This window comes from Myxocyprinus asiaticus, chromosome 13 (assembly GCF_019703515.2).
Source record: "Myxocyprinus asiaticus isolate MX2 ecotype Aquarium Trade chromosome 13, UBuf_Myxa_2, whole genome shotgun sequence".
Lineage (NCBI taxonomy): Eukaryota > Metazoa > Chordata > Actinopteri > Cypriniformes > Catostomidae > Myxocyprinus > Myxocyprinus asiaticus.
Window position 1 is genome coordinate 46,252,298 of NC_059356.1, and position 141,788 is coordinate 46,394,085.

Consider the following 141,788-nt stretch of genomic DNA (forward strand, 5'->3'; position numbering starts at 1 on the left):
AATTAGGAGAATTGGAAGGGAAAAGAGTCTGAGAATGTTTGATCTGCAGTAGCACTTCATGATGGCCATCTGGAAGAGCCGTTGAGCACAGACAAAGTGCTGCTGTTGTGTCAGGTGGAGACCTGAATCCTGCTAGTTAACAACCAGTTTGGATTAAAGACAGCAAATCACACTAAAACATCAACATCAGCTAATCAGTGTGAACAGCTGGCAACCACACATTGCACAAATAAACCATTGGGGAAAAGTCTCATTAATCCGATGACACAAGAATAGGAAGACCAAGCGGAACCTCCTTCTTGCACCCATCTGTGACCTCTTCTTCCCTTTTTCTGGAGTGACAGATACTGCTGTCAACAGCTTACCCACTTCTTCAATCTAATTTACCCAGGTACTGAGTCACAGAAGCCGGGCGTGTGCAGAGGGGCGAATGTGTCCAACCAAATGTGTCCAAATGATTCAGCTCCCAGTTTCTGTGCAGTATGGCACTCTGAAACTCTGGTCTACAAGGTAGGTGTGAAGTTGGAGAAGGAATCTTACACCAACTCTTCACTATCCAATGGGAAAGTTTTGGTTCCTCAAAGCTACACTGAAACCAAGCCTTGAGATTTGAAGTGTTTGGGAAACGGATTCTGTCACCAAAGCTTTAGTTCAATGTAACCACAAGTCTTGATGTTCTTGTACAGTTTCCTAGAGATTGAGGGCGTTTCTTCTTGCCCCAATGTATGATTGCCCTGAGGCAAAAGAAACATATTAAACCAGTCTAAAATAGTTGCTGGTCTTAGCTGGTTTAAGATGGTCTTAGTTGGTTTAAACTTATATGCCGGCCAAGCCAAGCTGGTGCTTAGCTGGTTTAGCTGGTCAGCCAGCTGTTCTCACAGCCTCACCAGCTAAAAAGTTACCAGAGTCCTAATAAAATCAGCCAAAAGACCAGCCTGACCAGGCTGAGAGACCTGCTAAGACCAGCAAACCAGCTTTGGGTGGTTTAACATTTTTTTTCTAGGTGAAAATTCTTGGGATGTGCTGATACCACAGATTCCAGGTCTCAACAGGGCCTTCAAGGTTCTTTCTCAGACATGTTTGGAGGGAGATCGCTGCACAGGCAGCCATCTTGGCTCTAAGTGTCAGACACATGTGCGCGTTTAGCTAATTAGCTAGAAAAAGAGCATCTCTGGGCAACGGCTTTGCTAATGAGGGATCGGAACCGAAAAACGCACATGTCCAGCGTTGCCAGCTGGCCGAAGACCTTGACTCCTAAATCCAAAACCACACACCTCATAGACTTCACAGATCCTTTGCATAAGCACAACCACAGCGAAACTCTCAAGATTCCTTCACCCCATTTTCTCAGTTAAGTTCACACAAAAATTACAATTCTGTCATCATTTACTTACTCACTCTCTCTCTCTCTCTCTCTCTCTCTCTCGTCATTCCATCATCTACCCATCTACCTACCCATTCGTCTGTCTGTCTGTCGATCTATCCATCTAACCATCCATGCATCCATCTACCTATCTACTCATCCTTTTACCATCTATCCATCCATCTATCATCTATGTATCCATCTACCTACCTATTCATCCATCTATCCATCCATCTACCCATCCATCTGTCATCTATGTATCCATCTACCTACCTATTCATCCATCTATCCATCCATCTATCATCTATGTATCCATCTACCTATCAACCCATCCATCTATCATCTATCCATCCATTTAACCATCAATCTATCAATCCATCTATCCATCCATCCATCCATCCATTAATTTATCATCTATGTATCCATCTACCTATCTACCCATCCATCTACCACTTATCTACACATTCATCTATCATCTATGTATACATCTACCTATCTACCCATCCATCTACCACCTATCTACACATTCATCTATCATCTATGTATCCATCTACCTATCTATCCATCCATCTACCACCTATCTACACATTCATCTATCATCTATGTATCCATCTACCTATCTACCCATCCATCTATCATCTATCCATCCATCCACCCATTAATCTATCACCTATGTATCCATCTACCTAACATCCATCTACCATCTATCCATCCATCTACCCATTAATCTATTATCTATGTATCTATCTACCTACCTATCTACCCATCCATCTACCCATCAACCCATTCTTCTACCCATCCATCTACCCATAAATCCATCTACCATCTCTCTATCCATCTACCTATCTACCATCAAACCACCCAACATTGGCATCTAAATACAATACAGTATCAGATATGCAGGACGAGAAGTGGTTCTCTGCTCCTCCGAAAAAGTAATTGCAGGAAATAATTGCATAAATGAGGAACATGTGGGTCATCTTGGCTGTCAGCCGTCAGCCTTTACCTGACCAATGCTAATACATGAAGCTATGTGTCCTGAGAGGGCCTGGGAACCATAGAGATACATTAAAACAAAACACACTAAAACATGCCAAAGCATGGACAGAGAAAACTGCAGCACATGTGCAGCGAGATGAGAATCAGGCCAGGCTGATAGTTCACGGTCAGCCATGAGGTAATGTAGATCAGCAGATGAGTGTGTTCACAGGAAGAACAGCAGGCAGGTAATGCTTAAATCCTTACAGGCAGTTGTATTGCTTAAATTACATTTTCCTCCTTTTCTGTCACACATTCCTTTATTACTCATCCACAAGATTGAGGGGAGCTATTTCAAAGACCAGATGAGAAACACACTGCATTGATCCAAAATCAATATTTACATTTCAGTGTTCGGATTCGCACTGAAACAGGGATGATTTCTTGATTTAAAATATTATATCAGACAAAGAATGCATTTTTGAAAAGTGCTAATAATATACACTGAAGCTAGAATCAATCTAAATTGTTAGCATGTTAGGACATTCTGAACTTGTGATGGGGTGGGACAAAATTCATGGACACAAATGAAAATTGTATACATTAGTTTTCATGAAAATTAATGTATAAATACATGTACGGTATATACTAGATGTATGTATTTTAAAAGTGCTGGTAAAGAGAGAATTTTTCTTGCTTATCACATATTTGCCTGGCAGTTGTGTACAAGGTGTTTTTGAAAAGTTGTCTGGGTTATCAACAAGAACAATGACAGACGTTGAAGTTCTAGCGAGGAGTTCTTCATCGCAAAGGAGACCACAGTATGTCTGTACTTTGAAATGTTTACAATGACAGGAAGCGATGGCTCTACGCTTTGCATACAACAATGAATTTAAAACAGACAAACATCCCGTTCTACATAAATCAACTTCAGATTTTGCGCAATTCAGCCAATGTCCTGGAGCAAAACAATAAACTTTATGAATGTTGTATATTATTTAAAAATTTTGACATTATAAAACATAATATTTGTATTACACGTTCCTTAACTGTAAACACTCCACCCCATATTGAAATTACACAACCAGGTTCAATTGAAATCTTGACGCAAGCTATGAATACTTAGCATTTATTTTCTTTTGAGAAAAAAACATCATGTTACAAAGCCATAAACACTGAAACTATTGCCTAAGTCTGTCTTTAGTTCCCAGCTGTTTAATTATACAGCTCTCAGTGAATATTTTGGTGACAATAGTAATGCAGAAACAATACATCTGTCGTCAATTATTGACTATAAGTCTACATCTGAACAGTACATTGGTTGTTTATGTCATATTTATGAGTAACTTTAGCCCATGGGACGAATGTATACCCAGTATACTCATTCAATGTGCTCTTTAGTATCTGCAAATGCACGTGTGCGTCTCTCTTAAAAAAACATAACAAGCAGATGCCTAGTGAATACTGCGTTCAAACCAGCATCTTTTCCCCCTCCTCTCAAACCCATTCCAAAGCTTCTCTAATTTCACTAAAAGTAGCAGAAGCTGAAGAAGAAATCGAGAAATCTGTCCCCCGTGTCCAGAAAATATTCCCTTTCCTGTCTCTGCTGGCTGCCAGGGACCGCATCGCTCCATCTCTGCAGCCAGTGCGGCACAAAACTATGATGAGTATTTTCAGCTCTGTAATTTAAAACACACACGCAGAGGTATAGAAAGGCGCGTACATCAAGAAAACAAACCTTTGTGACCCGAGTGCCCCACCTAGCCCTGACACCTACTACTAATCTATTAAACAAACAATTTCTGTTAAAAACAAGGTCGATTTTTACTAACTGGTTTAAACCACAATAGGCCCGCCACCGAGCGAGAATGTAATAGGTGACCACAACTTGTGAGAGCAAAGGATGCTGGGAAAGTAGCCTAAGTTACGCCCATCAAACCTGGTGACCCCTCAGATACCCATGAATTAAAGGAACACAAGTTAAGCTCTATCGACAATATTTGTGGCATAATGTTGGTTCCTACTGACAGTTATTTCAACTCTTCCCTTAGTTTGTTAAAACAAACAGGAAAATTGTGGTTACAGTAATGCACTTACAATGGAAGTGAATGAGGCCAGAGTTCCGGAGGGTTCAAAAAGCAGAAATGTTGTATTGTTGTTAAAGCGCCTGAATGAATTGTTCAGTTAAAATGTTTATTATTTGAGCCCAAATGTCCTTTTGAGGTGGGACAACTGAGAACTGACATTCTGAGGCGGATGAACCTTTGGTTGCGCATTATGGAATTCCTGAGTTAGGAATGAGTTAGCTCTAAGTAAACAGTCCCTCTCTGGTTCAATACCAGTTAAACTCAAATGACAGCATTTGTAGCATAATGTAGTATGACAAGGAGGTGGGCGTGGCCAGGCTGTGAGGGTGCATGGCTGGCACTGAATCAGCTAATCAGCGGGAGAGCAAGATAAAGGGGTTTCGGCACCACTGTAACTGTTAAAGGATGGGCAAGGAGGAGGCGGGAACTGTCTGAACAGTCAACATAAAGTTTAATGTAAAACTCAACATAAAACACACAAACAAACACACACACACATGCAGCGTGGCCACGTACGTCTCTCTTTCTCTCGAACTGGTATCTCTGGCTTCCCTTTATCTCGCACCCCCGCTGACCAGCGGACTCAGCGCTGGCCGTGTACACTCACAGGGTGCCATCCAGACTGGCCTATCCCCCTCCCCCCCACATCTCTGGAGGGGAGACGCTGCCCTTCCGACTGTTCTGCCAGCCGATGGTCCAACCCGCCTCCTGGGAACCAGGGGAGAGACGAGGGGAGGGAGAGGGGAGAGGGAAAGGGCGAGCAGGAGGCACACACACAGAGATAGAGAGAGAGAGGAGAGAGAAAAACTTGCTCGCTGGTCCCCGGACATGCCATCGCCTGGTCCTCAACCACTCCTCTGACCCCTGGCGAATGGAAAGGCTCCTCACTTTCTCGGCGGACGGCAGCTGTTCCTCCGACTCTTGGCGGCCTGCAGCGACCCCTCCGTTCCCAGGCAGACAGCCGCAGCTGCTCCTCTGGTGAACGGCGTGGACTCCACGACAGCGCATCCCTCCTCCTTCCCGGGTTTTGGCACCAATGTAACGGGTAAAGGATGGGCAAGGAGGAAGCGAGGAACCGGCAGAACAGTCAACGAAACTTTTAATGACAAAAATCAACTTAAATCAACTTAAACAGACACACACAGCGGCCGCGAGTGTCTCTCTCTCTCTCTCTTGAACTGGTGCCTCCGTCTCGTCTTTATCCCCCTCCCGGCTGATTAGAAAAATCCATGCCATCCTCCTCGTCACATGTTGATAACCACAAAAACGTATTTCGACTCGTTCCTTGTTAATTAAAACAAAGCAAAAATCATGGTTACAATAAGGCACTTACAATGGAAGTGAATCGGGCCAGTGCGTAAACATTAAAATACACACTGTTTCAAAAGTATTGCCACATGACGTAAACATTACATGTGTTAATATAATTTTATTGAGATAAAATGTTCTTGGACTGGCCCCATTCACTCCATTGTAAGTGCCTTATTGTAACCATGATTTTTGCTTTGTTTTAATTAACAAGAGACGAGTCGAAACGTTATGCCACAAATGCTGTCAACTGAGCTTAACTTGTATTGCACCAGGAAAGTCTAAAGGCTATCTTTTGGTAAGAGTGTGTGTTTTAATGTTTATTGCCTAGCCCTATGTACTTTCACTATAGCACATTCATATATTTACAGATTGTATCATGCACCAGACGTAAATCCTAAATCTGATTACTAATAAAAGTATCATCACACCTTTCCTCAACAACCCACTTGATTTGAGGTATTATTCATGTCTGAAGAACGAAGTGTTGAATGAGATATAAATAGAGGTTTAACACTTATGGTTAGGGGTCCAATCATATACTACAAACTGGCAATAGCAAACACCAGTCTAATCAAAGCTTTCAGCAATTTAGTGCAAGTTAGGCCCTTAAATGCACATTTAGCACATACAAATAGGACATTTCAAAGTGAGCGACTTTCCACGACTTTCTCCCAGCACACTCACACAGCTATGCCAGCTATCTAAATTCAGCCATACGTTTGAATATACGCACGCGCACACTGATTACAGATCATACTGGTGCCTTCTAACAGAAAATTACACAGTTTCACTTCTTCCCGTAAATACTGTGTACACCAGACTGTAATTAGCCTCTATTTTTAACCCACCTGTCTATATCTGACTATCTGTCAAAGAAAAGCGAGCATACTTTGCGGCCATTCCATAAATGGACAGTTTTCATCACCTGGTGCATGAAAATTGTTTTATGGGCGTGTGTGTGGTGGCACAGGCTCTGTGATGACAAACGGCTGCATTTCACATGAGGTCAAGACTATAAAAAAGGTCCTGGGTAGCTCAGCAAGTATTGACGCTGACTACCACCCCTGGAGTCGCGAGTTCGAATCCAGGGTGTGCTGAGTGACTCCAGTCAGGTCTCCTAAGCAACCAAATTGGCCCAGTAGCTAGGGAGGTTAGAGTCACATGGAGTAACCTCCTCATGGTCGCGATTAGTGGTTCTCGCTCTCAATGGGGTGCGTGGTAAGTTGCGTGTGGATCAGAGAGAGTAACATGAGCCTCCACATGCTGTGAGTCTCTGCGGTGTCATGCACAATGAGCCACATGATAAGATGCACGAATTGACGGTCTCAGAAGCGGAGGTAACAGAGACTTGTCCTCCGCCACCCGGATTGAGGCGAGTAACCACGCCACTACGAGGACCTAGTAAGTAGTGGGAATTGGGCCTTCCAAATTGGGGAGAAAAGGGGATTACATTTTCTTTTTAAAAACTATTCTAGGTTCCCCTTTATCTCGCTCTCCCACTGATCAGCTGATTCAGTGCCGGCCACGCACCATCCTCCTCGTCACAGTTAAATAGTAATTTAATGAGTAAGACGTACCTCCCTAACCTAAAACCTAAACCTAAACCTATCCAATAGTGTCCTAAAAGCAAATGAGAGTTAAATAAAACAGAAATCATTAACCTAAACCAACACCTAAACCTAACCAATAGCAAAATGAAAAGCACATTTTTTGAAGCAACCACGTCATTTCGTTTAGCTTCTATGACACTCTCGTTTTACGTGTCAGCTTGCATGTTTGGCTGGGCTCGAACTGCGGTCTGCAGAGTTCTGTCACTCTATCAGGTGAGCTACCGCGGGCGATAATCACATTGGAATAAGCATGTAAATGTAGGTGCAAAGTGTTAGAACGTATCATTTTTCAAATGATGCGTTATAGTAAACTACATATAGCAGTATATGTTGTAGTATAGTAAAACGCACAGAAACGTAGAATGCGTAAATCTCAGTTTGCAAAAATGTAGTTACATTAACTATAATTCTAGGTTGAAGACTAGGTTGAAACTAGAAAGCACTGAACAAGCTAAACCTAAAGTAAATCTAACAGTCATAGAATGAAAACTGAAAACGTTTTATGAAAACTAAAAAAAAAAAACTAAATGAAAACACTTGTTAACTGACATAAAATTAAAAACATACATAATAGTAATAGTATGACCATAAATATCGTTTTTGATACACAGTACACTATAAAAATGTAAACTTTTGCAATTCGCCTTCACAAATTTGAAAATGTCAGATACTAATCGCACTAGACGGCCCTAAGAAATTCAATGCTGTTAAAAAATTTTTTAATTATATTGATTAAAGAATTAACTTTGGCAACCCTTAAATGCTAAAACTAAAATAAAAACCTAACTAAATTAAAACTAAACTGAAACTAGAAAACACTGATATGCCGCGTTAATGTCATGTGTGGAATACTGTAATTATGAGTTGACAACTCACATTTTACTCTGAGCACGTCCTCAAACTCAGAACAAAGACGGACTATAATAAAAAAACACGGACTAAAATAAAATGGCATATCAAACAGAAATATATGTAAACTGCTTTCAACTGTTGAGTCTGCTGCCAGGTTGGCTGGAGCTTACAGCTTGTAACTACGAGTTCTGCGAAGACGTGAATGTGAAGTCAGAATAGACAAATGGGAATGTCTAGAAAAACTGAAAATAAAAAATAAATAAAAACGAAATAAAAAATTAGAAACCACTCTGACACTGTTTGGGATGGGCGAGAGCGTGTCCGTGCCCGGAGTGGACGGTTGCAGTCAGAAAGAGGGCGTGGTCATGACAAGAGTTCAAAAGAAAACAAAGCTTAACGCTGTCTGGCAAACAGCGATTATAAGACTCATCAAGTGGTGTTTTGTTGGGTTGGCGCGGGACGACCCGTTTGAATGTGACGCTAATGGCTGTGGCCACACGTCGCACAGCGCCAGCTGGATGCGGTCAGAAAACAAGCTGTCTCAGAAGAATCTGACTCGACAAGTAAGGCCAGAGTGAGAAAGAGAGAGAGAGAGAGATTGTCCTTAGAACTTCTGTGTCTAACCAGACTGTGATTCTGCACTTTCGCTTTCAGTGAGAACAAGGAACAAAATCCAATAACCTGACACTCCAAAAACACACAGTAACACAGATCACATAAGAGTGTGTGTTTGCGATCATGATGTTGTGTCAGATGTCAGGCCTAGCGCTCTTCTGTGACAATAATCTCTTCAGTAAAGCGTCAGAGCAGTGTGTGTTTATTCAGAAAGCATTCCTCTGAGCTTCTATTTACCTACAAAAGACACCACAAATACAAAGAGACTCACTCTTGGAGAAACCTTCAGTGAGGTCACACCTCACCTCTGACGAAGGCTGTGGGAATGTTTTGTCTGATCTGACCTGAACTTCCTCATTCCTGCTCAAATCAGTAAATTGATTTGCTCGCAAACAGGAGCTGCAGTGATTGTTGACCGTTTTCATCTGTCACATTGACTCATGCATTCATGGCCACACTGGTATGGCACTGAATTGCTTCCCAATGCTTAACTGGTTCCCATGGTTTCACCAGATCATGAGAAACAACAAAGTGAAGGAATCAATAAGCGAATGATAGAGCCATACTGGTCATGCTAGCATTCACTGCACTAGCTAGTTCATAACAGAAAGAGATTCATTTAAATTCATTGAACCTGTCTAATTCAGTTGGGTTTACTTAATTCAATATGGTTCCCTCTACTTAAAATATTTAAGTTGAAATTACATGGTAACTTTAAGTTCAGCCAAAGAGTTCAATTTAAAGAGTTAGCATACTCAACATTTCAAGTTAAGATCAATTAACATGCATGTGTAGTACAAAATCAAAATCTTAAAGTTCTACCAACTTAAACTTGAAGATTATTAACTAAAAAAAATGGATGTAACGAATTACCCCAAATACTTTGTGTTCTACTAATTTATAAGGGTTTACAGTGATCAGGTATCATGATCTAAAATTGAAAAAAAAAATATTCTTGGTTAATCTTCATTTATAAAAATATAATTGTTCATTGTTTGTTCATGTTATTTTATAATGCATTAACAAATGAAAACATTTACAACTTTTTATCAAATTAATATTTAAAATGCAATAGTATCTGTTGAAATGAACATAAATACATTAATTTCTTTTCATATATATATATATATATATATATATATATATATATATATATATATATATATATATATATATATATATATATATATATATATATGTAAATATATATTTGTATGGATCTATTATAAGTTATTTGACTATTATAAGTCATTAAATAAGTTCATTAAAATTCATAGTCCATAATTCATTAAAATTGCAATTCACACGACAATATCGAATACACCTCTTCTATGATGAACATGTTTTTAGTTCAAAGTCTTTTTTCTTTTCTTTTCTGGGGCTTAAAGTAAAAAATGTCACCCTTCGGAAAAGTGCAGAATAATGTTTTATTATTATTTCTTTAAAAAAACAAGCAGTGAAAAAACTTTGTTTGAAAATATTATTAAAATTGGAAACTCTTTTGTCTACCAAATCAAAGTCAGGTGGTGTATCCAACAAGCAGGTAGCCATTGTGTTATCATGCGGCAAAAAACAAACCAGAGAGGTCCCCCTTCACTCCCCTCTGTGTCTTAAGTTTATAAATAATTTCAGATATTTTGACATTTTTATGAAAATTCATATTTGGTTCAGGTCAAGTGGAGTAACCCTCAGAAAACTTCTTGATAGTCATATTAATAATAATTGTATTTACATAGCACCTTTTAGCGATTAAGCACAAAGTGCGTCACAAAACATAAAATCCAAAACACACACAGTAAAACCCAACATATTCACATAGTAATAAATAAGTCTATGCAAATGAGTTTTGAATGTTTAAAATGACTGAAAAAAATGATAATTTGAACAACTTTACAGCTCACATAACACATGAGTTTTAACAGAAGAATTAATGTAAGTGCTTTTATAAAATTATAATCTTCACTGCCTCCATTCACTTCCATTGTAAGTGCTTCACTTTAACCTCGATGTTTGCTTTTTAAAAGAAAAGTAGGAACGAGTGGTAATCAACATGAGGTCACAAATGCTCTATTGATTCCTTAATGAAACTACTAAAACCAAAACTGAAAACAGAGTAAGATCGCTAGAATATGAAAGGTGACAGCGGGTCAGAGGTTCATTGATATGAAGTTTGCTCTCTGAGCTCATGAGGAAATGATGCGGTTCAGGAAGTTGGATTAAGAGAAGTCATTTCACAGTACCTGAACAGCTGACGGCTGGGCCCGCGGGTCAAAGATCCGCAGCTTTTTGTCCTGCAGAGAAAAGAAAATGAACAATACTTTAATATATTGTTAAAATAAATAGCATGCAATCGAGACAACTTTCACTAAGAAAACAAAACAAATAAAGTTATATAAAGACAAATTATTAAACATACTGTAATGAATAAACCGATATTTGTTCTTTTTGAGATTATCGGCATTGGCTGACAACCTTATTGAGTAAAAAGAAGTGTTACATCAGTCAGATTAAAAACCTATCCACAGCTTTGTCCATAGATAATTTTTTGTCTTTGTCAATTAATTTTTTGTAGGTTTTTTTTTATTAATTTTTTTTTGTACTAATATTAAATTGTATTAAATCATTACTCATGGGTATCGGTTTTTGTAAAAAAAAAAAACTGCCCAAAATATTAATATGACCTCCTTAGAATTTTTGACACTTTCAGAATTCAAATGTACTATGATTTTCTAGGCATGCCTATGATTTTAAAATGGGCCTCAATCGCTAGAAGGTAAAAATGGCTTCATGTGGTATTTGTTACGAGTCAGTCAAAACAAATGGCAGTCTAAACCCTAAACTGCGAGTCTATCACTCAACGTCAAAACCACTTCAGTCAATCAGTGACCATCACACGACCCCATTACACAAAAATACAGCCAATCAGGAGAGAGACTGCCCTCGGTGAGGGGAAATGAAGCTAATCTGAACAGCCTGTGACTGGCACTGCCTCATTCACTCATCAGTCAACACAACAAACCCTTAATGAAGACCAGAGACCGACACATTCACTCATGAGTCTCACAAATCCACACACACACACACACAGAGTGTTATCTCTCATTATCAGGAAAGAGAGGTGGGCCCGCACATACACTGGCAACTAGAAACATGTCACACATGTCGGCTCTGTACCAAAACTAGTGAAGTTGCCTTGCTAAAGCCTACACACTGAATGCAGGTGCCTTCTAAGAGGCTGATCACACCAAAGACATTTCCGTGTCTGTCTGATTTGCAATTTTTTTTCTAAACATGCGCTAAAAGGACATCTTTGATGGTTCCACCACATCCCGCTGAATTTTTATCTCACGCCTCAGCGATGCGTTTTAAAGATGCCGTGTCGAGTAAAAAACAGTTTTTAAAAACGTGTCTAGAGACGCCTGCGCTCTGATCCATTCTTACCGCAGCGTCTAGCTTTTTTCAACACCAAGATCATTTGGTTGGAACAAAAACGCTTTTGTATTCATCTGCCCTGTTTTGTACTTGTCTTTCAAATGTTAGCATGCGCTAAATGGACGTCTTTGACCGTTCTCGCTGTTTTTCAGCGTCTCACGCCAAGAGCGCTGCATTTTTGAGATGACATGTCAAGTTAAAAGACTTTCAGACTTCTTGTTTGTTTATTTTAAAAACACGTCACGAGACACCTGAATTCTGTTCCATTCGATGAGCTGCTTACAACTTTATCTCAAAAGCACGATCATCTTAACAGCCTCTAAAGCCGCCTTTTCACTGCATCCAACGAACGACAGACGATAGACCGGAAGTCATTCATTTCCAATGAAGTCACACGGGGGATGCATGAGGTTCCGACTATCTCCGGATGCGACATTTTCGGATCCGATTTGAGCCTCGGCTGCGTTAAAATATTGCAACTCGTGCGGCTAGACCGTATTCGACCGCCTGACCGGAAGTGATGTATTCATGCAAAACTATCAATGCGAAGTGAGAAATATCAATAGATTTTGTCCTAAACTTTTTTCTAAATGCCTGCTACTTCTGTATTTTGGACAAATAATAATGTAGAAGTCATAAATGATTGTTTACGATGCAAATATCACAAAAAGCTTTTGGAACTACAGTAAACGTGTGATTAAATGTGTACATGTGTCATTTATTTCTGCACACGCAAAACCTACATATATAAAATCACATCTATGAATATCTGATTCATATTTGCTGAATTAGGGTTGTTGTTGCTGTTAATTATCATAATATTAACTATAAAAACAGTAATAACTGAGTGTTAATTCATGTTAGTTTATAATGCATCAACTAATGTTAACATACACAACTTCTGAATTAAAAAAATTGTATTAGTATATTTTGAAATGAAAATTAATCAAGAATAGCATGTTCATTGTTAGTTCATGTTAATTAATGTAGTTGACTAATGTTAACGAGTACAACCTTATTGTAAATTCTTACCAATTATTTGAAAAGCTTTTTTTAACCGAGCTTGCTGCAATGCATTCTGGGAGTGCATTATCTGTGAAGGGTACTTGTGATGCTGCCTAAAGGCCAAAGTATACTTCGGTTGTCCGCGTTGCTGATCGCTCCAGATTTTCACAACATGCAGACAGTCCTTGTAAGTGTGCATTGTTGGCGCATGCGCCTGCCGTTGACTGTACTAAAAGAGTATTGCACAGCAGTCGTAGCATGCATGCATCAAACGCCGTCAGAGGAGTAGCCTATACTTTGCAAGGCAACGCGGTCGACCGCGCACGATCCGATTCGGAGCACAGAAAAACAAAGTATCGGTCTTTTTCACAGTAGCTCCATCTTTTTTAGCACATTTAGCATGTTTTTTTGTCTACTGAAGTTTTTAGGAAAGACATTTTTTCAATATTTCGTTGGGAGAACGATCCAGAAACACTTTAAACAACAGTATAACCCAGGGATGGACTGAAACTAAAAAGTGGCTCTGGATTTTCTGGCCCAGAGTGGCCCACAACACACCACACCGGCTCATTTATTTCATTTTCCAGCTCAATTTCAAATTTTTGTGTTGAAAAAAAAAGATGAAATTTCTCTTGACTGCTAGTCATGACAACGGCCCCCACCAGAGCAAAAATGGTCATAACTTTAAAACATAAAACCACTGTAAATGTGATGAGTGGATTTTTTTAGAGAAAGCACTAAAATAAGCACTTTATAGCTCAGACAAATAACATGTCCAAAAACTTTTCTCCCAACATACAGATGTTAGGTTAAAATGTACATGAAAGTAAAAAGGAAAGTGTGTATTTTAGGTGCTATGACAAGTCAGCATCTTAATCACCTTTCAAATTTTTCTAGAAGAGCAAATAAACTATTGTCTTATTTAGTGGTGGACTAAAGCACTAAACTGGTAAGCAGAGGGTTGTTGGTTCAATCCCCACAGCCACCACCATTGTGTCCTTGAGCAAGGCACTTAACTCCAGGTTGCTCCAGGGGGATTGTCCCTTTAATAAAGGCACTGTAAGTCGCTTTGGATAAAAGCATCTGCCAAATGCATAAATGTAAATGTAATAATATATTATACTGTATATGTATATATAGCTACACAAGGGCATAAAATGTTGTTTAACACAGCAGGACACTGATGACAATGCTTAATTTTGTGTCAATTACTCACATAACTATGTGTAAATGTTTATTTTTTTTAAATCAATGAAAACAAAGTTGGCCAGAATATGTACTTATATAAATTTAAACACATATAAATATGTATAAAACAAAATAAACATATCTCTTAAAGTGTAGAACTTTGCAGATATTTTGCGGATAAATTGCTCTTATTTTCACACAATGTGAGTTTGTTGCATCTTTATATCTGCAATGTTTTAATTCCTTCACCAGATTATTCTTGAGAAAAAGTGAAAAGCCCAATGCTTTGACAAGCACTGTTTCTGCTATCCTTTAAACAATGTAAGCCTCAAAGACTCAAATAGTCACAAAGTAATATTTTTCTTGATTTATTTTCCGCATTTTTATCATTATTCAGCAAGCGGCACTTCAGCTCCCTGTGGTATTAATAAGTTATGCAAATGACTATGCACTGCTCATAGATTTACTGTCTGAAGTACAGTTTATATATATATATTCTGCTGTTATTGTATTTGTTGTAACTTGCAGTTATTTGTCATTTTGTGATTATTAAGAGCTCATCTTATACTTAATATGTTGTCTTTGGTTGTCACCATTATTGTGATTTGTATGTCAAATAATGAGGTCCACATGAGGTACGGAGTTAAATCATACACAACATTGTGCAACAATGTGTACGTTTTCAGTTTTTCAAAATAAAAGCCATTGTGTTGGCTTTATCTTACAGAGTTTTTTTGAATATTCACTCTAGACTGGGGTCAGCACGGGCATGTTGGAGCCCAGAGCAGTACTCTCAAAGGTACACCCACTGTACCTTCTCTACTCCTTAAGGTACTAATAAAGAAACTTTTAGGGACAGATAAGACACTTAGGGTACTAATATGTACACTTTTGGGATAGCTAGGGTACAAATACGTTCCAATTAACATTTAAAGGGTACAGTGGGTGTATCTTTGAGTGTTCTGCCCCAGTGACAAGCTGCTGTACCCCTACTGGTACAATTTTTGCAAATTATTTCTGACAGCATAGAATTTACCTATAGCAATGTATCTTAGAAGACAGAACAACTGCCTTAGTTTTGATGCCTTAAAATGCTTCCTATGTTGCCTTCTAAATTCAGATTATAATGTTATTCAACGTTTCTTCTTCTAAAACAGAAGTAATGTCAACTGCGATTTTAACTTTTTTAACTTTTTCGTTAAAGGAATGTCCTGGTTCAATACAAGTTAAGCTTAAACGACAGCATTTATGGCATAACGTTGATTACCATTAAAAAAAAAAATTAGACACGTCCCTTGTTTATTAAAAAATACAAAGCAAAAATTGCTTTTGTACAGTGAGGCACTTACAATGAAAGTGAATGGGGCCAATCCATAAACGTCCATAAATGCCCATAATAATCACTATTTTAAAAGTATAGCCACAATATGTGTGTTAATATGATATTAGGATGATAAAATTGCTTACTAATCTTATCTGTGAAAAGTTATATCTAATATTACAACTTAGTTGCCATGACAACATAACACCATCAAACCATGTAATCTAGTAAATTTCAGATTTTATCACACTAAAATCATATAAACACCCATAATTTTTTCGCTTTGTGGCTCTACTTCTGAAACGGTGTATATTTTAAGGTTTATGGACTGGCCCCAGTCACTTCCATTGTTAGTGCCTCATTGTAACTGCAAAGAAATGTATAACTGTTTTCTACATCTACCCTTGCATAACATATACCGTTTTACATATTATATATTAAAAAGTAGGCATTACTCAGTGTATACCTCGCAGAATGCTAGTAGCCTATTGCAAGCATAGCCGATCACTACATAGTGCATCAAAACCCTTTATTTCCAAAAAGATCAAGTAACACCATGTGATTTTATAATAAGTCCCCTTTAAAAGGATAGATCATGTAATTGAAACTATATTAATGTCATTACATTTCATGTCTCACACTGTGTAGTTATGGTAAAAGGTATTTTATTTGCTGTTTATAAGTTAATACTCTGTTAACTGTGCCTTTAAGCAGCTTGGAAAATTCCAGAAAATGACGTCAAGCCTTTAGCCAATTAGCTTCTGATGGAGGTGTACCTGTTGATGTATTTTAAGGCCTAACTTCTCAGTGCCTCTTTGCTTGACATCATGGGAAAAAAAAAAATTGTGGACCTCCACAAGTCTGGTAAATCCTTGGGAGCAATTTCAAAACACCTGAAGGTACCACGTTCATCTGTACAAACAATGTAATCAAGTATAAACACCATCGGACCACGCAGCCATCATACCGCTCAGGAAGGAGACGCATTCTGTCTCCTAGAGATGAACATAGTTTGGTGCAAAAAATGCAAATTAATGCCAGAACAACAGCAAAGGACCTTGTGAAAATGCTGGAGGACACAGGAAGACAAGTATCTATATGCAAAGTTAAATGAGTCCTATATCGACATAACATGAAAGGCTGCTCATGGGCAGCCCACACACAAGGCTGTGCAATCCCCAGACAGAGGGGGTTAGTTTTACCCCTGAGCATACAGACGGGACCTGACAGTCCATACGCATATGAAACTCAGTAAACTGAGTGCAAAAACACGATCCCAGATCAGAATCTATACTGCTTTAAATAAAGGCCTGCATTTCTACAGGGAAGGTTTTATTACAAGTCCACTTAAACAGAACAGATTACACACAGACTGACCTGTCTGACCCCCAACACCCATCAGAGAGAAAGAGAATAAAAATGCACAGTGTTGTAAATGAAAAGCATGCCACACACAAAAAAGCAGGACCTGATCAGTGTGTGTGCGCAGAAGCAACAGCTGTTTAATCAGTGTTTCTAGTTTGAGCTTGAATTGTGAGTTCACACTTTCAATTTAATGAGTTTCACTCTCCTGTGTATCTACACACACAAAACAAAACAAATACACATGTGCCAAAGTAAATATTCAGCAATTCTCACTGCTGCTATGGACAACAAACTGCGACTGGTTTTCCTGAACTTTAAAAAGACGAAAATTCGGATATCGAGAGCAAATTTGGAAGCAATTCCATACTGATTAATAAACAATCAATTTAATAAGGAATACAGGTAAGAACTTAGAAGATTCACAAAGCACAAAAAGGCAGCATAAAAGTGATTTATATATACCCAGTGGTTTAATCCATGTCTTCTGAAGAAATCCAATCGGTTTTGGGTGAGATTACATTTCCTAGTGCTTGACGCATGCACAGAGCACTAGATGCCGCTAAGAAGTGTTATCAAGCTTGCAATCATGATCATCAAGGAGACTGCTGATATCAAGGTTTTTAGTAAAAAAGGAGTTACATTTTGGTCTCTCACCCAAAACCGATTGGATCACTTTAGTAGACACTAATTAAACCACTGGGTTCATATAAAAAGCTTTTATGCTGCCTTGTTGTGCTTTGTGAATCTTCAAAGTTCTTCCTTACCAGCAACCCACTGGAGTCTTATGGATTAATTTTATAATGCCTTTATGTGCTTTTTTTGAGCTTCATAGTTTTGGTCACCATTCAATTGCATTGTATGGACCTACAGAGCTGAGATATTCTTCTACAAAATTTGTGTTCTGCAGAAAAAATGAAGCCATACACATTTGGGACGGCATGAGGGTGATTAAAGGATGAGAGAATTATTATTTTCAGGTGAACTATGTCTTTAATTCTAGCATTGAATCCGCTTTATAAATAATTTCCACTTTGTCGAACATAGCCGCCAAATTCATACAGCAGTGATTTGTGCACACACCTGCCGTTTCATAAAATATGCATGTCCAAACGAGGCCTGTCATGAATGCGCTCTCCATTTGCTGCTCTTCTTGTGTTCACCTAATGGGGAAAACGCACATGTTGGCAGTGCGTATTGGCTTTAATAAGGTGGATTTGTGGAGACTGAAAGGCCAATTCACTTAAATCACAGAGGGCAAAACCTGTGGAGCTCAATGTGTGATCTAGTGTCACATTTCTCCCTTTTGCCTGTTTTTCTTTTTCAGTCTCAACTGTTGATATGTAACAGTGGGTCATTTTTCTTAAAGGTATAGTTCACCTAAAAATTCAGGGACGCTTTGAGCTGTCAGTGTCTGTTTCAGTATCTATAAAACATTTTGTTAGTCAACATGAAATGCCATTTGCAACCGTTTTAACTTCCGATATCTGATGCATAAAAGGGTGTTCAACAGTGTACCGTATGTACATGCATCAGGAGATTAATGTCATTTTTGTTTTGTTGGTTTATTTTATTTTTTTGTCATTTCCAGCACATCTCAAATTCATCATTGTGCTTTACAGAATTTTGTGGTATAAATGACACCGATGGAAATTTAATTTTTAACATTTTTAAAAGAAAATGACTGACTCCTTTGTCTTGCTGAGGCTAATTTCATAACTAACAATTTATGTATCCTAAACACACACCTAAATACACACAATTATATAGTATTTTCACACTTTTCACATTCACACACAAATTACAGCTTTTCTTTGTTTTCTTCAAATATCACTTCGTCTCATATTTCATCTCAATGATGCTCTTCACTGACACTTTTGTCCTCTTGGTAAACAAGTACACTATCTTTTGAAAAAATACTTTATTGGGGCAAAATTTTTGGTCTGATGGAAATGACGCCACAACTGTGGAACAATTAATAAAATATAATTGTATTAATACATTTTCAAATGGTTTATTATTATTTCACTCTTTGTTTAGATAATATAAATATCAAGAGCAAATATCAAGGGGTGGGATACTGTATATTAGGCAGCAAGTGAACAGTCAGTTCTTGAATTTCATGCGTTGGAAGCAGGAATAATGGGCAAGCGTAAGGATCTGAGTGACTTTGACAAGGGCCAAACTGTGATGGCTACATGACTGGGTCAGAGCATCTCCAAAACAACAGGTCTTGTGGGGTGTTCCCGGTATACAGTAGTTAGTACCAACCAAAAGTGGTACAAGTAAGGACAACCGGTGAACCGGCGACAAGGTCATGGGCGACCAAGGCTCACTGATGCACGTGAGGAGCGAAGGCTAGCCTGTCTGCTCCGATCCCACAGAAGAGCTACTGTAGCACAAATTGATGAAAAACATAATGCTGGCCATGATAGAAAGGTGTGAGAACACACAGTGCATCACAGCTTGCTGCGTATGGGGCTGCGTAGCAGAGTGCCCATGCTGACCCCATCCACCTCCAAAAGCGCCTACAATGGGCACTTGAGCGTCAGATCTGGACCATGGAGCAATGGAAGAAGGTGGCCTGGTCTGATGATGGTCCTGGACCTGGGGAAGAGATGGCAGCAGGATGCACCATGGGAAGAAGGCAGGCCAGCGGAGGCAGTGTGATGCTCTGGGCAATGTTCTGCTGGGAAACCTTGGGTCCTGGCATTCATGTGGATGTTACTTTGACACGTATCACCTACCTAAAGATTGTTGCAGACCACGTACACCCCTTCATGGCAACGGTACTCCCTGAAGGCAGTGGTATTTTTCAGCAGGATAATGTGCCCTGCCACACTGCAAAAATTGTTCAGGAATGGTTTGAGGAACATGACAAAGCGATCAAGGTGTTGACTTGGCCTCCAAATTCCCAATAACTCAATACAATTGAGCATCTATGGGATGTGCTGGACCAACAAGTCTGATCCATGGAGGCCCCACCCCACAAATTACAGGACTTAAAGGATCTGCTGCTAAAGTCTTAGTGTCAGATACCACAGGACACCTTCAGAGGTCTTGTGGAGTCCATGTCTCGACAGGTCAGAGCTGTTTTGGCGGCACAAAGGGACCTACACGATATTAGGTAGGTGGTTTTTATGTTATGGCTGATCGGTGTATGATTCACATACAAATATACATATGCTGTACATATATATATATATATACACACACACACACACACACACACACACACACACACACACACATACATGTTGTATATAAATATACATATAAATATCCACAAATATACAATAGCATCAATACTCCTTACTTATTAATAGAGCTGAAAGCACTATAAGAGGAAAATAAAGCCATAATTGATCAAATTTAAATTTCAGAAACTAAACCTGAGCCCAATGACTCACACTCCACTTGATATAACAACACCATTTTCCATAAACTGAATGAAATGAAAACATTGCTCCTGCCAAACAGAAACCTTTTGTGTCCAGAAATAGAAACGCTTCTGAATTGAAGAAAACAGACTGTGGTTGAATGTTTCCAATGAACCACAAAAAAGAATCATACTGACACATCTGGCTATTTGAAGTGTAATCTTTGGGTGTTAATGTGATAATGTACAATTCAAGTAAAGAGATAGGTGCAGGAAAAAACAAACACTTTGGCGACATCTATTGGGGTGAGTGTGCAATTACACCACAAAGGCAATAGAGTATTGCCACTTTTGGGAGGTAGAAGAGGCCAGTAAATTTGCTCTTTTTACACAAACAAGCCCAGAATGAGTTGAAAAGCTAAAAAAGGGCTATAATAAGAGCTGGTGTTTTTCAGGGGTTTTTTCTTTCTCATGAAGATAACAGCTTAAAAAGAATATTCCAGGTTCAAAGCAAGTTAAGCTCAATCGACAGCATTTGTGGCATAATGGCATAAAGATGACCACAAAAATTCATTTCGACTCGTCTCTCCTTTTCTTTTAAGAAAGCAAAAATTTAGGTTCCAGTGAGACACTTACAATGCAAGTGAATGGTGGCCAGAAATTTGAAGCTCCAAAAAGCACATAAATACAGCATTAAAACAATCCATAATACTCCAGTGGTTTAATCCATGTCTTCAGAAGTGATATGATAGGTGTGGGTGAGAAACAGCTCAATATTTAAGTCCTTTTTTACAATAACTTTTCCTCCCTGCCAAGTAGGTGGCGATATGCACAAAGAATGCAAATCGCCAAATACAAAAGAAGAAGAATGTGGAAGTGAAAGTGGAGATTGAAAGTAAAAAGCACTTAAATATTGATCTGTTTCTCACCCACACGTACCATATCACTTCTGAAGACATGGATTAAAACACTGCAGATTTATGGATTACTTTTATGCTGCCTTTATGTGATTTTTGGAGCTTCAAAGTTCTGGTCACAATTCAGTTGCATTGTATGGACCTACAGAACTGAAATATTCTTCAAAAATCTTCAAGGCCATACACATCTGGGATAACATGAGGGAGAGTAAATGATGAGAGAATTTTCATTTTTTGGTGAACTATTCCTTTAATGCTTATAAAAAACGGTAATGAGAATTTGGCTGCTGAAGAGATCACTTACCTTGCAGGATGAAGCCAACAGAGAGCCATCTTCCTTCCAGGCCAAACCCTGTAGCTGATCGGCGTGCTGTTCCAGTACTGCACACACACACACACACACACACACACACACACACACGCATGCTCGCATCAGAACATAATAGTGTAACAATAAACATTCAAGGTAAGTTTTCAAACTACATTTAGGATTACAGTGTCAGATTCAATGGCAACATTCCCACACAATGTCAATGAGGAATCCAAGTGCAGCATGAATGAGCAGACATACAAGTGTTTGTTAGGGGAAGTGTGGTGACAAGGCGCTGAGGGAAAGCTTATGTGACCACAGCAGATCTCAAAGATCCAGTTGTGTGGCGTAGGATTGTGAACAGATCCCAAATTCACATGGCACAAATGCATGTTGTGCCTTGAGTGATTAAGCAAATTTTGGTATAAAACTGCCAAGAGACTGAGAATAACACACTTTCACTGACAAAAAGTGCAGTGAACACATGAAAACAGAATGAGGGCAGAGAGTGACGGTGTGATGCAGAAATGAGAGGTTGAGGGAGCACCAGCAGGAGGCACCAGAGAGCAGCAGCCAATCATTAGGCAAAACTCTGTGGTGCATCTGAGCTGAAACATTTACCTCTGCTGCTCCACTTTAGACCCCAGATGCAGCCCTGGAAACAACCAGAGGCTCGGCACATCAAACAAACCATTGCACACAAATAAATCCAACATAGACAAAACAAACAAAAAAAAGAAAGAGCCAAAAAAGACGCAGACAGTGTAACACTGACAAGCTTGAAGTGTAAACTACAATAATTCAAGACTAAATTTAGATGGTGGTTTTTAAGGGAGCATTAATGCAGAAGGTGATCTGGGAAGGTTTTACCTGTCAGGGCGGAGTCTCTCGTGGTGTCCCACACCTGAACCCCTCTTGAGGATGCCACAGCAATCAGACCGGAGGCCGCAGGGTGGAAGAGAACAATTTCCAGTCGGCCGTCTCCCGGACTCAGAGTCACCTCAGGACTGCTCGGCTGATTCTGATCCGGATCACACACACGCCACAGTTTCACCTGAGAGACGAAAAAAATATTTCGAACATATTACAATATTATCCCATAGGAATCTCACACCCCTAAATAATGTAAATCATGTACTGAGAGAATCATTTGCACACAGTCTTTCTAAAACTCTTTTAAAAATAATAATGAAAATTGACTATTTACTTTAATAATGAATGTTACTGGTCTTATTGTGCACAATTCATCTGTGCATTCTTAAGAAAATGAAATGTTTGTGTCACAAAGCGAGAGCGAGACAAAGAGACCCAAGAGCAGAGGAAAAGTTCAAAGGATTTATTAACAATAAATAGCTACAAATAGCTATGCTGGCGAAGAGTGGAGAACCCGGCACCGGCTGCAGTAGCAGGGGGAGAAGTTTGTGGATAGTGTGTTCATAGGTTAGTGTGTGCGTCGTGGTAGTCAGGAGCAGATTCCAGGAGCAGATCCCAGGAATCCTCCGTTGAAGTGTAGTGAAGTGCAGAGAAAAAGCACACAGCAGACTGGAAGGCAACCACTCTCCCGACACGCGGCAGAGACAAGGAATCCTACGTTGAAGATTTGTGAGGGCAGAGAACAAGCGTACAGCAAACTGGAAGGCAACCACACTCCCGATACGCAGGCAGAGATGGGCAACCAAACAGATACATGAGACAGGACCAACTAGGCAGAGAATGAGGTAAGTTACTTCACACCAAACAATAATCTAGCAAAGATACTGATAAAACGAAGGGATGCGGCGAGTTGGCTGTAATTCCGAATAAACCTCTGATAGAAATTAGCGAACCCCAGAAACCTCTGCAAAGCCTTGCGAGAATCTGGGGTTGGCCAATCGGAGACAGCTCTGACCTTGGCAGGGTCCATGCACACTCCCTCAGATGAAACGGTGAACTCCAGGAACGGAACCTACTGTGCATGAAAAGCGCACTTCTCCGCCTTGACGAACAGCCGATTCTCTAGCAGTCGCTGAAGCACCTGCCTGACATGCTGAACAAGGTCCTGGATATTCTGGGAGAAGATCAGAATATCGTCTAGATAAACAAACACAAAGCAATCAACCACATCTCTGAACGTGTCATTTATGAGCCCCTGGAAGACGGCGGGAGCTTGACCTATCCAAAAGGCATGACCAAATATTCAAAGTGCCCCCCATGGGTGTTAAAAGACATCTTCCTCTCATCCCCCTTCCTGATTCGAACAAGCTGATAAACATTGTGTAGGTCCAATTTCATAAAGACGGATGCTCCCTACAAGAGTTCGAAAGCTGAGGACAACAACAGCAAAAGATAACAATTCTTCACCGTGATGTCATTCAGCCCCTGATAATCTATACAGGGTCTAAGCGAGCCATCCTTCTTCTGCCCCTGCCGGCAATGAGGAAGGGCGGACGAGACCGGCTGCCAGAGGATCATTGATAACATAGCCTCCCTCTCGGGAGCCGAGAACGAATACAGCTGTCCTCGAGAAGGCGAAGTGCCAGGAAGCAATTCAATCGCACAGTCGTACGGGCGATAAGGAGGAAGGGATGTGGCGCGGGACCAGCTGAACACTGCATTCGTGTCATGGTATGTCAACGGCACTCTGGATAAATCTGCCAGTTCATCCTGCAATGAAACACAAGACTGGTCAGGGAGGACAGCAGAGATAAGACAGTAAGGACTCCAAGAACTGTGTTGGTTGACCAGTCTATGTGTGGGTTATGCGTTGCCAACCAAGGATGCCTCAACACTACCGGTGCCGATGGAGATTGGATCAGGTAACAGGACAACTGCTCCGTATGATTTCCAGAGACGAAGGTGACTGGCTTGGTGGACTGGGTGATGACGGACAGGGGCGTGCCATTGAAGGTGCGGGCGGTGATAGGTTCATCCAACTGGACCATAGGAACCCGCCATTCAGAAGCCAAGTCGATGTCCATAAAGTTCCCTTCGGTTCCGGAACCCACCAGGGCTAAGACCGTGTGACTGGTAGATCCATACTATTCTCCGCGGCGTCCACGCACAACTCACCACGCGCCCCACCGAGAGCGAGAACCACACATTACAGCGACCACGAGGAGGTTACCCCATGTGACTCTACCCTCCCTAGCAACCGGGCCAATTTGGTTGCTTAGGAGACCTGGCTGGAGTCACAAAGCACGCCCTGGATTTGAACTCGCGACTCCGGGGGTGGTAGTCACCAAGGGCTATAATGAACATGTTATTTTTTAATATAAGTAATCGACACAGAATTAACGTTTTAAATCGACAGCCCTAGAAAATGCTATGAGTTTTTTTTAAATGTATGAATCCAACATGGACACAAATGCTCAATGACCCATAGACCAATTACAGCCTTTTCGCAGCCTACTTTTCACCATCCAATCAAATCCTAATGAATAAAATGAATTTCCTGTTGAATAATCAGTTTTATACAGAAAAACGTCACATTTCAGGATTTAAATGTGTTGAAATGTTCAAATGTTGGATTACTACAAATTACTATGGTTACTGTTTCTATTGTAACATCCTACAAATTTATATGGGGACCCCAAAAAACAGTATAATAATCTTACATAATCATTGTCATGACATTTAATTTCTATTTTAAAGATGTTTTGATGTCTATAAATATGGTATTTAGGCAGAAACGATGATTACAATAGTACATTTTTGTAATGGAACTGCCTTATTACCCTAGACACACTCCGAGTCTTCAGTGTCACCTCTGTGAACTGACTACTAAACACCAAACCACCATACACTGACTCAGCGACTGCCAAAACACACACACACACACACACACACACACACTTTTAAACACACAGCTGTCAGATGGAGTCCAGCTGTGGAGAAATACAGCATCAGCAGCTTGAGGCCTACACAGTGAATTCATCAACAACTTTATTTGTCTGTTCTGCTGAGCTGTCAAATCAGTCTTTTATTTGAGGTAGAAAAACTCGACACCATCTTTGAACATCTCAACATCTGTGTGGCATGTTTTGGCTGCTAAAAAAAGTCATTTTTACATGTTGATATAACAATGGCTGCAGAAGACACCTTGTGTGCGCGTGTTTGTTTCATGTTGTTAAGGTGAACAGACAAAACAGCACAATAGTGCAGCAGATATCAAGAATTAACAGATGGCTGACTCTGCTCAAGGCTGTTTCCAGACGGTGCACATTCTTATGGGCTGAACTTCCTGTCTAAGGAAAGCCATTTAAGAGTTCCAATTCAAACTAAACCAATGCACCTGTAACTACACTTCACTGAGAATTTAGGGGGCAACCAAACACTCCCTCAGCCTCATTTGAGGTGTAGTGTCAAAACAAACCGACTCATAAGAGTCATTTGTTTAGGAATCAGACTACACTGGTCGCATTGTATGTTTCGCTCTGTGGATTCAAAAGAACTGGATCAAAAGAGTCATTCGTTCTAGAATCGGGCCACACTGGTCACACTGTATGTTTCGTGCTTTAGATTCAAAAGAACCAGCTCATAAGAGTCGTTTGTTCAGGAAAATGGTTACACTCGACGTGCCGTATGTTTTGCGCTGTAGGTTCAAAGAACCGGCTTATAAGAGTCATTCGTTCGGGAATCAGGCAGCACTGGACACACTGTATGTTTCGAGCTGTAGATTTGAAAGAACCAGCTCAAAAGTGTAATTCTTTCGGGAATCGGACTACACTTGTCGCGCTGCCTGTTTTATGCTGTAGATTCAAAAGAACCGACTCGACTTCAAGAATCAGGCGACACTGGTCAGGCTGTATGTTTAGCACTGTACTTTCAAAAGAACTGCCTCATAAGAGTCGTTTGTTCAGAAATCGAACTGCATTCGTCACGCTGTACTTTCAAAAGAACCAGCTCATAAGAGTCATTCCTTTGGGAATCTGGTTACAGTTGATGTGTAGTATGTTTTGCGCTGGACATTCAAAGGAACCAGCTTTTAAGAGTTATTCGTTTGGGATTTGGACTACACTGGTCGCGCTGTATATTTCATGCTGTAGATTCAAAAGAATGGACTCAAAAGAGAAGGGCCGCATTAACTCACAGGCCCCAGGGCCCGTGGCTGCAGGGGGGACCCGAACATCCAGAGGGCGCCCAGTCGCGGCATCTGCAACCATATGCACCCACCACAAACCCACCCCGTTGACATTCAAATGTAAACACGTTAAACGTTAGACGCTGTTATAAACAAGGAGACAGTGCGCAACAGCAAAACCCGTCAGTATAGCGCATTGTCACAGAGTAACAAGGTTCCGCCTCAACTCAAATCGTCTGACAACCTGCAGGGCCCAGTGAAACGGTAAGGCCCGGAGACCCGGATTATCTTAATGTGGCCCTGCATAAGAGTCTTTTGTACGGGAATCGGACAACACTGGTCGAGCTGTGTTTTGCAGTGTAGATTCAAAAGACCCAGCTCATAAGAGTCATTATTTCGGGATTCAGGCTACACTGGTCGTGCACTATGTTTCGCGCTGTAGATTAAAAAAACGGCTCATAAGAGTTATTTGTTCAGGAACCAGGATACACTTGTGGCACGCTATGTTTCGCAGTGTAGATTAAAAAGAGTCATTTGCTCGGGAATCAGAATACACTGGTCCCACTGAATGTTTCACACTACTGATTCAACAGAAGTGTTTCAATGGCGTTGAATGGAAACACAGGAAACGTTGTCAGAGTATTTTAGCTCGGTGTTGCATCTGCATCAGTGGAAGGATGTTAGTTCGTTACCAGAACCGAAAGTCATGAAAATAATTCGATTCCATTTTTTTTTTTAATGGAACTGTTTCTGAATAAGAACTGGTTCTCGGTTCCCAGCCCTATCCAGGAGTCGGGATGCAAAGGTTTATAGCACTCAGATTTCGGAAACAAAAGTTGTGTGTAAAAGGTACCAGGATGCTACAATGATCACTTCAGAGGAAGAACTTGCTGGAATTGCCAGCCGAGGAAAACTGACTAAAGTGGACCAGACTTTATGCCGACAGTCAAATACAGAACCGAAAACATCACGTCTTACCGTCTCATCTGATGAGCAGGTTGCCAGGAGGTAGTCATCAAATGGCGAGAAGTCCAGATCAGTCACCTGGTCTGGGACAGGGAGAAGGGGAAGAGAATTAGGACAAACTCATCTGGGTCGCATGTAAGCAGGTTTATTTTTAGTGAATGCTCACATCTGCCTGATGCATTCAGTGTGGCGGGAACCAGGGCACAGCATTCAGACAGTGTTTTTATTTATTGTTCATTATCAACAAAAAAAAAAAAACATCTGCTCAGGCTTTCTTTGCTCCGACCATAAACTAACAGTATCTACAACCACAAAGAGTCAAGCATGTTAGTTAAAGGAACACTTCAGCCAAAAAATTTTTGCTGATCCAAAACTGTATGATGTTATTTTCTAAGGAACACAAAAAGGACAATTTTTAAAGAATGTTTAAAATAATAGTACCCTCTGTCATAGCTCTAATTTGTGTGTTTCTTCATTTCCAACAAGGAAACTTTAGCCCTAAGAGACACACTGAAGCAGGTTTGCAACATTAAAGCAAATAAATAATACCCATTTGTTTTTAACCATGATAAAAATCACAAATCAAAAAAGAAAATGTAAAAAAAAAACTACACGTAACAGTAGTTAACACAATGAAATAGAGGTAGACTGATGTATCGGTTTTAAACCGTCCAAATCACTGAGATCAAATTTTTTCCCCATTCTGATGGTTGATGTGAACATTAACTGAAGCTCCTGATACATATCTGCATGATTTTATTCATTACACTGCTGCCACACGATTGGCTGATTAGATAATCGCATGAATAAGTAAATGTATGGGTGTACCTAATAAAGCGGCCGATGAGTATTCATAGAACCATCTGGTGGCATATATATATATTGGAATTTATTCAGATATTTGTCTGATTTTTTAAATAAGCAGATTTTTGGGAGTTATCAGTGTATTGGTGTGCATGTAAGAGGGCTCATTTTCACTATTAAGTGTCGTTGAATAAAAAATAGCAGTGAGAACATTCGTCACCTTTTGCGTTTACAGAAAAAGAAACGGCATTCGGGTTTGGAATGACATGAGGGGGAGCGCATAAAAAAAACAAATTTTCATTTTTGGGTGAACTATCACTTTAATAGCTGGCCCAATGAAATAGAAAATAACGTAACTGTGCACTCACTGAAAATACTTGATCTGTAATTGTGAGCGTGAAGGAGCTTCTTACCAGCGTGACATGGAATCTGGGTCACAATCCACTTCCCATCAGATTCAGGATTCACCGAAGACAGGCCGACCATTCCACCACCTAAAGAGAGAGAACAGAGAGCTTTTACTTTGGAAAACCAATGTTGCCTATCAATGCCAGAATGGTTTCTGGGATCAGTTATTGCACGTGTTTAGCGTTCATTCTCGTACGATCTGAACTGATGTGTTTAGATATTCAGTGGTGATAGTGAAGAACATTTTACACATTCACACAGAATATAAACACACCTGACCAGCATGAGTTGGCTTGCACAACAATAGAGAGGAACAACATAAAGACATCAGATTACTACATTTCCTGAGACTGTGTTCTCACCAGCTTGATCTGTGTTGAAGGCCACAAGAATGCAGCTGGATTTGATGTGGTTGCCCTGAGAAGAGAAGGAACCTCCTCGTACATTAGCAATCCAACCCTGGACAAAAACACAGGAGGGAAGACATACTGTTAATTAACGCTGGTCTCCACAACAGGAAGACAAATCTTTCATTTGGTTCTCTAGGAACAGTAGAAGATGATATGTAAAGGTGCACTCATTAACCTTTTTATTTGTGTTGACTTGGACTTATGCTGACACCTAGTGGCCTGGATGCAGCAGCATTCAAAATCAATATTTTTAGGTACTGATGTCATTGCAGAAATTCACTATGATTAATTCCACCATGATTAATTTAACCATGAGTGAAAGTGTCCAATAACAGGATGGTTACTGAGATTAAGCAAGTAGTATTTGGCTGGTCATGTGACCATAACATGGCCACCCCCGTGAGGAGACCCTTTTCATGTAGAATAAAATAACTTTTATAAGGATACTGATATGACTCAAGTCTCATCTTCCATCTCATTTGAGTAGTCACGATTTTACAGATGTTTTACAATTACAATACATTTCTTTAGGAGTAAAACGTTTTTTTACCGAGTGCAAAATGTATCTGAGGTCTAATATTATTCCAGGGTTCCCACTCTTTTTGACCAGTACATTTCCAGTCATTCATGATTACTGGAAAAGAATATTTTTACATAATTTTAAAGAGATTGTACAAACAGAGAAAATGAAATATTTTATTAAGCTTGAGTCTGTGGTAGTACTATGGCTCTGGTACAGGCTACTGTGCAACACCAAGTTAACATAGAAGCTTTCTATTCTTGTTTAAAATTTGTGCTTAATATTTTAGAATATGAACTGGCTAAATCTTTTGACATTATCATTTTACTCATATTTATTAACAGCCAGATACAGTATATTTCAGTGTGGTTTACTGGCTGTCTAACTGTGCATTGAAGATTAAAATATTGTGGTTGAGATGCGGTTGGTGGCAACGAAATTGAAAAGCCATATGTTTTTATTGACAGTGAAAATGAGATGGAGGAAGTTGGAGGAAGTGACTTTTTCTTGCATTTTTTGCATTAAAAAAAAGAAGAAGAGAATAACTAAAAGACAGCACTGGTTACAACTAAATCAGGAGACATCACATTAAACATACCGATGCCTCTAATCTGAAAGTCTCAAGTGAGAGTAAAGGTCACAAGTAAAAGTTTGACATGATCACAAACAGGAAAGAGGAAATGGATAGAAACGCAGCACTTTTGCCAGTGAACACACACACACACAGGCCCTTTCAGAAGCAGCACAAACTTGAGGAAGTGCAGCAGATCTCCTGTAAAGCTCAGACGAACACTTTCAAATCCTTTCAGAATGTCAACAAGAATCAACATGCAATGGGGGAATGTGTTCGAGCATCTGCAAGAAACCAGTGAGAAGATTTTCGTCTCACGTGTCAGCTTGCATGTTTGGCTGCACTCAAACCACGATCTTCCAAATCCAAAGTCCGACACTCTATCAGCTGAGCTACCGTGGAAGCTAGTCACGTTGGAGTAAGTGTGTAAATGTAGGTGGGTCTGTAATACAAGCGTTAAAACGAGTCGTTGGGGGCCTGGGTAGCTCAGTGAGTAAAGATGCTGACTACCAACCCTGGAGTCGTGAGTTCAAATGCAGGGCGTGCTGAGTGACTCCAGCCAGGTCTCCTAAGCAACCAAATTGGCCTGGTTGCTAGGGAGGGTAGAGTCACATGGGGTAACCTCCTCGTGGTCACTATAATGTGGTTCTCTATCAGTGGGGCAAGTGGTGAGTTGTGCGTGGATGCCACGGAGAATAGCGTGAAGCCTCTACACGCGCTATGTCTCCGCAGTAACGCGCTCAACAAGCCACGTGATAAGATGCGCGGATTGACGGTCTCAGATGCGGAGGAAACTGAGATTCGTCCTCCGACACCCGGATTGAGGCGAGTCACTACGCCACCATGAGTACTTAGAGTGCATTGGGAATTGGGCATTCCAAATTGGGGAGAAAAGGGGAGAAAAGTGTGCATTGCCAATGCATTATTAGACACTATACATACAGATCTAAAAAATATTGAATGCTGAAGTTTAATTTGCTGAAGTTTAAAATCTCAAAACTATTATCTTCTCTGGCTGCCGTTCAGTCTATACAAGTATACCTGACAGTAGCTTGCTGAACGTCCAGGTCTTTCTCAGTCTGTTTCGCACACAAGCTGGGTCTCCCTCAAGCGATTTCATTTTTGAAACTGGTTCGGATTAAAGTGAGCATTTTCGGGCGATGTAAAGAGATTTGGCTTGGGACACCTTTCTCCTATTGCGTGAAGTTTCAGGATGTAAAAAAATTAATCGCATTAAACTAAAAATATTAATCACAGAAATTAATGCGTAAAATATCCCAGCCCTACTAATCAGCTATTGTACTTTATTTGTGTGAAAGTGAATAAAGCGCACAGTTGTTGTAGCACCTATGGTGTTCATATTTACCAGAAAACAATGGCGAAACGTAGAACGCGCACATAAAAGACAGTTTGCTAAAATGTAACGTTCATTCTATTAGACTAGGTTGCTTGGTTCTTCTCCTGTTTGAAGAGCTGCATCTCCAGGGTCTGTCATTTTTTTAACCTGGGTCTGTCAATGACCCTGTTGGGTTGACAATTTCAAGTTGGAAAAGCCCTACTGAAATCCAAGCAACATAAGTTCTTATGGTCATAAATAGTTTTGTGTGCATGCAGGTATAAGAGCATTTCATCTGCAGAAAGCAGTTGCAGCAATAACAATGGTGCAAATTCAGTCATCAGTCATGAGTCACTCTCCTATGCTGGTGGGCGATTCTGCGTCTGACATATTGGACGCTCACATCCGTATCAGGAGATATCACCTTACCCTTACCACAGCATCAGTCAGCTCTTTATATCCTGACACCAGACAACAAACACTGACATCCCATCTGAAACTCACTGCAGACCAATTTGTTGTGCAGAAGCTGTAGATCTTTAACAGCGTGAACTCCTGTCATATGATCGAGAAAATGTTTTGCCTGTGTTTGGAATTAATTACTAGTATTCTGCAGACTATATATATGTACTGTGAACTGTCAGCTATTTTTAACAATGTGAAGCATATTCAATTTGTACAAATACCTTTTCAAAGCAGATGTATACAAAACCCTGTTATTTTGCATGTTTAATTCTGTGATTTGTTTCCAGTTATCGTCTCAAAAATAAATAGGCCTAGTTATTTTACATTTTGAATAAAAGTTTTAGCCAATACTGATTTATTTGTTTTTTTAAACTATACCAATATTTTGCCACTTATTCACTTTATTTTGTCATCAGATCACTGCTTTCTTAGGAATTTTGCTTTTAAAAAGGTACAACATTTTATTGTTCTTAGAATAAAATAATTTTCATTGAACGGATTGGATCTGTTGAACACATGACAGGCCAAAATTCTAATAGCCACTATGAAAGATAATTACAAGATTAATATATATATATATATATATATATATATATATATATATATATATATATATACACATTAGGGCTGCAACTAACAATTATTTTGATAATCGACTAATCTAACGATTATTAGAACGATTATTCAACTATTCGGGCGATTATTGCACCGATTAATCATTAGCTCTAAACCGACTATTCAGCTTGTGCCCCGACTTAAAAGGTTGTATTAAACGTGCTTACTAACAATAAAGAGGACAAAATCATCTTTTAAAAATACCTCTAAATGACATTCACTGAATTAAAGGGAAAAAATACTTTTAATTAAGTTTAATTCAGTAAAACACAGTTGAAGTCAGAAGTTTACATACACCTTAGCCGAATACATTTGAACTCAGTTTTTCACAGTTCCTGACATTTAATCATAGAAAACATTCCCAGTCTTATGTCAGTTAGGATAACTACTTTATTTTAAGAATGTGAAATGTTAGAATAACAGTAGAGAGAATGATTTATTTCAGCTTTTATTTCTTTCATCACATTCCCAGTGGGTCAGAAGTTTACATACACTTTGTTAGTATTTGGTAGCATTGCCTTTAAATTGTTTAACTTGGCTCAAATGTTTTGGGTAGCCTTCCACAAGCTTCTCACAATAAGTTGCTGGAATTTTGTCCCATTCCTCCAGACAGAACTGGTGTAACTGAGTCAGGTTTGTAGGCCTCCTTGCTCGCACACGCTTTTTCAGTTCTGCCCACAAATTTTCTATCAGATTGAGGTCAGGGCTTTGTGATGGCCACTCCAATACCTTGACTTTGTTGTCCTTAAGCCATTTTGCTACAACTTTGGAGGTATGCTTGGGGTCATTGTCCATTTGGAAGATCCATTTGTGACCGAGCTTTAACTTCCAGGTTGATGTCTTGAGATGTTGCTTCAATATAATTGTTTAACTTGAGATTATAACATCTATTATTGAGATGTTCCTTCCTCATGATGCCATCTATTTTGTGAAGTGCACCAGTCCCTCCTGCAGCAAAGCACCCCCACAACATGATGCTGCCACCCCCATGCTTCACGGCTGGGATGGTGTTCTTTGGCTTGCAAGCCTCACCCTTTATCCTTCAAACGTAACTATGGTCATTATGGCCAAACACTTCAATTTTTGTTTCATCAGACCAGAGGACATTTCTCCAAAAAGTAAGATCGTTGTTCCCATGTGCACTTGCAAACTGAAGTCTGGCTTTTTTATGGTGGTTTTGGAGCATTGGCTTCTTCCTTGCTGAGCAGACTTTCAGGTTATGTCGATATAGTACTCATTTACTGTGGATATAGATACTTGTCTGACTGTTTCCTCCAGCATCTTCACAAGGTCCTTTGCTGTTGTTCTGGCATTAATTTGCATTTTTTTGCACCAAACCTTGTACCTTCAGGTGTTTTGAAATTGCTCCCAAGGATGAACCAGACTTGTGGAGGTCCACAATTATTATTATTTTTTTTCTCCCATGATGTCAAGCAAAGAGGCACTGAGTTTGAAGTTAGGCCTTAAAATACATCCACAGGTACACCTCCTATCAGAAGCTAATTGGCAAATTGTCTAAAGGCAAATTTTCTGGAATTTTCCAAGCTGCTCAAAGGCACAGTTAACTTAGTGTATGTAAACTTCTGACCCACTGGAATTGTGATAATATAGTCAATTAAAAGTGAAACAATCTGTCTGTGAACAATTATTGGAAAAATGACTTGTGTCATGCACAAAGTAGATGTCCTAAACAAATTGCCAAAACTATAGTTTGCTAATATGAAATCTGTGGAGTGGTTAAAAAATGAAGTTTAATGACTTCAACCTAAGTGAATGTAAACTTCTGACTTCAACACATATATATATACACATATACAATATGCGTATATATATATATATATACACACACACACCGATCAACCACTACATTAAAACCACCTGCCTAATAGGGATGCAACTAACGATTATTTTAATAACTGATTAATCTAACGATTGTTCGACTCTTCGGGCGATTATTGCAACGATTAATCATTAACTCTTAACAGATTATTCAGCTTGTTCCCCGACTTAAAATGTTGTATTAAACGTGCTTACTAACATAGAGGACAAAATCATCTTTTAAAAATACTTCTAAGTGACATTCACTGAATTAAAGAAAAAATACTTTTTATTAAGTTTAATTCACTGTAAAGAAATTCCCTGCAAAAAATCCTATTGTTATCAAATGTTTTTGTCTTGTTTTCCACTTAAAAATATCTAAAAATCCTTAAAACCAGATTCATTTACTTGAGAAGCAGCATATAAGATATTCAGACTTGCTGTAAGAGAATGTCTCTTAAATATAAGTGTATTTTCTATATGTGTATTTTTTCACTTGGTTATACATCTGCGAGTGCAGTAAAGACAAAAATATACTTATATTGAAGATCTATTCTCTAAAAGCAAGTCTAAATATCTTATATGCTGCTTCTCAGGTGAATGCATCTTTTTTTTTTTTTTAAAGTATTTTAGATATTTTAAAATATTTGTATTTTTAATATTATACCAGCTTATACTGGTCATACTCAAACAGCCCATCTGGCACCAACAATCATGCCACGGTCCAAATCACTGAGATCACATTTTTTCCCCATTCTGATGGTTGAGGTGAACATTAACTGAAGCTGCTGACCCGTATCTGCATGATTTTATGCACTGCACTGCTGCTACACGATTGGCTGATTAGATAATCGCATGAATGATTGTTGGTGCCAGTTGGGCTGGTTTGAATATTTCTGTTACTGTTGATCTCCTGGGATTTTCACACACAACAGTCTCTAGAGTTTACTCAGAATGATGCCAAAAACAAAAAACATCATGTGAGCAGCAGTTCTGCTGATGTAAAGCCTTGTTGATGAGAGAGGTCAACGGAGAATGATCAGACTGGTTCAAATTGACAAAGTCTATGATAACTCAGATAACCACTCTGTACAATTGTGGTGAGAAGAATATCATCTCAGAATGCTATTCTGAGATGCGGGTTGGTGCTGTTTTGGTGTCAAGAAGAGGACCTACACAATATTAGGCAGGTGTTTTTAATGTTGTGGCTGATTGGTGTAGATATACAGTATATATAATATATATTATACACATACACACACACACACAAAAGCCATACACTATTTAGCCATATTAATCTGTATTAAAGCAATTATATTATAATTTTTTGTGGATTAATGGATGAATTCAGTGGACTAATGTCACTTATAAGTGTTACAACTGCCTACAAACACTGTTACAATTGTAACACTGAATACGTGTATTAAATATGATATTATGATCCTAGTCTTTCTAATTAAAAGTTGTTTAAAGGTACAATTTGTTTTGGCACATACTGTACACGTGTTTCTAATAGCAAAAGAGGGAAGGTAGATTTGTAGTAGTCTGTGAGTTATTAAGTAAAATGTATAAAATGTTACAGTTGTACCTGACATCAACAATATATACTGTATGTATGAAGTACAAAACTAATGTGTGTCTGCATAAAAAAAAAAAAAATTTTTAAATCTCGAGTTTGTGAAGCAAACTTTACACAGATAACACACAGGGCTGGGATTGACACCAAGAAACAAGATCTCTCTTATCTGTCCCTGTTAAGACACTGCTGAGATCAAACTCTCTAGATGAAATGAGTTCACTTCAAACTGTACACGTGCAACAATATCTCAATGCAACATCACATCTGCAACTGGAATCAATGCATACTGTATGTGCAATAAAATGACACTATAATCACTGTACATGTGCACCATGTCTATGTGCATATGATCTGTATATAAAGCTTCACAAACGTTCATTTCAGGATGGAGGAAGTTTAGACACCATCAGTGCATCTGCACCACTCCTTAAGATCGGACCAGCCCAAATCATAGACATAATGATACAACTCAATTTATCTGCAGGATCTGCTTTAAAGGAGCCTGTACTCACATCTTTCTTGGGGATTTTCGGAGTGGTATTCTTGAATTTGGACGTCTTGAAACGATTCATTCTGCACTGTTGGACGCGCGTTTCCACCTTCCGGGTGTCTGTTGTGTGTGTTATGAATCTGTGGCTTTGAATGAAGTTCGCTGAATAACTGATATACAAACAATGCACTCGGACTGTTGCGTCATACAACATGTTTTGTACATCGCGCAGTCTTGCGCAAGAGAAACGCAGTCAGTGCTCGTTCAAGTCAAAATTCTAGAACACTTTTTTCTTTCATAGTTTGGAATACATTTTCTGATAGGATTCTAACATAGCACATTTTTTAACAACAGCTTAAGACCTATTATTATGATCCAATAGAATAAAATGTCCCTGAAGAACTGAATAAAGATGTTACTGTATGATGAAGATTACACAATATCTGATTGCAAAAAAAAAAAAAAAGAAAGAAAACATCTATTGTTGTGATTGACTGCGAGTACAAATATTAAACATTTTCATATTTTGGGGGCCTGGGTAGCTCAGCGCGTATTGACGCTGACTACCACCCCTGGAATTGCGAGTTCGAATCCAGGGCGTGCTGAGTAACTCCAGCCACATCTCCTAAGCAACCAAATTGGCCCGGTTGCTAGAGTCACATGGGGTATCCTCCTCGTGGTCACGATTAATGGTTCTTGCTCTCAATGGGGTGCGTGGTAAGTTGTGAGTGGATCACGGAGAGTAGCATGAGCCTCCACATGCTGTGAGTCTCCGCGATGTCGTGCACAACGAGCCACGTGATAAGATGAGCGGATTGACGGTCTCAGAAGCGGAGGCAACTGAGACTTGTCCTCCGCCACCTGGATGAGGTGAGTAACCATGCCACCATGAGGACCTACTAAGTAGTGGGAATTGGGCATTCCAAATTGGGAAAAAAATTTAAAAAGTCATATTTTTTAAATTAATTCGTATAATTTCACATTGGAATGGAGCATAATTTATATATATATGAGACAACAGAAAGTCAAGCCACATTATAGGCCTACACATTATAATTCTCTTACCCTATTTGCATGTTGTGCATGTCTAACAATAGTGTGTGTATTGTGCTGTATTGTATTTTGCAACTTTTAACAAACTGTATGTGGTAACTATAGTTTCTGTCGAAATAAAATTTTTACTACAGTTGTGTTACTAAGATAAAACTGTTATCAAAGTAATTAAGAAAGATAGAAAGAAAACTACAAACTTCTTGCACTGTTTGTTTGAAGGAAACCCCATATTAATACAGGCATAACATTATTTCTCCTGTATTTTTTTTGTATTTGCACATTACATTAAAGGTGCACTCAGTAATTTTTTCCCCATTACAAAAGTTTTACTCCTAAAGAAATGAACTGTAATTTTGAAACATATGCATAAAATCATGAGCACTCACATGAGATGAGGAGTCTCGTCATATCAGTAACCTTATAAAAGCTGTTTTATTCTACATGGGGCTGGGGCACCCTCATGGGGACTGCCATTTTAAAATCACATGACCAGCCGAAAACTACTCGCTTAATCTCAGTAACCGTCATGTTATTGGACACTTTCACTCTTGGATTAAATTAATCATGGCTGATTGTGAATAGTGAATTTCTATTATGGCATCTGTAACTTAAAACTATTGATTTTGAATTATGCTGCATCCACACCACTAGGTGTCACTGTAAGTTTAACGCAAAACGTTACCGAGTGCACCTTTAACACAGAACAGTAAGCACTGCAATAAATAAAAAAAGGGAAAAGGGAGGGAAAAGGCCACAATATCAAAAAAATAATAGATGTGATTTTTAAAAATATTTTAAAATATATAAATACAATTATTTTAAATACAATTAGATAAAATAAAAATAAATAACAGAAATGGCCAATTAGAAAGAAAAAAATTAGTTTAAAAGTAACAATAATTGTAATTTTGGCAGAACTTTGGTTGCAGTGGAACATTTTTGCAGGAGATAATGTTTTATACTGCATTGTAGAGCATACTGTGCATACTGTATTGTATGATGCACTCAGTAATTTTTTTCCCCATCCCAAAAGTTTTACACCTAAAGGAATTAATTGTAATTTTGAAACATATGTATAAAATCATGACCACTCAGATGAGACTCTAATCATATCAGTAACCTTATAAAAGCTGTTTTATTCTACATGGGGCAGGGGCGCCCTCATGGGGGCTGCCATTTTTTGTTGCACTCATATTATATCCCACTGTCTATTGCATTACGTTTAATGCTGGGAGTAATTCACTGATGTCAATCTTACCTTCAATTTCACTAGCCCCTCCACTCTACTTTCATCGGAGAATGGCCAGGCTGTGCAAGAACGTTCTTAACCCCAGTGCCCATGCGCGTCTCTCGCACATGCGCAGTCGTGTTCGTGTCTGCCGCTGTGGCTGTGGTAAAGATGGCGTGTTCCGCGGCTCGCAGCTCCGCACGCTGGATCACAGTGGCCGCGTCCTCCTGCCACACACGAGCCTGTCCAGCCCTCATCTCCTGCCCGAATGGAGCCTACAGGAGCTTCTCAAAGCTGTCAGGCCGGCCGATGTGGACGTCAGGCGGCATGATTGGAGGGAGAGACGGGACTGCGGTGACATTGAGAGGCATGACAGGTGCGTTGTACACTGAACCAGGCCTGAAGAGCATTACACTGCATACAAACTACAAACTCTGTCCTTCAAACACCATGTGCATGAATCTGGTCTGAGTTAATCCGTATAGATCTCTCTTACTCTTTTGGCTAGAGATGATTTAAGAATGTGCATTTGTTTGCAAAATGGTTAGAAAGAAAGCAGTCAGTGCATGCCAGTGGTACATCAGTGCATGCCAATGGTACATCAATGCATGTGATCAAGAACTAGCTAATCAATACTGAATGATAAGCAGTGATGTCATCTAATGGGAAATTGCCAGAAACTTCTTTGACCTTGTTGTAGCTCAGCTGAGAGTGTCAACAGTGTATATGAGCCTATTAAGTTAAGTTATACTTTAGTTTGTAAGTGTTTTTCTGAACAAAAAGTCTGCAGCTGCTTTCAGTGTGTCCCAGTGTTCATTGGACAGTGGTTCATTCTTTTGGGGTATTTTATTTTAGCATTATAAAGTTCTCTTTGCATCTAAATTGGCAATTTGACATGTCTGAAAATGTTTATACTTGACCTCAAATTTACCATAGTATAGTTTAGTGGATTTGTTGTAAGACCATAGTAACTACTACAGGTGAAACCGTGTATGACGGCTCCTTACCATGGTAAGATGCAACAATGGTTTCACTAATCATTAAATATGCCATGGTGCTACCATTGTTTTTGGACATGTATGATGGTAATACCATGATATACTTGGACATACCTTGGCGTACCATGTAAATAAAATGGCACATTAATATTGTAATCTTTCAGTACCATTGTTTACATCAAAGTACCATGGCATTGCCGTTTAAAACCGTCAATGTACCATGGTACCGCCACAGCACATTTTTGTCAGGGTCTTTTAAACAAACTATGGTATTTATTATGAAAAGTTGTAGTGTAAACGGCAAACGCATTTAGAAACGTATGTACTTTAAAAGCATCTTTCATTTAAAAAAAATGTATGACGTTGTTACGTTTATTATCTTTTTTTTTTCTGCTGAGCAGTACAGCGATTAAACTGAGGAAGAAAATGCATGAGATGAAAAAATGCATAAATGAATATCAAAAGTCAGCAATTAAATTAACCTAAAATACAAACACAAATAAAACAGACATTTTAATTATCAAAATAACGTTACATATCAAAAAGTATCAGTAAAAAGTTAAATATTAATAATTATTAAATATCAATAATTAGCATGGGGCCTCGGTAGCTCAGCGAGTACTGACTCTGACTATCACCCCTGGAGTCGCGAGTTTGAATCCAGGGTGTGCTGAGTGATTCAGCACACCCTGGAGAGACTGGTGAGACTTGTCCTCCGCCACCCGATTGAGGTGAGTAACTACGAGGACCTACTAAGTAGTGGGAATTGGGCATTCCAAATTGGGAAGAAAAGGAGATAAAATAAAAATCAATAATTATCAAATAATCAATTTTATATCCATTGCAATGGTAGTTCCAAAAAAAATTCTTTATTGTACCTTACATTTTTTTATTATGTTGGCTTGATGAAGCCATCATACTGTTATTCTATGAACTTGGATTAGGGTTTTTTCAAAATCTCTAAAATGAGACCAAAATTTCCAACACTAACACCCTGTCTACAACGGGTGCATCCGTGGACATGACGCAACGACTTGAGGCTGTCTACACTGGACGCGCCGACATGAACATTCTAAACCGTTAATTCGTATTGTTGGCAGCAGTAGCGCCAGCACATGTAGCGCAAAATAGAATGGGACATCCGTTTACTGTCGGCGTGACACGCTGCAGCGGACACTTCTAGTGTAGACACCATCATTGATTATAATGGGTTCTATTGCTTTTGGCACGATGCGACGCGCGCGCTTGTCCGGTATAGACAGTGTGTAACTCCTCCTAGAGCTTTCAAGCTAAATCCACGAAATTCAGCACAGACCTTATGACTGTTACACAGTATTCAAACCAGACACGATGCCGCGACACGCGATATAAGGTATCTTTTCCATGTTAATCAGAGTTTTTGTCCTAACCAGCCGCGACACATGACGAGCGACAGGGCTTTCTATTTTTGGAATGGATTCTGTTTCTGTGACGTCGTACCAGGCAGCGTAGTCAACAAATGGGTCTTGAATTATTCTTATTGCAGCGGACACGACTCAGCGACTTGAGGCTGTCTACACTGGATGCACCGACATGAACGATCTAAACCGTTTATTTGTGTTGTTGGCAGCAGTAGCACCAGCGCCTGCAATGCAAAATAGAATGGGACATCCATTTACTGTCGGTGTGTCGTGTCCATGGATGCATCTGGTGTAGACAGGGTGTTAGTGTTAGAAATTTTGGTCTTGTTTTAGAGATTTTTAAAGCCGGCATCTCATAAGCAGGCTCAGAACAACTTAATTTTTGGCCGAGGGTGTCACACACCTACTGAATGTTGTGCTTGAGGTCTCGTTCTCTTTAGCCGGAGCTTTGTCACACACAAACACACACACACCGGTTCAGAATGGTAGTGGGGTGACATCCCGGCTCAACTTTCTCTCCGCTTCCCTGTTATTGGAGATCGGCAAAATAACAACAGGTGTACTGCGTGAACATAAACAATTGGAACATACTGAAGAAGGATCCAATTCATAAAGTAACTTTTCCCTTGTGTATGTGTGTGATTGTGTCTTTATCCCCTCGGGGCATGCCGTTGAAAGCGTTATGGTGCTTTGGTGAGAAAATGAGTTGCGCTCAATAAACACACTGTACAATGTCGGTGATTGCTCTGATTTCTAAATTTTTTTGTCAATAATCCTCATTTTAGTGTATGAATATCGCGGTGTCGCGTTGTGTCTGATGTGGACAGGCAGATGGCTTGTCGCTGAAATCTTATCGCATCGCATTTAGTTGGGACGAGGCGTTATAGTGTTCTTTGTCTTTTCTAACTTATTTGACTTGCGGTGTTCGCACAGTGGACGATGAAAAATCCCATAGGCTTACATTGATGGAATGTTCAAATGGGCCAACAGAATGCTCATTAATTCAAACTCCAATTGTCAAAAAATTCAAATGTAAACAAACCTACACAAGCCTTTGATCTGCTTTAAGTTGCTCTCTCTCTCTCTCTCTCTCTCTCTAGCTAGCTGTAATGTTTGTATAACCATCGAACTTAAAACTTTTAAAATTAGTTTAATCTTTTAAACTTTCAGGCAAGGTTTTGTCAAACCAACATCAAAGTTTGTCTTGACAAACTTTACCTATCTTTAAAAATTGTACCTGAAGTTATTAATAATTTTGAAATGCCATAGTTACTACAGTCAGTGTTACTATAGTAAAACCATGGTATATTTCAAAAAGGGGAAAATAGTTTGTAATGATTGTGATTAAAAGAAATTGAATAACTATATGTGGACAGGTATGGGCCCATCTCACATCATCTGTAAGCTGTCGTTCCACACCAGTACTCCTGTTAATAAACAAGACTTCTACCAGATTCTGGGAGTTCCTCGCACAGCCACACAGAAGGAAATTAAGAAAGCTTATTACCAGGCAAGACACCATACAGTAGACTATCTGATACTGTAACACTTTACATTAGATTCTTTGGATATCTGTGTGACCTTTAACTTCTTACATTTTATTTTGTCTTCCCATTCAGATGGCAAAGAAATATCATCCAGACACTAACAAAGAGGACCCACAAGCCAAGGAGAAGTTTGCACAGCTAGCAGAGGCCTACGAGGTTTAAAAATGTTCTCTATGAAAGCATATCGGTGTGGACAGTAGGGCTGCAACTAACGATTATTTTGATAATCGACTAATCTAACGATTATTACAACGATTATTCGACTATTCGGGCGATTATTCCAACGATTAATCATTAGCTCTTAAATGATTATACAGCTTGTGCCCCGACTTAAAAGGATATATTAAATGTGCTTATTAACAATGAGGACAAAATCATGTTTTTAAATATCTCTAAATGACATTCACTGAATTAAAGGAAAAAATACGTTTTATCAAGTTTAATCCTGTAAAACTTAACTGCAAAAAATCCTATTGTTATCAAATGTTTTTGTCTTGTTTTCCATTTAAAATTGTCTAAAAATCCTTAAAACAAGATACATTTACTTGAGAAGCAACATATAAGATATTTAGACTTGCTTTAAGAGAATGTATCTTAAATATAAGTGTATTTTGTATTTAAGTGTATTCTTTCACTTGGTTATACTTCTGCACTTCTGTTCTATTCATGATCTGTTCTCTAAAAGCAAGTTTAAATATCTTATATGCTGCTTCTCAGGTGAATGCATCTTTTTGTAAATTTAAGGACTTTTAAAGACACTCAACATGCGAGTTTTGCTTAAGCGAAAGGGCAGCTCCGTCTCCGCTTTATTTCACGAGAGAGCTTCTGTATTTACTTATTTTGTATTTTTATATAATTTCCTCATACTTTGCGATCTACATCACCTGAAGCTGTTTGGAAAGTTTGGAGTGCGTCTGGACAGTGAGCTGGACAGTTCTTTCTCTCCTCAATCAGGTGCAAGCTGCGGTGCTCCCCTTGCGTACCATCATTAGTTTAATATAATCGCGTTACTTTAAATGACATCAAAAGACTAATCGACAACTAAAATTGTTGTCGACGTTGTCGATAACACCAACTAATCATTTCAGCCATAGTGGACAGCCATATTGAGTTTCCACTGAAAGTACCCAATCACAATATCATTCGTTGTCTTAAGGTGCTCAGCGATGAGGTGAAGAGGAAGCAGTACGACACGTACGGTTCTGCCGGGTTTGACGCGGGTCAGGCTGGGGCCGGTCATCAGCACTACTGGAGCGGAGGAGCGAGCATTGACCCAGAGGAGCTTTTCCGCAAGATCTTTGGAGAGTTTTCTGGAGCGCAAGGCTTCGGGGATTTTAACGCCATCTTCGATCAACCGCAAGAGGTCAGATATATATAAAATAAAGTGCTCTCTTCTTTAAATCTCCTTCGAGTGAACGGAAACATTTATAATCCAATATTACCCTGATGACAATGCAATATAATATATAATAAAATAGTATAAAGATGTTTGCAAGGACATATTGTTTACGTACTACTAGCACAAATGTCACGAAGCCTGTCAAGAATACATTTTTGTTACTGTAATGTGTCTGATGTTTTACTTTGGAAATATCTTGTAATTCAGATTTCAGTTGTAATTCTCATGACGGTTAACAGTATTTTTTTCCAGTAATACTGAAATAATATTTTGAATATACTATATATAATATCATGTACTAAAATAATCTTAAAATCTACATAAAGGCAGTATAACAAATAATACATAGATGTATACTGTATTTACTAATTTTTTTATAAATATTATTTCTCTTATGTAATATAAGCTATAACAGTTATTTTTTCAGTAGTATAATATGTCTTAAAATTAAATAAATTTATTTTTCTCAAATTATCATATTTACATATATATATATATATACACACACACACACACACACACACACAGTTGAAGTCAGAAGTTTACATACACCAGCCAAATACATTTAAACGCTATATGTGTGTATGTATATATGAGTGTGTTTATATATAATATATGTGTGTGTGTGTGTGTATGTATGTATGTATGTATGTATGTGTGTGTATATATATATATATATATATATATATATATATATATATATATATACATATATATATATATATATATACATACATACACACACACACATATACACACACATACATATAGTCCTGGAAAAAATTGAGACCACTGTAAAATGATCAATTTCTCTGTATTTACTATTTATAGGTATGTGTTTGAGTAAAAACATTTTTTTGTTTTATTCTATAAACTTCTGACAACATTTCTCCCAAATTCCAAATAAAAATATTGTCATTTAGAGCATTTATTTGCAGAAAATGACAACTGGTCAAAATAACAAAAAAGATGCAGTGTTTTCATACCTCGAATAATGCAAAGAAAACAAGTTCATATTCATTTTTAAACAACACAATACTAATGTTTTAACTCTAGGAAGAGTTCAGAAATCAATATTTGGTAGAATAACCCTGATTTTCAACCACAGCTTTCATGTGTCTTTGCATGCTCCCTAATAGTCTTTCACATTGATGTTGGGTGACTTTATGCCACTCCTAGCACAAAAATTCAAGCAGCTCGGCTTTGTTTGATGGCTTGTGGCCATCCATCTTCCTCTTGATCACATTCCAGAGGTTTTCAGTGGGGTTCAGGTCTGGAGATTGGGCTGGCCATGACAGGGTCTTGATCTGGTGCTCCTCCATCCACACATTGATTGGCTGTGTGGCATGGAGCATTATCCTGCTGGAAAAAACAATCCTCAGAGTTGGGAACATTGTCGCAGGATAACCTTGTACGTGGTTTGATTAATGCATCCTTCACAAAGACAAATCTGCCCGATTCCAGCTTTGCTGAAGCACCCCTAGGTCATCACCAATCCTCCACCAAATTTCACAGTGGATGCAAGAACCTTTGACTTGTAAGCCTCTCCAGGTCTTCATCTAACCATTAGATGACCAGGTGTTGGGGTACTAATCTCAGTACCTCATTAAGTAGAATGAGGTGTGCTTGTGTTTGAATTCAACAGACATTGGAATGGCATGGCTGCCATACATGATGAGATGCTGATTTAAGAAAAATTTGGAGTGGTCTCTTAAATTTTTCCAGAGCTGTATATACACTCGCCGGCCACTTTAATATGTGCAACTGTACATCTACTTATTCATGCAAATATCTAATCAGCCAATCCTGTGGCAGCAGTGTAATGTATCATGCAGATATGGGTCAGGAGCTTCAGTTAATGTTCGCATCAACCGGGGCCTGGGTTGCTCAGCGAGTATTGATGCTGACTACCACTCCTGGAGTCGCGAGTTCGAATCCAGGGTGTGCTGAGTGACTCCAGCCAGGTCTGCTAAGCAACCGAAATTGGCCCAGTTGCTAGGGAGGGTAGAGTCACACGGGGTAATCTCCTTGTGGTTGCGATTAGTGGTTCTTGCTCTCAATGGGGCGCGTGGTAAGTTGTGCGTGGATCGCTGAGAGTAGCATGAGTCTCCACATGATGCGAGTCTCCGCGGTGTCATGCACAATGAGACACTTGATAAGATGTGCGGATTGACTGTCTCAGAAGCGGAGGCAACTGTGACTTGTCCTCCGCCACCTGGATTGTGGTGAGTAACCACGCCACCACGAGGACCTACTAAGTAGTGGGAATTGGACATTCCAAATTTGGAGAAAAGGGGATAAAAAAAATAAAAAAATAAATACAAATGTTCACATCAACCATCAGAATGGGGGGAAAAAATGTGATCTTAGTGATTTGGACCGTGGCATGATTGTTGGTGCCAGACGGGCTGGTTTGAGTATTTCTGTAACTGCTGATGTCCTGGGATTTTCACACACAACCATCATTCATTGTGCATTCAGAGACTATACATTTACTTACTCTGCTGTCAAGCTTTTACATCTACTTTTATAAATTGTGCTTTTAACAGTATGTTATGGAGTTGACGTTCGCTCAGGCTGCCAAAGGTGTGAATAAGGAAATTATGGTGAACATCGAGGGCACCTGCCAGCGCTGTGACGGCAGAGGACACGAGCCGGGATCTAAAGTCCAGCATTGCGGCAACTGCAACGGGACGGGCATGGTGAGCAACGATCTTCGAAACACATTGACAACATATGGACAATATATATGTGTCCATTTAAAGCTCAAAATGAGTGCAATATCTGTCCCTGTAGGAGACCATGAACACGGGGCCGTTTGTGATGCGCTCTCCTTGTCGGCGCTGTGGTGGTCGGGGTTCGGTCATTACCTCGCCCTGTACAGTGTGTCGAGGGACAGGTCAGACCAAACAAAGGAGGACCGTCACAGTGCCGGTACCTGCGGGTGAGTTATCGGGGTTAAATTAGTAAAATTTCACACATTTTGAATCATGAATGGATTGAGTGTTGAAGATCTACTGTTGCCAGACTGTGGGGTGTTTTTGCAGGTATTGAGGACGGACAGACGGTCAGAATGCCGGTGGGGAAGAAAGAGATCTTCATTACATTCAGAGTGAGTATATCACATCGGGTTTGAGGAATTCAGTAGTATATATATTCATATTCTATTCCTCGCTGTACTTTGTGTTAATCATCTGTGTTTGTCTCTCAGGTCCAGAAGAGTCCGATCTTCAGAAGAGACGGTGCTGATATCCATTCTGACGTCATGATTTCTGTAGCTCAGGCCATACTGGGCGGCACGGTCCGAGCGCAAGGATTATACGAGACTGTCAACCTTTCTGTGAGACATTTAAATATTATCATGCAGTTATGCCAGTTCACCAATTTCATTTCATCTGACCCCAGTTGAAATCTCCCGTAGATCCCAGCTGGAATCCAGTCCGACCAGAGGATCCGGTTGTCCGGGAAAGGAATCCCGCGGGTCAGCGGCTACGGTTACGGCGACCACTACGTCCACGTCAAGATCAAAATTCCCAAGTAATGCACTTTAATTTTAAGCAGGCCCAGACTAAATTTCAGAATCTGAATTTAGGGGGAAATCTGTGAACCAGATTCTAATGTAGTTCTTGACTATTTTTGCATCAAGGCCCAGATTTTACTTTGGAAATCAAGTGTAATGGTGCAGATTGCGTTGCAGTAACCAAACCTAACATGAGCTTTCACTGCTGTCCAGGATGTTGACAGACAGACAGCGAGCGCTCTTGATGAGCTATGCAGAGGACGAAACAGACGTGGAGGGAACCGTCAGTGGGGTGACCAGCACCACTGCAGGTAATGACATCACTGTCACTGTATCTACTGTAGCAAACCGTTTGTGTTCCAAACAATCACTTTGATGTATTGGGTTGTACATATCACTTATCTTTTTCATTTTCATAAAATTATATAGCAATTAGGGTTGCTCTGATACCAAAATTTCTGGTACCTCGGTATCGATACTAAATCAGTACTTCGGCAACAAATAAATAGCCTCAGATTACTGATGAAGTCACACTTAATTATGAGAACAGCGTAATGTCTTTCAGTTGCAAATACTGCATTTTCCATTTTTAATTTTTCTGGATTCCATATTTTATGTTTTTAATTAAATGTTATCATCAAACAAAGTGTCTAAACAAATGAATACGTAAAGCTTTAATCAAATAAAAATATAATAATTTTCACACAAAGAAAATACAGTAGCAATTGTTTTTTGGTCAAATAAAATGCTGCACAACAGAGCTTCACAGTTTAAATGAAAACATACATGAACAATTTTTTGCAGCATTTTGCTGAAACAAAAGCATTTGATTTGAAAGGTTTATGGCCACATCCACACTAATACATTTTCATTTGAAATTGCATTCATTTCGATACGTTTACGCCTCTCGTCCACACTGGAATGACGTTTTTCTCCACTGAAAACAAAGACTTTCGAAAGTTAGGAAACTGGAAATGGAGGTTTCAAACTTAAACAGATTAGTGTGTCCTAAATCATTGCATCTATAACAAACTTCAACGTACGACGTTATTGTTCTGTAACATTGTAACGTTTGATATTTGAATGTGATTTTGACATCACAAGTAGAGGTAGACTGATATCGGTTTTACCGAACAATCGGTGCCGATAGTTGTTTTTTGGAACTATTACTTATTAGGGATGCACCGATCCGATTACTGGATCGGTACCGGCTCCGATACTGACGTTTTTACAGTCAGTCTCCAAAAGTGACATAAGAACCATAAAAGCACAATTTAAATAGTCCATATGACTCGTGTATTTTATTCAAAGCCACTTGAAGGCATGCAAAAGCTTTGCGTATCGCAAAAGGCTGTGTTTAATAAGTAAATACACAGTATAGTATGCATGCGCAGCGCGTTAGTGAATGGTGCAGCTCTGTTGACATGCATACATAGCACGCTCATGCTGGTGATGCACTTGTGGCTATTTTTGCTCTCAGAGCGATGCACAGTATGTGACCGCTACACACGTACAACATCTCAGATGTAGATGCTCAATAGTTCGGTTTGCTGATAATATGCATTTAGAACGGCACCGGAGGAGCATTTCACATGAGTAAACGCAAATAACCTATCGGTTATCTGCAAAAATCTATGCCAATTGTTGCAGATAGTTTATTATTATTATTATTAATTTGAGGCATATTATTAATGGATTATTATTATTAATAATTTGGGGCATATTATTAATGGGGGGGCATCTAAATCTTTTATCATTGACAATATTCATCCAACTTTATGCAGTATCTTGTGAATAATAATAAACCTCATTCCTCATTGAACCTCATCTGGTGAAACATATGTATACAAAGCGTTTATTTTAATTTGGGGGGGGGGGGATATATAAAAAGCATAACTTGGTAAATACTTGAATGTATGGAGCATTGTAACTGAGCTAAGTCTCCGTTGTTTCAAAATAAAAGTCCCTTTTATGTTTTGGGCTTGTTTTTAGTTAAAAGACCCATTTTAGGCACCAAATCTTAATTTTTCATGGTTATTATTGGGATTTTGGATGAACAATAAACTACATCTGGGACTTTATTAACTCTTGTAACACCTGTGTCTGTGCCCGTCATTGTAAGGAAAATATACAAAAAAAATTTAACATTCTGCAAATGTATTAATCGGTTATCGCATTTTCCACTACCTTATGTATCGATTAGGGATGCAAATTAAGAAATGTTAGTAATCGACAATCGTTAACGTTAATGAATGAAAATCGATTAATCATTAAAAATTACAATAATAAACTGAAAGTGGTGAACAGCTTGAAACAAAAATAAGACATATATTTTTCTTCAAATAAAGCTGATTTATACAAAGTTTGATTTTTGACTGACCAACCGTTCTAATGCAACATTGAAAACATCAACATTGCATCGGAGAAAAATTTCCATACTGTAGAAGCAAATGTGAAAACATGAAACGGAGTTAGTATGTGTATGTAGCCTACTGTTTGAAAATCATTTAAATAAGTACACTTAAGAAATGTGAGTATTCATATTTTAATCTTTATATAGTTTGTTCAGTGTATTTTTAATACATTTAAGTTGTGTTTAGTATGTATTTGTGAATTGTTAAATTACTGTTAATGTAAAATTGTTAATAATAACTTGTATAGAAGATACTGATTCGAGTTGATTAAAAATTTCACATTGTAGATCAAGGAATATTTCAGACCTCACATTTTTATTTAAAATGAAGTCAAATAGCACACTTTGATACTCGACACAATAATCGATCATCGATTATTCATTAACATCCCTAGTATTGGTATCGTCAAAATCCACTATCGATCGACCTGTGCTTTATTAGTCTTACCAAATGCTGTGTTGTGCTTTTTCTTTTAATTCTGGTCTTGAAATGTGAAAAGGCCAACAGACACTGCAGTCTTGATATCTGGTGACCCAATGTAATGAAAAATATCCTGTGACTTGTTCTACTGGACTACATCTGGAATCTCTGTCTTTTTTTTTTATGCTATTGCTTTACATTTTTTCTCCCCTTCACTTAGTTATTTTATATCTGTCAAAAAGACAATAAGCATTTGAAATTGAGTAAAATATTCGGTTAATGCAACTTCTAGTAGCAATCCTTTGTCCTAGTGGGGCTGACACACTCAATACATGTCCCTGTCCAGGAGAGGGTAATAAACAGACTGAGACAGGGCAGAACAGGGAGACGGGGGCTTTTTCTCGACTATCCTGATTCAAACGAGCCCAAACACAACATAAGTAGATCTTGAAATATTCATCAGAGAGTGTACATGGAAAGACAATGCACAAAAGGGTGCTCAACACACGTGTGTGTAAACACACATCTGCATATGTGCTCATCTAAGGGCTGAGATGCTCCTGAACACTTAATATTTCTGTATTTTGTAGTCTAATCCATTAATTTCCAATGGCCGGTCATTTTTGACCGGGAACACAACAAGTGTTACAAAGTGAAATAAAACCAAAAATCATGACCACATTCAGTTGATGGTACTTTGAAGATCATTGATTCATTTTTGTGTTTGTTTTTCTTTACAGGTAAAAGATCCACTGGAAATTGAAAGACTTAGCCTTGCTAGTGTAGATTCCGGTTAACTGCCTGAAGACTAAGTGAACATACAGACAGGACAACAAGAGAAGGAACAGAGACTTCTGCTGTGGATGAGTGATGTGTCGAGCTCACCCCCTCAGAAACTAAATGTGGATGTGAACTAAACTATGAGGAGATCTTATTATTGACTTGATTCCAGAGGAATACGAACCATATGAACTACAATATATCTTTGGTCCATTTGTAACGTTAAAAGTTATTACTAGTTATAATTTTTTTGTTATGATTTAGAAATACAGATTCTGATTCTTGAACAGAAGATTCCCAGATCGTACACGTACATCTCCGAGATGTCTGTATTAGATCTTTTCATCTGGAAAGCATCACAATCTAATCAACATCTGCTAAACATCTTAAAAAGATCAGATTTACAAACATTCTAAATCATAAACATCTCTAAGACATCTGCTGAATGTCTTATTGACATTGTTTATGATTAAGAAAGTGTCTAAATCTGATCTTTTTAAAACGTTTAGCAGATGTAATTGGATTGTGATGCTTTCCAGATGAAAAGATCTAAAACAGACATCTCGGAGATGTACGTGTGCTATCAGGGATCCCTTTGAATTCTTTATGGCCATTTCAGTAGGTGCTAACATGTATGAGCAGAAAGTGTCTCTGTTGTCATGAGTGCCTATAGATTACTGCTAATAATGCAGATATCTAGGGCCAGCTAATACTTGCTTCTTTTTATGTTAGTTCTTGATCTACCGTCAGCCCGTACCACTTCTTTTCCAAACCTGTGATCATGCTACATGCATTCAATGCAAAACAGCACTCTTACCATTACATTAAATCAGTCTGCCTCATTAGCACTGTACATAGACAGCCGTTGATATTAAAACTCTTTTAATATGTTATTGTAGAAAGTACATATTCAATAATGAATAAAATGATTTGTGTGACCATTGTAAATGACTGTGATTTTTGGCAGAGGTGTATAGTAATGAAGTACAAATCCTGATAGCACAAGTACATCACCCAGACATCTATTTGATGTGTGTTTACATCTGGAAGAGGTATTTTTAAGGTTGTTTGCTCATCTGCAATATGTCTATAAGACATTCAGCAGACGTCTGTGGAGTTTTTGTAAATCTGATCTTTTTAAGATGTTTAGCAGATGTTAATTACCCAGGTAGCACATGTACATCTCCGAGATGTCTGTTTTAGATATTTTCATCAGGAAAGCATCATAATCTAATTAACATCTGCTAAACATCTTAAAAAGATCAGATTTACAAACATTCTAAATCATAAACATCTCAAAGACATCTGCTGAATGATTTATTGATTTCCAAGAGGGAACGTCTTATTGATGAATTGCAGCCCTGATAGCAAACGTACATCACCCACAGTGTGTGTGTTTATATATGGATGACTTATTTTTTAGGATGTTTGCTCCTCTGCAATATGTCTACAAGACATTCAGTAGATGTCTTTTGAGACGTTTATGATTTAGAATGTTTGTAAATCTTATCTTTTTAAGATGTTTAGCAGATGTTGATTAGATTTTGATGCTTTCCAGATGAAAAGATCTAAAACAGACATCTCAAAGATGTACATGTGCTATCTGGATGGTGAGCAAATAACATAAAAACATGTCTTCTAGATGTAAACGAGAGATGTGTGTGTGTGCTCTCTGGATCGTGACTGTACTTGATGTATATTTCTATTTATGTTGAAGTCATTAAAACCCATTTAACCACTCCACAGATATAATATTAGCAAACTATAGTTCATCTGTACAAACAATAGTACGAAGTATAGACACCTTGGGACCATGCAGCCATCATACCGCTCAGGAAGGAGACGCATTCTGTCTCCTAGAGATGAATGTAGTTTGGTGCAAAAAGTGCAAATCAATCCCAGAACAACAGCAAAGGACCTTGTGAAGATGCTGGAGGAAACAGGTAGACAAGTATCTATATCCACAGTAAAACGAGTCCTATATCGATATAACCTGAAAGGCTGCTCAGCAAGGAAGAAGCCACTGCTCCAAAACCACCATAAAAAAGCCAGACTACAGTTTGCAAGTGCACATGGGGACAAAGATCTTACTTTTTGGAGAAATGTCCTCTGGTCTATTGAAACAAAAATTGAAGTGTTTGGCCATAATGACCATAGTTATGTTTGGAGGAAAAAGGGTGAGGCTTATAAGCCGAAGAACACCATCCCAACCGTGAAGCATGGGGGTGGCAGCATCATGTTGTGGGGGTGCTTTGCAGCTGGAGGGACTGGTGCACTTCACAAAAAAGATGGCATCATGAGGAAGGAAAATTATGTGGATAAATTAAAGCAACATCTCAAGACATCAGCCAGGAAGTTAAAGCTCGGTCACAAATGGGTCTTCCAAATGGACAATGACCCCAAGCATACCTCCGAAGTTGTGGCAAAATGGTTTAAGGACAACAAAGTCAAGTTATTGGAGTGGCGATCACAAAGCCCTGACCTCAATCCGATAGAAAATTTGTGGGCAGAACTGAAAAAGCGTGTGCGAGCAAGGAGGCCTACAAACCTGACTCAGATACACCAGTTCTGTCTGGAGGAATGGGCCAAAATTCCAGCAACTTACTGTTAGAAGCTTGTGGAAGGCTTCCCAAAACATTTGACCCAAGTACAAACAATTTAAAGGCAATGCTACTAAATACTAACAAAGTGTATTTAAACTTCTGACCCACTGGGAATGTGATGAAAGAAATAAAAGCTGAAATAAATAATTCTCTCTACTATTATTCTGACATTTCACATTCTTAAAATAAAGTAGCGATCCTAAATTACCTAAGACAGGGAATGTTTTCTATGATTAAATGTCAGGAATTGTGAAAAACTGAGTTTAAATGTATTTGGCTAAGGTGTATGTAAACTTCTGACTTCAACTGCATAAATATTTCTGTTGACTTTTACTTCACAACATTTTGAATAGAAAATAATTTTATTTGATACATTTCTCTAGAGGCTTTAGTTACTTTAGCAACTGAACACTGCAAAAAAAAAAAATAGCACATCTGCAAATGTCAACTGCATGCGGATCGGTGATAGTGATGACTGATGCTAATTAATCGTGTAATTTTTTGATCAGTTTGATTCCTTTGAATATGTCAATTCGGTTCAGAGAATCGTGAATCGACTCGCCAATCTGAATCAGTCATGAGAAGAACCCCGGACAAGGCATGCTGTATTATTGGCTAGAAATTAATTGATGCATTTTTGTCTTAGAAACATTATGAATGTGTTAAATACTGATAAATTTATATTTGATAAGATTTGCTTAAGAATCCCAACTTTCCTTGAGAACTGTTCATGTGTGTAGTATTTAACCGTTCAAAAGTCATTAAAATCTGTTTACCATTTAGGCTACATTTAACCGTGATATTTTGTGTATGAATAAATAATGACCAGATGCACTCATGATATTGTCTAACAATACATTTTCAAAATCCATTTAACCTGAAATGATTAATTTAACAACTTAAAGCCATTTACTTGTACTTTTGATACTAAAGTACATTTAATATCAGTTACTGTAATGAGTATTTTTCTCATAAACCACTCTAATCTTTACATTTACTTTAGTATGACCATTTTTATACAACACTTACTGGATTTTGAATTAATTGAGTGTGATGAAAATAATGCATTTCAGCAGAAGAAAAAATTACACACACTGAATGTAGCCAGTTATAAATTTATTACTCCTAATTAAAGTGACAGCGGTTTTAAATGAACCTGAACTGAAAATGGACCTAGTGAGGTGAACAGACATAGGCTGTCTGGAATGAAATTCTAGCATACTGCTTATTGCATACTAGATTTTAAAAAGAGCATGATATGATAAACATTTCAAAGAGCAAAAAACAAAAAAACAAACTATCAAATCAGCAAATATCAGGATGTTCTGCCACTGGGACTAAGTTTTAAAATGACTTTAATACCATGGAGAATGTTTCAAAATTAACTAAAGGAAAAACACCTTACATCAAAATCACTCAATTTCTCTTTAAGTTTAGAAAACTTTTAAGTTTTCAGTAACTTCAAAACAAGCTCCCACATGAATATGACCTGCATAACACTCTAACAAATCCAGTTGCAAAACACTTTAAATATATTGCCATCTGTTAAATGTGACCTGTTTTAATACAGTAATCAGTCATGTCGGATTCTACATCGCAAGTAACATTTCCTTTGGTTCAAAATTTCAAGGCATGAACGTACAGTACAAATTCCAGATCTGGTTCTACATGGGACATTTTTAAGGAACATTGTTCATCACTATAATGAAGTGATTGTTTTAGTTCTTATATAAAACTATATTGAAATCATAGATCGATTTCTGAAACACTCCACATACACTGAAATCAGTGCACCCTTTCCGGCCATCTAAGAAAAATACTTTTAGTTAAAAGAAGTGTACTAAAATACACAAGCCTCAGTAAATAAGGCCAGACACACAAGGTCCTAATGCATCATCTCACAGTGCTTTGGAGAACATTGCGCATGCTGTGGTGTTAGGCGTTACACTTGGTTGACTATCCTAAATTCTAGCTATAGTATCTAGTAAATATACACAGCCCAAAAAAAAAACGAGACAAACATACTAATTAAATATATAAAATATACATACTTTGTATGTGTGTGATATATATACATATAATATATATATATATATATATACACACACACACATATATACATACATATAATATATATATATATATATATATAATGTGTATATGTATATATATATTTATTACACAAACACACACACATATATATATATATATATATATATATATATATATATATATATATATATATATATATATATATATATACACACATACATACATATATACATATACATACATATATACACATATACATATATACATATACATACATATATAAAATCACTATGTTTGTCTTGTTTTCCAACAAAAAACAAAACAAGATACGGACATTTAATTAAAAAGCAAAATTATGTAAGATACTAAAACTTGTTTTCAGAGAATATATTTTGAATACATTTTACTACACCTAAACCTAAAAACCTCACTATTTTTTTTATTTGTGCTTAGAATAAAAATTTTTTTTTTAAAAATGCTTAAAAACAGACAAACTATATATCCGGTATCGGCATCAGTTAAAGCCAATATCGGTCAATCAACAAGTTACCGTTAACGTCTGCTCTTGCATTACCATGGCGATTATAAACCTCAGTACCCAAGGGGTAGATAAGAGTTTCCTTTAAATATCTGTGCTATTAAACGGATGTTATTTTTAGGGAGTATTGGAGTACATGTAACGGTATTACATATTTAAAATACAAAATACTAGTAACTGTATTCCATTACAGTTACAATTTAAATGGTTGGTAATTAGAATACAGTTACATTCAAAAAGTATTTGGATTACTAAAGAGATTACTTTGCATTTTATTGTAATTTGTTAAAAAAAAATTTCACCCAATTTGGAATGCCCAATTCCCAATGCGCTTTTAAGTCCTCGTGGTTCTGTAGTGATTCGCCTCAATTCGGGTGGCGGAGGACGAATCCCAGCTGCCTCCGTGTCTGAGACAGTCAACCCACGCAGTCTTATCACTACGTGATAAGTAGCTTGTTGAGCGTGTTGCCACGGAGACATAGCGCGTGTGGAGGCTTCACACCATCCACCGCGGCATTGACACTCAACTCACCACGTGCCAAACCGAGAACGAACCACATTATAGTGGCCACGAGGAGGATACCCCATGTGACTCTACCCTCCCTAGCAACCGGGCCAATTTGGTTGCCTAGGAGACCTGGCTGGAGACACTCAGCACGCCCTGGGATTCGAACTAGCGAACTCCAGGAGTGGTAGCCAGTGCCCTTTACCACTGAGTATATATTTAATATATTTATGTAACTTTAACTTTCTCAGCAAAATTCTCTTTAAATTGTTGCTCCGTCATGACAGCAGTTAACCTGAAAAAAATAATAATAATAATAATAATAATAATTAACCGTATAAATTAAGCACTAAATGTAGCGCTAAATTTATTAATAAAACAACTTTATGCACTAATTCCCATTATAGCAACATTGTGGCAACACTGATGATTGTGTCGCATTCGAGCAGCGTTCTGACACATTTCAAACCGAAATGACATGTGAAATCGAGCTTGGTTAGCTAGAAGCATTTGCGTTTACGTACTTGCGTAGAGTATGCTTCAGGCCTAAGATTTCTTGCATCAAATGATAATTCTATGATACATTTCTTCCCACATCCTGCCCTTTTCTGCAGCTCTCAACCATTAACTCCATATTTCATAAACACTGACAGGTTAAAAAGTAATGACTGTCACAATAACACGCTAAACAATGCTATCCTGCTTTTAAAGAGTGCATTTTCATAAGTTAGGATAAATCACATTTACCCGAGAACAAAAGGGCAAATGGTTCAAACCAAGTGGAAGATGTTTCAAGGGTTCAAGGTGTGGAATGCCTCACAATTTTAAAGCGCGAATGATTTAATATCTGAACCTTTCCTCCTCTCATTGGGTCATATGAGGTCACATGAGGTACCAAGCAGCCAATCCAGCTAAGGCAGCAATCCAGGCAGCCAATAGGACTTGAGCGGAGGGATTTTTAAGCACGATCATGGCCATCTGGCAAATATACGTAGATCCTCCGCTGGCAGCTGAAACAAAGAGAGAACAAAATAAATATATTACTGCGACACTATCCTTAGAACATGTTATATGTGTGGATCATTAATGTTTTTCACACATTTTACACATAAAATCTGGGTTAACAACTTTGTATATGGCGTGAATTAAGTTCAACCAATCATAAACTAAAAAAATGTTTACCCCATTAAATATTCATGTGTCATATGCTGAACTCAGCCTGATCTCATGAACATTACGTGATTGTGGCAGCATTTTTGCAAAACGAAACTATGTGCCTTATTACACGTTTGGCTGCAGTTTCCCAGTAAAATGTCCAGCAGGGGGCGCAAAAGCGAATGAAATGGTGTCGTAATCAGACGCGGTTTTTAATGCGAAGGTTTTAATTAGTAAAACGTACCTCCCTAACATAAAACTAACCTAAACCTAACCAATACTGTTCTTAAAATCAAATAATAGGTAGACACAAAAAATACATCCTTACACTTAACCAACACCTAAACCTAACCGATAGTGTCCAAAAACTAAATGAGAAATGAAAAGCACATTTTCTGAAGCACACTGTCTGCTTAAAGGCTTGACTGGTTTCAAATCACATATTTCAGACTCCACTCAAACTGGAGTAAGTGTATAAATGTAGGCGAGTCTGTAATACAAGCGTTAAAATGTATGTTTACAGTCTGGCCCCGTTCACTTCCATTGTAAGTGCCTAATTGTAACCCATATTTTTGCTTCTTTTTTAATTTTTTTTTATAAATGAGGGATTTCTCATTTTTGTCAATCAATCAATATTAAGTTGCAAATGCTGTCAACTGGGCTGAACTTGTATTGAACCTGGAACACTACTTTTAGCTTTGAGGTGTAAATGGGATATGGCTCAATCGTCTGGTCATATATTACCCTTTTTGGCAGCGGGGTAAGGGCACTGGCTGTTATGTCCCTGCATGTCACCATGAACAGGAGCTGGATCTAAAACATCATCCTGAAGCGTCTTTCCTACTTCCTCCAGTTCTCCAAAAACCTACACAAAATTAATCAAGACAAGTGGACATTAACAGTTACATTGACCTGTATTGTACAAAGACTGAATGTTGAGGAAATTTGTGAGTTGATGTCACAGGCAATATTGTATGATCACATTAAACGAGAGAGAGACTCAGACCTTGTTGCGAACAATCAATCGTCCTTTGTTAAAGGATGTTAGAGATGTAAGATAAATGAATTGTTTTGGCCTAATTTTGTCCATTTAATTTGAAAGCTGCTCTCTAATCTGATGTGAGGACAAAGACTTCGTCTGCTGACGAATGAAACTCAAGCAAAGCTGAGCTCAAAAGACTCTTATCTGTAATTAATTACATCATCATTCATCACTCAACTCATATGAACAGAGTCATGTCAAGTTCAGACAAATGTATCAGTCTAATAGAGGAGATAAAAGAGAAAAAGCTCTCCAGACAATAAGATAGATTTGTGTTTGCTTTTAAAACCCGTTTAATAAATGTGTGTGATCACGTATTGCTATTTGTTTATTCACATTTCACGTTCACATGTACCTGTTCTTGCACAAAAAACAGCTAAACGCAGTGCATACAACAGAACGCAGTTGGCGAGACGCTTTATTTAAAATTTGGTGTGAAATCAGTAAAAAACAGCGAGACGCAGCGCAATTAGAAATTGACCGATATTTTTAACCGATATTAAAAATTTTCCACTTAATCGGTTATCGGTTCTTTAATATCGGGCGCTCCTGTGCGAGACATTTAAAAAACAGTGAGACGCGGCGCAATTAGACAGACCAATAATTGGTTTGACCAATATTTTTAACCGATATTTAAATTTTTCCACTTAACCGGTTATTGGTTCTTTAATATCGGATGCTCCTGTGCGAGACATTTATAAAACAGCGAGACACAGGACTGTGCAAGATCCAGTGCAATTAGAGATTGACCGATAACTGGTTTGACCAATATTTTTAACCAATATTTAAATTTTTCTACTTAACCGGTTATCGGTTCTTTAATATAGGATGCTCCTGTGCGAGACATTTATAAAACAGCGAGACACAGGACTGTGCAAGATCCAGTGCAATTTGAGACTGACCGATAATCGGTTTGACCAATATTTTTAACCGATATTTAAATTTTTCCACTTAACCGGTTATCAGTTCTTTAATATCGGATGCTCCTGTACGAGACATTTATAAAACAGCGAGACACAGGACTGTGCAAGACGTAGTGCAATTAGAGACTGACCGATAATTGGTTTGACCAATATTTTTAACTGATATTTAAATTTTTCCACTTAACCGGTTATCGGTTCTTTAATATCGGATGCTCCTGTACGAGACATTTATAAAACAGCGAGACACAGGACTGTGCAAGACGTAGTGCAATTAGAGATTGACCGATAACTGGTTTGACCAATATTTTTAACCGATGTTTACATTTTTCCACTTAATCGGTTATCGGTTCTTTAATATCGGATGCTCCTGTGCGACACATTTATAAAACAGCGAGACACAGGACTGTGCAAGATGCAGTGCAATTAGAGACTTACCGATAATTGGTTTGACCAATATTTTTAACCGATTTTTACATTTTTCCACTTAATCGGTTATCGGTTCTTTAATATCGGATGCTTCTGTGCGAGACATTTATAAAACAGCGAGACACAGGACTGTGCAAGATCCAGTGCAATTTGAGACTGACCGATAATTGGTTTGACCAATATTTTTAACCGATATTTACATTTTTCCACTTAACCGGTTATCGGTTCTTTAATATAGGATGCTCCTGTGCGACACATTTATAAAACAGCGAGACACAGGACTGTGCAAGATGCAGTGCAATTAGAGACTTACCGATAATTGGTTTGACCAATATTTTTAACCGATATTTACATTTTTCCACTTAATCGGTTATCGGTTCTTTAATATCGGATGCTCCTGTGCAAGACATTTATAAAACAGCGAGACACAGGACTGTGCAAGACGCAGTGCAATTAGAGCCTGATAATCGGTTTGACCGATATTTTTAACTGATATTTTCACTTATCAGGTTTACCGATAAAGATGGACACAAAAGACTTTACATTTTAAAGGTTAATTAAGTGAGGGGCTTTAAAACAAATGTATACTGCAACTAAAACTAGTCAAATAATTATTTGTAGACTGTGTGCAATATTAGTTTTGTAAAGCAGTTCACCAGAGGTTAGGGTTAAATGATTAAGTCATTAATGTGTCTAATAACAAAAATAAAACAAGAATTAAAAATCAGTTGTGCATATCCGTTATTGTTATATTTATAAAAATATAGTTAAATGTAAAACTAATTTATTTTAAACTAAATAATGTACATTTTAAATGTGTATTTGTTTGTCAATATGACATGGGATTTATTTTTATACATTTTTTATTTTTTAATTAATAAATTGTTAACTAATTCCTTAATTTTTTTTAAAGAGAAACTCCTATTCCTCCATGACAAAATGTTCATGAGAAATTAAATTCTGGTGTTTTCAGAGCAAATAATTAAACAAATAAATAAGATGAAATATTCCATATCATGTCATTTATTAATGTGAATGAAATACATTGATTGAATTATAATATGTTTATGTAGGTTCTTTGTTACATGTATGGTTCATTTGTGTTAGTATGGGTTATCTGTATTTAATTTCCATATTGAGATGTTGTGCAAAATGGGTACACAATCTTATCCCAGTAAAACCAGAAAAAAAAAGTCTTAATACAAGATGATATAAAATGATATGAATCCCTTTAAATCACAAAAAGCCAGTGCACAGATTTTCATTGCTTCTCACCTCCATATTGAAGTAAAAGGCTCGTTTAGCTTCTTCCACGATCTTCTCTTTGGTGTCCATGTCGAGCTCCAGCTCATTCATTCGGCTGCGGTACAGCTGTTTAAAGGCCTTGGTGCTGTGAATACCATCAAACTCATAGAAGTTCAGCCCTTCTCCAGTTGTTGGCAGCTTCATAGCACGCTGGGCCACCTTCCTCAGCACCTGACCACCCGACAGGTCGCCCATGTAGCGGGTGTAAGCGTGAGCCACTAAAAGCACAGGGTCTTCCTGGCCGATCTGGTGTATACGGTCCACGTAGCATTGAGTGGCCGGAGAGCAGCTGATCTGGTTTTGCCAGTCTTCACCGTAGAAATACTCCAGATCCCGAGCCAGAGCATCATGCCGGTGGAGTTCAATAGGGAAGTAGAGTGGAGCGAACTGAGGGTGATCTTTATTTCTTTCGATTTCTTCTTCCATGGTGGAATATGTGAAGTATAAAGCCACATGGCCAAGCTGACAGGACAAATGCAGATCAACAATCATTTTAGTCAAACTTTGCAAAAAAAAAATCCTTCTAACATCCTTAAAGCAAGATTTCTTTTATTTTAACATATCAGACTTGACCGTGAGTTATTCCTTTACCTTAAAAAGCTCCTTGCGGATTCGTCCCCTCAAAAAATCTTTGACAAACTGTGTGTTTTCCGCCTTTTCGTGAACTTCTTTAGTTCCTGCTGCCAACATCTCTGACAGGTCTGTAGACCTGTAGGGTTCAGATTAAGTTAAGACTTCAGTAATCCAGTTCACATACAACAATGAACTCATTTCAAGAGTTCAGGCATTAATTCTCACTTAAGCAAGTTTCTTATTGGAACAAGCCACAAAAGAAATCACAGGAAATGGATAGAAAAACAAAGGGTTAAAAAGCAGAGATGAAATAGTGTCACATATACCTGAGGACCGTAACTCCGCCCTCTTCATACACGACTCCTCCTCCATTAGCAACACTCTTGCCATTGGCTGCATCTTCTGTCTTTATTGCTGACATTCCACAGACTTCTGTTCAATATCTCCTGACTGCTCAAACAAAACATCACCAAGCCAGAGGGGTTTCAGTGTATATTACATTACATATAGCTTATAATAACTCACTTTAAAGTAATTTGGACACCTCAATCTGCTGATGTTTATATAACACACTCCTGCGCTCTAAAGTATCACTTTTTTACCCAGACATGTAAATATGCACAATAACAATTCTGTCTGATTGCAAACATATCACCGTAATATCCTGATATGTGGCGCTCTGTGTACTGTAGTGTTGACTGTCTGAAATTGAAATACATAAAGAATCTATCTATCTATCTATCCATCCGTCATTATCCTTCCGTCTGTCTGTCTATCTGTCTCTATCGTCTGTCTGTTTATCCATCTATTTAACTATCTATCCATCGTCCATCTGTCTGTTTACCTGTATGTCTGTCTGTCAATCTATATACTGTCCATCTGTCTGTCTATTCATCTGTCTGTCTAACTATCTATCCATCGTCCATCTGTCTGTCTGTTTACCTGTCTGTCTGTCTGTCTATCTACTGTCTATCTATCTTCTGTCTGTTTATCCATCTGTCTGTCTGTCTGTCTATCTATCTATCATCTGCTTGTCTGTCTGTCTTTTTGTCTATCTATTGTCTGTCTGTTTATCCGTCAGACTGTCCGCCCACATGCCCGCCTTGTCTATATGTCTTTCTGTCTGTCTATCTATCATGTCTGTTTATCAGTCAGTTTATCTGTCTGACTGTCTATCGTCTGTCTGTTTGTTTATTCGTCTGTCTGTCTATCTGTCTATCTATCTATCTACTGTCTGTCTGTTTATCCATCTGCCTATCTATCTATTGTTTGTCTTTTTATCTGTCTGTCCGTCGGTCCACCTGCCCGCCTTGTCTGTCTGTCTGTTTATCAGTTTGTCTATCATCTGTCTGTCTATCGTCTTATTATTTAACTATCTATCTATCGTCCATCTGTCTGTCTGTCTTCCTGTCTGTCTATCTATCGTCCATCTGTCTGTCTGTCTGTCTGTCTGTCTATCGGTCTGTCTGTCTGTCTATCGTCTGCCTGCCTGTCTGTCTGTCTATCGTCTGCCTGCCTGTCTGTCTGTCTATCGTCTGCATGCCTGTCTGTCTGTCTATCGCCTGCCTGCCTGTCTGTCTGTCTATCGCCTGCCTGCCTGTCTGTCTGTCTATCGCCTGCCTGCCTGTCTGTCTGTCTATCGTCTGTCTGTCTATCGTCTGCCTGCCTGCCTGTCTGTCTATCGTCTGCCTGTCTATCGTCTGCCTGTCTATCTATCTACCTATCGGTCTTTTTGTCTATCTGTCTATCTATCTATTGTCTGTTTATCTGTCTGCCTATCTATCTATTGTTTGTCTGTTTATCCGCCCGCCTTGTCTATCTGTCTGTCTATCTATCATCTGTCTGTTTATCAGTCTGTCTACTGTCTGTCTATCTATCTATCATCTGTCCGCCTGCCATGTCTATCTGTCTGTCTGTCTGTCGGAGCAAATTTCAATTCCACACAAGCAAATATCAGCAAAAATCAGGAAAATCTCTAATCCTTTCCATTAATTTGAATGTGACCTTTCACTTAGATTAAATATTAAGTATAATCTTATTAAAGATGTTATGGCTTTGGTTTCAGTTCACTGTAACCTGCACTGATTAAAAGCTTTAATAGTTTATCGAGAAGATGTAATTCACACAATGATGGAAAAACACACAACTCTTACCTCTAACTCACAATCCTGATTGTTGACTGATATTAATAACAATGGTCAGTCATCCAGTGAAGTCTTTGTTTCTGAAACATAACCAGAGAGAGCCTCTATTCTTCAGCACAGCCTGTTGTGTTTTAACAGCATTTGTTTAGAGTTTACAGGGTAATGAAAACACAAGTGCCTGCAGTTTGAACAAAAGGCCAGTCATTGGCATGTCTACAGATGCTCTAGTGTTTTCCAGTGACAAAAAGATCACAAACAAGAAACGGAAAATACAGTTTCATGTGTTAAACCAGCTACAGTCACATTCACCTAAAAAGATAGCAGGTCAAACTGAATTAACACGATATGACACCAGTGCTTTCGCTAAATTAATGTAACAAATCATTATGACATTGTATCTCTGTTTGTCTACGTCATAAAGTAAAAGTACGCGCCTCCATACTTCAGTTGTTGGTTTGAGATGTCACTACTTACAAATCAGCTCGCCATCAAATCCCGTTTTAAATCAGAAAAAAAAATATACTATTAATTGATCCGATAATTCTCCGGGAATTGTAATATATTTGTAATAGACTGTTTACAGAAATAATCAATAGTCGGATGCTCGTGCGCTTTTGTCTTCGGCGCTCGAGGTCTCCGTTACGAACTCAAAACAGGAAACTGCAGGATGAAACCACGTGTGTGTCAGAGTTGTCTCTTAAAGGGACAGTTCACCCCACAAAATGAATCTTAGCTCAGTAGGTCCTTAAAATGCAAGTGAATGGCGATTTCTCTTTTGAAGCTCCAAAAATCACAGACAGTCAGCATAAACGTCATCCTTACGACTCCAGCTGTTAAATGAATATCTTCTAAAGCGATACGATCACTTTTGGTGTGAAAAAGAGAAATATTTAAGTACATTTTAAGTATAATCCCACACTTCAGGAGAGGGTGGAGTCCAAGTGGTCTCTCGTGGGATGTTTTCGTGTTGCCATGAAACAGATTTCACATTCTCCACTCGGTTGAGACATCCAGGATGAGCATACAAATGCAACATTGTGAGTAAAGAAACAGATCAATACACATATAATCCAAAGCTTCTGTACAGTATTCCTCCTTCTCACTTGTAAACAGCGCTGCTCTTCTGGCTGTGACGCAGGTGTGTCAGTTCTCCCGTGTTTCAAATGCCAATGCGATTACGTCACACATGTGTACTGCTGCTGACTGGAAGAATGATTTAGAGTTTTAAAAAGTACTTAAATATTTATCTTTTTCTCACCAAAAGCGATCGTATGGCTTTAGAAGACATTAATTTAACAGCTGGAGTCGTCTATGGATGACATTTATGCTGACTGTCTGTGATTTTAGGAGCTTCAAAAGAGAAATCTCCATTCACTTGCATTTTAAGAACCTACTCAGCTAAGCTATATATATTCTGTTTCTCTTGAAATGTGTTCTGGTGAAGAAAGAAAGTATACACTCCTGGGATATCATGAGGGTGAGAAAATAATGAGAGAATTTTCATTTTTGGGTGAACTATCCCTTTAAAGGTACAGCTACCATAAAATTCAAACTGAGAATGGGATATTTGCGTACTGCTTACTGTGCTGTATACAGTCAGTATATACTGCTTACTTTAAAAAGTATGTGAAACAGCACACATCATGCAAGGAAAAAATTTCAAATAGTAGTCTGCTACCTTGTTGTCACACAACCTCACTAAAATTCAGCTAGTGACATCCAGTTATCCTCATAATAAATAAATGAAAGGTTATTTCACATTAATCAATTTTTTTGTTGTAATGTCTTAACTTTCTGCATTCTGATCAAAAAATGCCAAAAAGGAGATTCAGGAGATGAGGTCATGTGACAAAAACAGCATACTACAGTTTGAAACATTAATAGTTGCATATTGCATTGTTTCTCACAGTAGAGCTGTGTCACAAATGACGCACTATAAACTATGCATTCAGCCATGTAGTGTATGAAGTTTCAATTTTAATGTTTTTTTTACTACATGGAATCATTCGCCATGTAACAGCTGACGGAAGTGACGTTTCGAACGCATGCGATGTGTTGCCGTTAGCTTTAGTTTTAGCTAGCATGTTAGCTAAACTCTTCAACACTTCTATACTCATAGTACACTTCTTTTTGTTGCATTTTCAGTGTATACTACTTACACTTCAAAATGGCGTAGAACAGTGCAGAAGCGTGTGGTTTGGGACACATCTACTGCCACTTTGCACTGTACTGCACACTGAAGAAAGTAGTATGAGTAGTATGATAGTGTGCTATTCTGACATAGTTGTTAATGTACATTCTTCAATCCTCTTTGTCATCCTGATTTGCAAGTTGTTGAATTTTTACAACCTAGTGCAATGCATAAATGTACAGCCATCAGCAACAGGGTCAATCAATAAACAGAGAGAGATCATGGACTCGTTATGGTTGGAAATAAATTGTATTTTTATTTTATTAGGAACATAACAATTAAACTCTTTACTGTTGAAAATTACTCAAACAGTTATCTGAATGAAATTAAAATAATATAATTAAAAGCAAGGGTTTCCAAATCCAACACGTGTCTGCAGCTCTCGGATCTCCTGTAGAAGAGATTCTTTCTGTAAATCCATCTGTGAAAACAAACATAAAAAGGGCGAATGATGACATATAATTGGATACCACAGACTTATATGGGTATTTGTGTAATTATTAACAAACACATTAAACCTTATTCATAAAACATGAGCAAAAGAAATGTCTGTAAATCTTTCAAAAAGCCATTTTTATGTACTGTAAATTGTCCCATTGAATTGAATGAGTCAATTTGCTTTAACATAGGCTACAATTTACAGAGAAGTCCATTCTGCTCTCTTTCATGAATAAAGCCCATTACCGTTAAAGAGTACAAACCTTTATAGCATATTTATATGACTGCTCTGCCTCGAGTTTTCGGCCAGTCTGAAAAGACAAAGACATGTTGTGTTATTTATAGTGAATAAAAGGAATATTCCGGGTTCAATACAAGTTGAGCTCAGTCGAAGGCATTTGTGGCAAAATGTTGATTACTACAAACAAATTAATTTTGACTTCTTTAAAAAAAAGCAAAAATCTGGGTTACAGTGAGGCACTTACAATGGAAGTGAATGGGGCCAATTTTTTGAGGGTTTAATGGCAGAATTCTTCTGTCAAAACTTTTGTATTATTTGAGCTGTAAAGTTTTTTGAATTGCTGTTTCTACATTCGTTTTAGGGTTTATGGCATCGTCATGGCAATGAAGTTGTAAAATTGGCTATAACTTTACACAGAAGAGGTTAGTACTGTACGTGATTTTATCGCACTAAAATCATGTTAACATGCATATTGGTTACGTCTTGAGGCTATTCTTTTGAAGCAGTGAGTATTTTAACATTTACAAATTGGCCCCCATTCATTTCCATTATAAGTGCCTCACTGTAACCCAGATTTTTTTTTTTTTTTTTTTAAGAAACTGATTTTTGTGGTAGTCAACATTATGCCACAAATGCTGTCGTTTGTGCTTCAACCTGGAATATTCCTTTAAATATTACAAAACAAAAAATAAGTTCTGTATTTATAGTTAAATATTGACTGTAACTATTTGCATCATAAGATGTGGAAAAACGAAAGAAATGAAATATGAGGGAATTAATAATTAAAAATACATTCCTTAACAATGCAAGAATGCAAATTACGGACCTGTAAACACACTAGAGACAGGTAACCCCACACCTCTGGATTCCTGTTATTGAGTGTGTTGGCTTCAGTCAATGCCTCCTCAGCCTCTGTTAGTTCCTCTAGCTAACATCACAACAAAATCAAATATGAGCATTGAACCAGGACAATTAGACAAGAAATCTTTTTAAATCAATTGTATGGGTGTACTACTACTTTAAATAATAAAACTGATCTCAGTGACACAATCTGTGATTGGACAATGTCGATAATCCTCAACCAATCACAAGCTCTCCTTCAAATTGTGGATCCAGCTGTACTCACTCTATAGCAGGCGATTCCCAGCCCGAGCCAAGTGAGACATGATGGAGAGCTTTTGCAGGCACGCAGGAATACTCTTTTGGCTTTTTCATACTGTAGATGGATTAAAGCACACACATTTAAAAAGTCAAATTATTCTTAAATATAAATAAAAACAAAAAGTTCCTTGATTCAAATGCCATCTCACTTCTCCATCCTGTATGTAGATGAAGCCCAGACGCAGGCATATGGAGTGTGTGTCTGATGCATCCAGCACAGATTCCAGCGTCCGTTCATAGCAGCTCTGAGCCTGAATATAATCACCCCTCACATAGTGTAGGTGACCCCACAGCGCCCATATATCTGGATTCTGCAAAGATCAAATAAAAAAATTAATAATCAGAACTGAGCGACATTTAGAGAAGACGAACATCTAAATGTATTTTAGTCATGACAACTGTCGGAAAGATTTAGCTGTATTGATATGATATTGGTCTTGGCGGACTAGATTTGCTACGCTGCTGCTTCTGCACAGCAAGTATGGAGACTTTCTACTGCTAGAACAATCACAGACATGCTGAGTAAAGCATGTAGGACATGCTCCTGCACAATTAGAAGTAAATGTAATCCCCATGTAGCAGATCTAGACATGTGGTGCTGGGGAGGTGGAGGGTTTCAGAGAAAACTCTCGCAGTATGCAGCAGTTAAACTGGCTTACTTGCAAACTGAGCAAATTTAAATGTTAAGCAAAGAGAGAGTATGCAAGTTGATTGACTACCTGAATACATGTCAAAGGGCCTATCATCTTACACCCTTTGAGCCGATTGGCTTAACGTGTAGCATGTTAGCGAGCTGACTGGCTAACAGATAACGAGTTCAAAGAACCTATCAGCTTGAAACATTCAGAGTTTCATGCTTGAACTTTGTCATTAAAACTGCATAAATGGGTTGTTGACATCAAATACTATTGGAAAGTTGACACATCCTGCAGCGTGACATGTAAAACCAGGGGCTCATCCCCCCTGACAAAATGTACAAAATGGTGCATCATATTTTGGTAAAATAAAAAAAGCAAAATTCTTTTCATATTTTACATTTTTCATTATTATTAATATATATATTTTTTCATTTTCTCTTTCCAATACATTTTAATTGCATTAATTTATTTTTAGTTTTCACTTGATGAATTATGAATCATTCACCACACCCACTCTGACATGCTCTGGCACCCCCCGGTTTGAGAACCGCTGTGCTAAATTATCGTAAACAGCAACAGGCTCAGTGGTTAGCACTGTTGCCTCACAGCAAGAAGGTATGGGGTTCGAGTCCCGGCTCAACTGGGCCTTTCTGTGTGGAGTTTGCATGTTCTCCCCGTGTTCACGTGGGTCCCCTCTGGGTGCTCCGGTTTCCCCCACAAGTCCAAAAACATGCAGGTTAAGTGAATCGGAGACTATAAAATTGCCCCGTAGGTGTGAGTGAGAGTCCCCCAGCCATTGGGGGTTGCGTCAGGAAGGGCACCCGGCGTAAAACCTGTGCCAAGTCAAATATGCGGATCACAGATGGTCCACTGTGGCGACCCCTAATGGGAGAAGCCGAAAGAAGAAGAATGCATGCAGTTATGATGTCACATTAAAGGAATATTCTGGATTCAACACAAGTTAATCTCAATCAACAGCATTTGTGACATAATGCTGATTACCACAACATTTTTTTCGACTTATCCCTCTGGGTTCCAGTGAGGCACTTACAATGGAAGTGAATGGGGGCCAATTTTTGAATGTTAAAATACTCACTGTTTCAAAAGTATAGAAACAAGACATAAACAATGTGCATGTTTATATGATTTAATGTGATAAAATCACTTACTAACCTTATCTGTGTAAAGTTATAACCAATTTTACAACTTCTTTGTCATGATGACTGTGAAATCGATGATTTAAACAACATTACAGCTCCATAATCCATGAGATTTATCAGAAGAATTAATGTAAGTGCTTTTATAAAACTATAAGCTTCACATTTCTGCCTTTAAAACCTTCATTGTAACTGCCTCACTGTAACCTCGATTTTTGCTTTTTTTTTAAAGAAAAGGAGGGACAAGTTGAAATCAGTTTTTGAGGTAATCAACATTATGCCACAAATGCTGTCGTTGAGCTTAACTTGTATTGAGCACGGAATATTCCTTTGATTAAGAGACTTCTTGAAACGTTTATACTTTTAAAAATTCATTTTTAAAATGAGCTTGTGAAAGCAAAAATGCTGCAAAACTTAATTTTGAAATAATCATTTTAAACCGGTTAATACAAAAATATTCACTTTTACTTATGCATTTGTATTGTTACCTAAACCCTTATGCTGAATTAAAGACAAAAGCTGAAGGACATGTTATGCACCAAATACCCAAATATAATGCACAGGAAGTGGAATTGTTTAGACCTGGATGTCGTCACTCAATGCCTCTCTCAAGCTGTCTTCAGCGCTGTCGTGTTCTCCTCTCAGCAGCTGGAGTTGAGCGAGTGCGAGATGAAACAAGCTGTTGGTTCCTCTGTCTGGAGACAGCAGCTCTAGAGCCAATGCCCGCTGTGCCATCTGAATAACACAATCTAACATTAAAATGGTCATATCATACATTTTTTAAAACATGAAGGAAAATGTAAATATCAGTGCTTATTCACCCACAGGGTCTAGTGATATTTTGTGTAAATCGCTGACCTGTAAGGCGTAACTCTGCAGAAGAAACTGCACTGTCTCCATGAAGATAGTGGTTTTGAGACTGGAGGAGGAAGTTTTGTGTTGTGCTCTCTCTTTACTCTCCCAGCTGATCTGTGGCCTGTGATCTTCAATGTCTGCATCTGTATCAGCACCTTCAAAGCACATGATCCCAGTCAGATCAGTTATGAGAGCGTGATAAAAAGCCATTTGCCTCTGAGCACATGGAAATGAGGTGGTCACCTGTCTTTTCTGTTTTGCTAGCTGCAGTCTCACTGGTTTCATCTCCCTGGTCTTTCATCTCACCAGACTGAGATTGAGTTTGATTATCAGTGGTTTTCTCTGGTCTACTCACTGTGCCACTCCGCAGGACTGAACTAAGCTGCTTATTGGCCTCCAGAAACGCCATCTCGGCCTGAATGGACTTCTCCTGAGACTGGCAGAACACACCTGAGACCATATTCAAAAATATCTTCAGGATTATTGAGTTAACAGACTTTTTATCTCATACTTGACTTTTTATCTCATAATTTTGATTTTTAATCTCATAATTTTGAATTTTTATCTCATAATTTTGAATTTATATCTCATAATAATGAATGTTTATCTCAATTTTGACTATCTCAGAATTCTGACTTTTTTTAATAATAATTAGGTCTCAAAATGTTGACTTTTAAATCTCTTATTATGACTTAGCATCTCATAATTATGACTTTTTAATCTCAATTTTTGATTTAGCATCTCAAAAACTTGACTGTTTATCTCATAATTACGACCTCTTATCTCATAATTTACTTTTTATCTCACTCATCATAATTATGACTCCATATTTTGACTTTTGACTTTGTCAAAATTTTGACTTAAATCTCTTAACTATGACTTAGCATCTCATAATTATGACTTTTTATCTCATAATTGACTTTTATCTCGAAAGTTTGACTTTTGTGTCATACTTTTGACTTATTCTTTTTTTTATCTCATAATTATGAGATCATTTTAATTTACCAAAGCACAATTTTTTATGTGTCTGAAATGGGCTTCCATGGCAGAAGTCATCATTCTATTTCAAAAATGTAAAATATAGGATTTGAGATGTGCTGGAAATGACATTTTGATGGGAATTTTCATGACTTTCAGAGAAAAAAAAAAGACATAAATCTCCTGTGATGCGTGTACATACACTGTTGGACATTGTTAATAGAGAAATTAAATAAAAACTTGTGAGAGTGTAAAACGTGTTTACTTCATAGATGTTAACAGTGCTAAAAGTGCCCAAAGTTGAAGAAACACCCATTTAAAGTCATCATGAAGCATTCACAACCTATTTTTACTTTAAAGTAAAACAGGATATTCAACAAGAAAAAATGTGATTCTATCCATCCAGTTGACAAACAGGTCTTTCACTGGCTGTTTATTCTTGTTCTCACCAAATAAAGTCCAGGCGACCACATTACTCGGTTCAACACAAGTCGCTCTTTCAAAGAAGGTTTCGGCATCGCCATAGTGTCCACTCATTTCTGATAGTACACCACACATGAGCAAACTGCACAAAACACAACACGACAAAACGAGTTAAACGATTCATTGAGGTGACTGCACCGAGCCTGAATCATTTCTGTCCACTAACCTCGGTGTGTGTGTTTGATCAACAGATAAGGCCTGTTGAAAACACTCCTCGGCTTTCAGGTGTTCAGCAGTCAGCATGTGAAACACTCCGTAATCAAACCAGTGAGATGGATCGCTGCGGTCTCGAACCAGACGCTACAAAGAGATACAGAGAATTCAGAAAGGCATGAATTACATCCCATGATGAAACTCTACCATATCACATGTTAGCAAAAAATAATTGCTGCCTTTCAACCCAGAGTTATATTATTATAAAACCAATAAAATCCTAATATAAGCAACTATTATATTGCTCAGAGTTTGCTCTTTCATAGCTCAGAAGACTTACTGTAATTCTTACTGTAATGGGTGTTTCATTAACTACGGGGACTTTTAGCACTGAGGATTTCAAGAAAATAAAGTCTCATTATAACATTTTTAAAAATTAAATCTGACCCTAACCCTAAGAAAGAAATAAATTATTACATTTGTTATAATAAAAATCAATCCTTGGGACAGGAAAGTGCCTGAAGTCGAAGAAACACCCATCTACTACAGAATACAACATTGTTATGCACTTTATACTGTATCACAGAGTACTGTAAAAGAGTATATAGTATACACTTATGGGTATAACCAGAATGCAGTTTGATAGTATGTAGTTTTGGAGCAGCAAATGTGCCATAACAAGGTAAAATGTCAAATGGGGTTGTGAATTCGTCAGTTTACCTCCTGATAATACTGTGCAGCCAGCTGGTAGTCAGTGTTGAGTTCGGCCTCTTTGGCGAAGTGTTTGAGTTGAGAACAATTCAGCAAAGCTTCATGATGTGTGTCTTGAGAGTCCACTGACAGAGTCTGATTCACAGGAACATGTGGAGAACACACAATGAACAGTCATTAGACAGATAAAACAAAGTATATCACTTAAAATCTGACTGCTGTGCATGCATATGTGACATCACATTTGGGATGCCGTCAAATCTGAAGAAAGAAAGTCATACGGGTTTGGAATAAAAACATTTTTTTTATTATTATTATTTTTATTTTATTTTTATTTTTGGGTGAACTGTCCCTTTAAGTGGCATCACCTTATTGAGGGCAGCATGCATCTCATCCACCAGGAACACGTAGAGTTGACTCAAGAACGCCTGCAACTGCTCGGGATCTGAGAAGGCTTCTGTCCTCAACATCTTCTCTCTTACGATCCGCACCACAGAGTACTGCCACACACAACAGTCATGACAACAGCCTTTTGGATTCAGCATAAAAAATAAAATGTTATGTAAGCAATATTATACAAAGGGTTCACCTTCATCTGTTCCTTAAAGGCAAAGTATTTTCCGGAGCAGTTGAGTTCAGCGATCAGCTGAGTTTTGCGCTGTTGTTGCTGGGCGGGATCCAAAGGTTTCCCATCAGGCACAAATGCTGCCCCGAACATCTGCTGGTACTGATCCAACACCTGAGTGGCCACACTCGCTATCTGAGATTGATATTCATGCACCGCCTGAAAATATTAAAGACAATTTGAGAGGTAATGTTTCTCAAGACAAACTTTTATCTTGGCTTGACAAAGCCTAGTCTTAAAGTTTAAACTAGTTTTGAAAGTTTGATGGTTATATAGACATAACAGTAAGACAAACCATCAGCTAACTAGCTAGCTAGTCATACAGACTGTCACTTAAATAGTCAGATAAACTAGATAGAGAGAGAGAGATTTCAAAATAAATAAAAGGCCTTTTGTGGGTTTGTTTACATTTGAATTTTTGACAGTTGGAGTTTGAATTAACGAGCATTCCGTTGGCCTCTTTGAACATTCCGTCAATAAAAAAGTATTTGAAATAGATCAAAGGCCTTTTGTGGGTTTGTTTACATTTGAATATTTGACAGTTGGAGTTTGAATTAACGAGCATTCTATTGGCCTGTTTCAACATTACGTCAATAAAAAGTCTATGTGAATTTTTACATTTTTGACCGTTTGTTGTGCGGAAACCGTAAGTTTTATCAGTTAGAAAAGACATAGCACACTGTTCCGGAAAATTCTGAAGATCTGTGGCAAGTTTAGTGAATGTAATTTGAAAGAAATTTTGGTCTCGGTTTAGGAATTTTGAAAAAATTAAGTTTGTAGAATAACACAATATATTGGCTTTGTCAAGCCAAAATAATACTTATCATTTATTAAAAGAATAGTTCATGCAAAAATGTAAACTCTGTCATTAACTGACCCTCATAAATTTGGTCTGTTCCCCACACAAGTCAACTTGACTATTTTATGGTACTTTAATGGTGCTTTTTTTGTCCTTTTTGGAGCTTGACGCATCAGTACCCAATCACTTTCATTGTATGGAAAAAAGCAGTGTGAACATTCTTCAAAGCATCTAGTTTTTCTTTCATTCCATGGAAAAAAGAAAATAATACTAATCACCCAAAAATGAACATTTTCCATCATTTTCTAGACTGGAATTTTACACCTACTTTTATTATACTTCTATGATTCTTTGTATGGTCATTTTTAGAGCTCAACAGCATCTGTTTATATATATATATATATATATATATATATATATATATATATATATAGAAAAACATTTTTTACATCTCCTTTTCTGTTCTACAGAATATAGAAAGTCATATGAGTTTGGAACAACATGAGGGTGATTAATTTTCCATTTTGGGTGAACTATTCCTTTAAGTGTTATTTCGTTTTTATTACAGTGTAAACTGTTGAAATGTCTGTACACATGTCTAGTTTCTGGCCACATGAGGGCATTACAGATAAAGAATTGACTATGAGGGTAAGAAGAAGACATTGTGTGATCAAGATGGAAAGAAAATAAGACAAAATATTGTGTCTTACTCTCTCTGCTCCTGCAGGGCGTCGAGGTAGAGCAGGTCTGGGAGGAACCAACTCCATCACACTGGACAGAATGAATTCAGATCAAGCACACTATATACAGTCAGCTTTTGAAACTAGATTCAAAATATAATTTATTCCAATCTGACTTTACAAAGTACAGTGTCTATGGTGGTTAAAATCTATCTAGTCACAGTCTCATAAAAGGCATTCAATGGTGTCCAAAAGTGAGTCCACATTGAAAATCTGGGAATCAAAATAAAATGTATTCAAAATCTGAATTTACAAAGTATAATGTCACTGGTGGTTAAACGTAAAACCCATTTGAGGACACAACAATGCTCATGAAATCTCCATTTACCGTTTGGCCAGCTCCTCCGGTGGTCTTTTTGGAACCAGCGGTTTTTCCAAAGAGATTTCAACAACAAAGTATGATTTTGAATCCACGTACATCTGAGATAATAACACAAGTTCTTCATTAACTTGGGAGTGATAGTGAAGAATCACACCTTATCAAGTGTAATTCCATATTTTATTTCATTTATTGATAGATGAACTGACCTCTCCCTCTGTGTTCACCTGTACCTCCAGATCAGCCTGACTGTCGGTCTGAGCAGGTTTACCCTGAGAACCCGGCTATAGAAAAAGAGCGACAGTGAGTCAAACAAACACAGCAATGTCATGCAGCACATTGGTTTTATAGCTTATATACAGTATTTGTATCCTTTTTCTGTGTTTAATAAAAAATGGCCTCATTTGTGTCAACTTTATTTCTCCCAAGGAATTTTAAGAGAAACATAAGAGACAAAGTTGATGATACTTAACGGAGTAGTAAACAGTAGTAGTAGTAACAGTATTAAAGGGATAATTCACCCTAAAATGAAAATTCTCTCATCATTTACTCACCCTCATGCCATTCCAGATGTGTATGACTTTCTTTCTTCAGCAGAATACAAATGAAGATTTTTAGAAGAATATTTCAGCTCTGTAGGTGGTTAAATCCATGTCTTCAGAAGTGATATGATAGGTGTGGGTGAGAAAAAGATCAATATTTAAGTCCTTTTTTACTACAAATTCTTCTCCCTGCCCAGTAGGTGGCGATATGCACAAAGAATGCGAATCACTGAAAACACAAGAAGCTATTGCTTTTGAAAACATGGACTTAACCACTGGAGTCATATAGATTACTTTTATGCTGCCTTTATGTGCTTTTGGAGCTTCATAATTTTGGTACCCATAAATTTTATGGACCTACAGAGCTGAAATATTCTTTTAAAAATATCTGTGTTCAGCAGAAGAAAGAAAGCCATACACATCTGTGATGGCATGAGGGTGAGTAAATGATGAGATAATTTTTATTTTTGGATGAACTATCCCTTTAAGTATCCTGTAGAGCTACCCATCCAAGGCTTTCCGGAATTGTCCCGGTTTTTGTCCGTCTGTCCTGAAAAAAATTAAACCTCATTCCTCGATGCAAAACGTCCCAGGATTTGAAAAATGTCCTAATGCGTTCACCAATGTGAGCACTTTTAAAGAAGAAAAAACTGAACAAACATGCTCTCCTAAACCACTCTCTCATATGAATCATTTGAAAGTCCGATTCATTTTAGTGAATCAGTTTGTTTGGACAATTTATACATGTGAAGCTCTTCTAAACTGTCCAACTCATCTGAAGCATCGGGAGGCCTGATTCATTTTACTGAATAGGTTTGTTTTGATGATTTATGTAGATGAACCGCATTAAGGGACATTTCATTTGAGTTTCACGCTGAAGACCTTCTGCATTTTCACGTCTTCTTATGTTGCTAAATATTTGGTTAAATGTTGCTGTGCACCACTATGTTTTCAATTCCTTTATTCACATAATGGTGTACTGTATCTGTTCAAATGCTTTTTAATGCTGATAGTTATCTATTTAAAAAAGATAATGCTTCAATGTATTTAGGGCCTATAAGTGAAAACTTGTAGTGAACTCAAAATTGGTCAGGTACTGAATAGGCAAATATGTTAAACTTATGCACAATAAAATTATCGATGCTGTTGTTTGATTGAATTATATGCTGTTTTGCAGTAATTTCCATATCAGATAAGGAATAAACTGTCAAAAAAAAATGTATTGCTTGAGTGATGGCCAGCATTAGATTACTTTTTTTTTTAGGGTGTCCAGGAATTCTACAGGGCCAAGGTGACTTCTGAGAGACACACAGTAAGAATATAAAGCAACAAAATGAATGTGGATAGTTTGGGATCATTTGGTCTTGTTATAATTTGAGCACAGTTTGAGACACTGAGATTTCTGAAACTCTTAAGGAGACACAATTGCGGGGGGCTGGATAGCTCAGCGAGTAAACGCTGAGCTACCACACCTGGAGTCATGAGTTTGAATCCAGGGCGTGCTGAGTGACTCCAGCCAGGTCTCCTAAGCAAACAAATTGGCCCGGTTGCTAGGGTGGGTAGAGTCACATTGGGTTAACCTCCTCATGGTGACTAAAATGTGGTTCTCGCTCTTGGTGGTGCGCGTGGTGAGTTGTGCATGGATGCCGTGGAGAATAGCGTGAAGCCTCCACACGCACTATGTCTCCGCCGTAATGCGCTCAACAAGCAACGTGATAAGATGCGCGGATTGACGGTCTCAGACGCGGAGGCAACTGAGATTCGTCCTCTACCACCCAGATTGAGGCAAGTCACTACACCACCACGAGGACTTAGAGCGCATTGGGAATTGGGCATGCCAAATTGGGGAGAAAAGGGGGATAAAAAGGAAACACAGTTGCTGCGGTATTTGTCTAGCGGGCAGCTGTAGAGCCAGATGGTCAGTTGGTGGAGTGCTTGTGTGTTCCTAGCCTTTCTCCGTCTGCTGCTGAGCCACAGGGCGCACGAGAGGAGCAGATGAGCAAAGGAGATGATTCACCCCGCTGCGCCGAGGTGCCAATCTGCTGCTATTACAGCTAATTGCTTTGGGAAGCGTGTCTCAACCACAGATTCGGATTTAATTAGTGGGGGAATATCAAACACGAAACCCCAATGGTGCATCTGCTCCAAATGATCTTATCCAATAAACTCTATCGTCTCTCAGTTGGATAGAAACAAAGAATTGGTCTGTATGACATTCTAAGGCAGCTATCTCTGCTGAAAAGACCACCATATGTTGTGTTTTGGATGCTGGTCACCGACATGAGATGCTGGTGTGAGATGATTCTTTTACAATTCGTTATGAGAAATGCTAAAAGTTCAGGCATGAAACTCTGATAGATTTTTTTGAACTTGTTATTTGTTAGCCAATCAGCTCGCATGGTGTAACCTGATAGGTCCTTTGATGTGTAAATGAGTAACCAACCAACTATTGTACTCTCTCTTTGCCTAACATTTAATATTGCTCAGTTTGCAAGTAAGCCAGTTTAACTGCCACGTACTGTGAGTTTTCTCTGAAACCCTCCACCTCCCCAGCACCACCTATCTAGATCTGCTACATGGGGATTGTATTTACTTCTAATTGTGCATGCAGCATGTCCTACATGCTTTATTCACAGCGTAGCAGATCTTGCCTACCAAAACTGATATCCTATCAATATGTCATACATCAATATGTATGTACTTTTTGCTTTTTTTAATACATGAAGGACGAATCGAAATTATTTTTATAGTAATCAGCATTGTGCCACAAATGCTGTCGATTGAGCTTGTACTGAACCCGGAATATTCCTTTAAGGCTATCTCATTTGTGATTTTTCTTTTCTTCAGGTTTGGAGAGAGATAACAGCAGTCAGTCAGTACCATTCTAGAAGCGTCTTTGTTTCCTTTTTGGGTCTCAGATATTATATTCTGAAGCACCTTTATGGAGCTGACAGAGGACGTGGCTTGAGTTCGACCCAGAGCTGCTGGTGCTCGGCTGTACTCTTTCAGAATACTGTGTGTCCTTTGAGTCTGGAAAGCACAAGCACACTCTCAAATATTTTCAGATAAGTAACTTTTTGCTTAGTTCCACTGACTGATACAATAGTGGTTATGGATTTATACTGACACATCACCATACAAGCACCATGAAAGTAGTCCATTCGACTACGCTATATTGCAAGTCATCCAGTAGGTGACTCTACATCATCATTTCTGCAATCTGATCTAGATCTGATGTATCACTCATTCCATGCACAAGTGAAAAACTCTCTCTCTATATACTCACTTTAGTCAGTAGATCAGACTCATAAAACGGGTAGATTCTGTACACCCCGTGTATACGTTGTACTCCAGGGTACAACAACGGCACCAGATCCACATATACCACTCCATGGAAAGAAATCTGGATCTCATCCTCCCCCTGCAGCACACACAATTGCCCACAATAACAAGACTGCTTCATGTTTTCATCAATTTAAGCACAACAATGAAAATACGGATTTAGTGCCATTAATTACCGTCCTCTCATGGTTTACAGCAGAACACAGTGGCAAAGGTTTTCACAGGGTATGGCCATTAACAATAGAGTACAATAACATATTCTCATAGCTCTTTTAGGGACCCTGTAAATTGATGTAATTTACTCAGCTAATCATGCTGATGTGAAAATAAAATGTCTGTTCAATGCATATACTATTTTCCATTAAAAGATCAGAAGCTGTGTGTTGCCTTACATAATCATTTCTGACTCTTAGCTGAGTGAATCTCACAAAACATGTCAAGAGGTCGTACTTCATCACAAATCAAAACAAAGAGATAAGAGAAAAAGTACTGTGGTCTTCTAGAAAGTAAAGTCTCGTAAAAACATGTTTCACACTCTCACTGATTTTTTTTTAAATGACTACTAACAATGTCCAACAGTGTATATGTATGTTGTACATGCATCACAGGAGGTTTATGTCATTTTTTGTCATTTAAGTCAAGAAAATTCCCACCACAGTGTTATTTCCAGCACATCTCAAATTCTGTTTTGTGTTTAATTTGATTCTGTGCTAGAAATGACACTGATGAAAATAAACCTTTTAAAAAAATGTTTTAATAAAAACGTTTATCATTTTAATAAAATGGCCGACTCCTTTGTCTTAGGCTAATTTCATAGCTAACATGTATCCTAAATAAAATCAATTAAATACTATTTTCACACTTTTTGCATAATTTAACTAAATTATAGCTCTATTGGAAATGACACCCAATGAAAACATTAAGTGATATTTACCTTGATTTTTCTTTGCTTTGTTCAAACATCACTTGTCTCTCACTGAAAACCCTAATAAGTTGACTTTACTCAATTTATTGAGTAAACTCGTACCCCAATTGAACTGAGTAATGGCGTCTCCAAAACTTGTGCAATTAAGTTCACATTACTTGGTGTTTATTCAGAATTAACTGAACTATTTAAGTTAAGGTAACTAGATGAAATTAGACTTAACTCAGATTTGCTATTTAAATATTGTTGTTTCTACTTAATAATTTTAGTTGAATTGTTTTTTTTATTTTTTTTATTTTTTTAATCCCCTTTTCTCCCAATTTGGAATGCCCAATTCCCACTACTTAGTAGGTCCTCGTGTTGGTGTGGTAAATCACCTCAATTCGTGTGGCGGAGGACAAGTCTCAGTTGCCTCCACTTCTGAGACCGTCAATCCGCGCATCTTATCACATGGCTTGTTGTGCATGACACCGCGGAGACTCACAGCATGTGGAGGCTCATGCTACTCTCCACGATCCACGCACAACTTACCACACGCCCCATTGAGAGCAAGAACCATTAATCGTGACCACAAGGAGGTTACCTCATGTGATTCTACCCTCCTTAGCAACCGGGCCAATTTGGTTGCTTCGGAGACCTGGCTGGAGTCACTCAGCACACCCTGGATTCGAACTCGCGACTCCAGGTGTGGTAGTCAGTGTCAATACTCGCTGAGCTACCCAGACCCCCACTTTAGTTGAATTGTTAGAAGTTAAGCTCAATCAACAGCATTTGTGGCATAATATCGATTACCACAAAAATGAATTTCGAATTTCCCTCCTTTTCTTAAAAACAAAAAAGCAAAAATCGTGGTTACAGTGAGGCACTTACAATTGAAGTAAATGTGGCCAATTTTTGGAGGGTTTAACGGCAGAAATGTGAAGCTTATAATTTTATAAAAGCACTTACATTCATTCTTCTGTTAATACGCGTGTATTAATTGAGCTGTAAAGTTGTTTAAATTGTCATTTTTACAGTCATTTTAGGGTGTAAATTGGCTATAACTTTACACAGAAAAGGTTAAGCGATTTTTCTCACACTAAAATCATGTTTACGTGCATATGTTTTGTCTTGTGGCTATACTTTAAAAAAAGAGTATATGAGTATGTGAAAATAAGTATTTTAACGTTCAGAAATTGGCCCCATTCACTTCCATTGTAAGTGCCTCACTGTAACCCAGATTTTTGCTTTTTTTAAAGAAAAGGAGGGGCAAGTAAAAATGAATTTTTGTGGTAATCAACATTATGCCACAAATGCTGACGATTGAGCTGAAATTGCATTGAATATTCCTTTTTATTCTCCACTGAAATGCATATACACCAAAGGGGACACAGATCTGCATAATGGTGCAATACCATGAAACAACTTTTTGCAACAAAAAAACATAAATAATCCTACAAAAATTCTAAAACCTTGATGAATTCTTTATAACAACTATTTAAATGTCCCCATAAATTCAAAGGATTATACGGGTATTCCCCATAGCCTCCATTTTGTACTCAATTGTTTTAGTTATTAACACTTAAAATCTTAAGTCTATAGATTTTGTAAGATAAATAAGTTACAGCAACTTTGAGTCATAATTTCAAGTAATGTTTAATTAAGACAGCTTGATTTTTCCAGTAATGACAACATTTGGATTTACAGTTCATCGCAAGCATGCCATTCACGGACACTTTTGTCCACTTGGTTAACAAGTACAATTATTTTTTAAAAACATTTATTTGGGGCAAAATTGTTTGGTAGTGTGGTAGAAATGATGCTAGACAAAAAAAAAAGTCGTAATTTCTTTTTAAACTGATAGAAATAATTTTCACACAATAGATAGATCTCGAAATGGTTTATGTTTATTTCACACTTTGTTTAGATTTTCATAGTTTTAAACATGTAACAATTAGCATTTACTAAATATAATGGATTTTATAAGTTTAATAAATCTGTTTGTTAAAATAAAAATTAACCCCTGGGACATGAAATTGCCCGAAGTTGAAGAAACACATTTAATAATATGACATGCATTCTTAAGATTCACCCAGCAGAAATCAATGGCTTTGAGTGCTATTTTAATACGGCATAGTATGTGATAAAGTTTAAGATCGATTCTCACCAGCTTGTCTTTGCTTGTCTTCCCAGCTTTGGTTGGTACTATTTGAGGAGCTCTCATGATCTCGATGGGCCACAGTCTGCATTCTGCAATTCTCCGGGACAGACTGAGAGATAGAGAAAACCATTATTTCAGCACAGGAATGTAATGAGTGAAATAATAACAGCACAAATAAGGTAAAGTGCAGCAAAGGAAGAGTTTGCTCACCATGCCACACCCCCTGCATCAATGAAGCAACGACGTGCTGTATCCCAGCTCACCCTTTTCCTGTAACACTCTGCATCTATTCTGAAATCTGTGTCCTACAACACACACACACACACACACACACACACAAACACAAGATCAAATGTTCACTGTGTTTTTCAGGGCAATCCTTTGAAGTCAATCACTACAATGGCCATTAATGACCCAGATCACCTCAATGGCGGTAAGATCTCCATGCTCCAGGTCATCGGGTTCTTCGTCGATGGAGTAACCCTGCATGACCTCGGCCCTTGTGGCAATAAGGGGCCCCAAAGGCCATTTGATAGGTCTTGGCACTGGCTCCCTCTCGCCACCCATTTTTAAGGTGCCATTAGAGAACAACAACACTTCCTCTTTCTGTCAAAAAAGTTAAATAAAATACATAATAATTTATTTTTTTTATTATTATTTTAAACATAAGATTTCATTAGATTTTTCCTTGTTATATGCATTGATGTCTAGAGCACAACAGTGCCCACCCACTTTTTCAGTGTATTTTTTCCATAAATTTTTTTCCATGTGGATTTCATAAAATCCTTTCTAAGCCATGAACTAAACCAACCAATGTAAATCACAACATTACAAACTTTGATTTGAACCCACAAAAAAAAAAAGTATTTGAAAATTGGATAAAAAGACAAAGATACAAGACTGTGTGCTTAAAGTCTTTCATGAGGAGTAGAACTACAATCCCATTGTCACATCATGCCAGTTCACATGATCCTCATCCCCTGAATACTAATCCCTCACTGGACTACAACCCCCATCATGCATTGCCTCCTGCCATTATCTCTCACATCTGTTAATTATTGCTCATTATCTGTGTATTTAAGCCCTGGGGTTCTACCATTCTGTGTTAAGTCTTGCCAGTTCTTTCTTAGTCTGCAATTCTGAGCGGTTATTCCTGTTTGCCTGTTTTGGCTTTTGACCTGTGGCTGTTTATTGTGGATTTTTCCTTTGTGTTCCCCATTTTGGATTTGTCTGCTTCGCTGGACTGTTTCCTGGTTTTGACCTTTTTGCCTGCTTGATCACTCTAAACCTGCATATGGTTCCTACATCTGCCTCTCAGTCTGGTTCGTTACACTCATGAAGCATAGCGAATGTTTTAATTTAATCGTATTAAAAACTATGGAAAAATATAATCAACAACTTTAAAATCAATAGTTTTATAAGTATAGAAACAATACATTTTTAGTTTATTGCAAAATAGTAAGATATACATAATTACTGCATCATTCACAGTGCATTATGGGAGTGTGCAATCACTGTAGATGGTGCTTTTTTTTGTTTTTTTTGCCTCGATCCTCTGATTGGTGGATCTCTGTTCAGCATTATGGGTAGTGTAGTTCTTCACTAGGAATTCTGCAATTAAACACCACAGAAGATGGAAAAGCACGGACTGATGGCTTCAACCGAAGCATATTTCATCAATTAACAACCTCTGAGCTCACAGTAGCTCTGTCTTTAATGTTTTAGAAGTTATCGTTAAAAATCAACGCCCTTAAGGAAAAAGCGAATGGGATTTTTACTTCCGGAGCCAGACTTTTGTGCTCTATTTACAGCTCTCTGGAATACTTGATTGTGATTGGTCAATGGCAGCATTCTGTGGTAAAATATTTTTATATAATGACCACTAAAATGTATAATTGACTGTATAATAAAATAATCAGTGTTTATTTTGCACTAATAACCATCTGACTGTACATTATCCCTTACTTATTTTGTGATTAGATGAATCAGATACTGCCGAATCACTTGAAATGCCACATGAACACTAATGATGACATCACAGTTTTCTTACATCAGCAATAAGGGGCATCTGCAGGGCAGCCACATAGCTGCATGGAGGAGCGGATACAGGATTCCAGACCTCAGGGACGGAATATGCTGTTTCCACGGTGACCATCAGTACGTTAGAGTCAGAGAGCTGGGCATCAGAGAGCAAAGGCTCCGGAATATTGACTGAGACATCCAGTGTGGACTGTAAACAGGAATTTAACAGAATTAGGATAACAGATTTTCCAAAAATGCTAATTCTGTCATCCACTCAGCAACAACCAAGAAACCCTTGCAACCACCTAGCAGCACGCTAAAAAGCAACTAAGAACACCTTGGCAACTGCAAAACGCCCTGGCAACCACCCACAACACCCTAGCACTGCGATGGCAAGTTTTGCACGAGCAAGCACCACTTACATATTCTTAAGGAAATGTAAAAATGTAGTTATGAACATTACTGCTAAAAGTGAGCCATCCTCTTGTAGGGCGATATCAGATGGTGACCCGGGCACCACATGAAGCTGCACACTGGACAAAAAGCCGATCTGACCTAGAAATAAACACATCACTGTCTCAAATCTCCAAGATATGTCACCAGTCCATGAACAGTCACATAAAATGTCTAAAGTACTTTTTGAATTGAATTGAAAGTAAATGGTTTTACCTTGCAGTAGAGGCAGTAGATCCAGAGTAGCTTGTCCTACAACAGCAGTTTTCTCCTCTTTTTGTTTTTTCTCTTTTGGCAAGATCTCGAGCACTGTTACTATAGGTATACACACACAAACATATTTACTGTACCTTTAAAAATAACCAATTTAGCTCAGAAATTACAAATAAATTAATGCTTAGCTATAGATTGCATTATACAAGTATGAAGTAATTGAACACGCACAAATAAATGTCATTACATTTGATTACAAAATATTGAAAGCATGTGGCATGTACTGTGCAAACAAATTATGCTAGAAGTTTCCTCAGGACTAACTTCCTTCTTATTGACAACCAGAAAGTGTCCAAATACTTTCTCTTATTTTTATTTATTTTGAACAGTATATCTATTGTTCCATACGACACAGTTAGCCAAAAATCATCCTCCACAGTCAATAAACCAACCTAGTCTCATAGAATGAACGTTACCAAAACTAATTAGTTTCATAGGCATAAAACGGTCTATTATAAAACACCTCAGAACATAAACACACTGTGGACGTGGTTTGATTCGTTATTTAGAATGATGCACGTGTTTCCGTGTTTACTGTTCGCCATACTTGTCCAGTCGTTGTTTTGTCCAGTCTTTTTTTACTTCACTTGAGTGTACTCATGCCTAAAAATGACTAGAAGTGTTTCATTTGTGAACAAATCTGTGTTTCTGAATGAATCTTTTAACGAACTGAATGAATCTTCCATTGTTTTGGTCTCGTGAACGACTGTGTTTGTAACGAGTCAACTGAATCAACAACTCACTCATGACACGTAAAAGACTCGATTGTTGTAAAGGCCACTCACACCGAACATGTTTTGTGTCCAACTGCACTTTTTCAGTTGCTTTTCTACGTAACTATGTGAAAGACGCTCTAAAGGGCTGTTCACCCCAAAAATAATTTGCATCTGTAACGGGAGCTAGCTGGTACGTGATAGCTGTATGTATAAACCTCACTCCCCTGGCCTCAAGAGGCGCACTAGTGACTGACGCTAGAGGCTGTAGCCTTTAGCCTCCTCGTTAGCGTGCACGCCTCCCATGCCAGCTGATGCCGGTTCAAATCCCGCTTGGAACAGGTCAAGCAGGACCAGTTACACGTCTACCTGTGCTTTTTCAGTTGCTTTTCTACATTAGATGGACTTATTTAACTGTTGTGCCACATATGAGTGTGGAGTCTGACATTTATGGTAGTCAATAGGTTATTTCTTCATCTGAAGAGTCAGAGGGCAGGGGCTTGGTGGGTGTGTTGTTACAAGGAAAATCTAGGGGCAATGGCCCCCCTAGCCCTTCCCCCCTTAGACCGGGGCCATGTTTAGATGCCATGTCAAATTGAACTTCTACTTTTAAAAATGCGTTTTTTTTTTTGTTTTGTTTTTTTTTATTCTGCAGAAATTGTGACTGAATGAATCTCTTTAGTGAACAAATTGACAAGACTCGAGACACTGGGATGATTAAAAATCCTGACCAAAACACTGTAAAAATACTCTATACTCCAAATTGAGGGGGGGGGGGTGCACTGCATATGGATGGATGGATCCAATTTGTAATTTTTTTTTTTTATCCTGGAGAGCTTTAGTTAACAAGTTCTACACGAAATACACCAATGAAAACAACAAACAAAATTGGGTAAAAAAACAACAACAATTGTGTGAATGTTCAATACTTACATATGACTGGTTTATGTGCCAGGTCATCCAGTGTATGGGCTGCCTCTGAGCATTCAAAACTACAGGTGAAGTTGTAAACTACTTCTTTGTCCACAGAAACATCCAATTTTGGTGAGTCTCCGAGTACACATCCGTTAAACTCAATCCGAATAAAACTGAGACAGGATTCAGCTCTACTGCCTCTCTGAAATAATCATAAAATTGTAAATACTTGTACACTTGACAGATTTGTTAATGTTAACTACAGATTATTATTATTATTGGACATTGTGTTAAAGCCAAAGCCTATTTAGCCCAAGATGGACCACTGGTATTAAAATGAATGGAACAAACTGAAATAGCCAATATGGCGGATGTATTTCAATTAGTTTATTTTTTTAACCAACATCAGTCCTGATCATAACTACCAAATATTCATTCATTTTCAGGATTTTAACCCTTAAATGCCAGTTTGTTTATATAATGCCACTGTTTTTTTTACACACACACACACACATTTCTCAGTACACACATACAAAACATGCTCTGACATCCATACCAACACACCCACACAATTTTAGCTGCATCATTTATTCAGTTGTCCTGCAGTGCTCTATAATACAGCAAACAGAAAATAGGGAAAAAGCATGTATTTGCTCCATAGGCTAAACATGAGAAAAATGGCGCCACCTGGTGGAAAATATTAAAAAGGTAAATTTTGAAGCCAGGGCTCCGGAATGAAAGCATAATATCACAGAATTCATGATTTTATGCTTTAATGGCACTGGGTTCGAATATTGCAGTTTCAATGGGTTTCAATGGGGACATTTTCACTGAAGGTCCTGAGTGTAACTATTGTGTGTACACAGTGTGTTATAGATGTATTATAGGAACTGAGGTGGAAATATCAAAATTCACCCCAAAATACAAACCTTTGACAAAATTTATGACGTTGGTATTAACGCCAACCCCAAAATGATCGAAAAAACAAAAATGTCCCGAAGGTCGCACAAGGGTTAACCATAGTTTCCACCATAATACCACAATTAGTAATCAGTTTTAACTTTTTAATTACTGTAAAATCGTAATGAACAGATTTGTCACCTCCATCAAACATGTAAGAAGCTTCCAGAACGTGAGTAAATGTCTCGCTTGAATAATTTTTGTGACTAGTTTACCTTACCAAATTATTTCCTCTCAGCACAGTGATCTGCACTGGCACAGCTCTATCCGACTCTTTATGTGGCTCCATGTGGAAGAATTAAACGAGTTTCTGCTCAACACTGAACATCAACACATGGGTTTAGCGTACTCGTTTCCATAGCAACGCCGTGACAGTTCATTCTCACGATACTTGATCTCGCGTACTCGTTTCCGTAGCAACGCCGTGACAGCTCATTCTCGCGATACCTGATCTCGCGTACTCGTTTCCATAGCAACGCCGTGACAGTTCATTCTCGCGATAATTTATCTCGCGTTACTTGAAGGAATTCTCGCGATAACAGAGGAGTTGCACACTGTGGATTGCGCTGGAGTTTGAAGCTAATATTTTTCTCAGTGTTCATGTTTTTATTTGGTCTTGTTTGAATAATGCGAGCCAAACGCGACTCATTTAAATCCCACAAACAGCTGAAGGGATAGTCGACGTATACTGGAAGAGAAAGCTCTATTCTTACATGCAAACGTGTGTTTCCGGGTGTGTTTCGAGTCACTTCATGTGCATTTTTATGAATAATGTATAATATTAGATAATAATGTCGCATGTATGACAGTACAAGGCAATATTCTAAATGTGTTATTTAACGTTTTCCTTTATAATTAATAGTGAAATATGCAGTGCATGTGTGATTGTTATCATAGGATGTGTTGTTCTTGCTCATTTTCACATTTGTTTAAACTTTTTAGTCCATGTTTGCATGCATGCATAGTCATTGGTGACATCACTTATAATAAAGGCATGCATATGGGTAGTTGACATGACGGTTTACATGCTATAATACATCAAAAACTACGTTAAAGAAAAAAAATGTTCTCATTATTGTATAATTTAATTAATTGTTAAAATAAATAATAATTAGAATGCTTGCAGTTTTTATGACATTGCAATTAAGAGTCTACATAGATTTTTTTTTAAATTATTTAAAAATAAATAATAAATAATAATTAAGAGATGAAAATTGGTGGGAAATAGTCACGATTTAAACCTAAAATCTTGATGTTTCAAATTAAAAATGTCATGCCCATGTTATTTGTCACATATATGATTATTTTTGAATGACTGTTGTTGTGTATCTGTCCTGTCTCTATATATCAGATATTGAGCATGTCTTTGCTTCATGCTGTTGATGATGCTGTCAAGATGTGCAAAGTGGAAGAATCAAGGCTTACAGACACCATCAGACAGTGCAAGGAGATTTTACACTCGATGTAAGACAATCCAAATGTTATTTGTGTGTTTGTGTGATTACAGTGTACTTTACCAGAAGTAGTGGCTTAAAAATGTTCAAGATTATTAAAAAAATGGATTAATCCTTTATTTGTGCAGGAGAACACGAAAGACAGACAACAGTGAGTTGGAGACTGTAGCAGACAGAAGTGAGAAAGATGGTAAGAGGAAAATCTTACATAATTTAGTATAATTTCTGTTGTGGCTTTGGATAGAAGCTTCTGCTATATGATTAAACGTATACGTAAAAAACAATAGTGTTGTACAGACACATAAACTGTGCCTAATTATGAATTTCTATTCAAAACTAGCATTTTAACTAACTTATTTACTTTTATTTAGTTAAATGGATAAGTAGGAGCATATTATTATATAAAAAAAAGTATAAATGATATATTAAATTTTCTATTTGCTATTTCATTTTGATGGCTTTGCTATTATTCCATAATGTGGAAGTTAGTATTAATAAAGAAGGAATAGGTGTGTCAAAATATTTTACTAGGGTTGCACCGATATGAAAATTTTTGTAGGTTATTTTGTACTTCTAAAACATTTTTATCTACTGTATATGATAAAACTTTTTTCAGTTCATACTATGCTTAAGTTGGGCAATTCCACAGAAATGTCAACCACATAATGGAAAAATAAAAAGATTTAACCAAATAAACAAAACCTCCTTTTACATTCTATTTTGTATTGGTATAATGGAAAAAAAAAAGTCCAGACCGCTAGAGGGCGCCGCTTGCTCACACAGCACTGACTGAATTGCTGAACGCAAACTAGATCTTAAATTTAAATATAGCCTTTTAAGGTTTAGTAATCGTGCAAGGCAATATTGTGATTTCAATCTTAATTCAATCAATTATGCAGCATGAATGGATATTATACAGATGTCTCAGAAGTCAAAGTCTGCTGGTTTCAAAGCGTTTTGGATGGTTTCCCTCATCATGCAGCCTGTAAGTGCCGCTTTCACAGCTGTGATGTCCGTTTATGGTGGTTTTTCCACATTAACTTGAGAACGAGAAAGAAAAATGAATAAATTACATGTTCTTAGGAGTTCCAACCCTTCAACATATTGTGGCTATTATTATTTCTGGATTGTGCATTTGAATTCACAGAGTTTTTACAAAGTGTTTTACCAATTAATTATGAATAAACCATTTATTTTTTATATCTGTGTTTTCATGCTCATAACCGATATGCCGATGGTTTTAATTTGGTCAATTATTGGCCGATAAATATCGGTAGCCGATACATTGGTGCACCCCTACCTTTTACCGGTAGTGTATATGTCATGTATATAATGCATATATGGGTGTTTTTTCAACTTTGGCAACTTCATGTCCCAGTGATTGATTATTTTTATTAAAACTAACATATTTAAACTTTTAACCAGGCCATGATAATTGTGCAATTTTCATGAATTTTGAAAATCCATTATAAAAATATGAATTATGAGATATTTAAAACTATGACAATCTAAGCAAAGAGTGAAGTAAACACAAACTTTTTCAATATTTATTGTGTGAAAATGATTTCTATCAGTTTCTCCAAAATTACAACTGTCCCGTAGGTGTGGAGTCATTTCCACCACACCAAAGAAATTTGCCCATAATTAAGTTGTTTCGAAAGTTAGTGTACTTGTTAACCAGGCCTACAAAAGTGTCGGTGAAGAGCATGCTTGAGATGAAATATGAGACTAGTGAAGTTTGATGACATCACTTGTGAGCAGAGTATTTTTATTGGCTGTCATTTCCAATCAAGCTGTAATTTTGTCAAATTATACAAAAAGTGTGAAAATATTATTTAATTGCTGAAAGTGCCCTGAAGCTGAAGAAACATGCATAGCCTATATACTGTATATACATATACTCTCTCTTTTTGTTTCTTCTTTTTTTCCAAATCAGATATTCTACCTGAAGAAAAACAAGAAATTGAGCTACTGGAGCAGGTTCTAAAGAAAGCACTGAGAATCCGCAGCACATCTGAAGCTCACAAAGAAATGTCCTCTGACAGTAACTTAAAAACTCTTCCTAATAAGAGCATAAATAAAGCACTCATTAATGATGTTAAACATGAGGATAAAAGAAAACCGGTGAAAACTGTCTCGTCCTCTGAGATGTGCAGGAATCCCAATCAACAGAGACGAGCAGACGGACGCGACGTGACCCGTGGGGCATTGTGGACGCGGCCTGTTTTGGTCCGGAAAGGTCCGTCTGCTCATCCGGTTGTTAAAGGCAAGTCGGTACCAAAGAGCGCTCCGGTGAAGATATCTTCCACAGGATCCCAGCAGAAGATCAGTGTCAAAGCCACAAATGCAAAAGAGTTATCCGAAGATTATTCCACATCGATCTCCTACCAACAACCCTGTAAAGAAATGTGCGCACTTGGTAAAGACATTAAATCCACAACAGAAACTCTGGCGTTTAATGAACAATGGTATGTATGTGATGAAATGTTTGTCATACATATATATAAAATATTAATATTCAAATTTTCAATTAATTTTTGTTGCCGTAGGATACTGTCTCCTTTGTTACCAGTTTGGCGAGCACAGAGGGCAAAACAGAACAGGTCAGTCTAATATTGTTGTCTGCTTTAAATAAAATGAGAATATACAAATAAATATAATAAAGAAATATTCCAGGTTCAATACAGGTTAAGCTCAATTGGCAGCATTTGTGGCATAATATTGATTACTACAAAAAATTATTTCGACTTGTCTTTAAAAAAAGCAAAAATCAAGGTTACAGTGAGGCACTTTTAATGGAAGTGAATGGGGGCCAATTTTAAGAGGGGTTAAAGGTAGAAATGTGAAGCTTATAATTTTATAAAAGCACTAACATTAATTCTTCTGTTTAAACTTGTGTATTATTAGAGCTGTAAAGTTGTTCAAATAGTCATCTTTTATGGTTTATGGCATCGTCATGGCAACAAAGTTGTAAAATTGGATATAAATTTACACAGAAAAGGTTAGTAAGTCATTTTAACACACGAAAACCATGTTAACACGCATATTGTTAACATCTTTTGGCTATACTTTTGAAACAGTGTGTATTTTAATGTTTACTGATTGGCCCCCATTCACTTCCATTGTGAGTGACTCACTGTAACCCAGATTTTTTTTAAAGAAAAGGAAGGACGAATCGAAGTATTTATAATTATTATGCCACAAATGCTGTCGATTGAGCTTAACTTGTATTGAACACGGAATATTCCTTTAAATCACAACTATTATTTTGACTTATTACACGGCTCTCTGGATTACTCGATTTTGAATGTTCAATGGCGCCATCTAGTGGTCTCATATTGTTCAGTAACAACCGCACATCCATGTATCAGACCACTCATCCTGGTTTTGCGAGCCATCGTTCCTGCTTCTCAGATCACTGTGTGATCCCTACAAGTAAGCAAAAAAATTATTTTAACTCAAATCAGTGTTGGATGTCCATTTATTTATTTATTTATTTATTTATTTGGCAAGTAGTCTTCTATTAAGATGGATAATGAGCAGTCAGACCATCATTAATTACAAAATAAACACCAACAGATCTCTGAGGCAAACCAGAGGTGGAGTTCAGCTGTTCAGCGATTTATTTCTTCTCACATAATTACATAATTTCAACACCAATCAATATTTTATGTTCATGTATTTCTTTATTTCCTTGTAACCGTTTAATAAGCAGTGTAATAAGCTTACATAAAAGTGGGTTTTGGTGTGTAAAATGGATGTGTGCTTTCACCACCAGATTGTGGAGCAAAGTGATAACCCAACAGTCCAAACCAGTGCCAGAGAGAACTCGCTTTACTGAAAGACTGCACACAACTGTATCCTTCATTAAAGGAATAGTTCACCTAAAAATTCTGCCATTATTTGCCGAATGACAATAATAGTGACTCGTCCCTCAGTTTGTAAAAATACATTGAAAGCACATTTACAGCAAATGCATAACAGGGTTTATAGCAGAAATGTGAAGCATAAATTTTTTTGTAAACACACTTGCATGAAATCTTAAGAAATGAAAGCTTTAAAGTTGCCTAAATGAAACATTTAGCTGTGGGGCGACTACTATTTCTAGTGGAATGAACTTTTGGTTATGTGCTACTGCATGTTTGAGAGCTATGCTTCCATTGTAAGTCCATTACAGTAAATAAATACATTTTTGTATTGCTGCAAATACTGTCTATTTTTTTTGGGGGGGGGGGATTTTTCCCCCTTTTTCTCCCAATTTGGAATGCCCAATTCCCAATGCGCTCTAAGTCCTCGTGGTTGCATAGTGATTCGCCTCAGTCCGGGTGGCGGAGGACGAATCCCAGTTGCCTCTGCGTCTGAGACAGTCAACCCGCGCATCTTATCATTTGGCTTGTTGAGCCCGTTGCCACGGAGACATAGCGCGTGTGGAGGCTTCACGCCACCCACTGCGGCATCCGCGCTCAATTCACCATGCGCCCCACTGAGAACAAACCACATTATAGCGACCACGAGGAGGTTACCCCATGTGACTCTACCCTCCCTAGCAACCGGGCCAATTTGGTTGCTTAGGAGACCTGGCTGGAGTCACTCAGCATGCCCTGGGATTCGAACTAGCGAACCCCAGGGGTGGTAGCCAGCATATTTTACCACTGAGCTACCCAGACCCCCGCAAATACTGTCTATTGATGTCATGAATAACCAGGAATATTCCTTTAATGTCCTGTTTTATATTAAGCAATATCACCCAGACATGTCCTCCAGAGAGAGCGTGTTTCTCCTTGACCTGCTGCTGTATTAGTTCCCCTCAGAATGGCCTTCTGGATTTCAAGCAGATATCACAACAGACCTGGACGCGCTCACACAGCGTTGTCTGGACCTGATACACTGCTTACACACAGAGCTACAGACCCAGGAGACTAACCAGAGCTGCCTAGCGGACTCAGAGCCAGGTAGAGTATGTGCGGCTGTGGTACAGAGATGAGGGCTGCAGGAACACAGAAGTGTGTGGGAGGAAGAGAGGGGCTGCGAAATGAGCAACAGGACAATAAGGAGCTGAAAACACTGTCATCTAGCATTTATTAATCTGAGTCACAGGCCATTATTACAGATGGACAGCTCATTTGGAGCATATGGAGATTGAGGGTGCTTTCACACTTTGTTCGATTGCTTGGACTGAACCGAGTTTATTTCCTACCCCCTCCCCTTGCCCCCGCTGGTCTCTGTTCACATCATATTTTTTGGGTCCAAACCACGGTCTGATTACGTCATCAGCATGAGGACAAGCAGCAGCTGTTTTCCACTGTAACTAGGCAACAACTCAAGAAGACATCAGCTTCACTGTGTTATTAAAGTATTCATCTCTTTGGATGTACCACCAAAAACTTTACAATTATGTTTGTCTGCCACGGATGCATTTATTGTGCAATGAGGTGAAGAATATTAGCGTTTGTCTGCCGCGAGCCTGCAGATATGTTGCATGAGATGTGAAGAATGTGAGCTGCTCTATGAAAGCGTCACTAGTGTGTCCTTGGTGGTTGCCAGTGTGTCACTATGTGGTTGCTTGGGTTTTCTTGGTGAGAGTAAGAATGTTGCTATACGGTTGCTAAGCATCACTAGGGTGTTCTTGGTGGTTGCCAGAGCATTGCTAGGCAGTCACTAGGGTGTTTTGGTGGATGTAACTTGTAAAAGCATTGCTATGCTGTCGCTAAGGTGTTCTTGTCAGTTGCTATGGTGTTCTTGGTGATTGCAAGAACGTTGCGATACACTCACTTCTAGGGTGTTCTTGGTGGTTGTCAGAGCATTGCTATGTGGTTGCCAGGGTGTTCTTGGGAGTTGCAAGAGCGTCATTATGTTTTTACTAAAGTATTCTTGTTGGTTGCTAGGTTGTTCTTGGGAGTTGCAAAAGTGTCATTATGTGTTTACTAGAGTATTCTTGTTGGTTGCGAGAGTGTTGCTATGCGGTCGCTAGGGTGTTTTGGTGGATGTAACTTGTAAAAGCATTGCTATGCTGTCGCTAAGGTGTTCTTGGCAGTTGCTAGGGTGTTCTTGGTGGTTGTCAGAGCATTGCTAGGCGGTCGCTAGGGTGTTTTGGTGGATGTAACTTGTAAAAGCATTGCTATGCTGTCGCTAAGGTGTTCTTGGCAGTTGCTAGGGTGTTCTTGGTGGTTGTCAGAGCATTGCTATGCAATTGCTAGGGTGTTCTTGGTGGTTGCCAGAGCGTTGCTAGGCAATCACTAGGGTGTTCTTGGCAGTTGCTGAGGTGTTCTTTGTGGTTGCAAGAACGTTGCTATACGGTCACTTCTAGGGTGTTCTTGGTGGTTGCCAGAGTGTTGCTATGCAGTTGCTGTGGAGTTGTTGGTTGTTTGTTTGAGCATTGCTATGCTGTTGCTATAGAGATATTGGTGATTGGTATTGTGTTGCTATGTGGTTGCAATGGTGTTCTTGGCAGAGCATTGCTATGTTGTTGCCTTGGTGTTCTTGGAGTTTGCCAGTGCATTGCTATGTGGTTGCTAAGGTTTTCTTGGTAGTTGCAAGAGCTTTGCTATGCAGTCATTAGGAATGGGTCAGGATATTTAACTAGTCATCCAACAACAGACCAAAGCCACAATGCAACAGAGCTATTCAGCCATGACACCAATTCACTATGGGTTTCGTCAGGAAACTCTAAAAGGAATTGTGTGACTGTGTGTCTCACAGGGACGTTGGGAAAGAGACAGTATGAGTCTTCACTGATGCTGGAAGGTCTGGAGAGGATGACAACAGAACTTCTCACGTGTGCTGGACATCACAAGAAAGGTGCTTCACAACGTCTCTCTAGTTTGGCAAACAACTTTCATTATGTATGACTGCTTACACTTTTTGTGTGTCTGCTAGAATTAAAAGTTAAATGTGGTATTTCTGCAGAGTACAAAGTTAAAATTCCCATCCTTCTCCCATTGTTGTTAAGGGTTCATAAGTGTAAGTAACTTGAATTGGTCCCTTTGGATTTACCAGAAGCATCTCAAACTATCTTACACACAGTTGTCATTTCGAGACTGTACATCCACTATCCTACAGAAACAACTGATCCCAAAGGGATTCATGTACAGGAGTTCCCATGTTTATGCTTCTTGGGAAAGTGACAGATGTATTCCAATGAAATCTAGAAGTGAGTTATTAAATTTTTAGCCTTGTTTTTATCACGTAGACATGGTATTCAATGTTAATATATAGCTAAGAATTCCAGTGAAACCAAATTATGACAAATTTATGGAGTTTCAGTGAAAACAATTCACTTTACTGTTTATACAGCTTGATCTGGATTATATGATTCGATAAACTGGATGCACTTAGGAAATTTGAGTAATGATAATGACTCTAACTCCCTTGTATTCCTCAGAATGGGAGAAGTGGAATAAGTGTCGCCCTGGAGCTCTGTGTCCCATCCGGAGGAGAGGGGAATGGGGTAATTCCTGTCTGCCGCCCATCCTGTGTTACACCACTGAGACTGAACTCAGAGAGCTGGAGAGCCGAAGACTCAGAGTGGAGCAATTACAGCAGGCCATTCACCTTCAACAGGTATCTTTGAAATTGGTTTGGTTTGTTTGTTTGTTTGGTGTGAAATCTTTTTTTTTTTTTTTTTTTTTTTTTTTTAAACCAATGAATTTGTAGGCGTTCCCGGAAGGCTAAGATGCCTTGAGTTTCATCAGGAATTTCCAATGGGTTTTTAGAATAGACCATTTAAAGAATGTAAACAAAAACAAATGAATTAGAAACGTATTTCCGGATCCTTTCAACAAAGGCGGACATTTTTGGAATGCTCTTGGGCAGTTTGGGAAGCTATTTTTCAGTGTAAACAAGCATCATGACAGTGCAGCTCCTATCTACTTGAATGGGGAAAGACCAAACTCTCCAAAACAGTTGGTCAAGATTATGATAAAAGAACATATTTCAAACAAGCAGTAAAATTTTATTGGTCCGAGGCACGTGTGGTGCCGGCTTCACTCGAGCAGCCCAGCCGCGATGTGTGCTCCAATCCCCAGCAACGCATCTAACATCGGACCCTCACCGCTCTGTTCCTGGACACGTGAAGACACCAGCAGGTAGAGACCATTCTCCCGAGGAGAGGCGCGTTCTGTGTTAAGGCTGTATTTTTTCTGTTGACCGTTGACTGCTGTTGAGCGTTCCAATTTCTTCCATTAATTTTAATAGAAGTGGTCCGTCTCTGCTAAATGGTCTCTGGTTTGACAAGCAGGAAATGTTCATGGAACAGTGACATCACTTGACATCACCAACGAACAGTCCTTAAAATGGTCTATAGGGATTTTCCAATTATGAGTAAAGGTATACCTCGGCAGTCCACATTGCCGATCACTCCGCGCACAGTATGCGTGATGCAAATTTCATCATCTGCACGGCCTGACCATGTGTGGCCCAGATTTTCTCGATAGGCGGACGCGGTCCTCTTCTGTGCACATCGTCTGCGCATGTGCCTGCCATTGACTGTACTAAAAGAGTATCACAAAGCAGCTGTAGTGGCCATGCGTCAAACGCTTTCGTATTCGCTCTCGGTAAGAAGAGTATACTTTGAAACAGCAACACCGTCGAATGGGCGCAATTGTGGATTTTGAAGCCATTGTGTCTTTTAAAATTGCATGTTGCTAACCCATCGCTAAATAAGGACTGCAACAGTCATCCATTTCCAAAACCACAGAATTCTAATTGTCTTGGATTTTTTGACAACAACCTGAACAACTCTATAACTATGAAAAATGGCTTCAAAGTTATTTGATTGTCCATCCAAATCTGTTTTCTCTGAATCGGAGCATATTTAAGCCAAACCCATCTGTCATAGGACAGATCACAGTCTAAGAGACAAAAATGTGAATTTATTGCTTTCTGCAAGGCATTATTAATAACTTTTTGCCATGTTTTTTTGTTTTTCAGGCGATGTCCGATTATCATGCATCTTACTGGACCTCACCTGATTCCGGTACGGAGCGGCCCAGTGCTGTGGCTCTTCGTAGCCTGTACTCACTGTTAGCTGAAGGAGGGGTTCAGTTCCCATCACTGGTTTTGGACTCTGAGTAAAAACATGTTGGTTAATTCAATGGAGTACAACAGGGAAAATGATTCAGATGAACTGATGGAAGGCAGAATCTCTGGAACTCGCATTCTGAGAACGGCTGTATTCTGGAATTTTTTTTGCTTGGATGTTTAACGAAGCACTTCTTATGAGTCATGTGACCGATCAGTAGACCTGAGAGAGTGCAGCTGTGTTAAAGTAACATAAATAAAGCTTCCAGCTTCCAGTCAGGATTTAATTTCAGTTTAAACAAATGTGTTCATCCTGCATATAAAATCGTTTATCTCTGAGCTGCAGAAGTTTGTTCAGCTCCCTGCTGAGTTCCTGACTGAATTCAACTCACTTGAGCTTTAACTTACCAAATAACAGCCATCAGCCATGTGTTTTTGCCAACAGAGAGCGATGTATTCTATACTCTGTTCTTAATGAATTCCATCAGGAATTGAAGTTGCACTGCATTCCGCTGTATTTTCTGTTTGTCTTCAGGATTCATGTCAAAACGTGTCTTAAGACACCTGTGTTCTATCTTGGTTTTTCAGTGCATTTGAACGGCCCCTTACTATACAATTAAATGTGCTGTAAGTGACTCTAACTTTCAACCAATTGGCCAGTTCAAACTGATTGGCTTGTTTTCTGATTGGCTAAAACAGTGCAGGCCACTCCCTTGGCTCTTTTTAATTGTTTGCAGTCAAATTCTGTCAAAGAAAGAGGTGTGATTTCTTACAGCACATTTATAAAACTTTTAGGTTGTAAAGTAAATGACAAATAGAAAAGGTAAGTCCAAAAGGTCCATTAAAACTAGTAGTTACTTGTTTTCTGAAACAATATTAATGCGTTTAAAATTGTGCCAAAATAGATGTGTTAGTCACAGTGACTATACATTTTTCCACTTGGTAAGCTGATTGTCTGTAAATTGCTAATGTTAGTGTGGTCGTTCATTCAAGTCTGACCGTTCAAACCTCTGAGTCACCAGACGAGCATAACAAAGGAGCTATTTCTCATTGATTTCATCTCGACGAGTCCCACACGGCTTTTCTCACATCCTGAGGAGTGCAAAGCTGTCATGAGCAGCACCGCCAATCAATAGATCATTAGAATGATAAATCGAACAGGGGCGCAACGTATCTTAAATTCACACGTTCCACTTCAGTTGCCTGCAATGAGGCATGTATGCTTGGGAATCAACGTTGAGGAAGTTATTTAAAGCGGTTGCATCTCAAGCTACTTATAATTTAAAGTAGTTCAACTACAGTCAAGCTACCTTTTCGAGAAAGTTGTTAGCTACACTACAATTTACTAACAAAAAGTAGCTAATTACATTAAAGCCATTTAAGGGGACAAAACCTTATAACTGTCAGATATTATGTACAGTATGTATTTATATGACGCAACAACAATAATGATCTCAGTTAGGGTGACAGCATTACACACAGAACACATTACACAAAATGCAACTAATTAAACTGGAAACATTTTAATTTCAAATAACAAAGTTGAAAACAACGAACAGGGACATTTGACTTAATATTTAGCTACAGAAAAGACAATGTGAAATGATGCACAGGGACTTTAAGTTATTTAATAAACCATTTCACAAAAATGAATCCGAGTTTAGGTTTACGATCTTACACCGATTGTACTTAATAAGCCAACAACATGTAACATCATGTAAACACCCTGAACGGTTGTCCTTTAATGGGGTATGGTCATTAATGGTTTCAGCATAAACCAATTGGCAAACATAGTTTTTCCACCCATTACCGCAATTTTGCGTTGCATGTAAACACCTTTGCTGCTGTTCTTACGTGTTTAAAAAATGTGCGCAAGTGTTGTGCGCATTCCTGTTTATGTCAAAAGCACAAAATATCTCAATGATTTCAAGTCTCATGTAAATGCGGTTGTCTTGCATTGTCTGATTTTTGAATAAGCAAATTTAAGGTAGCTATCTTCGTATTGATGTGACGGGTCTCCACCTTTGACCTGCCCCAACCAGTAGGTGGCTGAATGTGAAAGTGTAGATTTACAGTAAAAAATGACTTGAATATTTATCTGTTTCTCACCCACACCTATCATATCACTTCTGAAGAAATGGATTTAACCACTGAAGTCATATGGATTACTTTTATGCCTCCTTTATGTAATTTTTGGACCTTCTGATTTCTGGTCACCATCCACTTGTATTGTAAGGACCAACAGAACTGAAATATTCTTTAAATATTTTCATTTTTGTTCTGTAGAAGAAAGAAAGTCATACACATCTGGGATGGCATGAGGGTGAGTAAATGATAAGAGAAGTTCATCTAAAAATGAAAATATCCCTTCAACATCTGCCCACACCTTCTTTACAGAATTTCGTAGTTAAATGTGACCGAGCCTTTAGCGTCACCAAACAGAATTGAAAAATAAAGACTGCTGACAGTCCCAAACCTTATCCAACCCTTCTTGCGCAGCAACATTTTAGAGTGCTGAAATTGTTTATTTAAGTCGGTTTCACGCTGAGTGTGTGAAAATGATAGATTGAGAGTGTGCGGTGTAGTCTTTGGTGCTGGAAAACTCTGTGGGGCCCATTAGGGGCCGGGAGCCCACAGACAGGAGGCACAAGCTGTTCCAGACTGGGAGACAGGTGGCACTGGGTTCACAGCGGGCCGTGGGTGGGCACCCTCCTCCAGCCCCCGCCCACTCCAATGATGTCACCGACTCTCCCGGGAACACGTTCAAGGGACTGCTACTCCCATCACAGGAGAAAGAAAATAAAGTAGAAAAACAACAGTTGAGAACTCAAAGGAGGGCCAATTCTGTTCTAAAACCTAGTGAGCTGCCTACCTAGACAACATATTTCAGATTTAATACAAGTTAAGCTCAATCAACAGCATTTGTAGCATAACGTTGATTACCACAGATATTATTTTCGACTTACAGTTATGCACTTACAATGGAAGTGAACGGGGCCAGTTCTTAAACATTAAAATACATACCGTTTCAAAAGTATAGCCACAATATGTTAATATTATACGAGTTAGCTTGACTATAATGTGATACAAACTCTATTCTGCATGACATCTGAAAAAATATATTCAATACATTTTATACAGTGAACGTATAGAGTTTGCCGGCGTTGCGTCATCATGGCAATGAAGTTGTATTGGGTCACTGATTCTTGAGATAAGGGACAAAACATGACTTGCATACAAAAGTCATCTTTATTTAAAAAATCAAGAAATTCATAACAATACAAATACTGGAAAAGTTAATTCTAAAGGAAATGTGTATACTCAGGGCATTTTTTACTTCTATTTTAAAATAATTTCATTAGAATTTTTTTAATGCATGCTCAATACTTGGAAGCACATGTAATTTAACCTGTCCTCAGCAAGAGGTCACAATGTTAAACTGCTAAACAAAGTGTTTAAAAATGCAACAAATTCATAAATATAAATATCAAATGAAAGGTAGAGTTCTGTAAGATATCAAACAATGCATTAAGAAAACTTTAATTTATATTTCCCATAAAAAACTGCATATCAAAGTCTTGTCCTCACTTTGCAACAACTTCATCAGATTTTTTTTTAATCCTGAATAAATCAGAAAATGTCCTGGTCAGCTTTAACTCCAAGTACCCATTTCCCACTTCCTGCTCATGGTGGATGCAACAGTAGGACACGTGGTCTGGTACGTTTGATATTTTTCATATTTTAAACAAACAATGTATAAGTCTCTGCGGTCACAGCTTCAACTTGTCAACTCCGTCATTCTCATTATTATAATTTCTGTTAATATTGTGGGATCATTTTTGTCATTTTAGTTTAGTTTATAGAGGGAGGGGAGAGGGGGAATGGCTCCAGTGTACAACACATGGTTAAGATGGAAAAATATGAAATTTTGTCAACAGAATTTTCAGAATAGTATGAAAACAGAAAATAAAAAATATATTGAATGTATTTTATCACTTCTTTACTGAACAATCTTATTAGATAATTGAAGATTTTACACTTGTTGGGTGAATCAAATTAAAATAGCACGCTTTTTGGTGTGTCTGACGGAGTTGACACAAATGACAGTAAGATGCAAGTTATGAAGTGAATAAATGTCAATTTTCAGAAGAAAAAAAGCGTTTTTATAAAAACCTGTTCCCTTACATCATTCGTTAGCTGAGACCTTTGTCTACAAATATATCCATTTCAAATTAATTTAGTATTAAAAAACATGTTTTGTCCCTGATCTCAAGAATCAGTGGGGTATAACTTTACACTGACAAGGTTAGAAAGCAATTTAATCACACTAAATCTATGTTAAAGGGATAACATAACAACGTGTAGGCGAGGGCATGGTCGAGCATTTGTCTGGAAAGAGAGTAAGCTGAAAGGGTTCTCACCTTAAATTACTTGCTGGTAATTGCTTGTTTCTGTGTTCACAGTGAGAGATGGGGGAAATAAAAGGCCAGTCCTCAGAGTGTGTGAAAGAGAGAGCCTAGCTGACAAGCTGTTTGTGTGTGTGGGCCGATGTCATTGTGATAATGTACGTTTATGAAGCTATATCGTTACGCATTGAAGCAAACGCATTATTTTGTCAATAAAAGTGACATTCCTGAGTTGGAATCGCCGTTTCCCGATTTTTCATTCCTTTGAACTTGTTACAGGATAATTCACCCAAAATGAAAATGATCTCATTTACTCACCCTCATGCCATCCCAGATGTGTATGACTTTCTTTCTTCAGCAGAACACAAATGAAGATTTCTAGAAGAATATTTCAGCTCTGTAGATCCATTCAATGCAAGTGAATGGTGACCAGAACTCTGAAGGGCCAAAAAATGACAAAGGCAGCACAGAAGTAATCCATATGACTCTAGTGTTTAAATCCATATCCTCTGAAGTGATATGATAGGTGTGGGTGAGAAACAGAACAATATTTACATTTTTTTTTTTTTTTTTAATATGCTATAAATCTCTACCTTTGACCAGCCCCAAACAGTAGGTGGTTGAATATGAAAGTGAAAGTGTAGATTTACAGTCTTCACTTATTTTAAGACTTAAATATTGTTCTGTTTCTCACCCACACCTCTCATATTGCTTCAGAAGACATGGATTAAACCACTGGATTTACTTTTATGATGCCTTTGTCATTTGGCCCTTCTGAGTTTTGGTCACCATTCATTTTTATTGTATCGACCTACAGAGCTGAGATATTCTTCTAAAAATATTTGTTTGTGTTCAGCAGAAGAAAGTCATACACATCTGAGATGGCATGAGGGTGAGTAAATGATGAGAGAATTTTCATTTCTATCCCTTTAGCATGATGTTAACATCTTGTAGCTATACTATTGAAACGACTGTCCCTATTCACTTCCATTGTAAGTGTCTTGCTGTAACCGCAATTTTTCCAATCCCAAGCCAGACCACACTAAGCAGAGCTCAGTGAAAAAAAAATAAATCCAAGATGGCTAACTGAAACATTTTCTTCAGGAAATGTAAAAACAACAAGGTTTTTTACATTATATCCAGATCATTATATCGGCTTGACAAAGAAACATACTATTAAGGAATGCTGATAATAAGTATACTTGAAACGATTTCAAGACTGAAAAGTATTGATTAAAAAAAAAGAGATCAATCTTTGTTCAATGTTGTTCACTTAGCAACATGTTAACTTCAAACTCAAAATGTCAAACTGTCAACTGTAGGGTTGCCAGCTGTCCCACATAAGCCGGGATTTCCCATATTCTGGCTGAAATTAAGTCATCCAGAACTGGACACATTGATGAACTCAATGCAAAGCATCAATGATATGAGAATAAAACAAATAATGTATTGAATTCTTAAGCCACTTTTTGTATTGTCTAATCAATGCTTCATTCATCTGCCACAATGCAATTTATTTCAAACTGAATTTCAATCTGTACTATACATTTATTAAAGGTCCTACATGGTATATTTATAAATATTTCAATTATTATGCATTTTTTATTTGAATTCTTTATTGGGGGGCCTTTCTCAGCAAATAATGACGTACGTGATTAATTGCGATTAATTTGATTAATGAACAGGCATGTACTGTAATTAATTCAGTTAAACAATTTTAATTTTAGAAGTAACATGCCCAACACTGTTTAAAAGGCAATTCACTATTCTGGAAGTTTGTCTTTTAATTAATTTATTAATGAATAGATGTGTTTTTATCTTTTAATTGGATATTGAGAAATTATTTGGGCTTTCATTCCCCATTCATTTTCCTTTAGCTTTATTGAAACAGTTTATCCTTTTGTGTTCCGTGCAAGAAAGAAAATCAGCTGAAACTACATGAGGTTGAGTGAATGGTGACAGAAATTTCATTTTTGTTTGAACTGTTGCTTTAAAAGCATCTCTCCTCATCCCATAATTATTTGCAGCATATTGGCCTTTAAGTATAAAAAATGCATCACTGCCAGCTCTCGAACCCGAATTGCATAATGTAGAGCGAAGGGCTTATCTGCACTTGACTTTAAAGCATTCAGCAGGCCTCACATTTGGGTGTTATCTGCCTTTCCAACAGCTTTAAAGGGATATTCTGGTATTTTTGCATAAAACATGTAAATAAAATCTCTGTTTTTCTCTCCCACAAGGTCCTTCCTCATTATACAATGTTTGAAAAAAAGTATAATGTTGATACAAAGAAAAGGTACCTAGTAATGTTGTGCATGAGCTATTTTGGTTTACTGAAATATATTAACAGCAAGAATTCCCTTGGTTACAGAATCTCTTCCCTGGAACTCCAAAGGCTTATATTAGTCATTCATTCCTAGTTTCCCAAATATATTTGGAAAAGTAATGGCACTGTATAAAGAAGGGCGGCGAAGTGGCATTCGTGTCCTTATAAACTGCCAAGAGACAAGTCTCTTGGGTTCACAGTTTGGAAAGTCTTTTATCTTGTGTCTAGAAAGGAGTGTGTTATCCTTGTTGCGTCTGGAAATGACGGTCATGTTTTGTTGTTGGATTGGTTACAGCCTACGACTTTCTTTTTTCTGTGGAACACAACACGGGATTTAGGCAGTATGTTAGTCTCAGTCACCATTTACTTTCATTGCCTCTTTTTACAATAAAAGTGAATGGTCATTACCTAACATTTTGCCTAACATCTCGTTTTGTGTTCCATGGAAGAAAGAAAGTCATTCAGGTTTGGAAACAACATGAGGTGAGTAAATGATGACTAAATTTTAATTTTGGGGTCAACTATCCCCCCTTAATGTCTGTGAATTGCATCTGTGACTATAAAATCAGCTATTTGAGCTGTCAAGTTGTCTAAAAAAGTTTTTGAAATGGGACTACTTTTCTATGTGGAAGAGCTTTTGATCATGTGTTACTGATGTAATTCCTGCGCAACACATTTGGTCCATTAAAAAGTGCTTTATGAATAGCTATTTCCTGCAGGGTCAGTGATATATTTAGTATATAAATTAGGGCTGTTGATTTAACATGTTAATTTAGTGTGATTATATAAAAAATAACATGTTAAAAAATGTACGCATTTAATCAGATATCCAGACCGTAGTAAGGAGTATTTCAGATATCTGATCATTTCAAGCTTGAAGTTCCACCTGGTTTCAGCAGGGGGCAGTAAGCAAAACTCCAACTGTATAGACAACACGCAGCTGTACAGAGAACAAACCGCATACTTTCTTGACACTAGCATCTGCACAAGATTAGGACGCGTGTTTTTCTAAGTTTCAAACTACGTTTAACTTAACACAGCGACCTACAATTGCTGTGTTTATGATGTGACACAACCAAAGTGAGATGCTCCAGAAACGTCAGTCAGACACATGTGTACATTGATGTGTCCTTAGAAAAGCCCTTGACGAGACAGATTGATGAATTCAGTTGCATAATGGGTTGCTGTGGACTGTAGGCCAATGATAAGATTATGTTCAATAATATGGAAATAAAATATATATTGCCTATTTAAGAAACTTTTTGTATTGTCTTAGCAATGCTTTACTCGTCTGCCACAATAATGTAATGCATTTTACATTTTTTGAATTATATTTATCAGGGAAGCAAACTACTCACCTTTCAGCTAAAGTCACATTTTCTTAAGTGAATTTACCCTAATTGTTTGGTAAAACTTTCAACATTTTCCTTATTAAAATCACTTGAAAAGGTTACTAAAGATTAAACACTTAAAGAAAGCTTTGTAAAAAGCACTACAAAAATACTTAATGTACCTTTATATATATATAAAGGTACAGTAAGCATTTCTGTAGATAATTTTCTCTCCTTTTCTCCCCAATTTGGCATGCCCAACTCCCACTACTTACTAGGTCCTTATGGTGGTGCAGTTACCTCAGTCCAGGTGGTGGAGGACAAGTCTCAGTTGCCTCCGCTTCTGAGACGGTTAATCGGCGCATTTTATCAAGTGGCTCGTTGTGCATGACACCGCGGAGACTCACAGCATCTGGAGGCTCATGCTCCTCTCCGCAATCCACACACAACTTACCACGCACCCATTGAGAGCGAGAACCACTAATCACGACCACGAGGATGCTACCCCATGTGACTCTACCCTCCCTAGCAACCAGGCCAATTTGGTTGCTTAGGAGACCTGGCTGAAGTCACTCAGCACACCCTGGATTCAAACTCGCGACTCCAGGGGTGGTAGTCAGCGTCAATACTCGCTGAGCTACCCAGGCCCCCAACTTAATGTACCTTTAATGCAAAAGTGGTCACACCTTCTGTATGGTCTTGCTCGCTCAGTATGCCAGCCACTTTTCTTTATTATCCATCTTAAGCACGTCTCTCTCTCTCTCTTTCTCTATGTCATGATTTCACTTTACAGTGTCTCTTCGCTGGCGTGGTGCTACAGCAATGAATGTTGACTTACCAGTCATCAGTTATCCCTGCGTTTGCACTCATCAAGTGATTTCATGCTGCCTTACTGCCAAGAGGAGGATGAATCAACCAGGAACTACTTATCAGGGTCCTATTAGACATAATATTTATATTCAAAGCCTAATTTAAAAGTTCCTAGAATATCAAAATCCACAAAAGGATGTAGATCCTTTTCATATTTGGCTCCTAAACTATGGAATAGTCTCCCTAACACTGTTCGAGATGCAGACACTCTCACTCAGTTTAAGTCTAGACTAAAGAGTCATCTATTTAGCCAGGCATACACCTAATTTATCCTTCAACTCACAATTAGGCTGCTTTAGTTAGGTCTGCCGGAACCAGAAACCAGAAACATTGATCATGATCTATAACTCTGCAATAAATTGAATGGCATCTACGCTAATATTATTTTATTTGTATCCCTGTCTCTGCCTTGGGACTCCTATCCTGAGGTCACCAGAACCGGCTGGATCCAGCTCCATTCCTGTTTCGTGTTGAACTCCACTGCTATGTGTCTCTGAGTGATGACGACTAAATGCAGCCGGTGCCAGCCAAACATCACTTCAGTCTATTATGATGGACTTCAGAGGATGAACTGGTGCCAACTCCAACCATAATACATGGGATACTTCATATGCCTTTACCTGAACCTTGGATTTAGGATAGACCTCAATGAAATTACCGGCAGGTTGAACTGCGATGCACCTAAATGATCACTGCCTGCATCACCTTGGTCTAATGATGGACTACACTCTTGAAATGGAATACGTAGACTATCAATGAATTGCTAACAAAAGCCTTCATCGGCCAACTAACAAAGGACAATTGCATCTATGTGAACTTCTGCAGTTAATCCAGGATGAACTTCAAAGACATTAGTCATTAATCTTACAGCTTTTACAAAATCTTTGTTTTAAACACTGACCCTTAACATTTACTTTGTTTAAATTAATTTTAAACCATGACTTGCACTATACATAAGTAATATTGGCATTATATTCATGATGTTAGCCAGAGGTGAACTGACCCCCACAGTGAGTCTGGTTTCTCCCAAGGTTATTTTTCTCCATTAACCAACATCTTATGGAGTTTTGTGTTCCTTGCCACAGTCGCCTTCGGCTTGCTCACTGGGGTTATAAATACAATTATTATTTAATTACTTATTTTTAAACACAATTCACAATCCTATTTTATCAAACTACACAATGATTACTCTAAGACATTATAGATATTACAGTTTCATTTTCTGTTAATGCCTGATCTTCTGTAAAGCTGCTTTGAAACGATGTGTGTTGTGAAAGGCGCTATACAAATAAAAATAACGTGACAAATGTTTTTTCAACTTTTGGTCACATGACGGAGCTTCTGTATTGAAAACCCTTGCGTTTTCCCCCTCCGTCCTTCTGACACACTACCCCCTTTGAAATCAATGCATTCGCAGCGTTATCTAACGCAACATTAACTCTAGTGTGTAGGCACCCTAATGTTCCCTTGCACTGCACGCTGGTCGCGGGGCCGCACTCAAAATCTGTGAACTGCAATTTTATGTTCTGCATGCCAAAAAAAGATAGCAACAGAAACTGAGTCAATCAAATAAACGCTAGAAATTATTATTTTGCCCTAAACGTCTGTGTGAATATCTAGATGCTTGTCTTCTAGAGGATGAGTGTTAAGAGTGTGGAGCACTGTATTCAACATGTCTATGAGATTCAGAGAAACACCACAGTGGGATGAGCTACTCTAGTCTATTCAGATAAGTGGTCAACAGATATGCTTTATAAACAATTACAATGAATGTTAGTAAAATCATTAATTATAAATCAATGTAGTGTTTTTTTCTTAATTCCAAACCAGGAATTTATAAAAATGCGTATTGGTCTGTGTGGTGGAGTTTTAGAAAATGCTATCATTTATCATTTAACATGTACACTCACTGGCCACTTTATTAGGTACACCTGTACATCTACTTATTCATGTGATTATCTAATCAGTCAATCTTGTGGCAGTGGTGTAATGTAAAATATCATGCAGATATGGGTCAGGTGCTTCAATTAATGTTCACATCAACCATCAGAATAGGGAAAAATGTGATCTCAGTGATTTAGACCATGGCATTGTTGGTGCCAGACGGGCTGGTTTGAGTACGTAACAGTCTCTAGAGTGTATAGCGAATAGTGCGAAAAAAAACCAACAAGTGAGTGGCAGTTCTGTGGACGAAAATGGCTTGTTGATGAGAGAGGTCAACAGAGAATGACCAGACTGGTTGGAGCTGACAGAAAGGCTACAGTAACTGTAAGCTCTGTACAACTGTAGTGAGCAGAGTAGCATCTCAGAATGCACAACATGTCAAACCACGCAGCGGTCGCTGGATGTTTTTTGTTTTTGGCACCATTTTCTTTACACTCTAGAGCAAGGATCTTCAACAGGGGGTCCGCGATCCTCAGGGGGTCCGCAAATTATTATTTGATCCACTATTGGAACAATTACAAGTAATAATCACTCACACATGAGCGATAGCTAGAGATAAGTGTATTTTAATCCATCGACATGTTGAAGTTCCTTGCACCTGCATGCCAAAACTTCCTCTTTCTTTTTAATCCTTGCTCATATTCGTGCATCCTGTTGTATTTAGTTATGAACTGACTGCAACGTTAAACAATTGTGACGAAACTGAGCTAGTCAGCAGAAGCGCGCGGCGCGGACAAACCATTCACGCGCCCATGCTCATCCCAAGCCTTTCAAAACATGACACACATCAGGTTCAGCAGCGCTGCAGTAGAGGGTCACGTGAGTAAATGCGTTTGCTTTGCATTGGTCACGTTGTGCGGTTGAGCAGATGACAGCCTACCGTTTTTTTTATTATTAGTTGTGTTTTGTTTTCAGAACAATAGCCTACTTGCCTGGTGTAAATAAATAGTTACCGATGAGATTATCAAGCTGACATTAAAGGCCAAAACATACTCTACGCAAGTACATGAACACAGACGCACCTTGCTACGCAAGCTCGATTTCACGCGTTGTTGCGTTGTGAAATATGTCAGCGCTCATTTCATAGCACATCGCAAGTATGCGCTGCATTCTCAGCATTTCCGCAAGGGGCACTAGAACGGATTTTCTTCTTTAAACCAACAACTGTCATGGCGGACTTGGGCAGAAATATGAGTTGAATCTTTTTGGAAAATATCTACGACATTTTGTCCCCAGTCCATTCAAACGAATTTGTTTTTTATCCGTGTCTCTCCCTACTCCTCAACTATTGACTCATCTACCACATACAGGCTCAATCCGAAAACGTAGGCAGCTGACTTGCTGCCTAATCAGTTAATGGCTTAACTTACATCTGTTTTGAATGAATGGAACTCTTAAGGAAACTGGTCTCCGTACAGTTTGAAAAGCACCTTATTTTCATCCTGTCTCCATATACAGCCTCGGAAGGCAGCATTTTCCTGGTTTCGGATGCAGCACTGGTTTCGTGGTCATGCCTAAAAAATCTATTGCCCTCTTGTGATTTGAGCAGGTTTTTATCAATTCATCAGGTAACAAAGTTTTGTTAAAAAGATACCAGATTGCCACAGTGAGCACCTGGGAAGAACTAGTCTAAAACTTTTTATTATATTTGCAAAAGCTTGCAAAATTTATGGCATTGAATCTTTTTATTAAACCCTTCAGTCAAGTGAAACTTTCAGTGACAGCTTCATTGATTATAACATTTATTTACATTTAGTTTCATTTATCCAAAGCAACTTACAAAATGAGATTATAAGGGGATGTTCATCAAAATACTACACAAAATAAGTATTTTAATTTAAAATACTGTTCTGTTGTTAAACTGTTCTTCAGTTCTGTTGGTTCTGTAAATCGAAACTAACAACCAAAGGAAAAAAATCGAAAATTCCGATTTTTGTCATAACCCTAACTGGAGGTCAGCTTTTGCCATTGAAAATAGAAGGTGGTGTTAATCGCACTGACTCAGCAGGGCTAATAGCAATACTTGTCAGTCAATAAACTTTTTTCACAGTCCACCCCAAACTACTGAAATTAGTCAACACTGTTCCAAGCAGTCTTCCAATATGGGTTACAGCATTACCCTTTATCTAAGTCCATGCTACACACTGACTTAGCAAGCCATTGGGAAATTAAAGCCAGTTTTTACAAATTAATTTAGAGACAGCTAAGCCCTTTGAGTTATTCGAAGTTTTAACGAGTGTTGGTAACAAATATTTCCATTTCCACAAATATGTCTACATGTTTATTCATTCACTCAGTCATGTATACTCTTGCTTTTTAATCATTTAATATTCTTCTTAAGAGCACTAGATTAACTTTAGATAAAGTCTCAAAATGTTTTGAAATGTTGTAGTTCCACCCAAAGGGTGTTTCCATTGTGTCTAGATGAATGAAGAAAATGCCCATAATGAAGAAGAGTGTTTTAATATCATTGTAGATGACACGAAAGGTTGTGCAGACTTGCTCTTTTATCTTTCTGAAAGAAGTTGATTTGTGTTGAGTCTTGGATGATTGGTCTTCATGGCTGTAAAGATGGTTTGTCTTTGGAAAGGGCTCATTTTAGCCTTGTTCCTCTTTGCTGTTAATGGACAAATATCAGGGCCGTAAGTACCATTAAAAAGGGGCTTTAGCTCCCTGTTGTCTGTTTTGTGCTAATATGTATTTCTAAATGCATACTGCCTCCCAAGACTTTTGCATTGTATATTTGGACAGATTTTTCATGGTGACGTTTCCTGCAGTGATTGAGTCAGTGTCTGAGGCCAAAAGGTGTGCAGGTCTTCTCAAACCCAACGAGAGTCTAACGATGACGATTTCTCTTTTTAATGAGAAGAATGTGACAACTGAATTTGTAAAGCAGAGCTCTGAGAGAGACTTTAAGCGCTGCTTTAATTTTCAGGTCTGTCATCAGATTGTGTAGTTGTGTGGAATTTTTACCTTCTGGTTTGTTGTACCTTAATGAAACATTCCTCTACTACAGGCTCCTCAAGTAGAAGTAGAATCTGTGCAGAAAATGAAGGTGATAATGAAAGGGAAGTCCTTCAAAATGACTGATGAAAGGAAAGTCCTTTTCAGACCTTACCTACCTTTGACCTTTATCCAAACAGACAAACCCATCTATAATCCAGGACAAACAGGTGAATGACTCTGAATATTAGTGTAGAAAATCTGTTACCCTACATTCTCCGATTGAAGTGTGCGTTATGTAACTAACGTGTTTCTCATTTTGCAGTGAATTTCAGAGTTGGATGCCAAATTTGTGCCTCTCGATCAAATGGTTTGGCCTGATCTGTTTCTTTGACCATATTGAGCAAGCAAACTTTTTAAAATGGATAGTTTTTCAATGCAGTTGCACAGTTGTGCAAATTTTCAATTACATTGCTGTTTGAGTGTGTAGATTTAAATGTGTAATGTTTTGTTTCTGTTTTACAGTATAGACTGGTGGTGGTGGAGGTAAGAATTTGCTCCTGGAGGTATATTGCTTTAATTTTTGGCTCTTGTTTTATGCTTTAGTTTTCTGTACCGTTTTGTTTCTAATAGGACAGTCAGAGTAACTGAATTGGTCAGTGGACAAATGTTTCCTCCACAAGGTGGATATTGCCACTTTCTCATGAGTTAAACCCAGAGGCTCAGCTAGGGATGTACGCACTGAAGGCTTTTACTGGTGAGAGAACCATTTCACAGGTTTTTGAAGTGAAAAAATATGGTGTGTCAATGTTAAAACAATTGAAACCAGTAGTTTCAGATCTTAAGCTTAACTTTTGTTTCTGGTTTAGTTTTACCCAAGTTTGACATCACTGTGAAAGCGCCACAGATGTATAGTGTTGGAGATGTGGGACTGAAAGTTGAGGTTTGTGGCAAGTAAGTAAAGCCTTAATTTTCTTAACCTTCCCAATCCTCTCTTTGTTGAGTTTCAGTATTCATTGTACTGTTTCCCAGATACAAATATGGGCAACCTGTACCTGGCCAAACATGGCTTGAAGTTTTTCGTAACCCTTTTGAATACATTTCGGTTCATGAGGTGACCCCTCTGTGCCTGAATAAAACCATTAAGGTGTGTGTGACTACAGTACAGCGGAGTTTGTTGTTCTGCTTCTGGTTGACATGACTGTGACCATTTGTGTTCTGCTACAAGATGAATGACACTGGCTGTGCCTCCCATACCTTCAATATATCAGTGTTGTTCAGCACCAAATTTGAGGACAATCTGCAAGATTCTTTTATCATTAAAGTGAATGTCACAGAAGAGGGAGCAGGTGAGCTTTTGTCTGATCTGAACGAAAGCCTTATGTTCGGAGGAAGTGGATGTAAGTTTGTTCTGTGCATTTAATGTTTGTGTGGTTTTTTTTTTCCTCCCAGACATTGTCATCAAGACATCTGTAGCCATATTGCTAACGTTTGAAATTGGCAATGTCACATTTGTGGACATGCCAGAGTATCTTGAACCTGGATCAACCATAAAAGGAAAGGTAAGTACAGTTTTCTTCGGTTCAGCACTTCACACTGGATGAATTTTTACCAACCTCTTTCTATCCTAAAAGATCTCTGCATCTAATTTCAATGGGACTCCAATTGCACGCAAAGCAGTCTATCTCCTTGAGAGTACCAGCTGACCACCAAACTGCTGTTGAGTCTTATTACAAACCAAAATGGGCTGGCCTCATTAACCCCAATGGTCTTCCCAATGCTGATGTTAATCTGGTGGTATGATGGTGTTCATTGAGTACACTAATTTAAATTGAAGTCTTCGTCTTGTAAGAAACCAATTCCATTCATTGTTCCCCAGGCAAGTGCAACTCCAGAGGTGTCTTATGGTTACAAAACAGCATACTTCACCACTACAGATAGAAGGACTGTTCGACTTCTCCAACCTGCTGCTCCCTACACTCCAATGTTTAGTGAAATTACCATAGGGAAGCTCAACCAGCAGATGTCCCTGCAGTTCTCTCCTGCTACGGCTGTTCCTGGTGAGGGAAATATTTCGACCCTTTTGGCTCAGCGAGGATCACTGTGTGGCCTCCGTGCAATAGATCAGAGCATCTGGATCTTGGAGCCAGCAAGGCGTTTTGAATGCGGAAACGGTATCCATGTGTAGTTGGTGACATTCCTGTTGGAATATTTGATCCTTCTCTATTACTTGGTCATTTTGTTTCAATAGGGTTTAGTCTATTTTGTCAAATTATTAACCGTGGTTTAATTGAAACACTGGGTTTATTAAGGGTCTTTTGACATGGCTGTCCTCTTATGGTCCCAGGTGTTCAACTTGCTCCCAATGCGATCGCAGTCAGACTACCCGTATGTTGTAGAGGATGAACAGGAGTGTCTGATTGTTAGACCCCAACGAGCTGTTCCTACAGACCAAGCCTACCTAACTTTCAAGGTAGAAAAGTACACATGACTGATTGTTTAATGTGAGTGCTGTGGTGCTTAATGATTGACAGGCCAATAAATGCATCCCATTGACTTCACGTCTGTCTTGCTCTATGGCAGAGTGTAGGATTGAAGATTGCTGTACGAGAACCGGAGTGCCTGATGTAGAGGCCTGAATTATCGCAACAGATGTAGGTCCATGCCATTGTCTGACATTCTGTAAAATAAAAACCACTGCAACATGTGGTAAATTGTATTTGATTTGTGGGAAGTCATTCCAATTTCTTAGAGTATTTGCTTTACAACTTTGTTTGCACTGTAACAGTCTATTGTGCTCTTGATTCCTGAATGTGCCTTAACTCTACAGTATACTTGTCATAGGTTAACACATCTAGGCCTCTAAATGACTAATTCCAGGCCTAAAGTGCACCAATGCAAGAACTACATGTATGTATTGCTCATCCGTTTCAGTTGTGTATTTTGCTAGAGCTGAAATGGCTGCCCCACTGGCTTCCACTCTAGCATCAGTTGCAGATGAGTAGTTCCTCTCTTGTCGTGACTGTCAGGACTTTCTTTCCAGAAACGAGGATCTGGCAACTTACTGATGTGGTTAGTGATGCATCTCCTGTAATCCGATGAAACTTGACACCAGAAAGTCATTTGCCCACAATTCTTGAATATTCTAAACCTCTATTCTGGTCAACTTGCCATTTTCTTCACAGAGACTCTGGATCAGCAAAGACTCTTGTCAAGGTTCCTGACACTATCACTACATGGGAGACTGAGGCATTCTGTCTGTCCTCCAACAGTCTATGTCTGGCTCCTCCTGCTCTGCTGACTGCATTCCAGCCCTTCTTCCTGGAGCTTTCCCTGCCTTAATCATCCGTGGTGAGTTTGAGATGTAGGCCACTATCTTCAACTATCAGTCCAAGTGCATCATGGTCAGGGTTTGTCTACTTTTGTGTAATGCATCACCTTCGCAAAATGTGCACTAATTATGTTTGTCTTTTGGCAGGTTTGAGTAACTCCAGCTCCATCATCGGGCTACAATCTTAAACCCATGTCTAGTGATCCATATTCAACTTGTCTCTGTGCCAATGGGAGAAAAACCTTCAAATGGGTTCTCATGGCTTATGTTCTTGGTCATCTCTCTACATTGACTGACTTGTCTGGTCTTGTGAGGTGTTGCTCATTTCCTCATTACAGGCACTCTAAATGTGACTGTCAGTGCACAGGCTGAGCAGTCCCAGACTAGGTGTGACAATGAGGTTGTGAGGGTGCCAGCAAGAGGACACATTGACATAGTGACTCAAAGTCTACTTGTACTGGTCTGCATGTGATAACTAGCCTTCTGCAATTTGATAATGGAGCTATTGATGCTTTTACTGAGATGGTGTTGTTTTATTGCTTTTTATAGGCTGAAGGAGTTGAAAGGACAAGGACTCAGAGTTGGTTACTGTGTCCAAAGGGTTTGTTCCCACTCACTGATTTCCAAATGCATTTCTCAATGTACAGCTAAATGTTAGCCTAGTGCTCTGTGCTGATCCATTCTGTTTGGTATGTATTTGCACTCTGCTTGGTAGGAAGTACTCTTTCAGAAGAGGTGGTGCTGATGCTTCCTGAAAGTGTGATCCAGGGATCAGCCAGATGCTCCGTTTTGGTCATTGGTAAACTGTTTCATTAGGGGACACCGAAACATTCAGCTGATATCTCTGATGTGGGTTTTTAGCTCATTTTCTTTTCATCTTTGAAGGGGACCTAATGGGCCGTGCACTGAAGAATCTTGATGGATTATTGCAGATGCCATATGGCTGTGGAGAACGGAATATAGCTGTTCTTTCTCCCAATATTTGCATTCTGCAGTTCCTGAACTTCACTCAGCAGCTGACTGCAGCCATCCGAGAGTGAGCCACAGGCTACCTTGAGAGTAGTATGGCCAACAGAATGGACCTTAAAATATAACTTCAATGTCCATCTGATTCTCTTTCTGAATTTCACATGTTGGTTTTGACCTAAACAGGGTACCAAAGACAACTGAACTATAGGCACAGTGACTGTTCCTTCAGCACATTTGGCTATGATGAGTCGAATACTTGGTGAGTATTGAGGCACAAGTGTCCTTGTCACCAATGGACAAACCTGTTTGTAAATTCAGTTTCTCATGGAAAATTTCTCCTGCCAGGTTGACCACCTTTGTCCTGAGGTCCTTTGGCCAAGCGCAGCAAATTCATCTTCACTGATCCAAATGTTGTTCAAAGTGCCAAGGATTTGGTTGAGAAGCAAGCAGAGTTCAGATGGCTGTTTCATGTAACAGGGAACTCTGTACCACAATGACCTGAAGGTGTTTCTTTAAACGTAGCCCATTGACGTTGTCTGAGATGGTTCTTTCTAAATTAACAGTCTGTTTTCCCTCATGTTTTCAAGGGTGGGATTGGTGATAATGTGACCATGACTGCCTACATCACTGCTTGAACTAGACATCCCAGTCACAGTAAACCTCAACGGGTTGCGTCTGAATGATCTATTGACCTTCCAGTTTTGGCTGTAGGGTCACATTTGCTTTGCTCCAAGATCCTGTTGTCACCAGTGCTTTGTCATGCTTGAGGTCTGTTGTTGGGAACCTGGGAAACACTTATACCACTGCTCTGCTTGCCTACACGTTCGGTCTGGCTGGAGAGACCAACACTCGACTACAGCTTTTAAATCCCTTGGACAAAATTGCTATTACTGATGGTTAACTATATACTAGACTTTTAATTTGAGATTTTTCAATCCCTTTCTTTTGGTGTCTTCAACTTGCTCTCCTCCTAAAGGAGGATGTCTGCATTGGCCTCAGACTGTATCTGGGGACACTCTGGCAGTGGAGATCAGCTCCTATGTGCTGCTAACTGTTCTTGCTGTAAACCCTCTTTCTGCAGCTAATCTGGACTATGCTAACAAGATTGTCAATTGGCTTGTGGCTCAGCAGAATCCCTATGGAGGCTTCTCTTCCACCCAGGTTCCTCAAACTACCCAACATATGTGCAATATTCCATTAACTTCTATGTCTGTGAATGCAGTTTTGCCCATGTTGGTTGTTTATTAGGATACTCTGGTGGCTGTTCAGGCTCTCTCCATGTACGTGACTGCAGTGTTCAGCTTGGAGGGCTCCAGCACCATTACTATACAGTCATCAGCAGGAGGAGAAGTTTTATAGCTTTGACGTGAATCGAGACAACCAGCTGCTGTATCAGGAGAAGCCTCTGAAGAACATTCCTGGCAAATACAGTGTTAAAGTGAATGGTTCTGCCTGCGTGTCTGTGCATGTGTATGTTTGGCTCTTATGTCTGTCTGTCTCTTGCATGTCCCAATTATCCTTGTGTTTGACTTCCACTCATAGTTTGTGCTGTTCTACAACATCCCACCACCTGTTCAAACCACCAGAACATTGAGTGTTGAAATTAAAGTGATAGGAGAGTGCAAACCACTTGGAGACAGTCTCATGCTCCACTTTACAGTGAAGTAAGGACTGCTTTTTACATAAATCTAGCTTTTCTTTTTTTGCTAATTTTTTTTATCCCCCCCCCCCAATTCAGATACAGTGGACCAAAAGGAAGTACTAACATGGTTATAGTGGACATTAAACTTCTGTCAGGCTTCATGGCAGACACATCAACGGTTAGTGTGTTTTAAGGTGACCGAAATCCCAAGATGCTTGAAGCTACTTAAATGTAACCATTAACGATGGGTCCTTTCCACAGCTTGGAGCTCCACCTAATGCGTATGCCCCACTAGTGGAGCGTGTTGATACTGAAGATGATCGTGTCCTAGTGTATCTAAAAGAGGTGAGACAAGTGTATACTGGATATTAACCCTACCAGCCACACTAAAATATGCTACATGCAGTATGTACATATTTCTTCTGTCTTACAGGTTCCTAAGAATATCCCTATGACTTGTATGCTCCACCTGAAAGCGGTTCTAGCAGTGAAAAATCTCAAGCAAGCTGTAGTCAGAGTTTGACTATCAAACAATTATGCTTTTATCAGGGTGATTCAGGCTTTGCTCTTGACTGTAGAAAACATTGGCTCATTTTGTGTTTCTATTTCAGGTGATCAGTTGGAGACTGTATACATGTCCCCCTGTCCATGATTGTCTTAAGTACTGGCTACAGGATCCATTTTGCTTAATTTCTTTTAAATAAATTGTGGTCTCTTTCTGTTGCCTTGTTAGAGACCTCCACGATAGTATAGATTTGCTGAATCTCAGTTGGTCTGGTCATTCTTCCTAGCCCATTATGCTTTAATAAAATGGATGCAGGGTTGATTTTTGTCCTGGTGTGAGATGTTTATTTGTATTTATCTTAAGGTTGGTATGGATTTCTTGGATCCTAACATCAATACAAAAAGGCTTGATATATTTGTGGATTGTGCTGTTCAAAGAAAACAATACAACAGGATGCACATTTGTGGATCTGTTTCCATTTTTATGAAGTTTTGAGACTTGTGTTCTCTCCGTAGCTTATTCTAGGTCAATCATTAAACCTATTTCTCTGCAGAAATGCATAGACACCTGTACTTCATTTGTACATGCACAAGCCCCTTTGACCAAGGAAATGCAATTCAAGCACAAGGCGTTGTGGGTATTCTCCATAACTTCAATTTTGTACTCTGTGAGTTAACACTAGTCTATTGTGTTAAGAAAATTTAGTTCAAGGAATATTTAAAGGAGTTCCGAGCCCAAAACTTGATGTTTTGAGTAAATCCTCTTGATAAATATGCCAAGTTTACAGTGCATTAAATGTATCATATGCCTGCTCATGGCTCCTTTACAGAATTGAAACGTCAGTTTCTAGTTGGGATTAATCATACATTCATGACATTTTGCAAGGTTGTAGTGTAGTGTCCTAACGTCTCTCGTAGTGTGACTAGTAGGCCTATTAAATTACAGAAATTACGCAGCTGCCTGCCCTCCCTGTAGTTATGCCCTTCCATGATTACCATGACTGCGTTTTTGTCATTTTCCAATCTTTAATAATATGTGAGCACTCAAACTGTGGACTAGCTGCACTCAGCAGAGCAGCCAGGCCTTGTTCCACATGGGTGCTTGGTTTCTAAACACCCTAGGTTGAATATGGAATATTTAATATTGGTAAATTCATAAGTGTGATGCTTAAGAGCATTGCATTAAAAACATGCATAATGAGTCATTTTATTAGACCTACAATTAGTCTTATGTCTACTTTGTAAAATTTTAAGTACTCATTTTAGCTTATGGCCATGAACACATTTTCAGTGTGAAGGTAACACTCTGTCTATACTGGGACAGTGGACACTACTACACTAGTAGTAGTAGTAGTAGTAGTAGTAGTAGTAGTGGACACTACTACACTGGGCGTGTCTGTTTAAGTGGCGTGATGCAACGGCCTGATTCTGTCTACACCGGACGTGTTGACATGGATGTTTAAGGGCACTTGCACACTAGGGTGACTTTAGACATAGCGTTTGACGCATGGTACTGTGGAAGGTCCATTTGGAAGATGTGTACCACAGAGAGAAGGGGTGGTCACAGATTGAGATTGCTTAATTTTTTTAACTATACCAGTAAACATTGAAACTCTTCCCCAGGCTCTCGCACCACAATTACTGTTTTTTTTTTTAAGCCTGACACCAAAAGATAATAGTTGTTCCTGTTGCTGATGGCACACTGCACGAGTGTTTGTAGCCTGCTTAGCATTGCTTATTCTTATACGTTCATCGTTTTATCCTTTTGTCATTTTACCGCTTTTCGGGTTTTTCCGCTTTTCTGCTGTTTCATCTGTGTATTTTACCTGTTGCTGCTGGCACCTAGCTCGAGTCTGTTTTTAGCCTGCTAGCTTTTTTTTTTAGCATTGCTTATCTATCTGTTTCAGCTTTTAATCCTTAACATCTGCCATTTTTCGCGTGCATCAGCTTTCTATGTTTATTGCGATTAAACTGTGCACATTTTACAGCACGCACCCATTTTTCTCCTGTGTTACACGGATTATTGCATCGATCTCAAAGCACCGCTTATCAAAAACATGTTATTTCTTCCTGCATTGCATGTCACATGTTTACTACAGCTTCTTCCGTCAGTAGTGAGGGGTTCACATGTGATAAATGTAAGGAATTAGTCAGGCTGATGGAGAAGGTTTAATGAGTTAGACACACATCTGAATGCTAGTGGAGGTCAGTGAGAAAGACAAGCCGGTAGATACTGTTTCGAATGTGGGTAGTACAATTAGCAAAACACACTTTTTGGTTCCGGCTCTAGAGACCCCGCAGCAGGGCATTTGGGTGACGTCTCGTCGCTTTGCTGAGCGAGTATGCCGCCACCACTGTCCCATTCCTGTTAGTTTACAATTGATTCTCCCCCCAAAATGATGCACCCACTGAGAATCATGTTGTAAGAGCCTTAATAATTGGTGATTCTATTATAAGGAACATGGAAAGAGACTCCAGCCACTGTTGTTAAATGCATTTCTGAGCTCGAGCGTCTGACATCAGATCAAATTTACAAGTGCTGGCTAATGTTAAACGTAGATTTTCTAATATTGTTATTTATGTCGACACTAATGATGTCTGGCTTTGCTAGTCAGAGATCACTAAATATTGTTAAAGAGGTGTGTGAACTTGCAAAAATGATGTCAGACACTGTAATATGCTCTGGCCCCCTCCCTTCTCGTCATGGTGACGAGGTTTATAGTAGATTAGTGTCACTGAATGGTTGGATGTCTGAGTATAGCATAGGACATATAGACAATTGGAAGAGTTTTTGGGGTAGACCTGATCTGCTAAAGAGAGACAGACTCCATCCCTCCAGGGAAGGTGCTGCTCTCCTCTCTAGTAATTTGGCTCAATCTTAATAATGCTAGTATTTGACTAACTGGGGCCCAGGTCAGGAAGCAGACAAACTGGTTAATCCAAACATCTGCTAGCTGCCTTGAGACATTACACAGGTCACAGAAACTACAACACATAGAGACTGTATCACCTAGATATCAAACACACAGACTGTGTTTGTTCCCCGAACTACCAAACAAAACTCACTAAATCATTTAGAAATTTTTTATTTGTTAAGGTCAAACTTGAAAAAAAATTAAATAAATGTAAGATCATTAGATCTCTTTCTACCAAAGTACTAATTGTAAATGAAATGTTTACAGATCATAGATTGGATGCACTCTGTTTGACCGAAATCTGGCTTAAACCGGATTAATATATTAGTTTAATTGAATCTACACTGCAAAAAATGATTTTCAAGACAAGTATTAAGACAAAAATACTTGTCTTGAAAATCATTTTTTGCAGTGTACTCCACCAGGTTATTGTTATAAACATGAGCCTCGTCTGAAGGGTCGAGGAGGAGGTGTTGCTACAATTTACAGTGATGTTTTTGGTGTTACTCAGAGGACAGGATATGTTTGTCTTTTGAACTAATAATGCTTAATATGACACCGTCAAATATAAATAAAAAACTCTGTCATCTTTTGCCCTTGCTACAGTATATAGATCACCCGGGCCGTACTCAGATTTCCTTGGTGAATTTGCACATTTTCCATCGGATCTAGTAGTTAATGTAGACAGAGCTTTAATTGTTGGTGACTTCAACATTCACATAGATAATGAAAATGACACATTGGGATTAGCATTTATCGATATTCTCAACTCTCTTGGAGTCAGACAAAATGTTACAGGACCAACTCATCACCATAATCATACGCTAGACTTAATTCTGTCATATGGGGTTGATGTTGATACTATAGAAATTCTACCGCAGAGCGATGACATCTCGGATCATTACATCATCTCTTGTATGCTGCGATCAGCTAATGTCACTCAGTCTACACCATGCTATCGTTCAGGTAGGACTATTCTTTCGACCACTAAAGATAGCTTCACTAATAATCTTCCAGATCTCATACACTCAGTAAGCCCCAGAATGTAGAAGAACTTATAAGAAATATAAATAAAGTCTTCTCTAGCACTCTTGATAGTGTCGCAAACCCCCCCACCCCCCTTCGATGAAAGAAAATTAAAGAAAAAAGCCTGGCACCATAGTACAATGATCGCACACATGCTCTCGAGAGCAGCTCGGAAAGTGGAGCGCAAGTGGACGAATACAAAATTAAAATTATTTCGCGGTGCATGGAAGGATAGTGTCTGTAGCTACAGACCGGCACTAAAAGCTGCCAGGTCAGCATATTTTAGCAAACTCAGAAAATAACCACAACAATCCTAAGTGTTTATTCAGTACTGTGGCTAAATTGGTTAGGAATAAGGCAACGACTGAACCAGATATTTCATTGCAGCACAACAGTAATGACTTCATGAATTTCTTTACTGATAAAATAGAAATCATCAGAAATAAAATTGGAATTATGCAATCCTCTGCCACAGCACCTCAGAAAACAGTGTCTCATAATTTTCCTCACGTGCAACTTCAATCCTTGTCATAGGTCATGAAGAGCTAACAAAACTTATCAAAACATAAAAATCCACAACATATGTTAGATCCAATACCAACTAAGCTCTTAAGAGGTATTCCCTGTAATCTCAGAACCTCTTCTTAATATTATTAACTTCTCACTATCCTTAGGACATGTCCCAAGAAACTTTAAAATGGCAGTTATCAAACCGCTTATTAAGAAGCCACAGTTTGATCCTGGAGAACTGGCTAATTATAGACCGATTTCAAATCTCCTGTTTGTCAAGTACTAGAACAGGTAGTGTCCTCCCAACTACGTTCATTTCTACAGAGAAATAGTATATATGAACAATTTCAGTCAGGATTTAGGCCTCATCACAGTACAGAGACTGCACTTATCAGAGTTACAAATGACTTGCTCTTATCATCTGATCACAGCTGCTTTTCACTTCTAGTGCTTTTAGATCTTAGTTCTGCCATCGACACGATAGATCATGACATTGTCTTGAATAGGCTAGAGAATTATGTTTGCATTAGTGGACTTGCATTAGCATGGTTTAGGTCCAGTTTAGCAGACCGCTACCACTTTGTCTTTGTAAATAAGGAATTGTCAAACCAAACAAAAGTATGGAGTGCCACAGGGATCAGTTTTAGGGCCTCTACTTTTCTCCGTGTATATGCTTCCCCTGGGAGATATTATCAGGAATCGTGGAATAAGTTTTCACTGTTATGCTGACGATACCCAACTTTATATTTCTTCAAAACCTGACGAAATTTCACAACTCTCCAAATTAGCAGAGAGTATCAATGAAATAAAACAGACAAAACATAGGTACTAATTATTGGACCAAAAACCTCTAAAAAAAAAAATAAGCTGCTAAAATATAATTTGACTCTCGATGGATGTACTGTTACATCGTCTTCAACAGCGAAGAACTTGGGTGTTCTATTTGAAAACCAATCTGTCCTTTTAAAAATCTAATTTCCAATGTTTGTAGAACAGCATTCTTCTACCTAAGAAATATTGCTAAATTACGACACATGCTCTCTGTTGCTGATGCCGAAAAACTAATTCATGCGTTCATGACCTTAAGACTAGATTATGGTAATCAGCCGCAGGCCGTGCATTTTAAGTCTTGGCCTTCAGTGCGATTAATGCCATTAAGAAAACACAATTTCACAATGAATAAGACGCTATGCCTATCATACATTATGTGGCAGTCAACTAATAATACCAACTGGCATTTTAAAAACACGTCCACGCACGAAAGCCAAAACTTGAAACGACACTTAATGCTCAAGCAAGCCTAATTTTAACTGCAGCATGACTGTTAATAATTTTTCATATGAAACTACCAAGGAGGTCTATAATACCTGGAAAAATATATCTAATAATATGTGCGATTTAAATGTTGCTTACAATAAATTTTGTTTCGTCAGGGTACACGGTTATGCTGCGTTCCATTCAAGTTGGATGTGGGATATTCCTACTTGATATGTCTGACCATAAATGCATTCCATTCCCAGATATTCAGAACTGCAACGCTCCCGTTAGCTTAGCAGGGGTTTGACTCTCATTAGAGATGTCTCCTAGCAACCCAACTGATAAACAATGCTGCAGCACTAGCATTTGTGCTTCAGGTGTACGATTATCTAAAGAGATTATAATGTTTTATACACCTGTTTCTGCTGGCGTTTGTTAAACAAGCTTTAATATCATGTAAAGTGGAAACAAACACATTTATCGATATTAATAGTGAATGTTTATCACTTTGTATATCTCCCTGAGTGTGGACATGTTTGTGTGACATCATGCCCCTGGATCTCTGTGAAATCGGAGTTGAGAATTTCTGCACTAGCTTACAAGTTGTAATTCTGACTTCAAGATGCATTCCATTACACTTTTCCTAGTAGGAAGTTGTAAAATCTGACTTTCTGAGTTGAATGGAACGCATCACCGCTTTTCAAAACTTGATCCGACACTGAATGCTCAAGCAGCCTAATTTGCACTTAGAAAACTCCTGATGTTGCTATAACAATGCAAAAAGCCCTTACCAATTTACTTGAAGTGAAAATCAGTCCTCCTTTCCTGTTCAATAAATTAAGCAATCACACGGTCATGCAGAACATCTCGTGTTTGTAAATCCATAAGGATCTCTTTCTCGATAGCGGCAGTGATGACGATCTCGCGCTCTTCGCTTTCAAATTACGTACATCACTTAAAGCATGATTGCGTCACTCAAGGCCAGCTAGAGGGCCTCAACCGGTACATATCCTAAAGATCACACCCACCAAGAACAAATAAATCAATAAATCAAAATAGTTGCTCATTCATTTGCACTGTTGAGGGATTCTGAAGGCCTGACGGGTTGGAGCTCAAACTCACATGCTACTTCGGGCATGCGATTTGTGAAACAGCTGTCACACTTCACTTGTAAGCATCAAGGAATAAATTCTGACTGGATAAACTTTTTGTTTTTCTCTTTTTTGTAGATTAAGAGTGGAAAGCGATTTAAAATACATAGGCAAAAAGGTGATTTGAGAATGAAAAGGATTACAAATATTTATTTGGCATGTTAGGCTAGCAGAGAAGGCTTTGATGGCCCTGAGAATTTGCCACTGATTGTAATGGATTACTGGGAGGATGTCCAGTAAGGTCAATAAATAAACTTCAATTGGTTCAAAATGCAGCAGCCAGAGTGCTAACTAGAACCAAGAAATATGATCATATTAGTCCCATTTTATCGTTGTTACATTGGCTACCTTTTAAAATTCTGTTAACTACATACAAAACTTTGAATGGTCTAGCTCCACAGTACTTAAGTGACCTTCTACCATGCTAATATTCCATCACGTTCATTATGATCGCAAAATTCTGGCCTGTTAAAATGTCATGTCATGTATTTCCCGTAAGATCACACAAACAATAGATGAATAAGGAGGAGATGGCCATGAAAAAAGGATATGAAAACACAAGGATGCTTGGATTCTTTGCCATGCATTTGACTCATCAGTAGTTATGTCGCAGCAATTAACAATGATTTGGAGAAATGTTTGGGTTCAGACTTTTGATTGCAGACTTTGGTTTCTTAAATTTAAACAATTTACTAAATTATTTAGGTCTGTTCTTAATTTCTAGATTTCTGGTGTCTTTTTCCCAGAATAATTATTTATTTGTATTTTTTTTGAGAAGCAGGAGACTTTCTATTTGCTCTCCATTTAATCCCATTAACAATTGTGAGGTGAGATCGCATTTGTGTTTTTATTTTTTTGTCCTACTGGTCTGTCAGTTTTTGGAGCTCGACAGCACCCATCCCAATTCACTTCAGTTGTACGGAAAAGAGCACAATGAACATTCTGCTAAACATCTCCTTTTGTGTTCCATGAAAGAGACAGTTATAAGGGTTTGAGGGTGAGTAAACAATGACTGAAATGAAATTTTATTTGGGTGAACAGGTTTTTTTTTTTGGTATTTTTGTTTAAACCCACTTGAATTTCTTGTGAAGTTCTTTGCTTTGATTTTTTCAGTTAACACTTACTGAAATAGGCATGAATCCTCACAGAAGGGTCACTTAATTGTTCATCAGTATTGTCCTCTGTGTAGATGTGTGAAATGATTTCACCTGAGAGACATGATCGAGTGATAAATTACACTCGCCTTGCTTTGAGCGTGCAGTCACACCAATCTCTCGTGTGCTTTCTCTAACATTTGCTTCTTCAAATTGATTTTTCCTTCAGTGTGTGGTTTGTGACAGAAAAAAGACTCGGTATAGGATTAAAAATGGACATCCGCTCAGAACGCTCTTTCAAGCGTTTTTGTGTGTGTGTTTCACAGCATGGGAGGACAAATGTGCGTGGGCACGCAGCAGGCGTGTGTGTGTGGTCATCGTCGTCGTCTCTGAATTAATTCAGATATTTGCCAGCATGCGTATTCCCATGCTGCTAGCTTGCGTTGAATGACTAAATATTGTACCACATAATCTCACTAAGATTCCTCCTGCAGCTTGGTTTGCTTGAAGAATTTATAATGTGGTAAGGGTTTTCATAAATTCCTTGTTTATTCAGCACTTAAATAACCTCATTCCCATCCCAAAGAAAGCAGCATTCTTCCTGGGAAGTTATAATCCTTTGCTTAGGAATATTAAAAGTGAGACAGATCCATAGTATTGAGCAGGAGTGGGTGGATTTTAGTGAACGGAGCTTGAACAGTTAATCCCAGCCACCATCCCCCTCCCACTTCCTTCCTTTTCACTCCCTACTTGCCCAGTCTCATACTATGCCATTTGACGTCAGACTGCAGCTGTAGCCAATCAGAGATTCCAGGCAACCCCTCTCTGCTGCTTGTCTCCACCCCTAGTTCTGGCAACATATATAGCAGTGCTCACTCTGTCTGCGTGTGTTTAATGTGCAGCTGCGGGCTTAGGAAGCAGAGGACAGTGCCACTGACAAAGCCCAGAGAGATAGTGTGTGGATCTCAACGTCTGTGTACTAAACCCATCTCGCATTTCTTCCATTTTCTTGCAGTTATTCCAGAGATCATCTTTGTTGCTGAAAAACCCAATTGCTGGTACCTCCAAGAACAAACATTACTGCTTGTTTCTTGCCCCACTGCCCCTTAAAGATGGGCTGTACCACGGGACACTTCACCTGCCAACCGCAGACAACTGCGGCCCCAATCCTGGAGGGCCAGTCGCAAGGAGGAGGACCTAAAGTCCCTGATGTGCTTTTGTCCCTTGAGAGGCTGTCGCAAGCTACTGGAGGGATGGAGAAGTCCTGGTACCGCTGTATTTTCCCCTTCGGAATCATCTCATTGGTGATTGGGGTTGCCGGAACTGGGGTTACGTACGTGTATAACGATCTCCCACAGACCAAGGTGGTGTCTGTAGTTCTGCTGATCGTTGGGTTGGCCCTGGTGCTGATGGCAACAGCTTGCTGGACGACCCATAAGAAGAAGCGCAGGAAAAAGAAAGGAGATTCCTTTAGCTCTGAGCAATGCCCCCTGTGAGTGCCGACAAATCTGTGGTGCCAAGAGACACTTTGGATTCAAAGCATTGCTGTCGGCTGCTAGGATATGATGCCTTTTTTTTTCCTTCGTTTTTTTTTTTTTTTTTGAGGATCTCCACCCACTTGTTTGCTCAGGTAGCTGTGGATGCTCATTGAGAAGCACAAACGAACATTCGCCCCCCAAGAGCCCCACGGAGTCTGTCCAGAATACTGTACAGCAGGCATGAAGGTTCACTGGAGTCCTGCATGCAGTTTACCATCACGCAGCAGGTGTCTGGTATCAAAACAAGCTCGGAGAGGACGCACACATACACACACATACTCAGGACACTTAACACTCCCTGAGCCGTAACTTCGAGCTGGCCCTGAAACCAGTGCTGCCGTCAACACCATCGTCAGACGGCCACATTCCTGCCATCGCACCATGTGATACCCAGCCAAGTCGAGAAGTGGGCCAGGATGGGCAACCGGACACCGCGGCGAAAGCGGAGTTCACCTTTGTCACCGTTGCATGTCATTGGCCCGTCCTGTGACACTGTAGCAATGTGTGATCTTTTTTTATGCAACGGGAGAGTGGAACTTGAACCTGTGGCTGCAAGCTCGAACCGGCAGCTGTGAATCAGCATATAAAGAGGACATGAGAATGGAGAGGTCGAGAATGCGTCCGTCTGCATGTGTATGTGTGGAGATGCGGAATATGTGTTCAGGAATATGGAGGGGACACCTGCTCACCCTCTTTGACTGTCAGACCCTCTGTCAATCGCAAGCGCAAATGATTTAGACCAGGGGGCAGTGCCTGATATTAAGGACACAAAGATCCATGCCTAATTTATTGCGATTTTACACAGTGTACAGTCTGTTGAAGAGGTTTTACGTGTTTGGCTGGCAATCCAGGACTCTTCAAGGACCTCATGAAATTGGTATTTGGAAAAATAACCTCAGAGGAATTTTATAATGATTTGTTTCAGAGAAAGACAAGCAGGCCAAAGGTATTTTTTGTTCGGACAGTGTATGAACAAGAAAAGTAATTTCCTGTCTGACAGATGAGCAGGATTACTACAGGGGAAAAAAGACACCACAAGGGTACATGAGATGTCAAAAGCGCCTGTAGACTTTTCTCTCGTTTCTGTGCCATGAGAAAGTAGAACTTAGCATGGTACAGTACCGTAGCTCTGTTTCACCCCACTCTCTCTCTTTTTCTCATCTGATGCCAGCTTTAAAACTCAAAGTCAGCTATTTTACCATGTTCTCATAGAAACCTCCTCTCCTCGCCCTAAAACACACCATGAATATATCGTCACTTTGACCTGGTCATATCCGCCCTCTCAATGGGAATCCACTCATTACCAGTACAGTGTCTTGGTTTGGGAAGTGTTTGGCATCTGTTTTGTTATGGATACAGTTTGTGGGAAACATAATGAATTAATGTACGCCACCCTTGCAGTTCTCCTTGTCTCAGTTTTGTGGGTCTCGTAAACTGTTAACAAGTGAATCTGGATGCATAATTCATTACTGTGATTGATTCACCTTTGAAAGAGAACTCTGTGAGAGGAATACAATTTGGAAAAGGACACAAATCCATACCAATTCAGAGTTTAATGCTGCAGCTTTTGTGGAAAGCTTATTGATCGAGTTGTTTTAACCATGCCAAGGAGTGGATTTGTGAATCCTTGTGCATGGGGTGGGGGAGAGAGACAGGCAGAGAGGCAGGCATGCAGGCTGCAGAATGGAATGAGAATTACAGAGATAGCAACCTCGAGTACTTAAAAAGGGCTGTTATTTAGGCATTTAGCTATTAGCATGTGTGCTAATCTCGTTTTTCTGGACACGTGTTAGAGCCCAGAGGATACTTTATTGCTCAGAGGTTGCTCTCTTACAGCTCAGAACACTAAATAGTGTTCTACGTTGTTTTGTCTAAGTGTCAACTCCTTAGCAAACATAAAAATTTACTTAAATGAAACAAGTACTTTTTTTTTGACAAGTATAGAGCTATAAAACTATTGTGGATAGGATCACTCAAATCATTTGATCTCCAGAATTAAGGAGAAATGTTAATATTGTTCATCTTATGATTGCAGGCAAATCTGAACACAGTTTGAGACAGTGTTTATCTTTTCTAAAACTCTAGCGGAGACTTATGAGATTACTGGGGTCTTTTGCATAGGAGAATCATCTGAAGCATTAGACGTAAAAGTCTCCAATTGCTTTTTTCTTTCCTACGATCCCATGTATGGAAAAATGTATGATTGTCGTAACCACAAATTGATATGATCAGAAAGGAAACAGGTTTTCGGAGACCATTAGCGTGCATGAGCATGCATGCCATGCGACACAAGTCCCACGCTTGGGGTGCATCCAGTTTGAACTGATTTAAAATATTGACATCTGACCACCTGGCTGAGGATAAACACAGTGCCTTTTTGTTGATTGATGTACGTGCTGTAAAATGTAGGCTACTCAAATCTGTGCCTGTGCCTCGTTTAGCATTTCTAATTGCTTCACACTAGAATGTGGTTTGTATCCCTTTACAAAAATAGAATGCCTTATTTCCACAATGTGCTGCTTAAAGCAGTGGAGGGACATAGTGTATTTTTTATTTTTTTATTTTGTGGGAGTGCAACTAAAGTTTAAAATAGCATTAAATTAGGGAGGAAGTTGGTGTCTAAAAGGGATAGTTCCCCCCCCCCCCAAAATGAAAACGATGTCAACATTTGCTCACCCTCATGTTTTTTAGGACCCCGTATGACTTCCTTTCTTCTGTTGAACACAGAAGGAGATGTGGAACATTAGGCAGGATGTTAGAATCGAAACTGAATGGTGAATGAGACTATCATTGTGTCTAATATCATTTCTGTGTGTGAGTGTGGTTGGAACAAAATTAGGGTGAGTCTGATGACAGAATTTTCTTTTTGGGTGATATCCCTTTAAGTAAAAAAAGGAATAGGGAGACCAGGTGGGATGTGTCAGACTATCAGAGGCTGACCCTAACAGAGTGTCTGAATGTATCATGGAAAGCCAGTAATCCAAGAGTTGTTTACATAGCAGTATCAATGTCAGACATTCTGATCTGAGTTATCGGGAATTAGGAACAAGGTGCTGCTCTTAAAAAATAAATAAAAATAAAAGATGAAACACATGCTCAGAGTAATGATATATAAATCGAAATATCAGCAAATCATAAAAATCTGTATTTTGTCTTGTTTCCCATACATATATATAAATTGAGAAGGAAAATTGCATACGATATTATGAATACTTTTTAGGGAATATATCTTAAATTACATTTATTTTTATTACCACTTTAGCAAATAGTTTTATGCATAAATTTGACCAAATTTAGTGAGGTTTATGCTCAGAAAAAATGACAATGAGTAAGAAAAATACATTTAAAGTGTTTTTTTTTTTTTCGATATTATAACTTTAAATTACTATAAATGAGCCATTTGCACATTGATTTTGCCGTAAAGTGTAAACACTGTGACTCTGTGGTCAAAAGACAGCATTGGCTTAACCAATGGCATGAGTTTGGGGGTGGAACTATCTTTTTGGCAACCAATGGCAGATGGGGAGAACATTTAGATCTTTTTATTTATTTTTTTGCAATTCAGTTTGGTGACGCTAGTTGCACAACAATTACAAACATCAACTTTAATTCAAGATACACACTTTGAAAACAAATGTTATTGTCTTGTCAAGAAAATGTATCTTGTTTAAGGATGTTCAGATATTTTTACTGAAAAACAAGGCAAATTTACTGTTTACGAAAAGGTACATAAAATGTAAAGATGCATAAATACTAAATGTTTCTCAAATTTTTTTGGCCCATGTAACTGGTTCCATGCATATCCGAAATTAGTTGTCCGCATGGAGACGTTCATCAAAGTAGAGCAGATCTGTGTGCAAGGGCCCTCCAGTGAGTTTTCGGATTTGCATCAGCTCTTTTATAAGAGCCAGAGACAGAAGATTCACATTGGGTGCACACATTTAGAAAGTTGTGCAATTCCATTGAAAACAACTGGAGTGGAAGGTTACGACTACATGCAAGGAATGCACAATCATAAACATCGGAACCATACATGTACTTTGTTTTGTCTATTGCCTTGCAGATTGTGCTGTACATAAATTCATATCTGTCCTCCCCCAAATACCTTGCCATTTTGTTCTTTTAACAATGTTGATGTGTTGTGAATGAAACACTCCTCAGCTGTTTTTATATTTTAATGAAAAAAAAAAAAAAAAAAGAGTAAATCTACCTCTCTGATTGGGAGAGTGTATGTTAGCTGTGCTTACATTCTCCAGAATGCTTTCTCTCTCTTAAGCTGGAGACACATGAATGCCAAAATGTGTATTCTGTGTCAAACTCTGTGATGTAAATATTATTTATATTTTTACATTTATATTCATATGAAAAAATACTTGTATTAAAGAACTGTTCTGTGAAATAATCTGTCACTGTGTCATTTTACCTTACTTTTTTAACAGTGTTGAAGTAACTAAATGTAGTGGATTAATGTAATTGTTTACCCAACCTCATGTTGTTTCAAACCCGTATGACTTTCTTTATTCTGTAAAACACAAAAGGAGATGTCAGGCAGAATGTTAGCCTCAGTCACCATTCACCCTCATTGTGTCTTTTTTCCATACAGTGAAACTGAATGGTGACTGAAGCTGTCAACATTTTTCAGTAGCGTGAATGTTGTGTTCAAAAAAGTGCTGCTTTTCCAATAACGAGATGGCTTTATATAAAATTACTTCTTTTTTTTCCCCAACGCATTGTGGTGTACCATGAAAAAAGTACCACATTGCTGGGTTTTTTTGTTTGTTTTTTTGTCATTTTCTATTGTGCATGTGCAACCGGTCCTGCTAGACCCACTCAGAGCGGGATTCGAACCGGCGTCTCCGGCATGGGAGGCGGGTGCGCTAATAAGGAGGCTAAAGGCTACAGCCTCTAGCATCAGTCGCTAGTGCGCATCTTGATGCAAGGGGAGTGAGGTTTTACACATACCGCACAGCTATCACATACCAGCTGGCTTCTGTTACACTCCAGGTCACAGTACCACTGTAACCAGTTCTGTTCAACCCACTCCGAGTGGGATTTGAACTGGCGTCTCCAGCACAGGAGGCGGACGCGTTAATGAAGAGACTACAGTCTACAGCCTCCAGCGTCAGTCACTAGTGTGCCTCTTGAGGCCAGGGGAGTGAGGTTTACACATACCGCACAGCTATTACGTACCAGCTGGCTCACGTTACACATGCAACTTTACAAGCTAGCGGTTTGAGGCAATAATCAAACCTGCACAAAATCTGATTGATTTTAGTGAATCAGTTCTTTAGGATGCATTTCACCAATCAGATAAATGTAAGTGATTCACTGAATTGAGTTGGCTTTTTTTTTGCTAAATTCATAGTTAAATGCTGCTGTTCATCATTGTTTTTATTATTTTAGGTGTTTCAGTTGCATAAATTAGGGTGTTTTCTAGTTTTGGTAGTTATATTATTGTACATTATTATACAAGTATAATATGTCATCCTAACTGAGTTCATGCCACCCTAATTTTTTTGTGCTTGATACTACTCTGTTTAAATGACGTATTAGCCTATAAAATCTGACATGTTTACATGCACTTTAAAAGTTTGATTTCAGAAAATCGACTGAAATCATACCAGTCCGATTTTTGCAAAGTCGCACTAACAGACCTACTGTAGATACTGTGTTTGTAGCTCGTCCAGCATGTGTACGTTAATCAGACCACAACTGGCTTCGACGTTGCTCGCATGTTTCGAAAAACAGTGTTGATGCGCAATGTGTATTCAACCTATTTACATAAGTTAAAGTATTAGTCATCCTTTTTTAAAATGGTAAATTATGCATTGTGTCGTGTATACTTCGACAGACAGATGAAGACTATAGACCATTTCAAGAATGTAAACAATAACAAAGTAATTACATCGCTACTGACCCTGAAGCATTTATCCGGTATCATTAACGGATCCTTTAAATAAGGCTCTGAGTTAACACATTTTCTCAAAGAACATCAAGTGTTTACCTGAAGTGACTTATCCAGACGTGTTGCTGATACTGAGCATCTACGCAAGAGATGCGATGAAAGGCGATCGTAGTTCAGATGCTCACAATTATTACCTCAGCGGAGAGCTCGGGAATATTGGATTGCTCCTATTATAATCAATGAAGCTATTCAATGAAGCTCTCTGCGTGATCTGCGGACAAGGTAAGGATTACTTTTTTAATTATAAAAATACTTTTCTTGTCTGTTTCTGCTACTCCAGCTACTCTGAGAACTTAACAGCTCGATACTGCAGATATTGTTGACTTGTGTGACAAATTGCTTGTTATGTTCCTCATCTCTAAGTCGTTTGGGATAAAAGCGTCTGCAAAATGACAAAACGTAATGGTAAATGACTTGCGCATCTTCATTCATTATAACGGGAGCAATATATAGTCCCTTTTAGAGCTCTTCCTATCAAACTTACATTTAGTTGGCATAAATTTCGTTCACCTTTCAGATATAAGACGTGTGGTACAGTTGTTAGTACTGCACGTATCTAGTCGTCTCGCTTCACTGCAGCGGCTCATGCGTTCATTTGCAGTTGCTTTTTCTGAGATCTAAACACTTTTTTTCCCATTAGTTCCAGGCATCCAGGGAGCATCCAGCCACCAAACAACATGGTCCATATTTTAATAAAATTTTATGACAATCCTGTTAATGTTAGTAATGTTAATCGTGTTAAAGTCACAATAAATGAAGCACCTCCCACTGTTTTTGTTTTTTTTATTGAGTTCGACAAATAGCAGGAAATGTACAAGGAACAAAGACGTCACTTTCTGAAACCGACGAATAGTCCTAAGAAATGGTCTTTAGCTCGACGACGCAAAACCCTTTGTAGCTTGATAACTGCACATGTAAACATACTGAGCTATGTATTTAGAAAGATACTGCCCCCTAAATGTGATCAGCTACGTTTTGTTAGTAGCTTGTAGTGTAGCTACAATTTTTTCAAAATAGTAGCTTAACTGTAGTGTAACTATAAATTATGAGTAGCTTGTAGTTTCCTAACACAACAGTGAAATCCTTAGAAATATGGAAGCAATTAATGCTCTTGAGTGTTCAATCTTGATGGGGGGTTTGTGTGGAAAAATGTTATAGCTTCAGCCCCCGGCTCGTGATTCTCATAGATCTATATGGGACTCTGGCCCCAGCTGGTGAATCTATAAATATCTTTAGAGAGAGAGACAGTGAGTGAGTCAGAGGAATATTCTCCTTGAAGGCTGTCTGCTTTCTCTCCATGGGTGTGCAAGAAGATATCTATGTATGAGAGACTCTAACGACATTTTGAATGAAATATAAGCATTTATAGTGGGGTCCAAAAGTCTGAGACCACTTTAGCAAAATGCTTCTTTTCTGCATTTTTCTAATTTTAATAAAATTATCAAAATAAATCAATACAAATTATATTATCAGTATAAACATTTGAGAGAAATGACCCTAAATTCCTTAGAATTACAAAGGTGTTAACATGGTCATTGGCACAAATTTTCTGACATTGGATTATTTTCTTAAATATAGTGCTGAAATATTTAGTCTACAATTTATGTCATAACTTTATGGTGAGTTTATTTAATTTTTTCAAAATTGTAATACTTTCTGTTTATTCCCATGTTTAATTAAAATAAAAAAACAGATTTTAACTGTTCCCTTAATTGGCAACACACTCGCTTTTCATGAGAAAGCATTACTGACGCCTCAGCCACAGTCTTGTGAAAGGTTTTATGAGTTTACATGATTGTAGGTGACATTTCTGCACTGGTGAAGATCTTTAAAGTGCATTGGGGTCGAGTCTACAGACAGCACAAATGCTACAGTCATCTCAAGATAGACAGGAAGCGTAAATCTGAGATAACAGTCTTGGACGTCACAGCGGCCAATGGAAAAACAATCTCAGTTTGTAAATCCGAAAGCACGTAACAATAAGTCCCTGGAGTCAGCTGAGGGCCTTCTGCTGACCCTACACCATCAACTGGACACATAATGAAATTAATGTACTGCACATCTCTGGAGATAGAATATTAGATTTACCAAACAAATGATTTTTGCTTTAATTTTGTTTAGTAACTTCTTGGCGACTTCTCAGTCATTGCATTGTACTGGTGTTGTGGGTTCGACCCCTCTGGAACCCCTAAATAATTCCATTGGCTGAAAGAAGTTGTTTTTGGTTTGTTCCCTGCTGGAAAAACTTGAACCAGTCTAAAATGGTTTGCTGGTCTTAGATGGTTTAAGATGGTTTTAGTTAGATTAAACTGGTCTCCCTGCCTGATCAGCTGGAAAGTGCCTGAAATCCCCTTTAAATGAACCAACAGACTGGCCTGAGCAGGCTGAAAGACTAGTCAAGACCAGCATACCATCTGATTTAAGGTGTTTTTTCAGCAGGGATATCTGGAAAAAAAACACAAATAAATAAAATATTGCTTGTTGATATACTTATGTACTTGTAACCATCAAAATGTCCTTGTTAAAATAATAATAATAATAATAATAATAAATAAAAAAAACTTAAACCAGCCCAAGGTGGTTTTGCTGGTCTTAGCTGTTTTTGATGGTCTTCCTGCCACACCAGTAAAAATAAATAAATAAATAAATAAATAAATTCCAAAAATGTATAAAAACATGAACACACATGAGATGAAGACTCCAGTCATTTCAGAAACCATATAAAAGCTGTTTTATTCTACATGGGGAGGATCCCCTCATGGGGGCGGCCATATTAGGAACACATGACCAGCTGAATACTACTCACTTAATCTCAATAACCACCCTGTTACTGGACACTTTCACTCATGGATTAAATGAATCATGGCTGACTACGAATAGTGAATTTCTATAGTGGCATCAATAACTAAAAGCAATTAGGTTTGGATGATGCTGCATCCACACCACTTGGTGTCAGTGTCAGTTCAAGACGACACATTTAAAAAATTACTGAGTGCACCTTAAAGCTGTCCCCTAACCACCACCCCCCATAATCATTTTAGAAATGTATTAGTATATTTTGAACGATCAAGATGAATAAGTGCTGTAAAAGCATTGTTCATTGTTAGTTCATGCTAACTAATCCAGCCTTATTGTAGTGTTACAATAATGTCTCTTTTTTTTTTTTTTTTTTTTTTGCCATTGTATTTTACTGTCACTTTAAAGAGAAAATAATGAGTTGTAAAAGTTAAGTGTATAATGTCGACACTTCTAGTGTCACTAACGTAACTGCAAAATAAATTTCTGTTTTCAAACAGGTTTCCCGAACTGCTATTAGTTGCACAAACAGATAGTCCCACCCCAAACTCGCCTATATCGGTTTGTCCAATGATGCTGCGTCGGTCTGCTCAAACAAACAGAGCCACAGTATCACACTTCAGGTGAAATTAACCTACAAATGTCTTTCTTAAAGTTGTCTCTAAACTGGGATATGAGACAGTATTTTAACATCGACAACATTACACACGTTCAGTACTTCCAATTCAACATAAAATGGATATGGAAAGAAAACTCTTTACCTTTTATCACTTTTCAGTTAACAAATTGCAACCTATTTCTAAAGCCGCCCATGTTTCTCAGCGCTCCGAGAGGAAGCAGACGTGCAGGAGTTGTGCTGAATCCATGTGGATATGAGAGGGCCAGGAAAAGGAGTTCGTGTAATTGAACAGACAGTTCAGCAGAACTGCAGTTGAGAGGGAAAGGTCAGCGCCTGGCGGCTCTACTGGGTGGACCGGGAGGAAAAACCTTCGCTGCCAGAATTCCTGTAATCTACAGTGACTATCACACGGCAGAGTCGCCTCCCGTCGTGGCCTTTCGCCTTTCCCCTAAATCAACCTGTTTCCTGCTCAAACATTCACACGCTAACTCGTCTTCAAAGTTTCGTATGCAGAACATGCTCGGTTTGAGAGCAATTAGCTGTAGCATTTGGTAAGTGTTCAAGTTAATTTCGAAAATCAAGTTACTCTTTTTAAAAGCGTATACTGAAAACCCTAATACGGTAAGTTGACTGTACTCAGTTGACTGAGTACACTCGTTCGCTCAATTGAATTGAGTAATGGCATCTCCAAAACTTGTTTAATAAAGTTCTTTTAAATTGGTGTTCATATGGAATTAACTTAACTATTTAAGTTAAGGTAACAAGATGCAAGTAGGCTTAACTCAGCTTCGCTATATAAATATTGTTGTTTCAACTTCAAAATTTTAATTGAATGGACTCAAATTTAGGTCATAGAATTACACAGCTTAAATAATGAATATCAAAGATTAAGCAAATTTTATTCTCCATTGGAATGCTTATATACATGTACTTTGGTGTCACTTGCACAATATGGCTAAAAATAGAGTTTACAGGGTCCAATTTGGACAATGAGAACGCACATCACCCTAATGGTGACATCACACAAAACAACTATTTGCAACAAAGCAACATAAATAATACTACAAATGAGCTAAAACCTCTATGAATTCTTCATAACAACTATTTAAATGCCCCCTTTGACCAGAGAAACATAATAAAATGATTCAAGTGCAGGGCATTGTGGGTAAACTCCACAGCCTTAATTTTGTTCTCAATAGTTTGAGTTATTAATACTTAAAATCTATGGGTTTTTAAGAAAAATTAGTTCAATAAACTTTGACTTATGGACACAAATCTTGACATTTTAAGTAATGTTTAATGAAGACTTGATTTTTCCAGTAATGACAACGTTAGGTTTTACAGTGTACTTAGCTACACTAGTACAAGCAAGACTGGCCCATGGGTTTGTGGGGCCCTAGGCGAAAGTATAAAAGGGGCCCCACCAGTGTGAAAATTGTAATCATTTAAAACACCCATAGAACCACTGCAAACGTGATGAGTGGAGCACTAAAAAAGTTAATAATATAAATAAGCACTCTGTAGCTTGGTAGATCACAAATAACATGTCTAAGAACTTTTTTCCTACGTGAAGATGCTAGGTTAAAATGTGCATGAATGTATAAAGGAAAGTGTGTATTTTAGGTGCTCTTAAAAGTCAGTATTTCTTCACTATCTCAAGTTTTTCACCATTTTAATCATCTTTCAACTTTTTTCCAAGTACAAATAAACTCGTGTCTCAATGAATACGAGGTCATGGATACTGTAAGTAGGTGTAACGGGAGCCAGCTGGTACGTGATAGCTGTGCGGTATGTGTAAACTTCATTCACCTGCCTTCAAGATGCACACTAGCAACTGAAGCTAGATGCTTTAGACTTTAGCCTCCTCGTTAGCACGCCCGCCTCCTATGCCGGATGACACCGGTTCGAATCCCGCTTGGAGCGGGTCGAGCAGGACCGGTTACATAGGCCTATAATAATTAAAGGTAAAAAAATACCTTAAGCTTCAGGACTTTCCAAAAATAAAAATGGTTAATGTCTCAAATGTTATGATTTGTTCATTGATGGTGTAATAATTCGCGGGGGCCCCCAGGCACGTCGGGGCCCTAAGCGGCCATCTACCTCGCCTATAGGAAGGGCCAGCCCTGACTGTCCGAAAAAAACGATTCTCTTAAATTATTTGGATTTCCAAGTGGTACATAAGAGAGAAAGAGGGCGGTTTAGGTAAGCGAGTGGGATTATTCCATTGACTTTATCGCTACTTTTGCAATACAGTGTAAGAAATGTAGCATTTTGTGACTCTACATCGGAAAATGTAGATCGTAAGCTAGTGTCACGCTACTGAAAAATGTGGTTAGGTACTCCACAAAACTGTTATTCACCCTCATTTTTTTCCAGACCTGTATGATTTTATTGTGTCAAAATCTTCAAACCTGAACAGCTTGGTGGTCAGCTAAGACCAGCAAACCACCTTAGGCTGATTTAAGCATGTTTTCTCAGTAGGGTAACCCCCTTCTGTGAAATATGAGTGGTAAATACATTAATTTAAGAAGATCTTATTATTATGACACCAGGTCTGTTTGACCGTTGAGGCTCTCTGTATTTATTACCTGAACATGTTCTCTGTCACACAATGAACGGTGACAGTTCAGGGACGCAAACTGCATTTTGATGCAATCTTTCAAAGCAAATTAAATCAGTGTCTTAGAAACCTGTGCATGGCTTTTATGCATCTAAATCATACAGGCCTTTTCTGTGAGGGGGAAGAGGAAGGGTGAAATAGATCTTGAGCGGTGTAAACACAGGCGCTAATTGGACTGATTGGATCAGATGGCAGGGTGAACCAGATGTTCCAAAGCATTTATCCACCAATGACTCTGCGAAAACTGCCTGCTCGGGGTTTGTCAATTATCCTCACATTCAGGTCACAGAGAGAACTGCACGACAGGAATGTCAGAACAAATAAGGATGATCCATTTCCTGTTTCATGAAAATAGATATTTTGACAAGTATGGATCAGTGAGCTTTTAATATAACAAGCTCAATCTAATGATAACAACAAAGAACTGATTTCTGGTTATAAACTAAAAAAAAAAATTTCCTTTTTAAATGGGAATGTTGATATGTAAACAAATACTAGTGGAATAACATACACAGTGACCACTTTATTAGGTACACCTACATATTCATGCAATTACCTAATCAGTCAATCGTGTGGCAGCAGTGCAATGCATAAAATCATGCAGATATGGGTCAGGAGCTTCAGTTAATGTTCACATCAGCCATCAAAAGGGGGAAAAATGTGATCTCAGTGATTTGGACCATGGCATGATTGTTGGTGCCAGATGGGCTGGTTTTTCATGTACAACAGTCTCTAGAATTTACTCAGAATGGTGCCAAAAACAAAAAAACATGCCTTGTTGATGAGAGAGGTCAACAGAGAATGGCCAGAATGGTTTGAGCTGACAGAAAGGCTATGGTAACTCAGATAACCCCTCTGTACAATTATAGTGAGCAGAATGCACAACACATCAAACCTTGAGGCAGATGGGCAACAACAGCCAAGAACAGAAAGCTGAGGCTCCAGCAGGTCTCAGCAGAAATCGAGATTCATCAGACCAGGCCACATTT

The 141,788-nt window shown here is 38.4% G+C and overlaps 5 protein-coding genes and 1 pseudogene across 9 annotated transcripts in view; 3 read left to right on the forward strand and 3 right to left on the reverse strand.

Moving 5' to 3' along the window:
• Positions 1-36,910, reverse strand: part of coro7 (coronin 7) — a 171,743-nt gene extending 134,833 nt beyond the window's left edge. For both annotated transcript variants that reach the window (XM_051714117.1, XM_051714116.1), the window contains exons 1-7: positions 36,794-36,910; positions 29,330-29,426; positions 28,973-29,053; positions 27,768-27,838; positions 22,601-22,784; positions 21,725-21,801; positions 11,057-11,107 (exon numbers count right to left, since the gene is read on the reverse strand). In XM_051714117.1, coding sequence (XP_051570077.1) covers positions 11,057-11,107; positions 21,725-21,801; positions 22,601-22,784; positions 27,768-27,838; positions 28,973-29,053; positions 29,330-29,426; positions 36,794-36,853 — 621 coding nt within the window. In that variant the 5' untranslated portion in view covers positions 36,854-36,910. The remainder of the gene's footprint in view (positions 1-11,056; positions 11,108-21,724; positions 21,802-22,600; positions 22,785-27,767; positions 27,839-28,972; positions 29,054-29,329; positions 29,427-36,793) is intronic.
• A 2,291-nt stretch (positions 36,911-39,201) lies between these two features.
• dnaja3a (DnaJ heat shock protein family (Hsp40) member A3a) lies at positions 39,202-52,468 on the forward strand. The gene is made up of 11 exons (XM_051715128.1): positions 39,202-39,428; positions 42,827-42,960; positions 43,070-43,153; positions 44,154-44,360; positions 46,946-47,098; positions 47,193-47,340; positions 47,444-47,508; positions 47,608-47,736; positions 47,818-47,933; positions 48,130-48,227; positions 51,491-52,468. Exons 1-11 carry the CDS (start codon positions 39,224-39,226, stop codon positions 51,511-51,513), a joined length of 1,362 nt encoding a protein of 453 aa, XP_051571088.1. The 5' UTR covers positions 39,202-39,223; the 3' UTR covers positions 51,514-52,468.
• A 5,089-nt stretch (positions 52,469-57,557) lies between these two features.
• LOC127449752 (heme oxygenase 2-like) lies at positions 57,558-65,447 on the reverse strand. 2 transcript variants are annotated; one of them, XM_051713277.1, is made up of 7 exons: positions 65,271-65,447; positions 64,806-64,876; positions 62,979-63,102; positions 62,671-62,788; positions 62,050-62,541; positions 59,128-59,248; positions 57,558-58,238 (listed from the first exon to the last, which is right to left on the reverse strand). In XM_051713277.1, the coding sequence occupies exons 3-7, from the start codon at positions 63,071-63,073 to the stop codon at positions 58,111-58,113; spliced, it is 954 nt and encodes a 317-aa protein (XP_051569237.1). In that variant the 5' UTR covers positions 63,074-63,102; positions 64,806-64,876; positions 65,271-65,447; the 3' UTR covers positions 57,558-58,110. The 2 variants fall into 2 exon arrangements, with proteins under 2 accessions (XP_051569237.1, XP_051569238.1); XM_051713278.1 differs by having other exon boundaries at positions 64,806-64,917.
• A 1,781-nt stretch (positions 65,448-67,228) lies between these two features.
• On the reverse strand, positions 67,229-85,726 carry cfap70 (cilia and flagella associated protein 70). Its single transcript, XM_051713271.1, has 23 exons — positions 85,720-85,726; positions 85,285-85,464; positions 83,658-83,840; positions 83,445-83,539; positions 83,241-83,343; positions 80,114-80,248; positions 79,708-79,857; positions 76,495-76,569; positions 76,295-76,386; positions 75,937-75,997; positions 74,392-74,586; positions 74,171-74,302; positions 73,812-73,937; positions 73,105-73,238; positions 72,905-73,020; positions 71,721-71,927; positions 71,481-71,632; positions 71,205-71,357; positions 68,977-69,138; positions 68,793-68,882; positions 68,493-68,594; positions 67,689-67,736; positions 67,229-67,408 (listed from the first exon to the last, which is right to left on the reverse strand). The coding sequence occupies exons 2-23, from the start codon at positions 85,387-85,389 to the stop codon at positions 67,328-67,330; spliced, it is 2,697 nt and encodes an 898-aa protein (XP_051569231.1). The 5' UTR covers positions 85,390-85,464; positions 85,720-85,726; the 3' UTR covers positions 67,229-67,327.
• Positions 85,727-89,102: 3,376 nt separating this feature from the next.
• Positions 89,103-101,202, forward strand: LOC127449751 (uncharacterized). 3 transcript variants are annotated; one of them, XM_051713275.1, is made up of 10 exons: positions 89,103-89,291; positions 89,922-90,034; positions 90,153-90,214; positions 91,961-92,492; positions 92,574-92,627; positions 93,803-93,881; positions 94,826-94,976; positions 96,724-96,822; positions 97,406-97,584; positions 98,953-100,106. In XM_051713275.1, the coding sequence occupies exons 2-10, from the start codon at positions 89,931-89,933 to the stop codon at positions 99,094-99,096; spliced, it is 1,404 nt and encodes a 467-aa protein (XP_051569235.1). In that variant the 5' UTR covers positions 89,103-89,291; positions 89,922-89,930; the 3' UTR covers positions 99,097-100,106. The 3 variants fall into 3 exon arrangements, with proteins under 3 accessions (XP_051569235.1, XP_051569234.1, XP_051569236.1); XM_051713274.1 differs by having other exon boundaries at positions 89,103-89,303; positions 98,953-100,104; XM_051713276.1 differs by lacking the exon at positions 96,724-96,822 and having other exon boundaries at positions 89,103-89,303; positions 98,953-101,202.
• Positions 101,203-112,677: 11,475 nt separating this feature from the next.
• On the forward strand, positions 112,678-119,619 carry LOC127451001 (alpha-2-macroglobulin-P-like; annotated as a pseudogene).
• Positions 119,620-141,788: the final 22,169 nt, after the last annotated feature.

Coding starts and splice junctions, on each gene's coding strand:
- dnaja3a (XM_051715128.1), top strand. CDS start 39,224: ATGGCGTGTTCCGCGGCTCGCAGCTCCGCACGCTGGATCACAGTGGCC. Junction 42,961..43,069: donor TTAAGAAAGCTTATTACCAG/GCAAGACACCAT, acceptor CTTCCCATTCAG/ATGGCAAAGAAATATCATCC. Junction 48,228..51,490: donor GGTGACCAGCACCACTGCAG/GTAATGACATCA, acceptor TTTTCTTTACAG/GTAAAAGATCCACTGGAAAT.
- LOC127449752 (XM_051713277.1), bottom strand. CDS start 63,073: ATGTCAGCAATAAAGACAGAAGATGCAGCCAATGGCAAGAGTGTTGCT. Junction 59,249..62,049: donor CCTTTTACTTCAATATGGAG/GTGAGAAGCAAT, acceptor AATTTTGTGTAG/GTTTTTGGAGAACTGGAGGA. Junction 58,239..59,127: donor TTACCCCGCTGCCAAAAAGG/GTAATATATGAC, acceptor TCTTTGTTTCAG/CTGCCAGCGGAGGATCTACG.
- cfap70 (XM_051713271.1), bottom strand. CDS start 85,389: ATGGTCACCGTGGAAACAGCATATTCCGTCCCTGAGGTCTGGAATCCT. Junction 74,303..74,391: donor CCTTTAAGGAACAGATGAAG/GTGAACCCTTTG, acceptor TGTGTGTGGCAG/TACTCTGTGGTGCGGATCGT. Junction 71,928..72,904: donor GGTCGCCTGGACTTTATTTG/GTGAGAACAAGA, acceptor ATATGGTCTCAG/GTGTGTTCTGCCAGTCTCAG.
- LOC127449751 (XM_051713275.1), top strand. CDS start 89,931: ATGTCTTTGCTTCATGCTGTTGATGATGCTGTCAAGATGTGCAAAGTG. Junction 92,493..92,573: donor CTGGCGTTTAATGAACAATG/GTATGTATGTGA, acceptor TTGTTGCCGTAG/GATACTGTCTCCTTTGTTAC. Junction 96,823..97,405: donor TGCTGGACATCACAAGAAAG/GTGCTTCACAAC, acceptor TGTATTCCTCAG/AATGGGAGAAGTGGAATAAG.